We start from the raw sequence: 110,400 nt of genomic DNA on the forward strand, positions 1-110,400 counted from the left end.
TCTCAACCCCTCACCTTTCAGGGATGTCCTCTGGACCCTCTCACATGGGTGTAGAGGGGTGGGTCTCCCAGGGTCAGGGGTGAGCGGACTTACTTGGGACTTCCATTACCCAGTCTGGCCACAGCCTGCCCTTGCCTGATAACTCTTACAAAGGGAGCAATTTCAGGGAGGCTCCAGGACCCCCAGCGGCCCCACACCCACCTCCAGGAGACAGACACGAGGCTGCTAGGGAACAATTGGTTTAATGTCATGGCTTTTGAGCCTGGCCACCTCTCAACTCTGGGGTGTGACCTGCAGAAGCCAGGGATCCAAGACTCACCCACCCCCTTATACAGCATGTAGGTGAGGCTGGCCTGAGCTTGGTCAGGGAAAGTTCCTTTCTTGGGCTCTGGAGAGAGTGGTGGGGGGCGGTGTGGGTAAAGGTGGGGTGCTGAGACCAGTACTTGGGTGTGTCTGGTTCATCCTCACTCCAAGTACGGCATGCACCCCCAGGCCACCCTCAAGAGCAGTGCACTGGGTGGGTGCTGGGGGCACCATCTGAGCAAGGGTCACCAGCCTGGTGGGAATAGAGCCCAGGGTGGCTGGGTAGCTGAAGTCTGCTGCCCTTTGGAGCCACAGCCCTTCCAGGGGTGTGGGGGTGCGGGTGGATGTGGATGTGAGCAGTCACGCAGGTGGGATGGGGCAGTCACAAGCGCCAGGGAACCCCATGTGGATGGGGCAGGCCAGAGAAAAAAGAGAGTTCTGTAGCCTCAGGAAGAGGTATGGGGAGAAGCAGGGAAGGGGCTGGGCTAGGTCTGGACCAGCCATAGCTCTGGCCCTAGGGGGCAGGTGGGTAAGGAGCTGGCACCTAAGGTGGCAAGTTTGGCTGAGGTGGGCCGTGGGGCAGGTGGGTGAGTGTGGGCTGCGGCACGGCGGTGCCTGAGGACAGGTAAACGGACCCCCAGCCAGCACAACACTCCCTGTGTCCATGGTACAAAATACACACACATACAAAAATAATACTCCATGCACGGGGGTGGGCCCCGCAGAGCGGCCTGCAGCCACAGGCTTGGTGGGCCCACACCGCCAGGTCTAGCTGTCTTCCTCCATCCTCCGCTGGTTCTTGGAATGAAACTTGTTCATGAGTTCTTCCAGCTCCGACCCACCTTGCTGCTTCTAGGGACGGGAATGGGGCGGTCTCAGCCTAGGGGACCCGCAGGTCAGGGTCCCAGAGCAGGTCGGGGGAGGAAGGCCCAGAGGGCGGGGCACGGGCTCACCTCCAGGACGGCCTTCTGCACGGTGAGCTGGCTGTACACGCGGATGCCTTCCTCCCCACACACCTTCTTCAGCTCCTCTTTGTTCAACGAGAAGAGTTGGGGCCCGGTCAGGATGCCCAGATTGTCCACGATCCTGCAGGGTAGGCGGGGCGGGCGTGAGGGCGGGGCCCTGGCTGTGGGCGTGGCGGTCCCACCCACATCTGCCCACCTGCCCACAGGCTCACCGTGAACTGAAGGCCTTGGCTTCCAGCCAGGCGCGGACCTCCTCCGGGCCAGACTCGTAGGTGAGCGGCAGGTGCACGGGCTGGCTGCGCTCCACGCGGAAGTGCCGCTGCGGCGGCTGCGCCTTGATGTAGCTGATCTTCTTGATGAGTTCGTCATTGACCTCGTCCATTTGGTGGATGAGCTCTGCGGGGGGGCCCCAGTGGCTCAGGCCCTATCCCGCAACCCCAGGGCTCCCCCTCCCCTGGCGCAGGGCCCCGTGCCCCTCCGGGTGGCTCTGGGCACCCGTCCCCACTGCACATCCCTCACCATCTTTGTTTCCGGCAAAGGTTGGGGGCAGCTTGTGGGTGGGGCTGGTAGGACCCCAGTATTTCATACCAGCCTGCAGGGGTGTGGGGAAGAAGGGGGACGGGGAGGGGCCATCAGCCTCACTCGTCTTCCCTCCCATCAGGGTTGGAGTAAGGACAGTGTGAGGCCCCCCTCCCTCCTCCCAGGACCTGTCCAGGCCCCCACTGGCCTGGGGGCCAGACCCCCAGAGCCCCCACACCAGCCCCTCCAGGCTCAGGGTGGGTGTTTCCCCGCCACTCACAGCACCTGCCCCTCCCCCCAGGCTCCTGGACAACCATGTGCGGGACAGAGCAGAGCCCCAACATCACCTGCTCCTGGGGGGCACCCAGGTCCTCGGGCCGGGTCTCAGCCAGGATGTTGTGGGGCACGTAGCCCGCCTGGCCACTGCGAGTGCGGAGCTTCCACCACTGGTGGCCATCTTCCAGCACCTGCGCATACACACCCTCCGGGGTCACCCCTGACCCACAGGTCCCAACCCCCTCTGTCCACAGGCACCAGTGCCAGGTGCTGGGACAACCAACCAGTGTGTGCCCGAGAGAGATCCGCTGTCTCTCCTTGAGCCTTCCCCCAGTCCTGTGGGGACAGTCACACAGCCCCAACCAGCCTTCCCTCCCACCAAAGGGGCCCGTGACCCCCAGCAGCTTCCTGAGAAAGTGCCTCCAGCCAGGCTGTGGGTCTAGGTCACCCACTCCTAGCTCGCTCCACTTTCCTCCCTCAGTGGCCTGGATTCGGGGTTGGCATCACACAGAGATGATGCCTCAAGGGGGCTGCAGGGGTGGGCATGAGTGACAAGTTTTGGAGGGTCCCCAACTTGGCACAGCCCAGCCCAGCTCAGGAGCCCCTCCCTGTGTGCCCTCTGAGATCCCCAAGGGAGGATGGCCCCTCAGCCAGGCTCTGGGGGTGGGGAAGCTGTGGATGTGCGTTGGAGCCCAGGGGTAGGGTCCTGGGGAAAAGGGTGGGACAGACATGCCAGGTCCCAGGGTTATGCAGCCCCGCGCCCCTGGGCAGCCCCTCCCGCTGGCCAACGCACCTCCAGGACCTCATCCTTGAGCACCGAGAGCTCATTGGCATTGCGGGCTGTGAAGTCGTAGAGGACCTTGACATACTTGGCCATGGCTGCTGTAGGTTCGTAGCCCCTGCGTCAAACAGGAGGGGCTGAGGCCCAGGGCTGGGCCAGGGTCTCCTCCTGGACCTGGGGCTGGGCTGGTGGGAGCAGCTTCCCAGATACTCAGCTGTCTCCCGGTCGGCTCTCCAAGGTTGCAGTAGAGCGAGGCTGCGGCTTGTCAGCCGGGAATGGAAACTGTGACAGCCCCAGAGCGGCTGGGGCCCGTGCACGGAGGTGGGGCAGTGCAGGCCCATGGGACGCAGGTGCCTGTAGGCACAGCAAGGCCTGCGCCAGCCCAGGCCACCTCAGGGGTCTCCAGACCTGGCCCCTCAGGGAAACCAGAGCCAGCCATGTACCCAAGAAGTGACAGGGTCACAGCTGTCACTGGGAAGCAGCTGACCAACAAGGGAGAGCCAGGCGTTGTGAGAGCTGCAGTCCTGTGAGCAGTGCGGACAGTGCAGGATGACACACAGCGGACAGCTACCGGTGGGCTGCAGGGCCACGTGGCAGAGGGCAGGCCTGTGGCTGCCGCCCAGCCCATCCCTCCCTCCGGGTCAGCCTGGCCCCTGGAGCAGCAGGGTGCTTCCCTCATCCAGGTGCAGGCCTCAGGACACTGGGGAGGCCAGAGGGCTGAGGCTGGGGTGCTCCCTGGGACCCTGGAAGTGGCTGTCAGGATGGGCCAGGGTGAACCAGCCAGGACAAAGGATGAAAATTTTTCTTAAAGTGTGGGCCCAGGCCACACTTTATGGATTCCGGGTCCCTCCCCCCTGAAACAAATCCTGGGGTCTGGCAGTGTTGCAAGCTCCCCAGGCAGACCCTGGGGTGTGGGGGGGTGTTGAGAACAGAAAGGAGGAAGGGAGGGGAGGAAGCATAGGGACTGGCCAGGCCCTCGATCTGTGGAGATGTGTGGGGTGGGAGACAGTCTGTTCTAGCCCAGACCCTCTGGCTTGGAGACTGAGCCTAAATCAACCCAATGGGAGACAGGGATTGGTAAACCATTTAAGTGGTTTAGTAAATTTCTAACCATGACTCTACAATATAAATGTGGACACACAAAAAGAGATAACGTATGAGAATACTGAATTTATGGGTGGCTTTTCACATTTTCCCTTCAATTGTATATCATAAAATTAGAATGAAACCCTTGTTCCAGTTTGGAAAGCACTATTTTGAACTACATAAACAAGGTGTTTGCCGCCACCTGGTGGCAGCATACCCATATCAGAGCCTCTGTGTTTTGGGGAATGAGTGTCACACTCCCTCACTTTGAGGAGAGCTTACCTGTGAGCATGCGGAGAGCTGACTGGGGGGAGGACCTCTCCCAGGGGTGTGGGTTCAGATACAAGGCTGTGCTTCGGGGAGTTTCGAAAGGATGGACGGCTTGCTGGAGCGGGCTGTGGGGAAAGTGGGCCTCCTTAGTTTGGTGTGGGGTGGGGGCCAGGCCAGGAGGGGGGAGCAGACTGTTTAAACTGTGAAGGCAGCGGGGGGCCATGGAGGGGCCCTCTGGTGGCCCGTGGGTTGGGCGGTGAGTGCTCTCACCTCATCACTAGAGGCTGCCGCCAGCCCCTCCACTTCCCAGGGAGCCTCCTGCAGCACGTCCAGGGGTGGCTCCCAGCCGCTGTGGAATCTGGGCACGTACACAGGCACCTGTGGCTCCCGCGGCCACTCGGAGCTAGAGTGGGAGTTTGGAGTGAGCCAGGTCCACCCAGAACCCCCAGACGCCCTGCGCTCCCCCCACGCCGACCTGAGCCCCTCCCCACGCCGACCTACGCCCCCTCCCCACGCCACTCTGCCCGACCAGTACCGTGGGCGTGTCCAGGTTTCCCCCAGTGACTCCCACAGCGCCATCTCCTTGGGAACTAGGTGGCCACGAAGGAAGCCCACGGCCTCTCGGGAGAGCAGGGGGCTGGAGACAGAGCTTGCGATATCCGGGCCACCACAGGTGCTCACGATCTGGGGCACAGTAGGGTTCAGAGGGGATCATGCCCGCAGGCCCCCAACACCACCACCACCACCACCCAGCCCACTGCGCCCACGGCTCGAGGGGGACGCATGGCCCAGCTGGCAGCCCAAGGTGGGCACTTGCTTGCCCCGCCCTCAGCCAGAGGCAAGTCCCGCCCACTGCTCCGCCCATGCCTGCCGCCCACACCCGCCCACCCAGCCCAGGCACCAGGTCCAGAGGCCCGAAGAGGAAGTGCACGAGCTCAGCAGCGCTGGGGTTCTGGATGTGTTTCTGCAGCTTGGCCTGGAGTGGGGGGGGTGGGGGAGGCGGGGAATGAGCAGGTGGCAGACAGACCGGTGGGCGGGGGGCCCTCAAGGTCAGCACAGAGGATGCGCCGGGGACGGGGCGGGGCTGCTGGACTCACAAGCAGGTTGATGGCCAGCTTGGTTTTCTGGAAACAGTCAATAAACTGGGCCTCCGATGGGGGCCGCGCCCGCAGCGTGAGGACACCCTCTGCAATGTGGGGGCGGTCGCGTGAGCATGGCAAGCCTTGTCCCTGCGCCCAGTGGGTCTTGCCTTCAGTGTGATGCAGTCCACCTGCTCAGACTGGACCTTCCCCCAGCTCAGTGGCCACTCCGTTCCCCTACTCTGACCTCCACGCCCCCCACTCCTGTGAGCCCCCATCCACGCTCCCCTCCTCTGTGTCCCCATCGCCCCACTTCATGACCCCACTGTCCCGCCTCTGCTTTGTGTCCTCCCCCCTACCAACCCCTCTCCCCCCACCCCCGCACCTGCCGGGCCTTTCTTCCCTTTCTTCTTCCCCTTCTTGCGTTGGTTCAGCTGCTTGAAAGCCTCTGCCGCCTTCTGCAGCCGTGCCACGAACCACTCAATGTCGTCCAGGGCGCAGTTGAGGATTTGCTGGGATCAGAGCGGGACAGGGGTCAGCCAGGCACCCCCACCGGCTGCAGGGACAGCCCCAGGAGCTCTCTCTAGGCTCTTGGCCTGGGGCAGGGGTGGGTACTGGCTGAGGGGGCACCTGTCAAGCCCTGAGACCCACCGTCTCCTTCTCTATCTTCTGTGCCAGCACGGCCCGCGGTGGCTCCTCGTCCAGCGACTCCTGACGGCGGAAGCCTGGATGGGAGGACAGAGCTGCTGACGGAGCGCCCCAGGCTCCGCATCAGCCCCCAGCCCAGGTGCTTCAGCCTACTTGACTCGCTGAGCGGCACCGGCGGGCCCACGCGATTCTTGGGGGGAGAAGTGTCTGCGTTGTTTCGCTGGAAGGGGATGGGTGCCGGGCCCTGGGGGGCAGGCAGGACCGACTGCCGCTGCCGGAGCTTCTCCTGGTGGCCCCTGAGTGGAGACAACGGCGGCTCAGCCCTCCAGGCCCTTGCGCAGGGTTGGAGCCTCCCCGGCAGACCCCCGCTCCCTGCGCCCCTCCACCCTACTTCAGAGTCTGGGGCCTCATCTTCTTCCCCAGGCGGCAGTCGGCCAGTGCGCTCTCGATGTCTTCGTGCACCAGCTCCGCCTGTGGGGACCGGGTGTCAGGCTGGCTCTGGGCCTATGTGGTGGGCGCCCCGCCCCCTGCTCACCTCCACCTCGTCGCAGTAGAAGAAGTGAATGTCAGGCTTGTTCTGCTCTGAGTCCTGGCACACGAGCAGCAGCACCGACGGGTAACGCAGCTGGTTCAGCACCGTCTGGGTATGCCGCACGGTGGGCAGCGGGAAATTCTCCAGCTCTTCCTAGGGACACAACCGGGCAGAGGTGTGGGCTCACAGCCACAGAGGGGGGCTGGACCCAAGTACCACATAGAGCCATGGCATGCGGGCCCAGCACGTGGAGTTTGTGCCATGGACCCAGACACAGCATAGCTCACAGGCACAGAAACGGGCTGTGGCCCAGGCGTGGACACAGACATGGACTCCACTGGATAGTGGCCAGAGCTGTTGCACACAGAACCCTGGACCTGGCCAGGCCCTGGCTCAAGCCAGCCGCTGGAGAGGCTCGTGCAGAGGGGGACGTGACCCAGCGGATGTGGCTCCCTGGACTCTCAGCGGGGTGGTAGTGGGGGGTGGTCCTCCCCGCCTGGCTCCCCTTGCCCTGATCCTGATCCCCGCCCCCACAGGGAGGCCCAGCTGTGCGTCTGGGTCATGCCTCTGCCTGCCCCTGCCGGACCTGGGACTCCACGTCCAGCAGCCGCAGGGCCTGGTCGTTGACCTGCAGCAGCATCTCCTGTGTCCAGATCTTCTCTTTAGAGCTCAGCTGTACCAGCTTCCGGATGGCGTCGTCCACAGACACGATGGCCTCACTCTTGTCCATGATAAATGTGGCCAAGTGCTGGGGGTGGGCAGCAGATGGTCACTCAGGGCAGAGCCTACCTTGTGCCAAGAGCCAGGGCCAAGGGGCTGTACTGGGGGTGTGCAGAGACCAAGCACCCCCGGGGGTCTCTGCTGTGCTTTGGTGGATGTCTGTGGGGCCAGGGACATGCCCTGATAAAGCCTTCGCTGCCTACACAAACTGTCCCTACTGCACCCCATCTCCTGTGGCAGGCTCACCACAGGGCCCCTCCCATGCTGTCCCCCATCCCCACCCCCTGGCTGCCCAGGCTCTCTCCTTCAGGTTCTGTTCAGACCTTGCCCTCGCCCACCACCCAGCTACAGCATCTCTCTGTCACCACCGCGACCTGCCTGTGTTTTATGTCTCATGAGCTGGCGTCGTGCTGTATGTGCTGTCCTTAGTGCTTGATGCATGAGGGCAAGGGTTCTGGCGATGGGTCACTGCTGTCTCCCCAGTGCGGGGACAGTGCCGAGCTCACAGCAGTCCCTTGGGGCATATGCAGGGACCCTCACCAGCCCAGGCCTCCCCTTCCCAGGGCCCTGCTCTCATCCCCCTGCAAGTCTGGCCACCCCTCTCCCCATGAGTCTGAGCTGAATTCAGTAAACGGTACTGGGGTAGCCAGATAAACACAAACTCCAGGCAACCAAGACTTAACCATAAAACACAAAGCCATGAAAATGCTAGAAGAAAACACTGGATGACTTCTGATACTAGAAAGGCCTTCTTTACAAGGGGTCTTTCCTAAGCAAGGAATAATTCCAGATTTTCAAAATAAAACATCAATAAATTTGGCTAAATAAAAATATAAATATTTCTTCCTGGGGGGAAAAATACCATATACAAAGTAAAAATGGGAAAACTAGATATAACACGTAGATATGTTGAAAGCTAATTTCCTTATTATGTAAAAATATCAATATGCATTACAACAATGGTTCTTACTTTATTAAAAGTTCTATTTTGTTAACTGTGATAAAGATACCAACAATAAACAAACAGATAATATATAATAAATAAAATATGTAAATAAGTAAAAGAGTAACATCCCAACAGCAAAACTGGCAAAAGATATGAACAGAGTCCACAGGAAAATAAATTCAAATAACTTATTAATACAGAAAACTGTATGCAATCTCACTGAATAAAACATCTGCACACTGAAACTCTGAGACCATTACTTTAGAAATAAATCAACCATTGAATTTGTTACCTTGTCCACTGACCAGTACTAACAAGTCCTTGTGGGTTAAGATGTGGAGAAATGGGAACCGTGATTCCACTCACCCAGCGCTCTTGGGAGAGGTCAGGGTATGTGGAGAGGGGTACATGCTTTCCTCTCACAGCTCTGTGGCAGGTCCCTGCACATGTGTCAAATGTGGCACACGTGCAAGGCTGCTCACTGAAGAGCCATAAGATAACAAAGGCTGGACCCAACCTACATGTCCATCAACAGGTTAAAGAGGTAAGTGGGCAGAAACACACAATGGGGTATCAAGCAGCCAATCTGTCTGCAAAGCAAGGTAAAGCCTGACACACACATTGTTAGCAAAACACAACACAACCAGACCAAACCAAACAACACCACACTGCTGGGCTCGAAACAAGTCAGTAAATTTCAAATGAGTGAAGCCATACAGAGTGTGTTCTCTGACTGTCATGGAATTAAATTAGAAATCAGTGACAAAAAGATAACAGGAAAACCCCCCAAATAATTGGAAATTAAGCACCACTCTTCTAAATAACTTATGGGTCCAAATCTTTAGAAATTAGACAACATACTTTTTTTTCCCCAAGGAGGGCGCAGCTCACTGTGGCCCATGCAGGGATCGAACCGGCAAATGTGGTGTTATCAGCACCACACTCTAACCAACTGAGCTAACCGGCCGCCCCTAAACAACATACTTTTAAACAACCAATGGGTGAAAGAAATCAGAAGGGAAATAACAAAATAAGAATGAAAATGGAAACACAACCAAACAAACAAAACTTGTGGGCACAGCCAAAGCAGTGCCAAGGGGAAATTTATAGCTGTAAATGCCTACATGAAAAAAGAAGAACGATCTAAATAACCCATGGGTCAAAGGAGAAGTCACAAGGAAAATTAGAAAGTACACTCGACACTTGAACAACATAGGGGTTAGGGACACCGAACCGCCCCCCTACAGTTGAAAATCCAAGTATAACTTTTGCCTTCCCCAAGAGTTAACCACTAATAGCCTACTGTTAACCAGACGCCTTACTGATAACATAAACAATTAACACATATTTTGCATGTTTTATGTATTATATACTGTATTCTCATAATAAAGCTAGAGAAAAGAAAATGTTATTAAGGAAATCGTAAGGAAAGGAAAATACATTTACAGTACTGTACATATTTATTGAAAAAAATCCAGGTATAAGTGGACCTATGGAGTTCAACCCCATCTTATTCAAGGGTTAACTGTATTCTGAATTGAATGATAATAAAACCATGCACAGCAAAGCTTGTGGGGTATAGCTAAAGTAGTTTTTTGAGGGAACATTACAGGTTTAATTGAATATGTTAGAAAAGAACGAAGACTTAATATCAATGATCTAAGCATTCTCCTTAAGATACTAGAAAAAGACAAACAAAACCCAAAGTGGAAGAATGGAAATTAGGAGCAGAAATCAACTAGTAAATAGACAGACAATGGAGAAACCAATAAAGCCCAAAGTTGGTTCTGAAAAGATTAATGAGCTTGACAAACCCCTAGTAAGATTGATCAAGAAAAAAATAGAGAAAACACAAATTTTCAATAACCAGAAGGGTAGAGGGGACATCACTACAGATCTCACAGGCATGAAAGTAAATTCATAATCAAAAACCTTCTCACAAAGAAAACCCTATCCTCAGAGGGCCTCACAGGGGAATCCTAACAAATATTTAGGAAGAATTAATAACAGTCTTTCATAAAGTACTTCTGAAAAGAGGACGGAATACCTCCCCACTCTATTTATGAGGCCAACATAACCCTGACACCAAAACCTGCTGAGGGCATCACAGGAAAAGAAAATTATAGACTAAAATCTCTAGTAAACATTAATGCAAAAAAAAAAAAAAAAGTCCTTAACAAAATGTTAGCCAATTAGTCCATCAACACATGAAAAGGATAACAGACCACGAATGAATGAGGTTTACCCCAGAAATGCAAGGTTGGTTCAACATTCAAAAAAATCAATTCGTGTGATTTTAAAAAAGCATTTGATAAAATTCAACACTTTTCATGATAAGTGAAATGGAAAGGAGTCCCATCAGCCCATAAAGGGCATCTACGAAAACTGTAGCATGTGAAACAGATACTGAAAGCTGTCTTCTAAGACTGAACTTGAGGCAAGGATTCTACTCAGCATTGTCCGGTGGACCTAGCAAGGGCAATCAAGTAAGAAAACTAAAGTGGCTAAAATAAGAAATTAAGTATCATCTTTATTTTCAGACAACGTGGGATGTGTACACAGAAAGTCCAATCAATCCACAAGCAAATCCCTAGATGAAATGAGGGCTTCATCCAGGACTCGGGTAAAGTGGTCACTTTACAGAAATTCAATAGTTTTCCTACCAGCCAGCAACAGACAATTGGAAAATGAATATTTAAAAAAACAATACCATTTATAACAGTGTATAAAAATGAAATAGCCAAGGAGTATTTCAATGAAAGATAGGCAAGAACTCTATGGTGAAAACCAGACAGCATCTGAGAGGCACTAGAGAAGCCTCCACGAGTGGGGGACATGTAGTCAAGGGTCAGAGAGACTCGATGCTCCCTAACTGTTTGGAGTGATGGTGCTCTTCTGTGTCCCCCTGCATTCGTGGGGGGTGGCGACATGAACCTATAACAGACCTGCACACCCCCAGCCTCAATGCCAATTTTTCTGTCCGCCCATTTAGAAAAAGGTGAAAAACCCATGTGGTGCAGTGGCTCCTCATTGTCAGGGGGGTTCTGATCCCCACCACCAATCACCCTCTCTCTGTGCCTCAGTTTTCCCATCTGGGAGGCCAGGCGAACCCTGCCCATGGCCCCAGCTCTCCTGGCAGCTGGGCGAGCAGAGGTGCCCCTGGGCTGGGGTCCTTTCACAGGCCAGCTTGGACCAAAGTCCAGGAGAGAAGCTGGAAAGCCCCAGTGGCATATGTGGCTCCTCACAAAGGTGGGAGGAGGACAGAGTCCCGCCCCACCCTAGATGTGGCAAAGCTGCCTGAGGAAGAGAGAAACTGACCCGTCCACCCTCTGTGCCCTGACCTTGGAGCAGGAGCAGTCACCAGCCTGGCAGCACAGAAAGGCCCCACCCAGCCTTTCCTAGACCTGTGGTTCTGCAGGCTTGGACAATGACCAGGAACCAGAAATGTGGCTAGCTGCCAAGAATAGGAAGGTCACTTAAGAAACATACTTCCTAAGTTCTGAGTGTGAATTAAAACTTGCCTCAGAGGAAACCCTCCTGAGCTGGCAACTGATCTCCAGTGCAGTTAACCAAGCTCAGCTCTCCCAGAACTGGTCAGACTCAGACATCCCAGGCCCTCCCTGCAGGGGCTCGAGAAAGGGCGTCTTTGTTTCACCGTCTCCCTTGCAGTCCAGTTCCTTGTTTGGGGCCAGGATGACAATTTCCTTCCCACTGGGCCTTCCCATCCGACAGCACCCAGGGCGTGTCCTGGCATTTCAGGGCTCCCTGCGTCCCACAGACTGTGAGCTCCCGAGGATTGGAGGGAGGGTTCCCCCACAGTGGCTGAGCCCAGGACAGGTGTGGGGCAGTCCCTGGCTCTGGCCACTTGTTGTGGGTGTCAGAACCTGGGCTGACTGCTTCTTCCTGGGCCTCAGTTTGCTCCCCGCCCAGGGACCTTGGAGCATTGAGGATGGGGTGCTCCCGGGGCCACCTCACCTGGACATGGTACTGGGAGGTCTCGTGCATGATGACGTTGGAGTTGGAGTACTTCTTCCTCTGTTCTGAAGAGGGAGAGACCAGTCACTCACCCCAGAGGTGGGGCCCCGCAGCCCTCCATCCAAGTGGACTGAACCTCCCGCTGGGCCACGGGGAGGGCGGTGTGCGGGCTAGGGACGTTGCTCTGCAGGCCCCTCATGGCCACCAGGAAGGACTCAAGGTCCCGGCAGGACGCGGACCTCCCTCCGTCCCTAGGATGCCCTCTCAGACGGGGTGGCATACCTGTGACTGGGGGTCTGTCATGGCTGGGTGTAGGCCCACCGTCTAGGGTGAGTGACTGGCTCCCCCTATTCTATCAACTGCCACTAACACCTCCTTGCCTTCCCTGGGGCTCCGTGCTTTCCAGACTGGGCACCATGTCCAAAAGCACAATGAGCCGGTGAGTCTGGGGCCGGCTGGGGGTGCCTAGGGAAGGGGCAGAGCTTGGCAGTGGGGCTGGCCAGGCCTGCCCTCCTGGAGCAGACACCTGGCGCTCAGCTCCCCGTGATCCGGTTGCAGTGAGGAGTGCAGCCGAATCAATATTGATGGCCCTGAATTATTAGTAAAGGCCTCTCCCCTTTCCACGCGGCGTGGCTGGGGAGGGCACCTCTGGCTGGGGGCTTTGGAAAGGGACGGGAGCAGACGGGTGAATCGGGTCCAGGAGCCTCCTCTGGGCCCCAGGGCTGACCTGCACCTCCCCTGGTGGGGGCCCAGCACAGCCCTCTAGTGGGGGGTGGGCGAGACCCTCCCTCCTCAAATCTCACTCACCAAACAGGTCCTTGGCACTCATCTTGGCCACACCGTCAGACCGGCCCAGGCTGCCACTGTAGGGGAGGGGCTGGTGAGGGCGGGGGGCCCTCACTGCACCCCTCCCTGGGGACTGCTTGGTGGCTGCTGGGCTGGGAGGGGGGGTGAGCTGGTGGGGTGGGGACTCACTTGGCAGCACCCGGGCAGCAGCTCACAGACTGGCTCATGGTGTCCTTGGTGGTGGCCGGCGCTGGAAGGGCAGATCGCAACGTGGCCTGGTGCCTGGCCTACACCTGAGTGGACGGAGAGCACAGCTGACACCTGCTTGGGGCCTGGGTGTCCTCCTCCCCGCCCCAGATCCAAAGGCCTGATGGCCTGGCCAGATTCCCCGGACACACCAGCACCACCACTGCCCTGTGTCCCAGCTGGCCGTCACCTCCACCCCATCTCACCCCAGACCCTTGGTCTTCCACAGGGACCCCCAGGACAGGCCAGCAGAGGGGTCCCAGTCCCACTGGTTCTCTGGGGTGGGGCTACAAGAAGGGTGTACTGGGGGCTCTGAAACGGGGTTGGGGGAGGAAGTGCCTCCAAGCAGAGGGAATGGCACGTTCAAAGGCCCTGAGGCAAGAGGAAAGCAGCACAGGGTGAGGCTGGAGCCAGGGTCCCTGGGGACCCAGAGTCCAGGGCGAGTCCAGGGGGACCCACCCCCTCTGGGGCATCAGCAAAGCCTGGTGCCCTTGGGCAAGAGTGACATATCCTGGGGGAGTCTGTGCCCTGTGGGAATCTCTGGACCCACACTGTCTGCCTGTCAAGTCACCAGCAAGTGCTTTCAGGGCTTGGGGTCTGCCATGGTCAGGGGTGCTGGTATCCAGGCCAGGGAGCGGTCCAGGACTTTCTGGTTTGACCAGGTCCTACCTTCAGGGAGGGTTCCCAGGAGGTGTGAGGGGCCTGGTAGCCTTGGGCCACTTCCTCCCACCTGCCACTGAGGGTCCTGGCTCTGTGGGGAGAAGGGCTGGGGACTTGGCTAGATTCCTCTGTCCATCTGTGCGTGGAGAATGTCCGGAATGCTCATGACCTCAGTGGGTGAGCCCGAGTATTTGCTTAATGGAATTCCTGTCGGGCTGAGCCAAGGGCGCTGGGCACGTGTGTCCAGGTACACACACACCTGGGTGAAACCCAGGCCTGCGGGCTACACAGACACGCACAGGCTGTGACAAGTGGCTCCTCCCCCTGGGGAGCCTAGGCTGGGAACCAGTGGCCTACAACTCCCTGGCGAGCAGCAGGGCCAGCAGGGAGGTGGGTCCCGGCAATGGCGCCTGGGCCAGGAAGCACATGGGGAGGGAACACTTACAGACCTACTCCAGTGGGGAGAGCGGTGGCTTTTTCAGCTGACTGGGGCAGGGGAGCCATGCAACCCCAACGGGCCCTGGGGCCCAGGCTGCACTTTGGTTTTACTGCGGTCATTTGGTCATTTTCCGGGTGCATAGGGAGGGCCCAGCATTGTGCCCAGTCACGTCATGCAGTGGAGGGGGAGGAGGCCCCAGCAGGGCAGGGAGGGCAGAGGGACCAGCTCCAGGTTCAAATTCCAGCCCTGTAGCTGAGTGACCTTGGGAAGGAGTCAGCTTAAGACCCAGGGGGAGCCGGGTGGGGCCCTGGAATGGGGGAACCCCCTCAAGCCCTGGGAGCTGCCTGGTGAGGGAAGGGCCACCCTGTGCAAGGGGTAACCTGGGAAACAGGTGGGAGCCGGCAGCTGGTATCCAGGGTGGACTTGGGCAACAGAGGCAAGCAGAGAGGGCTGAAGAGGCAGGGCGGGGCGGGAGGGCTGAGGCATTGAGGCCCGCTTGGGGGAGGCCTGGGCAGGGCGGTGTACGCACTCGCCAAGGCGGAGGAGGGGAGGCACCACTAGCTGGGCCCTGCCTCCCAGCACAGCTGGGGCAGACTGCACCTGCGGTGGGGGCAGAGGTAGTCTGTGGGGCCACCTCAGAAGCATGACGAACCCTGCCTACTCCTGTCCCCTGCCACCAGGCACACCCTCCTGCACAGGGGCTGCCCTAAGCCAGCCCAGCTCAGGGAGGAGGAATGTGGGAGAGCCAGAGGTTGGACGCCCACAGGCCTCTGCCAGCCCACACCCCTGAGTCTCTCCCACGCTGGCCCTTGCAGCCCCGACCCGGCCTCCTCCTTTCTGAAACTCCCACGCCCCAACCGTGACCCGGAGCCTGACCCCAGCCTGATGTCCCCTTGCCCTGGATTTCCTCCTTGCTGACACCCAGGAAATGCCTTCTGACGTCTGACGCACAGGGTGCCCTGGCTCACCTCAGTGGTCTGACCCCAGGGAGGGCCCCGTCCGCCCCGGGGATGGAGGGGTGGGGTCTTCCAGCGCAGGGGAGAAACCGGGGTCCCCCGCACCGAGCCCCAGGGTTGGGATGAGGCCGGCTGACTCATGAGCACTGACTTAAAAATATCCCGGCGCACCGGCGCCGCCCCAGGACCGGACGGCCCAGGCCAGGCCTCAGCGGGACCCGGCTCCTGGCCACGAGCCCAGGGGCCGCCCGCGGACCCGGCGCAGCCCCATCGCGCCCCGTGCCTCCCGACCCCCTGGCCCGGCCCGCAGACCCGGGCAGAGTCCCGTTTCGCACCGCCACCTGGGGAAACTGAGGCCCGGGCCCGGCCGCCGTCCATGCGCGCAGCTCCCGCGTCCCTCCTGCGCCTAAGCGCGGGCAGGCTCCCGGCGGGGTCGGTAGCCCTGGGCCCGGGACCCCGCGGGGCGCTCACCTGCTCCTCGCGGCCCGCGCCGCCGCCCGCTGGTCCCCTGGTCCGCGCGTCAGTCCGCCCGTCTGTCGGCGCCGGGCTCCGGCGGGCGGGAGGGACGCGCGGTGGGGCTGGGCCGGGACAGACCGGGGCGGAGCCGCCAGCAGGAACCTGAGCGGCAGGTTGGAACCTGGACACCGCGGGAGCGCGGTGGGGGCGGGGGCGGGACGCGGACGCCCTGCCCACCAGTTCGGCCGCTCCGCCCCCTGCTTCAGACCCCGCCCCCACCGGGGCTCCCCGCGGTGGGTCCCCAACACCCACCCTGCGGCCCCCAACGCTGACCCCACTCCTAGAGCTGAGCGCCGGCGGGCGGGGTCGGGAGCCCCTCCTCCGTGAGGACACGCAGGGTGAGGCTGAGACCTTCCTGGGGCTGTCGAGCTGCACCCCAGCCGGCGTGACGTGGTGTAGTCCCTGTCAGGTGACCTTGGCCAGGCCCAGAGGCAGAGTCCCCCCTCTTCACCTGGCCCCTCTGAATGGGTGTCTAAGGGTGGGAGGGGCCCCTTTCTCCACAGTCCAGGAGCTCCTAGTCTCTCTGTGCTGCCCCAACCCCGAGGGATGGGGGTGTCCGGTGGAAGAGTGGGGACGCCTGGGGCCTAGGCTGTACCCGAGTGCCGGGGAAGAGGACTTGTTGGGATGGGTGCTCCGAGCAGTGCCCAGGCCCCAACCTCTGCCCACAGCATGAGGCAGGTGTTCTCTCTCCTGAACTGGCTCTCAGGAGGCCCCTGCCCATCCAGCTGGGCAAGGAGGAACTGGAGAAGGGGCAGCGCGCAGGCCCTGGCAGAGGTGGCACCCCCCCCCCCAACCATGCGCAGGGATCCCAAGGCTTTGGCTCCTTTTCCTGGGGTGGAGGCAGCGGAAAAGGGTGTGCCAGAGGGCTCCAGGGCCCTGGTCCCAGGGCAGTTGGCGTGGGTTTGCCCTGGGCTGCCCGAGGAACCCCTGGGGGCATGAGGCACCTGCAGGGTTAGCCACACTGGCTTTCCTGGTCGCCAGTACCCCAAGAGCGGGTCTCCCCACCAGCTGTCTGGGGCATTGCTGAGGGGGTGCAGGAAGTGGCCTTTGTCTTCAGGCCCAGCCCAACCCCATCCTGGTAAGGCCTGGCTTCCTGGTTCTCTTCCCACTGCTGAGCACCCAGAAGTGAAGGCCCCGCGCCCCACCTGCCCCCCCCTCCCTGGAGGCTGAGCCTTCTGGCAAAAAGTGGGAATGCACTGGGGAGGGAGCTGCTCCTGAAATCAATGGGACTGCCATCCGGAGGAAGTAGCAGGGTCCCTGGTCCCAGACTGGCCACCCCCTTGACAGGTGAACCCCCACCTCTGTAGCCAAAATGATGGGGGTGTCGAGGGCCTGGCAGATCCTCTGGTGGGAGGCCACCTATTAGTGCAGCAGGCCTCCTGCGGCAGGGGTCTGAGGGCAGGGGTCTGCAGGGCAGGGGTCTGCAGGGCAGGGGTCTGCAGGGCAGGGGTCTGAGGGCAGGGGTCTGCAGGGCAGGGGTCTGAGGGCAGGGGTCTGCAGGGCAGGGGTCTGAGGGCAGGGGTCTGCAGGGCAGGGGTCTGAGGGCAGGGGTCTGCAGGGCAGGGGTCTGAGGGCAGGGGTCTGCAGGGCAGGGGTCTGAGGGCAGGGGTCTGCAGGGCAGGGGTCTGAGGGCAGGGGTCTGCAGGGCAGGGGTCTGAGGGCAGGGGTCTGCAGGGCAGGGGTCTGAGGGCAGGGGTCTGCAGGGCAGGGGTCTGAGGGCAGGGGTCTGAGGGCAGGGGTCTGCAGGGCAGGGGTCTGAGGGCAGGGGTCTGCAGGGCAGGGGTCTGCAGGGCAGGGGTCTGAGGGCAGGGGTCTGCAGGGCAGGGGTCTGAGGGCAGGGGTCTGAGGGCAGGGGTCTGCAGGGCAGGGGTCTGAGGGCAGGGGTCTGCAGGGCAGGGGTCTGAGGGCAGGGGTCTGCAGGGCAGGGGTCTGAGGGCAGGGGTCTGAGGGCAGGGGTCTGCAGGGCAGGGGTCTGAGGGCAGGGGTCTGAGGGCAGGGGTCTGAGGGCAGGGGGAGGCGTCTGCAGATGGCAGGCGAGCCCAGGGAGGCAGGGTGGTTGGACTGCTGAATGCACACTGATTGAGGGTAAGCAGGTGCCTTCACGAGGCTGCCAAGTGCACTGGTCTCGAGCAGGGCTCCTACTTGCCCTCAAGCACAGACCATCGAGGGCGCCACTGCCCTCACTGAGGCCAGGCCCTGCAGCCTCGGGGAGAAGCCCGCTCCGCTCCGGGGGCTGCTGGCTGAGTGCTCCTGTGTCCTGAGGAAGAGCCTTGCAGGAGGAAGGTGGGCTTAATCAGGAGAAATTCAGGGAGGTATAAACATTTCTTTATTTGAAAAATATGAAGAGAAACTACACCCTTTCGAACGTGACTCCAAACAGAAAACGTGCACTCGCGACAAATGGAGGGAAATCACTCAAAATTGCAGCTTACAGTTCGGTCTGAACCCACCCGCGCTCAGTGCAGAACGTTACTGACGTTCTATGACTGAGGCTGGGACAGCTAACCATGAAGTGGCTGTCACCAATCCTGGGTCAGAACCCCCAACCCCAGAGCTGACCAGCACCGCTGCATTCTTTTTGGCAGCCAGAGGGCACTCTCTGTCTAGGACTCGGCTTGCTCGGAGTGAGGCCACCCCCCTCCCCTGCCCACAGCACTGGGTCCCACCCATGTGTATGTGGCAAGTATGGAACACCCACCTGGGCTACAGAATGCTGCCCCACGGTGAGAACTCTGGCAGGAGAGAACAGGGTGGGACCAATGGCCCCCTGCTGGTGCGGGACAAATCTCTGAGGTTTGTGACAATGGCCTGACTGCTGGGTTCCCACTCTGGCCTTTGGGGTCAGGGTGGCCAAAACACAGAGACAGAGCAGATGTCCTGGTAATTTCCCAGAGACCACTCAGGGCAGTGACCGCGCCTATGGCTGCTCCCAGCAAGATTCATAAACCATCTCTTCCCTTTCTGCAATGGCAGCGGGAACGTGGGGCTCCCTGGAGTGAGCACATGTCCAGGGCTGCTGGCATCACCCCGTTAGCTGATGAAGGCAGCGATGGCCACCACCTGCAGGACGGCTTCCAGGCTGTGCAGCGTCAGGCGTGTGGCACTGAGGACGGAGTCGGCCCACAGCACGAGGGTCTGCCAGAGCAGGAAGTAGACACACAGCAAGGCACCGGCCACCGTGAGGACCAGGCTGGCGGCCAGTGGTACCTCAGCCTCTGTCAGGTTGCCCTTGGTGCCTGCAGAGAACAAACATGGTGAGTGCCAGGCTGGGGACGACTGTTCCAGACCCACAACGCCGGTGCGCCTGGGAGGGCAAGAGGCTGCAGATCACCAGCACGCTCCACTCCCAGCACAAGGCCACCACACAGGACTCAGTGTCAGGAAGCGGAACATGGAATGTGCTCCTTGGTGAGGAAAACCAGTCTCGGGGTTGGCTGTGGTGGGACAGGGAGGTCTGGCTTCCTGAAACCTGTCCCAAGTGCATTCTGACACTTTTCCCTAATTCCAAATGGACTGAGGGTATTTTGTTTAAAATTTCGAAAAATATTTTACTCTGGGCAAAGGCCAGCCTGAATAATTTAATGCATACTTATAAAAAACAAAACTGCGTGTTTTAGAAACAAATGGGTCCATCATGGAAAATGCTGGTCCCCAGCTGCAGCCAGCTGACTGCACGTGCCCAGGGCACTGACAGCCCGCCAGGGGGGCACATGGAGAGGGCAGGCAGGCAGATGCCCACCTCTGGTGCCGTTGGCCACCCGACCATGCACTCGAGCCCTGGCAGACACTGAGGCCCAGCATGCACGCAGCAGGATGGCCGAGCTGGCCCGTCTCCCCTGATGACGACCATGGGCAGAGCTCGGCTTCCCTGTGGGCCTCGGTCTCCTCGCTGCTATCTGTGCGTGTGTGGGCGGGACGTGCAGAGGCCCTAGAACTGCCGGCAGAAGCAGGACGGACAGTGTAGTCACAGTGCTGGTGTGCACGTGCCTGTGGCACGGAGCCTGAAGCCCCGGCCCCTTGCAGTGAACTCTGGGGAGGGGCAGAGGGCCAAGGTGACGCCGTGCGTGTGTGTCTGCGCTGCTGGAGCTCCTGCACCAAACCATATAGGCGCCACTTTCCTGCTGGGGACAGGACAGAATTTTCTAGACTCTTCTCCAGACCGCTGGCCAACGGAAGGGGCAGCAGGGGTGAGGGAGGAGGTCCGGCTCCGACTGAAGTGCTGTGACCCAGTGGCTTGTGCAGGACGTGCTTGCCAACCGGAAGCGCCTGTCCCAGGACGCTGCCGTCTCTTAGACAAAGCTTCTCAATAAACTAATTAATATTTAACGACACTGTAAGGTGAGCCTGAAAGCAACTGGTGAAGCAGTTAAACCCCGAGCGTCTCTAAGAGCCATACTCTAAAATGACGCCTGTTTTCAAGATTCACAAAGCTAATTCTGTCCTAAGTGACTTCCAATTCTCACGACCATCAACTCACCCAAGTACAAGCGAGTTGCTTCCAGAATCCCCAGCAGGAACAGCAGAGTCAGGTCGAGGACCAGGTGACTTGGAGGATAACTGAAAACCTGACCTGCAGACAGTGGGCAGAAGACCAGAGCTCAGGTTACGTGGCAGGACAGCTCTACCAGGCCTTTCCGCCCCCGACTTACTTTTGTACGACTTACTTTTGTACGTGACCATCAGGAGTGTAGCTAGGAAGTAAAGGGCGCCATAAGCAGCACTGAGATAGAGCATCATTTGCAGGGGGACCGAGGACAACTGGCAGGTGGTTAAGGACTCGCCCAGCAGCCCTGGGGGGCGGGCGGCAAGAGAGGGTGCTGCCCCACCTAGAGGAGGCGTGCAAACACCCAGGCACAGCTCAGGTACCCGCCGGTGGCCATGGTGCGCGGACACCATCCATGCTCCTCCTAGTGTCACAGGAGCAGCGGTCCAGGTGGGCTGGAGGGCGGGGCTGGAACCTCCCCCAAAGGGACACCTTGGCCTAGAGCAAGTGGACTGGGCACGACCTTGGAGACTGCAGCACTCTGGGCTAATTGGGTGGTGTCACCCCGACCATGGCCCCGGTGACAAGAGAAGAAAAGATTTGTTTTCTTTCAATAAAATATACTTCTCATTTGGAAGGCAGTTAAATATCCGCCACCCACTTTCCGGAGCTCTGTACCACCTCACATTTGTTCATGCTACAAGGAGTCCTGAAGCACAAAGCGAGGGCATCATTTCCCTGCCCCTGCTGGGCCACCACAGGAGGTGCAAACCAGCTGCAGCTCCACTCCCAGGCCAGTGCATCAACTCTCGAAACCTGTTAGTGAACACCCTTCGGCTTAAAAGTGGAATTGCCACTTAGAATTTATAGAAAAGGGGGCTGGGGGTAAAGGGGTAAAAAGCAGGAGCCGAGAGATGACTTCAGGGGGGGAACCGCGGAGGACACAGCAGCAGGATACGGCCGTGGAGGAAACGCTCCCTGGAAGAGAAAGTGTCAGTGAGGCTGGAGCACCGTAGACCTTGGGAGTGAGACATACGACCCCAGCCTCACTCCCCTCTGCTTGCACTATGGAAAGAAGCCCGCATGCATTTGGGCCTGCAGCTAGCTACCTTTCCATAACCTCTGTGCCCGCCCTGCCAAGGAGGACCAGACAATCTGCTTCTCAGAACCTGAGCCTGGAGACAGCATGTACCTGGGAGCTCGGGAGCAGAAGCAAAGCTCGGCTCCACCTGAGGCCAGACCAGCCAGGTGGGGCACATTCCCGCTCCTCAGCCGTGCCGGCTGGAAGGAAGATGCCGTGGAAGGCAACCCAAGGCTTTGCCCATCCTCTGTGGTTTCCGCATTATTTGTCACACGTGTATAAGATGAAAACCCTTCCTCATTCAGGTTACAAGTTTTTCCATCACTGATAACAGACATTTTGCTTTCCTCTGGAACTGTATTCACTGCCCAATACCCCTCCAAAAATAAGAATTTCCTGGGCTCAGTCTCTTTAAATCGTGCCTTTCTGGGATGTTCTCCCATCCCCACAGCAGCTACACACGTTTCTTTAGGCTGAGACGATCTTGGAGTGAGCGGAGCGTCTCTGCACGAGAAACAGTCCTCAGAATCGGACTCATCTGTGGTCAAACTTCCTGTCTGAAGAGGCTCAAGCTATTTGCACATCGAGGCATGCTGACACACCAATAAAGATTTAGAACTTGGCAAACATCCCGGTAGGAGATTCCAGCTGCACCACGGTGAGAAGGCGGGCTGTTCTTGTTCCGTTCCACTTCCTCTCTAGTCCAGAGGGGGCTGGAGAGAAGCGCCTGGCCCTGGTGTTTTTGTGGAGACGTCAGATCCCTGAGCAGATCTGGGGCCCTCTGTGGACCCTCACTTGGGTGGGGGCCGTGAATCGGGCAGCATAGGACACTAGTGACAGAGATTCAAAGCTGGGCTTGGAGAGCTGGCACAGGCTGGGGTGGGGGGGAGGGGCGGTAACGGGGCTCGGAGCACTGTCTATTCGCCTCCCGTTACAGGCAGGGTGCACTGACACCCAATCTGTTCTTTTCCAGGCCCAGGGTGCTGAGATCCCTGTCATTATTTGGGTGGGTTTCCTCTCTGTTGATCCTTCTCTTCAAGGTCAGCTTCAGACACACTTCAAATCTATTTGCCAGTTGCCCATGTTATAGATTGAAATTGTGGGGCTCAGGAAAAAAATACTGTATAAAACCCTTAAGCAACGAAAGATTTAAATAATTAACATTAAGGGTAGCTACAATCGGCTATGCTGTTGTAACGATTTCAGACTGACAGGAGCTCATCTTCACTAAATGTAGCTGGGGCTTTTAGGAGTTCGCATTTTTTTGTCCGTGATTTCATGTAATGGCAACATGGCTGTGAGCGGGTGTGTCAGAAGTGACCTGTGGGAGTAGAACAATGCTTTGCGGAAGTGATACACAAGTGTGCCAAGAGATCCTGTTCGGCCACAAACTTCGTTTTTCACCAAATGAAAATCCACAACCCTAATTACTGGTGGCCCCGCAACCCCGTATCCAGAGCTCTGAGTCAGGCAGGCAGTGGAGACTGCTTCACTCGGGATGGCCTGCTTACTGCTTCGGTTTATTCCTTCCTTGCATGACAGCTGCGCGTTGGAAACCGGACGTTTTTATCTGACCGGGTGAATGCTGAAACAAACACAGTCCCCAGGCTAGAGTAACCCAGCCCACTTTTTATTACACACGTGGTGAACATAAACGCTGTTAGCTGACTGAGTGGTCAGTACTTTACAGGAGACAGAGAAGGGTACGCAGCATGGTGACCCGAGCAGGGCACATCCCAAGACAAGGGGGGCCCACTGGCTCCTGAGCTGGGCGTGTTTCACGGTGTGCGTTAAAAACTCATAATTTGTCCCACACACCAACGTTTCAGAGAAGTGTACAACTGAAATATATCGTGCCTGTGACCAGCTTTCAAACCAGGGGTTTGCCACGGCGACAGGGTGCCCCTCTTGTCCTCCCCGGACCCTGCGACAACCTGCTTCGCACTTGCCGCTGGCCTTGCTGCCCCTGCAGGAATTCTCAGCAGAGCCACACAGTAAAACAGCACCCCCCCCACCCCGCCCCGTGCTCTGCTCCCAGGGCCCAGCGCCAGGGTGGAGCCGCAGGAGCGCCGTGCTCCCCCGGAGGTCGCACACAGGGCTGGCCCGAGACCACAGACTTGCACCCCAGTGTTCCCTGCAGCACCAGTCACCTCCAAAGTGGAAACAGCAACAGGTGGGGGGAGCACCAAAGCGCGGCCCGTGCACGCAACCGAACACTGTTCAGCCGTGAGGAGGGACGCAGTTGCGGGCACGGGGACAGCCCTGCGCAAAACGAGGGCGGCGCAAGGCCCAGGCGCCAGAGCGGCCGGACCCCGGAGGGCGGTGGGGCTCCCAAAGAGCCGCAACGACCAACGGCCAGGCTGCTCAGCTGTCCAGTTCCACCGAGAACCAAACCACACCGACCCCTTCCCCGGGACGGCCTCCGCGCCCGCCCGGGACCCCTCCCCGAGCTCCTTCCAGGATCCCCCAGACCCTCGGGGAACCGCGCCGCGCACCTTACCTCTCCGCGCAGCCGCCATCTTGCTCCGGCTCCGCCCGCCCAGTCCGCCGAGATCCCGGCAGCCTCTCGGCCCCGCGCCGCTCGCGTCCCTTCGGCCATTTTCGCCTCTGATCTCGAAGGGGCCCGACAGCGCCGCTTTTCGAGACTTGACTCGGAGCTGCGGCCGAGGCCCGATTAGCCGGTCCGGCAGCGCTCGGGCACTTTCGGACAAGAGGGAAAGGAGTCGCGGCTCGGGAGGACGGGGGCTCGGGAAGGTTCGGCTCCGTTCGGCTACGCTCGGACGGACTCGGCTCCCGCTCGCGGTGGGCCGGGCGGAGCCTTTGACGTGAGACTCTCCTGGCCAGGCCGCGCTGCGTCGGAGGCCGGCGAGCGTCGGTCCCACGGTGGGCGACCCTGTGGGCCGGGGCCGACGGCTGGCGCGGCCTCCTAGGCGCTGAGGAGGGCTCGCTCAGAGCCTCTCGGAAACCCTCGTGCGGCCTCGGACCAATTCGGACCGCCTCGGCTCCGCACTTCGGGCCGTTTCGGCCCTCCTCGGTTCCGGACTCCTGGCCGTCGGCTCTGCTCGACTGGGCCGCTTCGTGCGGGTTCGGCCTCTGCTCGGGCGGCCTCGGCTGCGCTCGGCCGTCGGCCTCAACTCGGCTGGGCGCGCGGCTTCGGGTGGTCTCGGCTGGGCTCGGCTGGGCTCGGCTAGGCTCGGCCAGGCTCGGGCGGCCTTCCTCGGGCGACGCGCTTCGGGCTCCATCCCGACCTTCGGGCGGCCCCGGCCGGCGCCTTCGGACGGGCTCGGTGGAGTCCGGATGGAGGACTCGGACTCGGCCGCCAAGCAGCTGGGCCTGGCCGAGGCGGCAGCCGTGGCGGCCGCGGCCGCTGTAGCGGCGGCGGCCGCGGCCGCGGCGGGAGGCGAGGCGGAGGAACGGGTGCTCAGCAGGGACGAGGACTCGGAGGAGGACGGGGACGCCGAGTCGGAGCGCGAGACACGGCGGGTGACGGCCGTGGCGGTGATGGCCGCCGAGCCCAGGCACATGGACATGGGCACCGAGGCCCTTCCTGGCCCCGACGAGGCTGCCGCGGCCGCCGCCTTCGCAGGCAAGTGCCGCCCGCCCGCGCGCACCTGCCCCGCACGCACCCCGCACAACCCGCCCACACCTGCCTCACACGTCTGCCACGCACCTGCCCTGCAAGACCAGGCCACAACTGCCCGACGCACCTGTTTCCATACGGGCACGTGCCCGCCCACCCTCCCTGAGCACCTGCCTTACACCTACCTGCCTTGTGTGCCCGGTCGTTCCTGCACACCTGCCCTGCTCGCGGAAACCTTTTTCCTTGTGCCAGTCCACCCCTCGTGTTCAGCACTCTGTGCTCTTTCTGGAAGCTTCTCGGCATCTGCTGCTTGCCCTGCCTGTCTGCTCCATCTGTCCTGGGTGCTTGTGACAGGCAGGGGTAGAGGTCACACATGGGTCCTGTCCTAGCGGAACCTGAGGCCTGGGGGTGGGCACCTCTGGACACCCTGAATTCTAAGGGCCAATTCAGGTGTGACGTGAGGGCTGGACAGCAAGACTGTGGTCACCCAGCTTGGGAGGGCCGGCAGCTTCCTGAGGCAGTGACCGCCAGAGGTCAGCTGCCTGCCTGTCCCTCTTCTCCTTTATGGATCGTCCCAGGGGAAGGCTGGCACAGGCTGCTGGCCCATGTTTCATTCCTTGCCACACAGAACATTCCCATTCTCAAGTTTTGTGGCCTACGGAGCCCCTGGCAAGTGGTTCAAAGCGCCCCTTAGAGGTAATCCCAGACGGTGGCCCAAAGGAGGTAGAGACTTTCCTGAGGGTGTACCCCTTCCCAACTGGAAGTTCCCCAGGGACCCTGGAGGACTTGGTACTGAGTGTCCCAACCCTTGGAGAGCGTCTTGAGCTCTGCAGGTTTCAGAATCGAACAGCAGCTTTCCGGTCACGGTGTGTGGTCCCTGTGTGTGTGCACGAGAGGGTAAATCTCATTCGGTGTCCATTCAGCCCATAGGTGGGGCTGGCAGGGGCCAGCACCCGTGGTCTGTGTCTGGTCTGTTGGGGGTCCTCAGAAAAGGGAAGGAAGAAGGCTTGTGGCTCTTAGGTGCAGTTTTCATCACTAAGCTGGTTTTAACATTGGGATTTTGAACTGAAGTTTTTCTTCAGGTGTTTGTCCTTTTTGCACATTTTTTTCTGAATGTGGACATGTGATGTCACCCATCACGACATCAGGGAGCTATATTGATGTTTTCCTGCAGAATTTTACGTAGTTGTGTTTTGCATGTGTTAAATCGGTAAAACTTTTTGTCATGAATTACTGAGGTTCAGTAGTTTCCAGGTGTAAGTAACTCAATAGGACACGTTGCCTGCTGTGGCCTCCTCCTTGGGCAGAGGGCAGCTTGCCTGGTCTTTAGACTGAGGTGTGTCCAGACAGGGGTCCCTTCTGCATGTGCTCACTGGGAGCACAGCATGTGGTCTGGTTGTGGCGACAGATGCAGGATAGGTGTGTCCAGTGTAGTTGATGAGTGTGGGTTAATGGAATGTGCAGAAGTCTTTCCACGAGTATTGTCAGAGCACCTCCCACGTGCCAGAGACTGCCTTGGGCATTCTAGAATGCTGTGTGACCTGAGGGGGCCACTGCCTGGTCACGGAGGAGCATGGGTGAAAGGCTCTGTAGAGGTGCTGTCATGGCTGAACAGTGTGGGCACCGTGAGCGGGCAATGAGCCGGTGAGGGAGGGTTTGGGGGTGACAGGTGGGAGGGGGGATGTAGGGCAAGTGGGGTGCAGCACACCTGTGGACACGGCAGGGGGCCAGGGACACAGGCAGGTCACCTGATGGTGTACAGAGTAGGTGAAGGGGGGGCAGGGCCACAGGGAGGGGAAGACCTGCGGGATCCCCTCCGGGAGGGGTATCCTCCCTGAAGGGGGGCGAAAGTGGGAGGGAGCTCCTGTAGGTGGCGCTGCTGTGTGATCCGTGAGCCTTTGCCGCCTGCGGTTTCCTCCTAAAAGCGGCCAGAAGCCAGGGAGTTGGGCAGAGCCTGGGGCGGCCCAACGGGTGCGGGGCATGCTGTCTGCGCGGCTTTTCACTGCCGGGAACAGCTGTCCTGGGAGGCAGATGCCGCTTCTCTCCTGGAAGAACCTGATCATGAGACTGGTCTGGAAGTACTGGTTCAGCTTTTGCGTGAAAGTGTTGGAAATGCAGACACCTTCGTGGGGAGCCCCGTGGTCGGCCGCGTGGGAGGCCTCTGGCTCTGACTGCACACTGAGTCAGGCTCCTGTGTTGCAGAGGTGACCACTGTGACGGTGGCCAATGTGGGCGCCTCGGCGGACAACGTCTTTACCACATCGGTGGCAAATGCTGCCTCGCTTTCGGGACACGTTCTGGTAAGCCGCCCAAAAGCACCCCAGGGCCTGCTTTAGCTGCGACCCCATAAGGGTGGCCCATCTCCCCAGAGCTGGGTGCCCAGCGCCAGGGAGGGCACAGCTGCCATGCTGCTTTCAGGGCCTTGCCGCTGGCTGGGGGAGTGAGAGCTGAAGTGGACCCAGCCCATGAAGTGTGGGTGGGCAGAGGTCCCCTTCCCAGCTGTGTGGTCAGGGACAGTGCTCCTGCCTCCTTGCCCGATGGCCACACAGTGGCCCAGGGGTGGGAGCTGCCAGCGTCTGCCCATGTCCAGCCTCTCCTGGTCATGCAGTTCCAGACACTTGACGGGTCCATGCCTTTGCGCCCCGCAATCTGCACTCGTCACCTATACAGTCCCCTGCCTGCCACACGCCTCCTCACACGCTGTGCACAGCTGGTCACGTTCCCAGCAGCGTTTGTGCCCAGAGCCAGAGCCTTCTGTGATTGTTGCATCACCTGGTTTATCTTTTATATTTGAGGCCTTCCGTGATTTGGAGGGACAGCCTGTTTGCAAGTGGCAGATGCCAGGGGATGGGCTGTCTCCAGCAAGGGGTCTTTTCCTGGAGCCTTTGCCAGAATTGTTCCTTACGGTTTCTTTTCAGCCTAGAGGGCACACCTGGGAGGTGCCCGCTGGCAAAGTTATTGTCCTCGGGATGGCAGCAAACAGAAAATTCTCCCTGTAATCACAGTGGGGGCGGGGAGTGGACACAGACTCAGTGCAGGTTTAAGAAACGCGGTTTATTTCTTGTGTCAGGATGCACTCAGACCGCTGCGACGCTTTTGTGCTTCCAGCTGGTCACTCCTTTGTGGCAGCAGGTTCCGTCCCGTCTGTCTCCGCAGAGGGGAGTCCCAGAAACTACTGGGGTCGTGTGGGAAACTGACAACAGGGGAGGGGTCTCAAGTGTCTGTGTGCTCGCCTGCCTCGTAAGGAAAACACTTTGATTCTCAAACGAGCAGAAAACAGTCGTTTTCCAGTTGCGAGCCGCACGTCCTCAGTGGTTGGGCACGTGCAGTGTAGACACGCTGACAGGCACTGCCCCAGTGTGTGCGCATGCGTGCATGTGCTGTCAGGGCCCCTCGGCTCCATGATAAACTCCCACCCGCACCTGCAGGTGCGAGGAGGTCTCACTCTGGCCTGGCTGGTTTTATCCTCAACCCGAGAGCATTTGACCATCCCAGAATGCTGGCTTTGGGCAGGTGGCTTGGAGGCCTCTGGCCCATCCAGAGCTGTCTGAGCAAGGCCCTGATGGCTATCTGAGGCGGGTGCCTGGTGGGCAGCGGGCTGGGCCTCAGCTCCAGCGGGGACAGGAATGGGGAGGGCGAGGGGGCTGGCCCAGAGGAAATTGGCGGGTCACGGTGGCGTCCAGCTGACGAGAGGTGTGCATGCCATGTGGTTTGGGAGGCCCTGGTGTCTGGTGGCTGTGGGTGAAGGGCCTTGGAAGGGACCTGGCGTGATAAGGGGGTCGTGCTCCAGGCCTGGCAGTGACTGTAGACTTGGCCTTGGAAACCCTCCCTTGAGACCCATGGTCTTACAGGAGACGCGTGCGTGGACGTTGGGCGCCTCCTGTTTCCAGCAGGTTTTTGTGGAACACGTTTGTTCTGTAACTTTCACAACCAATGTGGAGCATTTGCTCAGGTCAGCCAGACCTAGCATTGTCCCTTCTTGTCCTTGGCTGTGTGTTTAAGTGACATCTTTGCAAGAGACCCACGAGGCATGGCAGGCATTCCCTTGTTGGTTATAGTTAGCAAGAACCTCGCTGTGGGACCATGTCTCACTGTGAGGTGACATGCCCCGTGGCTGTCGCTGAGACAGCTCATGGCCTGTTCCCGCCTACAGTCTGGTAGGACCGCCCTGCAGATCGGGGACAGCCTGAACACGGAGAAGGCCACGCTGATTGTGGTGCACACGGATGGCAGCATCGTGGAGACCACCGGGCTGAAGGCGCCCGCTGCTCCCCTCACCCCAGGTACCGCCCTCCCGACAGTGCACCCCTCAGCTGTGCGGGCTGCTCTGTGCAGTGGCTTAGTTACGCTTGTGGGAATTTGGGGACGTCAGGTGTGACTGAGTGTCCATGGGAAAGTGGGCTTTTCCAGGCTGAACGAGTTGCCCCAAGGGGAAGGGCAGCACCTCCCGTTGGATGGTCCTGAACAGCTGGAGAAGCTGCTGCCAGAGCCAGGCTGAGTTCTCTGGACTTTTCTGGTTCATCTGGGTGCGTTCGGAGTCTCTCACTGTCACCATGCTTTCTCCGCCAAGGTCCTCAGTCTCCTCCAACTCCTCTAGCTCCCGGCCAGGAGAAGGGCGGCAGCAAGTACAACTGGGACGCGTCCGTGTACGACAGCGAGCTGCCCGTGCGCTGTCGCAACATCAGCGGCACCCTGTACAAGAGCCGGCTGGGCTCTGGTGAGCGGCCGGCGGCCACTGCTGCCTCTGCAGCTCGACAGCCATGCGGGGGATGTGCGAGCGGGAGGGAGAGGTGGGGCAACACCCACGGCCTAGTTCCTGCATCAGCGTGGTGACCTTAGACAGCCGTCACCAGCTCAGGGGAATGTGGTTGAGTCTGCGGTGACCATGGACGTGGCTGAGAGAAGGGAAGTGGGCAGTTGGCTTCATAACCTGTGGGTGCCAGTGGTGAGGGTGGTGAGGTCACGCAGGCCTGGATGGAGCGTCCGAGGAGGGGCGGGGAAGGACGGTGCCGGGGCAGCAGCCAGAGCTGGCCGCAGGTGCCGTGGTGCACGCCAATAGCCGTCCTTGCCGTTCCAGGTGGCCGTGGGCGCTGCATCAAGCAGGGGGAGAACTGGTACAGCCCCACGGAGTTCGAGGCCATGGCGGGGAGAGCCAGCAGCAAAGACTGGAAAAGGAGCATCCGCTATGCGGGGCGGCCGCTGCAGTGCCTCATCCAGGTGCCCGCTCCCTTCCTGTCACGGCAGGAGGTGCCCAGCCCCAGGCCCCAGGCGAGCTCACACTAGGTGTCAGTCCCACTCCCTAATGGCCAGTCACTTACCCTCTGTCTGCTTCCCGATGTTTCCAACGGGGTGACGGTGATTTGCTGTCAGGAGTGGGTGACCAGGCAGTGGGTCCCGTGTGACTGCAGGCGACTTCCAGACAGCTGACTTCCTTGCCCGTCAGCTTACCCTCCAGGGCGCAGGTTTCTCAGTGCTGTTTCAGCTTTGCTTCCGGGGAGTTGGTAAAGATATGATGCGTGGAAGGAAGGAGGTGGGAGCGAGCATGGAGAGAAGGTTCTGGAAATCGTGGTTCTGTCTTTAGGAATGGTGGCTCAGCAGTAAAACTGACTGAGCTCTCGCAGCGCTGACAGCTCACACGCGGGCCCCTCTGACATGTCCCCATTCACTTGCAGGATGGGATCTTGAACCCTCACGCGGCTTCCTGCACCTGTGCTGCCTGCTGTGATGACATGACCTTGGTGAGTGCCCAACATGACCTTGGTGCGTGCCTGCCATGACCTTGGTGCGTGCCCACCATGACCTTGGTGCGTGCCCGCCATGACCTTGGTGCGTGCCCGCCATGACCTTGGTGCGTGCCCGACATGACCTTGGTGCGTGCTGGAGGGTGCAGCAGCCCCCCCCCCCACCTTGGATAGAGGCACATCCTTACCTCTAGGTTCATTGGTCCCATGTCCCTGGCACCCCTTCGGATCACCCAGGGCTTGTTAATAGTCTCTCGCTCAGCTTCTGCATTTCTGGTAGCTGGTACCGCGATGGGGGCACGTGGGCGGGCGGCCCCTGAGTCGTGTTCAGGACACTGCATTTCCTTATGTCACGGGAAGCTCCTGTAATGTCACCATCTGAACCCAGAACCAAGCCCTTCCTGTGGTTCCAGCATGTTTACGTGCAATTTCACACTCTGTTTTGACATCCGTTCCTGAAATGCTGCCTGTGCTCACTGGTCAGACAGTGTTGAGTCCTCAGCAGTGTCTCCTTGTCCCAGACTCTTTACTGTTGCAGAAAAAATGATTATTCCCGTGGGTTTTTACACAGATTCACGAGTGGGACACTCACATGGAATGTATGAATATGCCAGCTTTGTTTCAGCCTCCTCGGTGTTGACTGTTATATTGAAATGTTAAAGTGAAAAGCTGCTTTACGACACCTCCTTATTTTATTTTCATTGCTCATCCGGTTCGTTATAAGAAGCTCTGAAAGAAAATTTAATTGGAGAGACACGCCAGGTTCTTGAGTGGAAGGCTGAGTATTCTAAACTGTCTAGTTCATGGATGACTAAATATGATTCTAGTGGAGTAACCGGGGGGTACTTTTGTGAAACTATAATGATTAAGTTCGTTTGCAAAAACTAATCGGCAAGATTGGCAGAGATCTTGCTGGAGTGAAGGGGGCCCTGGCTGCAGTCCGCAGGTGTCAGTCTCACAGAACACCAAAGGACCTGTGCACGGAATGCTGCTGACGGGAGTCGGGGGCCCAGGTACTCGGAGCGAGGTGCTGTGTCCGCAGGCTGGAGACTGAGCACGGTAACGACACTGCTTCTCCCCACACTGACCTACAGCTTGAAAGTCCCAGCAGGATTCTTCGTGGAGACAAACAAGCTGACTCTGGACTTTATGTGGAAAGGCAAAGGAATGGGGCAGCCAAACCAGTTTTTTGAAGGAAGACTGAAACTAGAGGAATCACAGCATGTGACCTTATACTTGCTATTTCCTTACCGCAGTCACACCACGTGCGGCTGGCGGGGGAGAGAACCTCAGATCGGGGCAGCCGGAGGCCACAGGGGACTCACCGTGTTCTTTTCAGCACATGGCGGGGGGACAGTTCATTGGCACAGAATGAACCTCAGCAAGATCTCACACTTCCACAGGCAAATTCAGAATGGATCACGTCTCCGTATGTGAAAAATGCAACTGAACTTTTTAGAAGAAAATCTGGGAAAATCTTTGAGGCCTAGGGTCTCTTAGATGTGACTCCAAAAGCAGGATTCGTAAGACAAAAACTTGGTAAATTGGACTTCGTCACATGGAAGGACCTCGGCTCCCACCTCAGGAGTGGGGCTGCAAAGAGCTCCATGGGCCTGCTCCCCGAGAATGGCACAGCTGGTGAGTTACAAACACCTGCTGGGTCTCTGGAAGGCCCGCAGGGCACTTGACAAAGTCAGACAGGCCAGGCCAGGCCCTGCCCCTCCCTGCCCTGCCCCAGGGAAGGGAGCTCCACTCCAGACGGATGTGGGCAGAGCACGGGACCTTGTCCCCAGCTCCCAGGCAGGGTCCCAGGCATCGCGTGGGGGGCTCCCCTCCTCACTCCGCCTCTTCTCAGAGGCCAGCTCTGCCCCCACCGTCCTCACCCCAGCGTGGAGGACCCTGCATGCGGTCACTCTGCTAGATGGGTCCGCTGTCCCCGCCCCCAGCTTCACAGCTCTCAGAGCAGTGCAGGTTTTGGAGGTGCTGAGAGGGGCCCCCGTGCTGTGACTGCTCAAAGTCGCTATATAGATCGGCAGGAGGCCTGGAGAGAGGAGTTGCTGTAATACTTTTCCTAAAATGTCCGGTTTTCAACAAGAACAAAACATGCAAAGAAACAGGGAAGTGTGAACCATACAAACCACACAGTGGAAAACAGGCCAGGGGAGGCGCCGCCTGGGAGGGCCCGGTGGCCACAGCAGAGGCGGCTTCCGCGGACCCTCTTCGCGTCCAGAGAGCAGCAGAAAGCCACCGCTGGAGGACTGGCGGGGAGGTCTGGTTAGCTCGGGCTGACCCGCGCTGGAACAGCAGGGTCACTTTCTCACAGCCCTGGAGGCCACTGTCCCGCCACACGGCCTCAGCTTTCATCACCTCCTGCTCCAGACACACCACCAGGGTCAGGCCTGGGGACGCAGTCTAGTCCATAGCGGAAGGCGTGACGAGTGTTGTTTCATCAGACGGGAATTTCAACAGAGACGTGGATGTTACGCAGGAGCCACTTAAAAATTCTGGAAGTAGAGGCGGGACGCCTGGCGGAGCTCACGGAGACACTGCTCGAGTGCCAGGAGCCTGCGACAGGCTGTGGTGTCATGCACCAAGCTGGGGACATGCCGTGGCGCGGTCGTCCTTGAGGGTTTGCAGCCATCAGGCCTGGGGCCTTGTCCACGGGGGCTCGTCTGTTACGTTCATTGCTTCCTCTGTTGTCACTGGTCCACGGGGGCTTCTTGCTTAGTCACTGCAGTGCCTCTTCCTTCCCTGTGTGTCTGGGGACAGAGCCTCTGCTGGACTGTCACCATGTGTAGGGTGGAGGTATCCCCTCCCTTCCCATCTGACTCTTCTCCTGGGAATTCCTAAACATTTGATATGTTGACGATACTCTTTCTTGTTTTCAAGCATTGTTACTCACGTATTCTTTTTGAAATTACCTCGTGTCATTTTGAGGAATTGGTGGCCTAAAGGGAAGTGTGAGGTCTGAGTGCAGCTGGCTGTGGGGGGGGGAGGGGGCAGCCCTGCTGTTCTCTGGCTCCCCCGGAGACGGGTCACCAAATCAGTGGGAGGCACAGACAAGCTAGGGTGTGCCAGCCTGCCCACCGCCTCTCTGCCTTCCCCCCAGAGCGGCCCCGTCCGGCTCTTTGTCCCGTACAAGCGGCGCAAGAAGGAGAATGAGCTGCCTGCAGCTCCGGTGAAGAAGGAGGCGGCCAAGAACATCACGCTGCTGCCAGCCACCGCTGCCACCACCTGTGAGTTCCCACAACACAGAGCTTCCCTTCCCTTTCTCCTGCACTTGTGTCACCACGTAGTGCATGAGCTGTGGGTCCTCTGGGCCAGCAGGGTCTCAGGTCGTCCCGCGTCCCCTTCCTGTCCCGCCTGCACCTCGGGTCCAGCCCCTGCCGGGAGGACCGCCCTCTCCAGAGCCCGTGCCTGGCACACAGTGCACTCAGGGAGAGGTTTCCTGATGTCCTGGGTGCCTCACTCGCCCGCCCGAGTATTCCCTACATGGCCCAGGGCGGCTGGGGGCCATGGTGCCATCCCAGGCCTCCTGGGGGCATCAGTGTCACACCTTCCTGGTTTTCGGTTTTGGCAGCTCTGACTCACTCCTGCTGTGTGTCCAGGAACTGGGACAGGGAGAAGGGAGGGAAAAGCTGGCTTCTTTTTGAAACCACAAAACGGGTGGAAAAGCTTTAGAGACATGACAGGCAGTGACAAGAGAAACGGTTGGCAGGTAGCCCGCTTGCTGGGGGCTTTGCAGAGACCGGAACCCCGACGCTTGATTCACGGGGAACGTCTCTGAAGCCACCTGCATCCAGCACTCTGGCCGTCCTGTGGGCTGTATGCAGGGCCACCTGGACACGGCTCAGCCGACGCACGGCGACCTCAGTGCGGTCGGCCCAGAGGACGTAGGGCAGCGATGCTATGGCGGCACCACTGTTTTTATCTCCAGCTTTGATGAAAGTCTCGTTCTTCGTTCGAATGACAAAGTAGTTTTGAATTGTTTTTAATCTTGTTTCTGTTTTCCAATTCGGCAATACAGTCACGTGTTCAAAATTCAGTGTAAACTGTGTGTGGTACAAGGTCAGCCATCTCTGCTGAGCCCCTGGTTGTGTCCCCACGGGCGCCCAGAGTCACTGGTTTCTTCCGTGTCCTTGCAGAGGTGACTGGAGCGTGTGCGGGAGGCATGTGCTGCGTCCACGCCTGGGCCCCGGGCCCCTGAATCTTCTGGGATCTGTGCCATGGGGCCGGCCGCCTGGGCCCTGCCGGGCCCACCATGTGGTAAAAAGCACTTCTGCTTTTCCAGTTACTGTGACCCCCTCAGGACAGATCACTACCTCTGGCGCGCTGACCTTTGACCGGGCGTCCACTGTGGAGGCCACCGCCGTTATCTCGGAGAGTCCGGCCCAGGGTGACGTCTTTGCGGGAGCCACAGGCAAGTAGTCTGGGCAGTGCCTGACACGCACATACATCCCACCTCACCCCTGCTGACTCACGGGGGTAGCTGGCCTGGCATGTGGAGGGGCCTTGAGCAGGGGGTCTCATTGGTAGGGAGCCAGGCGGGCACCAGGCAGGTGGGAGGCGTGGGGGTGGGGCAGGCAGGGGCCCCTCCATATGCCAGGCCGCCTAAGGATGGGGTGATCAGCTGTGACATAGCCCACCTCACCTGTGACACAGCCCACCTCACCTGTGACACAGTCCACCTCACCTGTGACACAGCCCACCTCACCTGTGACACAGCCCACCTCACCTGTGACACAGCCCACCTCACCTGTGACACAGCCCACCTCACCTGTGACACAGCCCACCTCACCTGTGACAGCCCACCTCACCTGTGACACAGCCCATATCACTTGTGACAGCCCACATCACCTGTGACACAGCCCACATCACCTGTGACAGCCCTCATCACCTGTGACAGCCCACCTCACTTGTGAGACAGCCCACATGGCCTTTGACAGCCCACATCACCTGTGACAGCCCACTTCACCTGTGATAGCCCACATCACCTGTGACACAGCCCACATCACCTATGACACAGCCCACATCACCTGTGACAGCCCACCTCACCTGTGACACAGCCCACATCACCTGTGACAGCCCACTTCACCTGTGACACAGCCCACATCACCTGTGACAGCCCACCTCACCTGTGACAGCCCACCTCACCTGTGACAGCCCACCTCACCTGTGACACAGCCCACATCACCTGTGACAGCCCACCTCACCTGTGACACAGCCCACCTCACCTGTGACACAGCCCACATCACCTGTGACAGCCCACCTCACCTGTGACACAGCCCATATCACCTGTAACAGCCCTCATCACCTGTGACACAGCCCACATCACCTGTGACAGCCCACCTTACCTGTGACACAGCCCACATCACCTGTGACAGCCCACCTCACCTGTGACACAGCCCATATCACCTGTAACAGCCCTCATCACCTGTGACACAGCCCACATCACGTGAGAAGCTAGGAAACACCGTTTGGTGACTTCACTCTAGACCAGGGGTGTCCAAACTTTTTCAACTTTTTTTACCAAGGGCCATATGCGGTAAAATACACAAACAGCCGGGCCACTCACTCAAGGTGAAGTACGTATTGCCTCACCTGGTTTATTTAAGTAAACTAAATATATTTTTGGAATTTGCTGCGGTCCAATTAAAAATGGGTTGCGGGCAGCAGTTTGGACACCCCTGCTCTAGACCATGTGTCCAGGGCATGTAGTTGTGAATATTCTAGCACCCACATTAGGAAAGCAGAAAGGCTGTGGGAATTCATGTTTGTGCCATATTTTGTTCCACCCCATATGCCCCAAGAACTGTCGCTGCCACTGTTCAGACCCATCCGTCCCCACGTGGCGGGGGCTGCCCTGAGGGTGCAGCTGTGGACAGTTTGAGGTTTAAGGTCTGTGCAGCCAACAGCGGGGTCACGAGGCCATCTTGCCCTCTTCCCATGACAGTGCAGGAAGCCAGCGTGCAGCCCCCATGCAGGGTGGGTCCCGCGGAGCCCCACTTCCCCGGGTACCAGGACAGCTGCCAGGTCGCACCATTTCCAGAAGCTGCGCTGCCAACAGCTCATCCCAAAATCGGTGAGTTTGGAAACATTGAGCGCGCATGCCAGCGTCTGTCCTCAGACTGTCTGAGTGAGGAGGGAGCCCTAGATCAGGGCGGGGCCACCGCCCGTCGGATGAGGACACAGCCACGCTGGTCACTTGCATGTCGTGTACAGCGGCCCCTGCCACGCGACAGGCTGCTTGCCCATGGAGCCCATGTCACATGAAGCCTGAAGCCCCACCGGCCCTCAGGAGGAAGGCGGTGGGTCTGTCCTCCCTGTGTGGACACGTGTCCCCAGGCAGGGCCTCGGTCCCCCCGGAGCTACGGTGAAGGTGCTGACACAAGGACATCCCACTGCATTCACATTGCGCTTTGACTTTTCGTTTTGCATTTTGGACACATTTCGGTGTCACTGCAGTCTTTAAAGGGAGCGTCATAGCCCCAGGTGTGGACCTTTGTGTTCCTACATGTCGCTGTCACAGACCACATGGCAGATTGAACCGTGTTCACAGCTTCAGGAGGTCATGACCTTCTCGTGTCACTTGCTTGTCTCATTCTCTCCTGCTGCCCATTTAAACTCTCCATCCTTGAGGCTCCCTCACTTCTGCCCCTTCCCCTCACCACACCTCTGGCAGCTGCCCACCCAGGTAAGCGCCGGGGCCAGGCCACGTCCGGGGAGCCCTCCCTGTGCACACCAACAGCCATGGCTGCTTGTCCCATGGCCCGCTTGCTCGTTCACTGACTCATTTCAGTGTGGACTGTGGTGTCCTGTTTTAGTCTCTGGGCTGTAACCCGTTACTGCTGTCATGCGGGAGACCCTGCTCGCTGCGCCATTTGTCGTGCGGGGCAGCCTGCGGGGTCTCTGGTCCCGCTCCCCAGATAAGAACGCAGGATATGGTGAGGCTGAAAAGGAACACCCACGGAGCCATGGGTAGGGGAGTCATACCACTATGGTCTCACTGGAGGCTGGGTTCACCGGACGTGCGACCTGCTGTCCGTTTTTCTGCCAACCGACCGACAACTCTCCTCCACTCTCCTCGACTCTGCTCCTCTCCTCTCGGCTCTCCTCCGTAGCTGCAGCAGTTATGTTAGTGGCTAATTGGCTAACTGGCTACAGCTGACGGCCAATCAGCCACAGCTGATGGCCATCTACTACCCGAGCCAGCACTCTTCCGCGTGAGGCTGAGAGCCTGGAAACTACTCTCTGGGGCTCTGTCCCCACACTCCACCCCTACAGGGTCTCGCCTCATAATCTACGTGACAAGCGTCTTCCGCAAGGATCCCTGTGCCATATTAGCCTACTGACACCTACGGACGAAAAGAAACAGTAGTCTTAAGGAACCAACAATGGCAAATCCCTTCTATCTGGGAGGATACATGCTAGCTTTTTGTCCTGGGAAAGGAGGGTCGCTGCCACTGGCACCTTTCCCAGTTTGTGGTACCAGACCTTTATGGCAGTGCTTGGGGCCCCTTGCATAGTTTCAACATGTAACAGAACAGGGGACCCCATAATAGGCCATAGTGAGAGCACATAGTTTCCTCGCAAAATCATCCCGGTATTGGGACCTCTGTATACTACAGTCACTTGCGGTGGCCACTCAGCCACCACCCATGGAGTCACTTGCAAATCATGAGTCAAACCGGCCCCCCATGGGGCTATCAGGCCCAACCATCGACAGTGGGGGCTTTTGACCTGCCAGGGCCAAGTCCATTGCATAGTGATATGTCCCCAGGCGGACAGTCAGACGATCCATTAAATCATGAATTGAAGGCACTGCAGCGTGCAAGGGTGGCGTCACCTTATTTAACTCCCTATAGTCGACAGTCATTCACCAGGTCCCATCTGGCTTCTTGACAGGCCATACTGGGGAGTTAAAGGGACTGTGCGTTGGCCTCACAATATGTGCCTTCTCCAATTCCAATATTGTACGACCAATCTCCTCCTGTCCTCCTGGCAGGCGATACTGTCGCACTGTAACCACGCGCCAGGGCTGTGGCAATACCTGAGGAGGGTGGTGAGCATGCCCGCATGTCACCACTTTCACCACCCGGATCCGGAGACGGAACTCTCCTACCGACGTCCGTAAGCTGAGGCCATGTAGCACGTCCACCCCTAGAATATTCTCCAGAACGGGGGAGACATAAACCTTGTAGGTACGAGGAGGGAGCCTTCCTATACCCAGTGGTAAGGAAACGGCTTTCACAGTCACAGTTTTTCCCCTGTAGCCATCAATGCAGACTGCTGGTCCGGGGAACAGTTCTGGGTTCCCATAAACGAGACTGCAGTCAGCACCAGTGTCCACTAGAGCCAAAACCCTCTGCACGTTAGAAAGGGACCAATGTATGGACAGTTCCACGTGGGGCCTCCGGTCCCTGCTCGTCCCCTCTGACCGGGTACCTTGGCCCCACCCCTAATCAAGCTGCAAGGGGTCAGCCTCAAGCGGCTGCATGAAGTCCTGGAGGGACACGGGTCGCGCTTTCCCAGACTCCTCCTTTATGTTTCTCCGGAATTGTTGTTCCGGACGCAACTGTTTCCAAAGTTCCAGCAGGAGTGCATTGGGTTGTCGGTCTATTTTCTTCCTATCGACCCCTGCTGCCACGAGATCACGCCACATCTGTGCGCGTGTTACTCTCTGAGGCCCGCGACCTCGCCCCTTTACCTTTGGTTTGGGCTTCCAGGTCTCAACTGTGCGGACCTCCTGTCTTAACTTCCTTTGCCTCCGGCTTTCAACATCCCCTATGGTGGCCATGGCAGTTGTAACTTCATGGATCCGTCGCCCTACATACGGTGTAAGAATAGCAACCAAGGATCCAAAAGCACTCGCAGGTGCAGTATCCAAAACCAGATCTCTCATGCTGGCTGTAAAAAGCTCGTCATCTGGGCCCTGCATGTTGAGGTTAAAAATAGCATGTCTCATACCCATTTCACGGATTATTTGAGTAAGTTCCGTATATGACTGCCATTGACTCACATTGTCTGGCAGCTCACCAGCCTGTCCCCATACTGTGCGTACCGCAGCCGTGAGCCACGCCATTAGAGAATGGTTGCCCTGGTTGTTGGCCAACCTATGGCAGTTTTGTAACCTTTGTCGCAGGGACGGATGCACTGTCACGAAGGCTAGCTTTTCCATCTCGCCTGGGGAGCAGAGAATGCTGTCTGCTCCCTCATCCCATAAACGTAATAGCCAAGCCGAGACTGGCTCTCCAGGGCGCTGTCTGTACCGCCTCCCCAGCTCCTGCAACTCAGTGGGAATCTAAGGGGTGTAGGTTGTGAACTCAGTCACAGCTGGGTTGCCAGCAGAAACGCCCCTGTGGCCCAAAGGTTGCTCACGTTTTACCCTTTGCTTCAAGATTGGCCGGGCTTGGGGGTTGGGAGCAACATTGCCTCCACTTGCTTCCTCCGCCTCTGCCTCAGAGTCTCCACTGTGGGGCCCCTCTTCCAACAGGCGGACCTGGGCTTCCAGCGCTTCCAACTGGGACACCTGGTATGGCACCTGGGCCATTTCATGAAGCGCATTTTCCGTGTTGAGACTCAAGGCCGTGAGGAACATCCAGCCCACGCGGCAGGCTGTAGCCTTCTCCTCCTCCGGCAACCGCTCAGCCAGAGCCTGCAGGGCCCTCTCCACACTGGCCGGAGAGCCGTCCATGTCCTCCCACCCCCCCTTGGGGGTCCAACCCTTGAGAACAGTGGCCACCGGACACCACACACTGTGTGGGGGCCACACATCCTCCTGCCCAGAGTCAGACGCCATTCCTACCTGGTCGGAATCTTGCTCACTGTGCCAGGTGTCTGAGTGGGTGGAGGCCTCGATGTAAGATGTCCACAGCCCTCGGAGCCTACAGCAGCAGCCCACCAAAAAGCCGGTAATGCCTGCTGTGGCCAACAGGGCGGCATGCCATCCGGAGGCTCGAGAGGACCACCAATTCACCGAGGGGTCACGTCTCTCCCAGGCAGACTGTGCCCCCCCTCTCTGGCGTGGCTCCTCATGGGCTTCCTGAGACTGCGTTTTCACACGCACAAACTGCTCTACCATCCCTCGGAGAGCCTTGGCCGGCGCCATACCCTGCTCGCTGCGCCATTTGTCGTGCAGGAGACCCTGCTCGTGCGACCTGCTGTCCGTTTTTCTGCCAACCGACCGACTCTCCTCCACTCTCCTCGACTCTGCTCCTCTACTCTCCTCAGCTCTCCTCCGTAGCAGTTATATTAACAGCTAATTGGCTAACTGGCTATAGCTGACGGCCATCTACTACCCGAGCCAGCACCTTTCCACGTGAGGCTGAGAGCCTGTAAACTACTTTCTGGGGCTCTGTCCCCACACTGCCCTGGATTTGGCCCCTAGTCCTTTGAACGTATCCCTACTTTCTGACACAATGAAGCGTTGGAGGTTCGTGTCGGGTTTCTGGAGAGTCCTGACCCTTTTACTGGGGACAGTGTTGCAGAGCCGAGGGCAGGCCCTGGTCATGGCTGGAGCGCTGCCCACATATGTCTTGTGCAACCCACGTAGTGGCCTCACGTTGGCAGTTTGCAACAGGCCACGGTGGGGCGTGTGGGGACAGAGTCCCAGAGAGCAGTTTCCAGGCTCTTGGCCTCACATGGAAGGGTGCTGGCTCAGGTAGTAGATGGCCATCAGCTGTGACTAGTTGGCCATCAGCTGTAACCAGTTAGCCATTAGCCACTAATATAACTGCCGTAGCTATGCTAGGGAGTTGGTTGGCAGGCAGAAAAGCAGATGATGGATTGCGGGTCGTGGGGATCCTACTTCGTATGTCTCACCCGGCCGCCATTGAGACTGGGGTGCAGGAAGACCCCTTGTTGGGGTACTGGCGGATGTTTGCTTTTGTATCTCCAACCCAGCCACCAGCGAGAGTATAGTGGTATGACTCCCCTACCTATGGCTCCGTGGGTGTTCCTTTTTGGCCTCACCATGTCCTGCGTTCTTATGGGGCGAGCGGGACCAGAATCCCTGCATGATAGGTGTGTACACCAGAAGTGACCAGTGCTGGAAGCAGGGCTCCTCCTTGGCGGCCTGTGGAATGCCCAGCAGCACACAGCCTGGGCACGTCTGACCCCAGCTTGTGTCCCGAGCCTCCAGGCCCATCTGAAGCCACAGGACCCATTAAGCTTCCTCCCTTTTCGTCTTTGTGACTTTCTTCTCAGAAAGGACAAGAGGGCTCAGTCCTGTCATTGGTGATCAGGTGACCTCACACGCCCAGGAGCCTTTCTGCATGGCCCGCAGACACGTGACCCAAGGCTCCCACTCATTTCTGTAATTCATTAACTTTGTAACGGGTGGGGGGACACTGGTGAACACTACATAAGTTTCAGGTGTATGTGTCTCTGTGCGGCTACAGCTCAACACCGCAAGTCTAATTTCCATCCCTCACCGCATGTGACCCCCTGTGCCCGCCCTGCACCCTGGTTCATGCGTCTGGTTTACTGTTTGTGTGATTTAATCTGGAGCCACTTCCCTCACCCTGTCATTGTCCTCTCGATGGTCCTGTGAAGGCTCGTGGCTGCCCTGCACAGGCACCTTTTGCTGGTCTGTGTGTGTCATCTGTGGACAGCCGGCTTCCAGCCTCTGCTGTGGAGCTCTGAAGTCCCAGAATGTCCCCACATTGGGAATGTTTCAGGAGAAGACCCTGTGACATTAATGCCTACGCTCCAGGATGTAAAGAGAAGTCAGTGGGGGAGTTTTGATGCCAGGAACTGCATTAATGTCTGCTTTTGTTTGGCTTTGGCCATTCCAGTGTTGACATCCTTGCCGGCCCTGGCGGTCCCGCCCTCCAACCCCAGCAAACCCATTTCTCCCGTGATGGTCAACGGGCTGGAGATGTCGGAACAGCGGCACTGGCTGTACCTGGAGGAGATGGTCAACTCCTTGCTGAACACGGCGCAGCAGCTGAAGACGTTGTTTGAGCAGGCCAAGCAGGCCAGCTCCTACCGGGAAGCTGCCGTGGCCCACGCCAGAGCCCAGGCGGATGCGGAGCGGAAGGAGGTAAGGGCGAGGCCGAGAGCTGCTGCTGCTGAGCTCTTCCCATAGCTAAGTGACAGCTGTTCCTGGTAAGGTGTTCCGGTTTTTATAAGTAAGATCGGTTTATTTCAAAGGGGAACCCGGTTTAGCAGCCAGCCGTCATTTTGAGTTCACCTGTGATGGACGCTGTTACAAGTCCAGGTCAGCGTCACACAGCACAAGCATCCTTTATTCTATTAAGTTTCGAGAAACAGCCTGTGTCTGTGGGCAGCCGCATGACAGATGCACGGCTCCCATCACTGGGTCCCCCTCCTCGGCCCGAGCTTTCTCCACCTGCTCTCAGCCCCACGGCGATAGTCTCCTGGCCCCTGAGGCCCCATCGTGTTGTCTCACTGCGTTCTTGAGAAGTAGTCCTGTGTGTGGCGTCACTGTTGACAAAGCCTCACACCCAAGGGTGTTACTACAGTGGAAAAGCCGCTCACTTGGCCCTTTGGCTACTGTTTCTACATGGCTGCTGCTTCAGGCCGAGACCTAGGGGACAGGTGGCCAACACCAAACAGGTCACCGGAGTTCCAGTAGGGTGGACAGCAGGCCGTGGCCATGGGCTGCTTCTCGGCTCACACCCAGCATGGGCAATGCTGTGAATTATTGGGGGTGGGGCGGCCTCCTGCAGGACGGCTTCCCGGATGGGAGGGGGGAGGTCAGGGAGGATGAAACGCTGGTGCGTTTTCAACGTGAGCATCTCACAGTCAGTGTGGGTTTGGGTTTGTAAACAGAAGTGAAATTGATTATTTCTTCCCACATCTACATAGGAGAATTTTTTTTTCACTTATTCTCAGTTTTTATTTATTTTTAATAGCTTCTCTTTAGTTCAGGTCTTTTTAAAAGATTTTATTTGGGGAAGGGGAACAGGACTTTATTGGGGAACAGTGTGTACTTCCAGGACTTTTTCCAAGTCAAGTTGTTGAACTTTTAATCTTAGTTGTGGAGGGTGCAGCTCAGCTCTGGGTCCAGTTGCCATTGTGAGTTGCAGGGGGCGCAGCCCACCATCCCTTGCGGGAGTCAAGGATTCGAACCAGCAACCTTGTGTTTGAGAGGACGCACTCCAACCAACTGAGCCATCCGGGAGCTCAGCGGCAGCTCAGCTCAAGGTGCTATGTTCAATCTTAGTTGCAGGGGGCACAGCCCCCCATCCCTTGCGGGAGTCGAGGAGTCGAACCGACAACCTTGTGGTTGAGAGCCCACTGGCCCATGTGCGAATCGAACCAGCAGCCTTTGGAGTTAGGAGCACGGAGCTCTAACCGCCTGAGCCACCGGGCCGGCCCATATTCTTAGTTTTTATAGATCAGAGGAAAGGAGAGCTTTTGGGGCCTTCATTTTCTAAGTGATTTCTTAATATGTGAATAATTGTTTTCTTTTACAAAATTTTTTATATTTCACTTATAGTTGACATGCAGTGTCATGTTAGTGACAGACATTTATGTAACTTATGAGGTGACCCCAAGAAGTCTAGTGCCCACCTGACACCATAGCGATTAATTGGTTTTCAAGAAAGAAAACCATTGCTTCTACTCCTGAAGAAAGAGATAATTTAAAAATACTTAAAAATGTATATCCAAACTAATACCTACTTAGTGCTGAATTTTATAGAGAGGAGAAAAGCATGAGGACAAAAAGAAAATTATAATTATTTACCTGAATTATGTGGGTTCAGCTCTGCATCTTCGTAGAGGCCCCTGGCCTCTTTCTCCGTGTGATGTCAGGGGTTTCAGTGTGAGAGCCCAGGACGGGTGCCTGTCACCATCACTGGAAGGCCTGGCCGCGTGCAGATAACTGTGAGGCTGACACTTATGTGTGACGTGAAAACAGAGAAACGAAACCAAACCGGCCAGTGGCTCCCACACCTGAAGTGGGCCGACAGCAGCTGACTCATCAATGGAGAAATGAAACCAGCCACACACACAGGAAACAAACTGTGAATTTGATGCTTTTTTATAGCAAACTTGCCTTCCGGCCAGTTACTTACATGGTGCAAACTTCTGTAGCCGAGATGTTTACGGGGAAGATATTGGACGGGGTCCCGACACCAAGTGGTCCGGCCGGTGCTGGGACCTGCGTTGGCCCCTCTGCGAGGCCTGAGTCTGCTGACAGGGCTGGGTCTTCCCTGAGGTCCGGGGACGGTCTGTCACGCTGAGAGGCACTGGCCCAGCACCGGCCCACGTCTTAGTGTGGTTTCCTTCGCTCTGCTTGCTTCCCCGCTGGCCACGTGGGACGACCCTCTTTTCCTTCAGTTCCCTGAACGCGTTCGTAGTGGCTCCTTAAGTCTTAGCTGATCCCAGCACTCTGCTCACCTCGACCTGCTTTTCCCCTTGAACAGAGATGCAAGTTTCCTTTCTTCACGTGTCTAGTAATTTCTGGTGGTTTGCTGGACACGGGTTTATTTGTGGTGGGACTGTTGGATTCTGTCACCCTCTCCTGGAAAGGGTCGGGTTGGTTCTAGGGAGTCCTTGGGTTCCTAGCTGGTCCTCTCGAACTTGTGGGGGCTTCTGACACTTTGTTAGGTGGGTCTGTGTCACGTTCCTCTGTCTGACACTCTCTTCATCCTGCATGTGGGTGGTGTGGCTTTCCTGGGCTTGGGGCTGAGGTGCTTGCTGCCCCCCAGCCTCCTGCTAGGGCTGCAGCCCCCACGCTGTGCAGGTGGGGGGCCTCGTGGAAAAGCCACCGCGCCTCATGTCCTGCAGTCCCTTCTTTTCAGGGCCAGATCCTCTCCGATTCTGGCCTGCTTTACGTTGCTTTCAAGCCATCACGTTTGTGTCACATGCAGTCGTGGCTGGGAAGGTCCGCCTTGCACAGGCAGCTCTCGTGCTCAGCCGCTAGCCCCACGTTCTCCTCTCCGCTCCTGAATGACTCGTGGCAAGTGTGCTGCTGGGTAATGATGTTTTATGATTTCATTTCTAAGTATTTGGTGTTCATAAATATTGTTCCGGTCCTGATTTGTAATTACTTAATTGCCTGTGGTTTTTGTAATTATAAACAGTGTCTTGATTGTTACTGCACATTTGTATTTCCACGTTTCTGATCGTAGCCCTAACGTGCAAAAGGAAAGTGCACAAACATCTCTTCGTTGATATGTAATTTACACACCATGAGTCACACTGGAGCATCGCCACTGTCTAATTCCGGAACATTTCATCCTCATCCCCCAAAAAAGACCCCGGCCCCTGAGCCCCCCTCCCAACCTCCCCGGCCCTGGCCGACACCCGCTGCTCTGTCTGTGGGCAGGTCTGTTCAGGCGTTTCACGTACACGTGATCTCACACCGGTGGCCTGTGCATCTGGTGTCTCCCTGAGATCCATGGTTTAGCGAGGCCCGTGCCCCCTTCACGGCCGAGTCACACTCCCATGTGTGGACGGGCCACAGAGGCTTTTCTGTTCAGCAGTTGGTGGACATTGGGTTGTTTCTGCTCTCTGGCTGCTCTGGACACGTGTGTACAGCTGTTTGTGTGCACATGTGTTTTCACTTCTCTTGGGCAGAGGAATTATCAGGCTGTTTCCACAGCTTTGTGTGTGGCTTCCAGCTTCTCATAGCCTCACCGGATCCTGTGGTCGCCCGGTTTTCTGGTCCCAGCCGTCCTTCTGGCTGACGGGCTGTGTCGCGGTTTGGGCTTGCGTTTCCTCAATGACCTCTGGCACTGGGCTTCTTGTCACCTGCTTGTGGGCCACTGTGGACCCTCTTTGGAATACTCTCTCTTCAGATCCTTTGCCTGTTTTCAATCGCGTTACAAATCAATGTAATATGAAAACGGAGCTTACTGTATTGATTCCTAGGTGTTACTGATCACGTATCGTGTGGCAGGCCCTGTGCGAACTACTGATCAGGTGTTGATGGTTTTTGTAGTTTTTCTCCCAGAATCAGAAGGGATTTGGGGATCATTTGATCCCCAGGTGGGGAGGAAACCAGCGATGTAAAGGGCAGCAGTGGGGTCATCCGCTCGTGCCCACAGCCCAGGCCGCGCAGAGGACAGCTGCCGGGTCTATCAGGCTGCCCTTTGGTCCGGCAGGTTCCTTCTGGGGACGGCAGGTTACACAGCTGCCCCAGGCACGTCTGGCCATGAAAAGAAGGAGCGTCTGATGTGTCTTCTAATTGTATGTGGAAGCAGAAATCAGAAAACAGACACGTGCATCCTTACTTGGATGGTCCCTGAGTCATGGGTTCCCAGCACACCTGTGCCCCGCGGTTGCATTCTGTGGGCCTCCCTGGGGACAGAGGGACGGGCAGCGTGGGACACTCGGGTTGGTAGCTCCAGTCGTGCAGGAATCTGAACTTTGTGCTGCTGAGGAAGCAAAAGAGGAAAATACTCTTCACTTCTTCTTTCCATTTCCTTTGCTGACCACTGGGCCTTTCTGTCACAGAGTGAGGTTCACGAGTAATGAGACCCTGCTCCCTCGGTGCCCATTCTCGTGTGGGGGGTGGCAGCAGGCGCATGCCGGCAGAACGGCAGGTGTGCTCTTCACCCAGATGGCACGTGACGTTGCGCCCTGCGTTGTCCCCACATAGAACAGCCACAGCTCACGGCCACTTTGAGCCTCACCTCACACTTCGAGGGTCCAGAAACTGAATTCCTGTTAAGGGCTGGCAGGTGGCAGTCGCCAGTGCAGGAAGGGCTGACATCCGCATCCCTTAGGTCAGCTGAGAACACTGATGTGGCTGGATAGGCAAGGTCCCACCCCTGAGAAGCTGGGCTTTGCATTTCATTTGTAACTTCATGTGTTTTGAATAAAGAAATGCAACACGAAATCCCTTTATCCTTAAAATCCTGTTTGCTAAGACGGCTAAAGCTGTTAGGAGAGGGTTCAGCCAGGCCACCCTGCCTCCCCCAAAAGCCCAGTCACGTTTCAGCCTCCTGAGCCTTTGATTGGCTGGGACTGACTGCTACAAGCATGTTTGTCCTTTGTCTCGGCTGTAGATGTGATGTGACATTCTCAAACAATTTCATCGAAAGCTGAGCACATAACCTGATGAGACGTGTCCATCCTCATCGCAGAATCATAGATCACGTGGCCCCGTGCAGCCCAGACACGTGGACACACTCCTCTGGGAACCCTGACCAACAGCTCTGCATGCAGATGGGTCAGCCACGCAGCACTGCCTGTTTCACCTTTGAGCACGAGGTGGCAGGTCTGACCTTCATGGCCTGGGATGACCACAGCCCCTGGACGCCGGGTTCTTGTGAAATGATGGGCTCTCGAGTGAGTCGACTGCTTGGAGAGTGCCCTCTCCAGGGGTCTTATAGGGGCTGGGGGCTCGGAAGTGCCGAAGGCCCCAGCCTGAGCCGTGTATCAGGGAGACCCAGAGTGTCCCTTGAAACATGCTGACTGTGGTGACCTGGGGGTGCCAGTGCGAGCACGTGTGTAGTCCAGGTGCGAGCACGCATAGGTGCCAGGCGTGAGCACACATGTGGTTTAGGCGTGAGCACACGTGTGGTCCAGGCGTGAGCACATGTGTGATCCAGGCACGAGCACACATGTGACCCAACGCACGCATGCATGTGGTCCAGGCATGAGCATGTGTGTGGTCCAGGCATACGTGCTGAGTGGTTTTCTGTCGAGGGCCTTGCTGTGACATGAATGACATCAGCCTACGTGGGTGTGAATTCCCCATACCTGAGCCTACCCCATTGGAGAGCGGCAGAACTTCTTATGCCATTAAATGTTGTTGCAGGTACTCCTGTTTGATTACAACATTGGGAAGAGTTCGGGATCGGAAAGGCAGATCCTGGGAGCTTCGAGTGGGAGAGGCTGCGAGGACCCTTCCCCCACTGCCTTCCCAAGAGTGGGGTGGGTGGGGGACAAAGGCGGGACAGGGAGGGCTGCAGGGATCAGAAAGGGGTCACGAGCCCGTGGCCGGTGCAGGGGCTGGCTGCCCGCTTCACCTTTTGTCTGTGATTTAAAAACCCAGGTTACACAGCTGAGACTGCCAGGGAGGTGGTTGCAGCTCCAGTTGTGGCTGCTGCATTCATGTGTGTGGTTAGCGTGTGGAGATGAATCAGGACGGAGGGAAGTGCCCATGGCAGGGCACTGCGTCCAGCGGGGAAGGCCGCAGGGTCTTGGGCCACCTGCCACCACAGTGTTTGTGGGGGGCCGCCTGCCCACACGCCTTGCTCTCCCTGGAGCCAGCTGTGCAGTGGCTTCGTCTACTTTTCCTCGAAGTGGTTTGTCATTCAAAGTAGAGGGGAAGAGAGTGCATAGGGCCACACACCCACATGGTGCCACCATGTTGTCTGACGTGCACAAAGATACTGGAAAACAGCAGTCACAGTAAACACAGCGTTGTGCAAAGAAGGAGACTGAAATCCAGAACGGAACCCTGGGAGTCTGCTGTGTTTGCACACGCGTGAGGGAAAGTGGGGGGCAGTCAGCAGCGCCAGTCTCCATCTTGGAGAGCTGACAGCCGGGCCACCTCGGCAGCCAGGGGCAGGCCTCTTCCCTGTGAGGTCCTAAATTTATGGAAAGCAAAGGTCCAATCACGTGACTTAGAAGGAAAGGACGCAGAATGTCCATTTCAGACCCAGGTGGGGCAGGCTGGGGCTGCATGGTGGCCGCTTGGCCCAGCCCGCCTGTGTCTGCGCCTGCTACCGATGCTGGGGCATTCTGTCCCCATGCTGGGTGCTCTGCGCGTGGTGCAAATGAGGTTCCTGGAATTTGGAGGAAGGCTAATGCAGACGTGCTGCTCGCTCCACCTCCCGGTCAATGACTGCAAACCCTGTTGGATAGAGGAGCTGACTCTGGAGGTGACAGGAGAGGGCACGGCGGCAACGCTGGGGACGGGACACATGTCAGAGCCCTGGGGAACCCTGGCCCCCACCCTGAGGTCCCCTGTGTCTCCCGGCACTGACCGGCTCTTGTGTCCTTGCAGCAATCCTGTGTCAACTGTGGCCGGGAGGCCATGAGCGAGTGCACCGGCTGCCACAAAGTCAACTACTGCTCGACCTTCTGCCAACGCAAGGTAGTGCTCCCGCCCATCCGCCGTGCCCCCTGCCTGCCGTGCCCCCGTCCATCTGCCCGCAGTGCCCCCTGCCCACCCACCGTGCCCCCCGTCTGCCCACTGTGCCCGCACCATCCTCAGCTGCCCAGAGCCCTGTCCCCTTGGGGCGGGCCCTGCTCGCCGTGGCCCTTGACCTCATGCTGCTGGGCACCACCCCTGATGCTCCTCCTAGACTGTGAGCCTTGGGGTGACCGGACTCCCATCTCTGTTTCCGTTACTCAGCCTTTCAGTCTCAGGACACAAAAGGGCACGTTTCCAGCATGGCCATCACTAGCTAAGCCTGGCCGAGGGGGAGCTGGGCAGGGGGCAGCCCTTCAGTGTCCCCTTCGTGGCCCACTTAGAGTTTCCCACACTTGAGATGACACCTGGGGTGGACGAAAAGTAGGGAGTCTGGTCTTTGGCGTGGCCCACGCTGCCGGTGCCACACAGCCTGTCGCCCGGCCAGGGATTGCCAGCTGCTGCCTCTGGAGTACTTTCCATTGTCAACAGAAACCCTGCGGTCGCAGGCTGGGCAGGAGGGGTGGGATGACCGCAGGACCAATGTGTGGATGTGGCTGGAGGAATGCGTGCCCGGCCAGGGGCACCCCAAGACCTGCCCGGGCCCCTTGGGTGCTAGGGACAGGAAGTGGAACCACAGCTTTCCTTGCTGCATCACCAGCGAGCTGGAACTGAACGGTAGCCTCTGTGCTGCCGGGCTGTGCCGTGCGGGGCTTGAGAGGGAGCCATTGGCATCTGAGGGGCTGATCTGTAAACGTTCCCTGAACTTGAAACATTGAAACATCGCAGGAAGACCCTGGGTTTGCTCCCCATGGGGTGGTTTTCCAGGGTTCCATCTGTGGCCAGTGAGCTGCAGTCTTGGACATCTGCTCGCCACAGGGACAGGTCAAGTTCTAGGTTTAATCTTGGCAGAGGCCATGCTTCCCTGCTAAGGGTGTTTCCTTTAGCCTCCTTTCCTGACACATACGTGCCCTGGCTTTCCTCACATAACCTGACCTAAAGTGAGTTTCCAGAACCTCAGTGCTCATGCTGGGGCCGCAGTGAGCACGGGATGTGGAAGGAGGGGGCTGCAGTGCTGGGTGGCCTCCGTGTGGCCTCCTGGGGGCTCCACGCGCTCCTGGAAGCTCTTGCAAAGGCTGGTAATGGAGCTCAGTGATCGGGCTCGTCTTCTTATGCTTGGGCTAGTTTGGGGTGTTGCCTTGAAGACTTCATTTTTTTTGCAAATATACATGAGGGCGTGTGAGAGAGCGAGAGAGAGAAACATCCTCACTGAGCATAATTTACATACCATAAACTTGCCCGTGTTGAGGGCACAGTTCAGTGCCTTCATGAATTTGAAGTTGTGCAGACATCACAGCTCAGTTTCAGAACTGCCTGTCCCAACAAAACACCCGCAGGCCCAGCTCCGCCTCTGGCGACCACGAAGCTACTTCCTGTAGATTTGCCTTTTCTGGGTGTTTTGTGCAACTGGCATCTGGGCGTCGTAGCCTGTAGGTGCTTCGTTCTTCTGGCTGAGTGCTGGTCTGCGGTGTGGACGCCCGCGTCTTGTCTCTGCGTTCCCACTCTTTGACTGTTGTGAACATTACATACGAATTTGTGAGGGTGGGCGTGCGTTTGTCTGTCTTGGCGAGGAGTGGATTTGCTAGATCACATAGTAAGTTGATGTTTATTAAGAAACCGTGAAAGCAGCAGCTCCGCTTTGTACCCAGTGGGAGTGGGCGGGGCTCCGGCCTGGCCACGCCCTCCCCATGCATGTGACTGGCTGATTATAGCTGCTCCCCTGGGGGTGAGGTGAGTGCACACGCTTAAGGAGCATTTCCCACCACCAATGGCTTTGAGCATCTTTTTAGCTGCTGTTAGGCAGTTGTGTATCTCTTTTTGGGGAAATGTCTTCTGAAATCTTTTGCCCATTTTTAAATTTGATGGGTTTTCTTATTATGAGTATAGAGAGTTCTGTGTATATTCTGGGCACAATCCTTCATCAGATATGTGATTTGCAAACATATTCTCTCTGCCTGTGACTTATCTGTCTGTTTCCTTAATAGGGTCATTTGCAAGGCAAACGTTTTTAACTTTGACGAAGTTCAGTTTATCAAAACAATTTTTTAATGGAGATCATGCAGTTGCTCTCATAACTCTGGACTTCTGCCTAGCTCAAGGTCAGGAAAACCTGTTCTGGGAGCTCAGCACCAGCTCAGCTCAAGGTGCCATATTCAATCTTAGTTGAATGGGGCAGAGCCCACCATCCCTTGGAGGCAACCTTGTGGTTGAGAGCCCACTGGCCCATGTGGGAATCGAACCAGCAGCCTTTGGAGTTAGAAGCACAGAGCTCCAACCGCCTGAGCCTTGGGCCGGCCCTGTTTGTTCTTAAACATTTATAGTGTTAGCTCTTACGTTCAGGTTTATAATCCGTTTCGAGTTAAGTTATACGGATGGTGTGAGACGCCATGGTCTGGAGCCCAGGCGTGCGTGTGTGCATGCCTTAAACATGCTGTGTAGATTTACACAGTCTATTTTCAGGAGATTTTCAAATTAAACTTTTGTTCTTTTGATATAATGGTTTCAAGTTTTACCTTTATTATAAAAACGAGACACACATATCGTAGAATGTGTGGGAAACATGGGCCAGCACAGAGGTTGTCGTCAGGATTCTGCCGTCCAGGCGTCCCTCATGAACATTGCACACATGTGTCTGTTCTTCCAAGTGCGTGTTCACTCATTCATGTCACATCACTTTGTGCCAAACCCTGGCCTCGCCATCAGTCCAGGTTACGTCTGTCTTGACTGATGACATGGCCATCCTTCCCTGGCCATCAAGCCTCTTGAGAGCCCTGGTCCAGGCTGAGGCCCCTCGCGTGGTGGGGACACGGGGACAGGACTCACCTGGAGCTCAGCTCCATTTCCCATCTGTGAACAGGCGGATGGCAGCACCTGCCCTACCTGGGGAGCGGGGCAGGTGCTGGGGTCCACTCCGGCCTCCTGTGAGCCACAGCCACCAGGCCCTCCTGCCGACGCAGCTGGTTCCAGCTGTGTTTTTTCATGTTTGCAATTATGAGTAACACCGTGGGCAGCCCCACCAGATGCAGATGTTTCTCTGCGTGTCCGGTTATTGCTTTTTTAGATCCCTGAACAGGGGCAGTAGCATCAGCATGCACGCCTTTCGGGAGTCTCGGTGTTTCAAGGCTCATCCTGGCTGTCTTCCTTTGGAGCGGGTCCCACAGACACGAGGCTGGGCAGGCTGGGCTGGGAGCAGGCTGCCCGGTGGGTTGGGCACACGCTCAAGTGGCTGCAGCCTCGGTGGACCACCATCCCAGGCTCGGCGCCCATGTGCAGGCTTCTCTGAACCGAGGTGACGGCTCCTGGTAACACAGGGTGTGTCCTTCTTGCAGGACTGGAAGGACCACCAGCACATGTGTGGCCAGTCGGCAGCCGTCACTGTGCAGGCGGACGAAGTCCACGTCACCGAGAGCGTGATAGAGAAAGTCAGCGTGTGAGGGCTCACCAGGCCCCTTCTCTGGTGCCACGGGGCTGTCGCAGGCCCAGGACCCCTCGAGGACGGCGGGGGGATGTTGAGAAGTGAAGATCTTGCCGGCCAAGTTATGAACAGGCCTTTGACCTGTGCCCTTGGAAGTGAACTTGTGCTGCCCAGAGGCCCTGAGGAAGGTCAGGGCAGTGGCCAGTGGGCGGGCCTTTTCACGGTGCTTTTTTATCTCTCGGATCATGAGCGTCCATCTTACCCACGGGGTGTGGTGTTCTGTAACATGCGTGTACATACATGTGTCCCAATAAAGTTGATGTCCCTTGCCCCACCTGGTGCAGTTCCAGCCCCACCCCCCCAGACGCCTGGGAGATGGGGCTTCAGTTTTCCTGATCAGGCGGTTGACCGTTGACCCTGGGGAATGGCGAGGCGCCTGCTGCATTTTTCCCACCCATCTGTCAGTGAGGTGCTGGAGCGGAGACGGCAGCTCCAGGTGGCACTGTCCCTGGTACACAGGTCCCTCAGACCTCAGAGCCATCATCCAGTCTCTGAAGTGACTTGCTCTTCAGTGGCCAGCAGGCGATGACAGCCTGTGTGTGACCCCGAAGAAGAGGTCTCACGTCTTCCCTTTAGCACATATCACACCTGATAACTGAAGACCACTCAGAGGCAGGGCTGCCTGGCCTCCCCGCCCTGACCACATGGCGTCGTGGTGCTGGTGGGTGGCCTTGATTCTCAGCGCCTGCCTGGTGCCGTCCTAGCCAGTGGGCGGGACACCTCTGAGGGTGTCATGTGGCCTGTCTCAGGGCAGCTCCTCATCTCTGCGCCTCCTTACAGCCTGGACCCAGCTGCCCCAGGAACCTTGTGGAGGGAGGTCCAGGGGGTCATCGCCGGGCTGGCACCTGGGGGATTCAGCACCAGCCACGTTTGGACATCAGGCTTGGCTGGCCCTGGAAACGGGAACTGCCCCACCTGCTGAACAACAGTGCTGCTGAGGAGCAGTCTCCCCACGTCTGGAAGCTTCCGTGGGCTTCCAGGAAAGCCCTTGTGGCCCTGGGATCCTGGGAGAGCCATTGCACGTTCTCTCTGCATGGAGGAGACTCAGAGGCTCGGTCTGTGCTTGGAGGGAATTCCCACAGCTGAGGAGACACCCTGCGGGGGCTGCGGTGCAGAGCCTGGCGGCCACCAAGTGTCATCCAGTTTACAGGCCTTGATTGATTCTGATGCTGCCTCTGAGGCAGTTTCTGTGAGCTGTGTGTCGGCCACGTTCATGCCACCGGGGGCATGAGAATTCTCCAGCTCTGCACCTTCAGACTCCTGCTTCCAGAAGGTTCTTCCAAGTTGGTCATGCATTGGAGACTTGCCATTTGGGACCCTGGCTTGGGAATGAGCCATGGGGGCCAGGGCCGTCCTCCCCGGAAGCCCTTTGCCTGTGCTGCATTCGGCCCCACGGACTAAGCTAGCTCGAGTTTCTTTTTAACAAGTGCTGGTGAAGTGGCTGTGCCTTGGCATTTCACCTTCCTGCCTCCATCATTACCTCTGGGAGCCGAAGGCTGGAGAAGCCTGGGCGGAGAATGTTGGGAGTCCAGTGGGGTCTGAACCTGGCCCCACCGGGCACCCATGACTGGCCTCACCAGGCCCCTTCCTGGGAGGTGCACGGTGAGTGTGTTCTTCAGTGTGCAGCATGCACAGAGCCTCATGAGGTTCGCTCAGCCGAAAGCCACATGTGCCTCAGCAGGAGGCAGCTGGCTGCGGGGCCTGCACCCCAAGAAGGAATCCCCCCAAACCTGAGAATGCTAAACAAGCAACTGCAGGTTGGTGCACAGCCAACAAGACGGGGTTCCAGGTGCCCACTTGGCGGGCAGCTGAACACAGCACCCTCTCCATGTGTGGACCAGACACCGCAGGACAGTGATTCCCTGGGCCGGGGAGGGGTGCTCCTGCATTGTGGGCAGCTTACCCTTCCCCCTTTTCTTTAAAATAGAAGCCTCAGGACCACACGCTTTGGGAGCAGTTTTCCAAAGTGCCATCTCTGGGTTTGTAAAGCTGTGTCTACGTAGCTTGGCTATTGGGTGGCTTCTGGAACTTGTTCTCCAGACGCTGGGGGTTCATCGGCAGGCAGGGTTCTGTGTCAACGCTTCTGATGGCATCTCTTACCAGACATAGCCTGAGGGACATACACAGGGCCGGCTTCTGTCAGCTGGTACAGGCCTCGGCCCTTCGGGCACCCCAGGCCCTCCAGTCCAGAGAGCTGCAGGCTGGGGTGGCCTTTGGCATGGGTGGGCCCAGCAAGCGAGCTGGACCAGTGAGGCGCATCCAGGTCAGCCGGGCTCTGCAGATCTGCGCCTGGTCCCCATGGCTACTTTGTCCCCCTCTGTGGGGCTGCAAGAGTCTGCATACAGGGCTGGTGGGGTGGGGTGTGGCCACCAGCAGCTCCCAGCCCATCCACAGCTCAGCCCCCGAGGGGCGTTGCAGGTCGCAGACTGTCAGGAGCATGGTCAGGCCTGTCTTCACATATAGGAGATGGGGACACGGCCTCAGTTCGTACAGAGCCTGGGTGGGGTGGGCAGAGCCGCAGGTGTCCGCAGATGGCAGGTGTGGTGCTGAACGAGGTCCCCTTGGCAGCTCTGCTCGCTTAAAGTAGGCATGTGGGGCCTGCTCTGTGCTGGACCATGGCAGGCCCCGCAGGCACGTGTGGCTTGAGCGTCAGGCCGGCAGGTTGTAGGCTGGTGTGGAACTGAGGGGAGCAGAGCTGGGCAGCGGGGCCAGCAGCTGGAGTCCAGGAGAGTCTGTCACTCCAGCCCTGCCAGCAGACTGACAGCCCCAGTCGACCCCTGTAGCCCCAGTCTTCAAGTCTGAGGTTCCAGGGCAACCACTGCCAGGCCTAGGGCAGGTGTCTGTGCCCGAGACAGCCAGCAGGGCTCAGCTGTGCTATCTGGGGCCCCTCTCTAAGTACTGGGGCTACTCCCCAAGGTGGGGGAGACCCAGAGTGTTTGCTGCAGCTGTTCTCACACTCACAGGCAAGAAATTGCCCCAAGTTCAAGCAGCTATCAGAGCTGGGGTCCTTCCCACGTGCCCCTCCCCACCCCCACTGCCCCTCAGACCCTGTGTGAGCACAGATATGGCGCCCCTCGTCAGTCCCCAGTCCAGCAGGAGATGGAGTGATCCTCATTATTCAGATGGGGACAGGGTGGCCATGAGCAAGCCTCCAAAGTGATGGGGGTGGTCAGGGAAACTCAGAGGAGGGGGCAGCGCAACATAAGCAGGAGGGTAAGCACCACTGGCGAGTGGGCCCCGCCCCTCCACACGAGGCATTTTAACTCCTGACTGCCGGATGCTGTGGACCTCTCAGCTGTAGTTTCTCCCGTTATTGCGCACAGATAGCCCTTAGACTGGGAGGGCCAATGTGAGTCCAGGTTGGGCTTCCTTGTTAGAGGGGCCGAGGGCTGCACCCTCCTCCCCAGGGCTGGGGGGGCGCTGAGCACAGGAGCAGCTTGGGTGGTTCTGTCAGGCCTTGAGCCCTGAGCCCCCTCCCTCCTCCAGTGCCCTGGACATGGCCACTGGGCAGCGGATGGCTGAGTGCCCTGTGGGCCCACTCTGAAGTGCACTCCGGGGAGGAGGGAGGCTGCCCGGTGGGCCTGCTCAGCTCCCCAGGCCCTTCTCCTTGGGGGTTGGGCATCTGGTCAGGGGCTGGCAGAGAGCATGCTCTGAAAAGGCAGCTGCCAAAATGGTGGGTCAGCTCAGCTGTTTTGCAGGGACAGTGGAGGAGGCCACCTTGGCTAGTCCTTGGAGAAGCAGGGGCTACTGCTTGGCCCCCAGTGGTGGCCCAGAATGCTGTCAGGGGCTGGGGAGCTGCAGCTGGTGGCCAGTGTGGGGGAGGAGGGTGTCAGTAGCTGACAGGTCCCTGCAGTCAAACCCAACACCCCCCACCCCACCCCAGGAGCAGTGCCAGTGCCCCCACCTCACTCTGAGCCAAGAGAGGCTTTGTGGGGTCTATTCTCTGGGCTTCTGTTCTCTGGGAAGGAAGGAATTAACTGGCAAGAGGGTCAGTGGGGGCCTGGGCTCCACGTGGATTGGAGGCTCCAACTCCTTGCCCCCCTCCTGCCCAGCCCCACTCGCTATGAGTCTTCTGGGTGGATGTTTTTAGGAAGGAATCCATTTTATTACAAAAGCGCCCCCTGCCCTTGCTGGGGGCTTACCCCCCCCCAGGCAAGGTGGGGAAGTCGGAGCGGATGGGGTGCGGTGGGGTCTGCTCAGCAGCAGAGACGCAGGGCTTTGCGGAAGACCGTGCGGAACTCGACGTTGAAGACCGTGTAGATGACCGGGTTGATGGCGCTGTTGACGTAGCCCAGCCAGGTGACAGCGCTGACCAGCCGCGGGGGCACAGCGCAGGCGGGACACAGCGCCCGGGTGACGTGCACCACGAAGAAGGGCGTCCAGCAGACCAGGAAGGCCCCTGGGGGAGGGGGCGGGGGCGGGGCGTGAGCCAGGGCCCCTACTCGGCCCGGCGCCCTGGGCGCTGCCACCCTCCCCTCCGCCGACCGGGGCAGGTACCCACCGACCACCACGGGTAGGACCCTCATGGCCTTGCGCTCCTGGCCCGTGATCTGGACGCCCCTCCTCCTGCGGGCATGCTCGGCCCGGATGGCCTCGGGTGGCGCCAGGGCCTCAGCAGGCGGCGGGCCTGGGCCGCTGGGCCCGCGGGGCGCGCGGCCATGCAGTTTGGTGCGGCGGGCGGCTTCCCAGCGTCGCAGGCCCCGGAACGTGGCCCAGTAGAGCAGCAGCATGAGCGGGCAGGGCAGGAAGAAGGAACACAAGGACGAGTAGACCACGTAGTCGCGGTTCTCCAGGCGGCACACGGCGGGGTCGCGACCGCGCGCGTCGTTGAGGCCGCACAGCACGGGCGCTGCCACTGCCGCCGACAGCAGCCACGTGGCACCGATGAGCAGCAGCTGACGCCCGCCCCAGCTCTGGCTGTTGTAGCTCAGGGGCACCGTCACCGCCACGAACCTGCGGGTAGTGCTGTGAGGGGCGGGCCCGGGCGAGGGGCGGGGCCAGGCGGCGAGGGGCGGGGCCAGGAGGTGGGCGGCCCACCTGTCCACGCTGATGGCGCACAGGTTGAAGATGGAGGCGGTGCACAGCATGACGTCCATGGCCATGAGCGCGTCGCACAGGCCGGGGCTCAGCAGCCACACGCCGCCCTGGACCTGGGCGGTGAGGAGGGTCAGGGCAACAACAAGAGACACGAGACCCGCTGACTCCCGGGCCAGCAGTCCTGACACGCCCTCCATGCCTCCTTTTATTATTAGAACAGAGAGAGGCGTGGCTGCGGCCCTCGGAGTATCACCGCCTGAGGACCCTGAGCTCTGATGATGGGGAGCTCAAGGTATGGGAGGGGGGCACTCCGGGCAGGGGAAGACCTGGCTGCCCTGGAACGAAGCCCACCGCCCCTGTTTCCCCCCGGGGCACAACTAATGGTCCACCTGTCTGGTTAAACTATCACTGCTCTGGGACAAGTGACTTCACTCTGTGCCCTCACCTGTAAAATGAGGGTGATGATGGCACCCACGTAAGTGTCCTGAGGATAAATGAGTTAAAAAGTATAAAGGCCTAGCACCCCAACCAAGGGCAAAGGAGCAGACAGCCCCCGCCCCCCAATCCCCTTCTGCTGATTTCGGAGGATTAGGCGCTTAAGAGCTGTTGCTGTGACGTCTGTCTGCAGCTCTGAGGGCATGGCAGGTGAGGCATGCCCTTGCCTTGCTAGCCTGTGCCCCAGCCCTGCCTGATCCACTGTGTCCACTTTAGAAAAACCAAGCCTTCCCTCCCCCACAGCCCAGAACACCGTGTCCCCAACACAGCCCTAAGCAGCTTTTCTCTGCCCAAACCGCAGAGGAAACAGAGCCGGCACCAGAGGGGACCCACGCAAGGGCCAGACCTGGTCTGGGGTAGAGAGGCTCCTGGCCCCTGTTGTAGGCAGGGCCTAAAGCCCACACCTGCCCCCCTTCTGCTTTCTCCCCCAGGCCTCCCCTCCCTCCCCCGCAGCTCCTGGCAATTGAGTGTCCTTCTTGCTGTGGGCTGAGTCTGGGCATGAGTGAGGGTCTCTCCTTCCATGGGGTGCACTAGTATGTATGTTGCCAGCCTCACGTGGCTGTGGCGTTGTGCAGTGATGTGCAGTCTCTGTGCCCCAGGGAGAGCCAGGAGGGGTAAGCCTGAATCTGCCTGTCTGTCCAGCTGGCTCTCCTGGGGAATGGAACCCAGCTGAGGGAGGTGGGTGGGTGTGCGGACTGCCAAAGTCGCCTGTTTGTGGGGTCCTTGGTTTGAAGGACAGAAACATCTCTTGAGTAGCAGAGGTTAAGGCAGGAAGGAAGAGAAGAGAGGGACAGGAGAGGGAGGGCGGACAGACAGACAGCAAGACTGGCAGATGGACAGAGAGATGGGGGAGGGATAGGTTCAGAGGCTCCGGTTGTCTTGCTACCAGGCGCAGCGGCCCTGCAACCGCCTCAGCTTGAGACTCCAGAGAAGGCAAGCTGCCTGGTCATTCTGAGTCCTCACGTGGACCGGGGCAGGGGACAAAGGAGCAGGTGAGAGTGTACCAAGCGGTCGTGGTTGCACTCACCTCAGAGTAGACGAAGAGCGGCAGCACGAGCAGAGCGAGTAGGAGGTCCGCGGCCGCCAGGCTCGCGATGAAGTAGTTGGTGGGCGTCCGCAGGGCGCGCTCGGCCGCCACGCTCACGCACACGAGCGTGTTCCCCGCGAGCACAGCCCCGATGAGCAGTATGCCCCCCACCAGCGCCGCTGCTGCCCCAGGCCCCTCCAGTCCCGCCGGCGCCCCCGTGCCGCCGCCGGTGCTCTGCCCGCGTCCCGCCAGCAGCGCGTCTGCGGCGCTGAGGTTCCCCATGGCGCCCCGGCTCCACGCGTCCCAGAGGGAGCTCAGCACCGTGGACAGTGACCAGGTCGCGAATCCGGGAGCCCCGCCCCTTGGGCCCGCCCCAGCCTGGCCTTGAGCCTCGGGGTCCCCCCGGGCTCGGTGGGCCCTGGGGAACTCCAGGATGCACTCTATGTGCTCATCTTGGACTTTTGCGCCGCGGGAGACGGGCCGATGGACAAATGCAACGGCTCAATGAGATGCGAATTAAGCGAGGTGATTTGCACAGGCGGGCCCACCGCAGGATTGGGGGCATGCGTAGGTCTGCGCCAGGAAAAGCCCACGAGATGAAAGGTCGGCGGGATCATACTTCGAGGTTCGCGCGCACCCACGCCAGCGCCGTCCCATCCGGCCGCGGAGACCCCCGGGTCCCTACTTGCGCCCAAGTTGGGCACCCCTCCCCAGGGACGCTTCTGGAGGCGCCCCAAGGCGGAGGCGGATCGGGTTCTCACTCCATTCCGTTCATGCGGCATCGGGAGAACATTCTTCTCAGGCTGGTTCCCCGAGGGGTGGGGAGACTGGAGCAGCCCGGGCTCCAACCGCAGGACCCTGGGGCTCAGGCGCCTCCCCCTGGCGATCCGCGGTGCGTGAGGCACAAGGTCCACACTCACCCTCCCTCCGATACCCCTCCAACCCAACCCTCTCCTACCCTGGCTCGGCTCCCCAGAGTGATTGCAGACCCGGGCCCAGGGCCCTGCATCCCATTCCTGGAAGCTGACTCTCATCTGGTTCACGGGACCACCCTCAATCACCCACCACCACCGCCTCACCCTCCACCCTCCAGGCTGACAACTGAGTGGCCAATCCCACTCCATCACCTCGGAGCCTGTGACCCTGAGCAACTGTGTGCCCCTCAGCCTGGGGTTACAGGCCTGGGAAATGGTGCCTACATCACAGCCACAGGTGAACTAACACCAGCAAAGGCACAGGAGAAGACTCAGGGAGCTCAGCAGTGCCGCTTCACAGAGGAAAGAAAAGCCCCCAGTGAGAAACCTCTCACCCTGCACCCATCACACCTACAAACTCACCTGGCCCATCACCCACCTCTGCCAACACAGGACTGTGGGAGCCTGGGAGGCTGGAGGGAGGGTCACAGGTCCACGCAGATAAGACTGTGTGGGAGCAGACCCATGGCTGTGCTGACAGCCCAGCCCCAACTGTCCTCTGTCAGATCATAGACGTGCACAGAAAGAGCATCCAGGGAAAATGTATTACAGCAAGAAGTCTCTATAGACTTCCTGAAATTGCCATGACATGCGGCCTGCAGCCCCGTCATTAAAGGGGCCCTGAGTGTTGGTCCAGCTGAATGGCTCTGTGGGACCCTCTGGTTCGGGCACCTGAATAATGCTGGCTTCCTCAAAGGAGATGGGAAGTGCTCCCTTCTCTCCTATTTTCCTCAGTAGATTTCATGAAATTGATATTAACTTTTTCTTAAGTGTTGTAATAATTGGCCAGTGAAGCCATCTGGGCCTGGAGTTTGTTAGGTGGGTTTTGACGGTGAAGTCACCTTTTTTTTTTTATTAACACATCTATCTCTTTAACAGACTATGTCTTCTGAGTGAATGTGGTAGTCTGTCTGCCAAAAATTTGGTCTATTTCATGTTAGTTTTCCAATTTATGGGCCTAGCGTTATTTATAAAGTTCCCTTATTATCTTTTTTATACCTACTGTAAGGTCGCTGAGGACAACACCCCTTTCATCCCTTATATTATAAAAGAAACATTGTATGTTTCTTTTTTTCTTGGTCAGTCTTGCTAGAGTTTTATTAACTTTACTGATCTTTTCAAAGAAACATCTTTTGTTTTCATGGATTTTTTCTGTTTTTTGTGTGTTTGTTTTCAGTTTCATCGATTTCTACTCTTTATTATTTCCTTCCTTCTGCTTGCTTTGTACTTAATTTGCCCTTTTTCTAATTTCTTAAGGCCACTCATCTGAGACAGTTCTTTTCTAACATAAGCATTTAATGCTTCCAATTTCCCTCTAAGACACATCCCACACGTTTTTGTGTTTACAATTATGTTCAGGTCAAAATAATTCCTACTTTCCTTAGACTGCTGCTGTGACTCATGGATTACTAAAACTATGTTATTTACTTTCCAAATGTTTGGAGATTTTCCTGTTATCTTTCTATTATTTATTTCTAGTTTGATCCCATTATGGTGAGGAAAAAATGCTTTGTAAGACCTCAGTTCTTTTAAATTCATTAAGGTTCATTTTATAACCCAGAATATAGTCTATTTTGATAAATGTTCCAGGCACGTTAAAAAAAAAAAAAGTGTATTCTGCTGTTATTGCATGGAAAGTTCTGTAAACATCAATTAGATCAGGGAGGTGCTGCTCAGATCAGATCTGTGTTCTTGCTAATTTTCTGTCTGTCTTGTTAGTTACAGAGAAAGGCGTATTGAAATCTCCAAGTATAACTGTAGGTTTTTCTATTTCTTCATCCAGTTCTATTTCTCCGTGTCAGTTTTTGCCTCATGTGTTTTTGATGACTTGTAAGGTGCCTATACACTTAGAATTGTGGCCACAGGGGCTCGGAGTCAAGGGCTGTACACCAAGGGTCTCGAGGGAATTTGGGGGTGAGGGAACTGGCGGTTACAAAGACGAATACATTTTTCCAAGCTCATAGACCTGCACATCAAAAAGAGTAACTGTAAATAATAAATTAAACTTCACAAAAGGGGCAAAGTTAGAATGTGTGTGATCCCAGGTTGCAAACAACAGTTTCAGCTCGGCAAGGGTGGTGAAGCCGAGGCAGCCCCTCCTGGGAGAAGGATGTGCCCTGATCCTCCCAGAACCTCTGCTCAGTGAAAGGTGGGCTGCGAGACGGCCAAGGCTGTGCACAGCCTGAGTGGCCACGCTGTCCCCCGGGGCCAGTGAGTATGTCTGTAACCCTCCAGAACAGGACAGAAGTCAGAGTTGTGGGACCACCGTCACCCTGGTGGTGACGCTTGGGCAGGTGTCAGAGCTGGTTCTATCAACATTTCTGGCAGAGTTTTATGGGATGCTTGAAACATTTAAGAGAATGTCGTTTCATTTGGTGCACAAGACTTGTTCAAAAGTTTAAGAATCTGTTCTTAATCAACAGAACAAGTAGATGGAGCATGAGCAAGGGTACAGAAGAGTCTGAACAAACCATCAACAAGCAGGTGTGTTTGGCATTTATGGCATACTCCATCCAACAGCCGAGGAATGCAGAGCTCCTCCAATAGATGTGGACCATTCACCAGGAGAGATAGCATTCTGCCCCAAAAAAGGGAATGCATCACATTTGTAAAGAATGGAAATCATACAAAGTTCTCTTGCCATAAAGAAATAAAACTGGAGACCAAAAAAATAACAGGAAAATGTCCAAAAATTTGGAAAGTAAAAAACACGATTCTAAATAATCCATGGGTCAAAGGCGATATCTCAAGAGAAATTAGAAAATATTTTGAAGGAAAATGAGAACACATCATGTCAAAAGTTCTGGGATGGAGCTAAAGCAGAGCTCAGAGGAAAATTCATACCATTAAATTTGAAAATGAGAAATGTCTCAAGTCAACACAGGACACCAGTCAAGCACCTAAAGATGAAGAACTGCAGGGTCCTACTGACTGATGCGGGAGAACATCTGACGAAATTCAACACTGTTTATGATAAAAGTGTTCAAGCAAGAGATAGTCAGGAGCCTTCTAGACCTGATAAAGGGCATCTTCAAAACCCCTACAGCAAACCTCCCAATTAATGATGAGAGACTGTGTGGGATCCACCTAAAATCAACACAAGACAAGTATGTGCACTCCCAACACATTTATTGGGCATGGGACTGCTGTTCTCGCCAGCACAGTCAGGCGAGGAAACCAGGTAAGGAAAGACATAAATAACAGACGTCCAGATTGCATCGGAAGGAGTGAAACTGTCCTTATTCACAGATGACATGACTGTCTACGTAAAACCCCGAGGCAGCTACAAAAAGCTCGTAGGACCTGTAAGTCAGTTTAGTGAGGTTTCAGGGTACAGATCAGCCCCCAGAGATCAGTCGGGTTCTATGTGCCAGCCACGAGCAGTGGGAAGCCCTCCTTCCACACCCCAGTGGAGAACTCAGAGTTGGTATGAGTAACTTCAATTTGACATTTAAATCTTGGTGAAAGCACCTCCCCCCAAAAAAGGACTAGAGAATATTTTCTGTGCTTTGCTTATTCAGAGAATGAAACTATCAACTATCAAGATGAACTAAATTCTTAGCTGTGCATATAATGTGTTCCTTCCTGCATTCTATTCTGGAAATGTGAAGCTTCTTATTCTTTCTTAGAACCCTGGGCCCTGAAATTGGCTGTTATTAGTCCCCGTGCCCCATCCCCCCACACACACACAGAATGATGCCCTATTTGAGGCTCTGAATAGCCATTCACGTAAGTGAGGACCCAGCTTAGGTTGACGTCTTGGGAACCTGTGGGGCCCTCGCTTAGGTCTATGGGTGGAAAGTGGCATTCTGTCATTGTAGCTTGTGTCATATGTTGTCTCTAAGCAATGTCCCAACTGGGAAGGCGAGGTTTGGGTGCACTGTTCACCTCTCTCCTGGTGCTGCTGGTCCATCAGGCTGCAGAGCAAATGGCTGTCTCGGTGGTGGTTCGTCGCCACCCACCCTGGAAAACCCTTGGCACACCACCCCATCTGCCCAACACTTCAGCACGGCCACCATCTTAATGAGGAAGCCTCAGTGTGGCTCTGTGAGGACGCAGAAGGAGTCTGAGTGGTGGGGACAGTGGGTGACAGCGCTTTCGGATGAGAGGAAGGCAGTTACAGAACCCTCTGTGACAGGAACACTAGGACACAACCCATCTCTGCTTGGCTGCAGCCCTGCCTGGCTTCTTCCACTCAGAACTTGCCTCTCTCTTGGTCTGTCCCTCTTGCTGGTGACTGCTTGTGACCACATGCAGTGCGACCCATCGCTCTGGCTGTGATGTGACCACAGAGGGGCAGTATGAGGGAGTTGTTTGGGGTGATGGAGTTGTTCTGTATCCTGATTATGGTGCTGGTTACACGGATCTGTACATCTGTCAAAATTCATTATTTTGCTATATATTAACTTTACTGTATGTTAATTTTTTAAAGCCCATTTTATTGCATGTTAATCTTTTTTAAATGGGAAGATTTTTCTTACGAAGATCTGCCTGGTTAACTGTTTGAGGTGCTAAGAAATTCAACCAATTAAATTAGTATTTGGAGCTTGGAACATTCTCATGAATGCAATTCATCAGTCAATGGTATTAAAGTTTAGAACATTTCAATCTGCTAAGTTTGTGCAAGAACAAGTCACACCATCTGTGTAAAAACACATGCAAAGAAACATCAGCGAGGGAACACAGCACACCTACCAGACAGGCCACAACCCAGAGCCCCAGTGACACTGAGTGCTGGCTGGGAGGACATGGAGCCCCGGGAACTCCCACCACGGCTGGTGGGGGCGGGGTGCAGATGGTGCGGCCACTTTGGAGGACAGGGTGGCAGTTTCTTACAAAACCAAACACACTCTCATCATGTGATCCAGCAATCGTGTTTCTTCGTATTTACCCAAATAAGTTGAAAGTCACGTCCCCACTAAAACCTGCACACAGAGATTGTAACAGCCTTACTCAAATTGCCAAATCTGGAAGCAACCAGGAGTCCTTCAGCAGGTGATGGATAAACTGTGGGACATCCAGACAGTGGAATCGAATTCAGTGTTGAAGAGAAATGAGTTCTGAAGCCAGAGAGGACATGGTAAAGTCGTGACTAAGAGAAAGAAGCCAGCCTGAAAAGGCCACATGCTGTGTGATTCCAGACGTAGGACATTCTGGAAAAGGCAGAACTATGGAGACGGTAAAGATCAGTGGTTGTCACAGGTTGGGGGGGAGGAGAGATGAACAGACGGAGCACAGAGGTTCTTAGGGCGGTGGGACTAATCTGTGTGAGATTGATTGTGGGTACATGTCACTGTACATCTGTCCAAGCCCCCAGATTGTACACCAACAGTGACTCCTGATGTCAATTATGGACTTAGGTAATAACAATGTATCAATACCGGGTCATCAACTGTAGCAACTGTAACAAATGCAGAGCACCAGTGCAAGATGCTGGGAAGAGGGGAGGCTGGGTGTGTTTGAGCTGGGGGAACTATTGCAGCTCAATTTTTCTGTAAACCTAAAACTGCTCTAAAGAAGTCTACTAATTATATTTAAAATGCACGTAAAGTTTAACACAAGAACTAGTTTATAACTTCATTTACTAGGTTTGTGATTTCTATTTCAGGATTTAATGCATACAGGATTTTAAAAAGCCTCGCTTTACTTAATCCCTTATTGATTAAGCATCAGGAGCCCAGCTGCCTCCCCTTTCCGCGTCTCCACCTCCTATCGCCCCTGAAACAGGCTCAGGTCTCCCCCGCCTCGAAAAACAAATGGCGAGGCCCCCAGGCTCGGATCTGCGCCCTGCCTGAAGCTCCCCTCCGCGCAGCCCCCCCACGGTGAGTGGCAGTGAGGTCACCGGTCGGCGCTCGGCCTTCCCCGACGCCGCCCCCTGCCCAGCCGCGCGCTCCGTGTGCCGGGGCCTCTCCAGAGGAGCCCGCGGCCTCGGGTCGCCTCGCCCTCTGTCCCAGCCTTGACCCTCCTGAGCTCATCTCCAGGCTCTGCACAGACGTTCCCGCCGCGCATCCGCGCCACCGCCCCGCCCGGACGTCCCTCCTCCCGCCCCAGCCCCCGCGTGCCCGCGAGTCCACGTCCGGCTGAGCCCCGCCAGCACGCCGAGGGGCGCCGACACGGCGCTGGGGGCGGGCGACCAGCCGGGTTGACAGCTGGGGGGGCGGCCCTGACCTTCCCGCGGATCGATGGGGGAGCGGCCCGGGCTCGGTGGAGCCAGGGCGGTGCTGACGTCCCCGCCCCCCGCCCCCCGCCCGGCGCCGCTATAAAGGGTGGCGCGCGGCTCTGGCAGTGGCCGCAGCGCTTAGCACCCCGGCGCGCCCACCATGGCCCCCGGGGCCCTGCTACTGCTGCTGCTGCTGTCTCCGCTGCTCCAAGGCTCTGCCGGGCGCCCCGCGCCCCTCAGGTGAGTCCACGGTCCCGGGGCCCACACAGCTCCTTGGGCCGGCCTACCGGCCCTGCGTCCGCCCCACCCCTTGCTTGGCCCTGATCCGCTGCGGCGCCGTCATCCCCTCCTCAGGGCCCCGCGACACTCGGACGGGACGTTCACGAGCGAGCTCAGCCGCCTGCGGGAGAGCGCGCGGCTGCAGCGCCTGCTCCAGGGACTGGTCGGGAAGCGCAGGTGAGGCCGGGCCTGGGGCACCCCTGAGGGGCAGGCCCCGCATGGGGGTGACCCCCAATTCCACGACTAATTCTGATTTGGGGCGGGGGCAGCGAGCAGGACGCGGAGAACAGCACATCGTGGACCGGGTCTGCCACCGAGCCTGCTGAGGTCCCCCTCTGCCTGCTGTGGTCCCATTCTCCTGTCCTGCAGGCCTGGTGAGCCCGCCCCCACCACCAGAGCTCCGCCCCGACCGTCCCTCTGGTCCCCTGGGGCACCCCGTGTCAGCAGTGGGCCAGGGGTCGGGGAGTCAGCGCTGGTGACCTGAGGAGGCTGGTTCACCAGGTGGGCGGGGGTCTCCACCTTCAGGCCCACAGCCCCTAACCCCGCTGTCTCTGCAGGATGATGGCCCCGAGGGACCCCCTGAATCAGGCCTGGTCTCCCCGGCTGTCTCTTGGACTCAAGTCTGGGGTCATGGTTTCAGAGCCGGCCATCCCTGCTGAGACCCAGATGAGGTCCTGAGGAAGAAGGAACCTCCCCTCTACTGACCCGGGGCGCGAGCCTGGATGGGGCAGGGTTGGGGGGAAGGAGGGGGTTGCACTTGGCACCAATAAAGGAAGAATTCAGACCCTGGCCTGGCGAGCGCGCTGTGTGCACCGTCTCCACGCTGGGAGACAGCCTGCCCGGCAGAGCTCACAGGGGAGGAGGTCCTGCCCTGGAGCCCAGCACGGGGCCACGCCCAGCTGCCCTTTAAACCAGAGAAGACAGTGAGCGCCTCACCTTCCTCTTTCCTTATCTCTGGCATCAGGGCCACTTCCTGTCCCATCGACTGCACTCCCCAGGGCCCCGCCCGCACCCCTTGTCATCCACTCAGCAAACATTCAGGGTCTCTGAGGGGCGGCTCAGGACGTTCCCCAGTTCCTGCCCCAGCCGCCGTGTGCTAGGTGTGTGGAGCAGGTGGGGGGAATGTTGAGGGGGTGAGGAGGCTCAGGCTTGGCAGGAAGAGGTGACAGGCAGTGGGGCTGTGTGTGTGTAGGGGGGTTACCAGGAGGCTATGAGTCCACGCAGGAAGCCAGGCGTCTGGGCTCTCTGTCCAGGGTTGTGGTCTTGGACAAGCGGCTCGACCACGCTGAGCTTGTGGAGCAGGGACAGTAATGACACCCCAAGAAGTGCTAGGGGTGCAGGAGGCTGGTTAGGCACGTTGCAGGCAGAATTGCTGTCACCAGCAGAGAGAACAGGGAGAAGCAGGTGCAAGTATCTGAAGGCGAGAAGGGATGCCCCACTGTCACACAGCCCCTTCCCTCCCTCCTGGCCCTACCGAGTGGCCTCTCCGTAGCCACTGGGAGCCTCTCCAGAATCAGCCTGCTGTCGGGCACCAGAGCTCCAGAGCTCCCGGGGACCTGAGGTGCCCCTGAAGCGCTGCCATTTCCATCACTGTGTCCCTGCCCAGCCCCACCGGGAGGGAGCTGGCCTATTTGCAGGACAGGCAGGTGTGTCCCCAGAATACAGCTTTTTCCTTCCAGATTTAGACGGTCAGTGTGGGGAGAAGGGACGGGACTGGAGGGGAACCTGGGGTCCGAACCACGGGGCTGCCTAGGACTTTGCCCCAACGTGATTCTGGCAGAAGAACCCAGCAGAGGCATCTGGAGTGGGGACAGCTCAGCAGACAGAAGCCAAAGGCCAGCCCCTTCCCTGTCCTCAGTCCCCCAGCCCTAGATTCCCTGAGTCCCTAGCCCCCTGCCCCCTGCTCTTGCCCAGCCTCTCTCATTGGCCCCCGCGGGCACCCACACCGCCCACCCCACCCAGGCCCATGTGTCCTGAGCATTCTGTGAGCTCCTTTCCACCTTATGTCTTCGTGACTGTGGGTTGAGCCCCCGTTGGTACCTGCATGTCACGTGGCTCCTGCCAGGTAACCACAAGATCTCCCTGTCCTAGGCCTGGTGTGGGCTCGGCCCGCGGGAGCCCCCTAGGTGGAGGCCAATCTAAAGGATCATAAAATAGGCGGTGCCGGGCAGGGGTAAAGGTCGTCCGGCAGAGACTGCGCCAGCCAGCACAGGCTACTCAGAGGGTCCCGGTCGCCAGCCGGGCTTAGACTCTCCCGCTGGCCCCAAGATGGGGTCTTGGGTCCTGCTGCTGCCGCTGCTCACGGCCGTAGCCCAGGCCCAGGGTACATGCGGGCTTGGCTGGGGGCGGGGAGGGGGGGTGCGGACGGCGGGCAGGTGTTGAAAGGCACTGACGCTTCTCTACTTTCCAGTTTGCTCTGTGGACAATACCTTCTTTCAAGTAGAGGAGAATACGGAGCCTAGTGGGCCCTTGGTGGACATCAACATCCCTGAGGGCCAGCAGGTGACCCTCGGACCCTCATCCACCCCCTTCGCATTTCGGATCCAGGGCAGCCAGCTCTTTCTCAATGTGACTCCTGACTATGAGGTACAAACGGCAGGACCGGGAGGGGTGGGCCCATGGGGTGCCTGGAGCTGCCAACCCCTGTGGGACCCATGCAGAGAAGGGTTTTTGGGAGTTCTGAAGGCTCTCTGTCCCCCAGGCAGTGACCAACCCCTGTTGGGCCCCAAGGCTTGGTTGAGAGCAGATGCGAGGGGCCAGGGCCCTTGGAGGACAAAGCTGCCTGGGTCCCCAGTGCGCTCTGGACTTAGCAAAGATGACGGGGACCTTGGGCGAGTACCTGCCTCTCTGGCGCTGTGTCCTCCCCTGGGGGATGAGAACAGTGTGCTGTGACCAGCTGCGCAGGTGACCACTAACACCTCTCCGCCCCCACAGGAGAACACAATACTGCAGGCACACCTGGAGTGCAGAAGGGGTGACACCGTGGTGAGTCAAGCCCTGCTCTCTACTTCCTGGGTGGCCCCCATGTCCCCTCCCTTACCCTGTGACGTCAGAGTGCTTGGACCTCTGTGCTCTGCCTGTCCAGGGTTCCTCCCCAGTGACCTCACCCAGTGGTGTGTTTTCAAGTGTCACTCCTGTGCTGGTGATGCCCACACTTCCTCTAGCCCAGACCGCCCTGAGCTGCAGACTCGCAAACCCAGCCACCCTGACAGGACATCACACCCCCAACCTGAGACCCCATCTGGGGAGGCACCTCACCCTCCAGCTCAGTCCTGTCCTCTGCCTGCCCCACGTCCTCGTATCAGCATATCTGTTGGCTCTGCCTCAAGCTGGGCCTCCTACCTCCATGCCCGACTCAGGCACTGGCTACAAGCATCTCCTTTGTGGAACCTTCCAACTGGTCCACTCGCTGCCCTCTCGGCCCCACCCACCCCAGTCCACTGTCCATGTGGCAAGAGGAGCCAGCCCGTGGAGCCCTGCCCAGAACTCGCGAGCTGTTGTGCCTCATCTGTCACTCAGTTGTCACCCCCTACCTTATTCTAAGTCACAATGCTACCCCCTCGCCCCACACACCTTAGCCCCTGACCCTGACTCACCTTTTAGGATGGAAAGTTTCAAAGGCACACACAGTGGGCAGTGTCACAAGCCCCATACACCTGCCAGCTCTGCAGGGAGCCATTGAACCCTGTGGGTGCCCTGCCTACAAACATCTCAAAGTCACTAAGATAAGGATCCTTTTTACACATCACACACCACTGGTTCACACCTGAGAAAAGCAGGGATTCGGTATCACAGGACACCCGGGAGATATCTGGTCAGCGGCTCTGTGATAGGTGCAGCAGGGTCACCCTGTGCAACTGGTTCATATTTCTTAAGTCTCTTTCAATCTTTGGGTCCCCTTTCTGTTCTCTTTTTCCTTTGAGGCTTAGGTTTTGGGATATTTGACTGCCCTTCTGGTCCCCTCTTTGGGGGTCTGGCACCCCAGCACCCGAGTTCCTTCTCTGCAGGGCACTCTTCACCTTCCACACTTTACAAATGGCTTTTTGTTCTTTGTCTGGGACCCCTCTGAGCAGAGGGCTTGGCCTTGTGATGTGCCCAGCACTTGGGATGAGCGGGGGCCCCCAGAGTACCCCTCGGGGGGGACCTGTGGGGAGAAGGCTGACCTGCACCCCGCCCCCCCAGGTGACCCAGCTGCGGGTGTTCGTGTCCGTGTTAGACGTCAACGACAACCCCCCTGTGTTTCCCTTTGAGGTCAAGGTCGAGAGGGTGCCGGAGGTGAGTGTGAGGGAAGCCAGGGCCGCCACTGGAGGCACAGAGGGCTTGTGGGGGCTTGACCACGGGGCTGGGTCCATGGCCAGAACCATCCCCTCCGGCCCCCAGGACACTAAAGTGAACAGCACGGTCATCCCCGAGGAAGAGCTGGAGGCCCAGGACCGTGACAAAGACAACGTCTTGTTCTACACCCTCCAGGAAGTGACCCCGGTCAGTCTCCCTGCCCCAGCCCCAACTCCCCCCGCCATTAGCGTCCTCCCAGGGTCTCAGGATGTGCCCTCCACCTCCCCAGGGGGCCAAGAGCTTCTTCTCCTTGGTGGGTGCAAACCGCCCTGCCCTGCGGCTGGACCGGCCACTGGACTTCGACAAGTGGCCGCACATGACCTTCCAGCTGCTGGTGCGGGTAAGTGGGCCACCCTCACTCTGAGTCCCGGACCCAGAAGGCCCCACCCACACTGCCCAGCCCTGGCTCCTGGGCTGATTGGCAGGACTTGGCTGTTGCAGGACACCCGGGAGGAGAACGCGGTGCCTAGCCACACGGACAACGCCACTTTGGTCCTGGAGGTGCAGCCAGCTGACCGGCGGCCTCCCTGGTTCCTGCCCTGCATCTACTCTGACAATTATGTCTGCGTCCACGCTGAGTATCATGGGGCTATCCCCACAGGCCACAAACTGGTACTGGGGACAGGGAGGGCAGGGCCACGTCCCGAGCTGGGTCAGGGTCAGGGTCAGGGTCTGCCGGCATCGGGGGTGGGGCCTGGGTGCCATGCAGCCAGTTCTGTTGTGATTTTCAAACAAATGTGTGAACATTCCTTGTGATCCAACCTTGCTCGACCACTGTGGTGGTGAGTGGCCAGCAAACTCCTCTGAGATTAGAGTAAGGGGGACGGCCTGGCTGTCCTGGGGGAACAGCCAGGGACCCAGTGAGGGGCTGGGATGCTGGGGGGCCACGCAGCGCTCAGCAGGGGCAGCTGCTCTTCTGACCATCCTGCTCGTGCCATGAGGGGCACACTTAGGCACTGGAGGGCAGGGTCTAGCTCTCCACGCAAGTGGCCACGTCTCCACGTCCCCTGCACCTGTCAGCTCCTGAGACACACACTGTTCAGATCAACCGAATGTTTGGGCAAAATGACTAACTGACAGCGGGTCCAAAGGGGTGTGATGTGTAATCGTGCCCACGACTGGACTGTCCGGCAGGCCCCTGTGGGGGTTCAGGCCTCCTTGAGGGGAGTTGGAGGGGTCGAGCTGGGGCATTCACACCAGTCCCACAACGTCCCCACCCTCTGGGTCCTGCAGCTGGGCCCCCTCATCCTGCAACCTGGGCCCATCTACGCTGTGGACGGGGATCGGGGCATCAACCAGCGAATCATCTACAGCTTCCTGGAGGGTGAGTGGGGACCACCCCCAGCTTCTCTCTCCATACAACCCGGACCCCATCTGCATCCCCACCCAGGGGGACATGCCATGTGGGCAAAGCTAGTTGGGACCTCAGGCCTTCCAAGCGGACAGGACTAAACCCTCCCACTCCCCTCCCAGGAAACGAAGAAGGCAATTTCGTCATCAACGCTGACTCAGGCAACCTCACCATGACCAGAAGCGTCCCCAGTCCCAAGACCTTCGTTTTTCTAGTCAAAGTGGGTCTCCTGACCAGGCCTCCACAGGCCATTCCTGAACCCTAGGCCGCAGGGCTCACCGTTCAAGGACCCTCTGGTCACTGCTGCTTCCCCCTGCCCCCAGGGCGAGCAGGCAGACCACGCCAGCTACTCGGTGACAAAGGTCAGAGTGGAGGCCCGAAATGCCTCAGGGAGCCTACCCCGTTTCCCACTGAGCCTGTACCGAGGCACAGTGGCTCTGGGCTCAGGCGTGGGCGTGGCTGTCAAGGACGCAGCTGTCCCCTCCCAGCTTCTGAGGATCCGAGCCCAGGACCCTGAGTTCCCGGTAGGCCCTGCCTAGGTCTACCTGGCCTCTCCTCTGGGGTGGGTTCGGGGGTTCTGGGGGCCCAGCGCTCACCAGGACTGTGTCCAGGACCTCAACTCAGCGATCACATATAAAATCACCAACAACTCCAACTTCCGAATGAATGGGGAGACTGTGCTGACGGCCGCCCCGCTGGCGCTGGCAGGGATCTTCTATGCGGAGGTGAGGAGTGGGTAGCATCTCTAAGGGCAGGGGTTAAGGGGAGACCTAGGAGGGACAAGCCCCCTTCCTGCTCCAGGTTCAGGCCAACAACACAGTGACATCAGGCACAGCATCCACCGTCATGGAGATTCAAGTATCGGAGCAGGAGCCCACCACCCCCACAGGTGAGCCTGGGGACCCAGGTGACCCTTAAGGGAGGGCTTCTTGTCACAGGCATGCTGGGAGCAGAGGCAAACCCAAGCTGTGTCCCTGGCCCCTAGGCCCCCCTGTCCCCCCCACAGCCCCAGAGGCTGGAGGAACAACCCGGCCCTCGACCAGCACCACTTCGGAAGCCCCCAGCCCCCCAGGGCCTACTCAGGGATCCTCCACGACCAGCTCTGAGGGGGGCACTGGTCCGCGCCCCACCCCAGGCACAACTCTGAGGCCACCTGCCTCATCCACGCCTGGGGGGCCCCCCAGTGCTGGAACCAGCACCTCCCCCCCATCAGCCTCACCCAGCGGGGGCTCAGCACAGACCCCGAAGCCAGGAACCTCTCGGCCGACGTCCCTTGGGTCTAGCAGGACTCCCCAGCTCCCAGGTAGCAACCCCAGATGCCCTAGAGTCATACTCGCGCTCCCTGGCTAGACAGTCCTAGGAGTCACTGTAGGGCAGGGTGGCCCAGGGTGGCCATGCTGACTGTAAAATCCCAACGGGGCTGGTGACTCTGGTCTGGGTGGAGACAGACAGGTCCTGGGGGCCCCAGAAGGTAAACTGGGGAAAGTGCAGATTTGGGACCACTGAACCCCACAACTCCCAGGCCATCCACTCCAGTGCCCCCAGCACTTCCCTCGCCTCACTCTGGGTGGAACCCCCGCCTCCCACCTGGAGCTGCTGGCACAGTCCCCTCTGGCCCTCCCTCCCTTCAGCAGCCTGGCTTGTTCTGTGTCCCCAAGCCTGGCGCAGGTTGGCACGGACCGTGCTTGGGTGCTGCGCTGACAGTGGCTGGTCCTGTTGCCTGCAGGTTCGCCGGGGACAGGAGGCGTCACTGGGGGTATTGACCAGCCAGGTGGCAGCCATGCTGAGGACCAGCGCTTCTCCCAAGCAGAGATGGGGGCCCTGGGAGGGGTGCTGGGCGGGCTGCTGCTCCTGGCTTTGCTGGCCCTGCTCATCCTCATCCACAAGCACTACGGCCCCCAGCTGCCCTGCTGCTCTGGCAAAGCTCTGGTGAGGCCTGGGGACGGGAGGGGGGGGGGGCAGGACAGGAGAGGCAGAAACCAGAGGCAGGGATGTGAGAGTGAGGGCTGTGACGGGAAGTGGGGAGGTGGAGAAGCGGCAGGATGGAGACCAGGAATCGGCCGGAAAGCTGGAGAGCAAAAGTGAGGAGGTGTAGACACCACAGGCCAAAGAGAAGCAGAAAAAAGGGGAGGAACTAGTGTGGATCCCTGTCCCTGGGGAGGGAAGGGAATGATGGGTCTGAGCCCAGGCGGGGATCCCGGTTGACACCCTGACTCCCTGGCCCACTTCCCAGGAGCCCAGCGGCTTTGACAACAAGGCCTTCCTCCCCGACCACGAGGCCAACTGGGCGCCAGCCCCCAGCCCCGCCCCCGACTGCGCCCTGCCCGCGGACCCGCCGGCATCCCAGTTTCCCGAGCCTCCCGCGCCCCCCAGCCCCCCGCGCCCCGGCCGCGTCCCCGAGTCCCCCGCGACAGCCAGGGATGGAGGCGGCCCCGAAGGCGTGAGGTCCATCCTGACGAAGGAGCGGCGGCCCGAGAGCGGCTACAAGGCGGTGTGGTTCGGCGAGGACATCGGGGCCGAGGCCGACGTGGTGGTCCTCAACACGCCCGCCTCGGACGCGGACGGCGCCGGCGACTCCGGCAGCGGCAGCGAGGGCAGTGGCGACGAGGACGCCGACGCGGACCTGGGCGGGGGTCCCCACGACGAAGTGCCCAGCGCCGACTCTACCTACATGTAGTGCCCCCCCTCATTGTGTAGAATAAAGTGACATTTCCGAATCGCGGGCGAGGCGTCGCTGGCGCGGGTGGTGGGGCGCGGAGAGGGCGGGCGGGGCGGGCCCCCTGCCCCGAGCGCGCGGGCACCGCTTCCCGTAAACCACCTGCTATGCCGCCAGCCGCGGGGCTTCCCAGGCTCCGTGCCAGGTGGCGGCGGGAGTTCCTCTCGGAGTAACCGCCGCGGGAGGAGGGCGCCCTGCACTGGGGAGCCCTCCCTCCCGACCCAACGCGGAGATTCTCGGCGGGGGGCGGCTCAGGAGCCGCCCTGAAGAGAAGTCGGAGAGCAGGGTCCAAGGACCTTCGGGGGGGGGGGCACAACGTTGTGGGGTCCCGCGGGAGCAGTAAGCACTCAGGCTCCCAGACAGTGGCCTGTGGCGCGAGTAGAGCGCCGCCCAGTGTGACAGGAGTCGGGAGCAGTGGCCAGGCCCTGGGCTAGGGGCAGCGGGTGGGACCGGTTAGTGCACCACCAGAAGCTGGGGGGAAACCAGGGCCACACAGTGGGGGACAGCCCCGTCCACTGGACTTCCGCCCTCACCTCCACCGCACTGTCCCTTGTGGGTAGGTCATCGTTTTTCCTAATGAAATAGCATCACTAATTCCTTTCCGAATGTTTTCATATAGAGGGTGTTTGAGTATCTTGCCAAGAACCCAAGCCGTACAGCTGCCGCTGGTCGCACGCCCTTCTCTATTTACCCTCTTTTTCCCGCAAAAAGAGGTGCCTGGTTTTCTTTGGGGTCCGGGGAGTCCTCAGCGTATCCCATTGCCCCCACTCCCACCCCTGGCCCCCGGTGTGCAGGGAGTGCTCCCAGAAGGAGAGGAGCGACCGGACGACGCAGGAGCTGAGGCTGGCAGGCAAGCGAGACCGGCCACTCCTGCCGCCCCTCCGCGACCGCCTTCCCCGCACTGTCCCTAGCCGGGGCCTGAGCCTCCACCCAAGAGCCTGCACCCGGGCTCGGGGAACACACCGCGCGCACCCCCTCCCACAGAGAAACATCTGCCGCAGCGCAGGACATCCTCGGCTGCACCTGGGCCCAGAGGCCCGGCCCCGCCCCGGCCCCACGCCTACCGCCCCGCCCCCTGTCGCCTGCCCATATAAAAGCGCTGGTTCCCGTCATCCCGGGGAGAAGAAACTTCCTGCCCCGGCAGCTCCGGCTCCAGGTACTATTCGGGACCCCAACCCCCGCGGAGTCACATGGTGCATCTCCGGGTTCCAGGTGGAGGCGAGGGTCGCTGAGGACCGGCGGGGGTGCTTTTGGGACGGGGAGGCGCCCGCCTCGCAGCTGAGGGTTAGGTTTCGTTTTCCGTCGACGCGCGGTTTCGCTTTCCCCACACCCAGCCCATGCAGCGACTGTTCCCGTCTGTCTCCGCAGGTCCAGCCTGCCCGTCCCGCAGGCCTGGACGCTGGCTCAACACCTGTGACTTCACGTGTGCGCGCTGCCACATCTCTTGTCACACCCATCGCCACCTTTGCCAAGAAACCCACACCTGGGCAACGTCGTGGACATAAACCTTCAACCCACATCTGTGACCCCAACACCTGTAACAACTGGGCCACACTTGTGACATCGGGCCATACTACCTGTGGCGACACATAAGCAGCCCTTCCCTCACCTGTGGGAGCACCTGACTGCCACTCGTGATCACAACCCCTCGCAGTGGGATCATGGCTGCGGCAACAGACAGGTGAGAGCCTGGACCCTCCTACCCGGAGCCCAACCACCGCACTCAGCCGCCGGCTCCCTGACCTGCTGTCTGCTCCGCCCGCAGGGGTGCCCCGCGCGTGCGGTTCGCAGACTGGCTTTTGGACGAGGTAAGCAGCGGCCGCTACGAGGGCCTGCGGTGGCTGGATGCGGCTCGCACGCGCTTCCGCGTGCCCTGGAAGCATTTTGCGCGGAAGGATCTGGGAGAAGCCGACTCGCGCATATTCAAGGTGGGTCCCCAGCTCCGCCCCGGGTGGGAGGGTCAGCCCAGGCGCAGGCCCGCGCTCCCAGGCCCACGCCGTCCGTCTCGGTCCCCAGGCCTGGGCCGTGGCCCGCGGCAGGTGGCCGCTCAGCAGCGTCGCAGGCGACCCTCCGACACCTGAAGGCGCGCTCAGGGTCGGCTGGAAAACCAACTTCCGGTGCGCGCTGCACAGCACACAGCGCTTCGTGATGCTGCAAGACAATTCGGCGGACCAGGTCGACCCGCATAAGGTCTTCGCGCTCACCTCGGAGATGGGCTGGAGAGGTGAGCGCCCGGGACGCCGCGCTCAGGAAGGCCGGATGTGCAGGACAGAAGAATGTGCTGCGCAGAGCATTAGCACTTTGCTCTGTCGAGGGGCCGTCCCCGGGTCAGATCTGGGCAAGGCGGTTGGTGCCAGGTTGTTAGGACGAGCTGGTGGGGCCTCTTGGAACCAGTGAAGGGAGTATGTGCCAGCAGAGTGTTTCAGGTTCCATTGCTTCCCCCACCCCAATTCTCCCTCAGAAGGTCCAGGCATTAACCAGGGCGAGGACCAGGCCCTTGAAGATGCCCCATATATGAGGGTAAGGCGGCTCTGCCCTCCTCGCACCTGGGTGGGGGCTGTCACCGCTCACTGGCTGGGAGCTGCTTATGCTGGCACTGTCTTCCCCTGTAGGGTGAGCTCCCCGGGCCATGCCTGGCAGATGCTGAGAGGCCGAACCCTGCGCCCTGTGCCCCAAACCCTCTTCCCAGCCCAGCTGGCTCTGCTCGGGACCTCCTGCTTCAGGCTCTGCAGCAGAGCTGTCTGGAGGACTACCTGCTGGAAGGTGTGCAGGAGGCGGATCCAGGCCCCACAGAAGCTCCTGGTGAGGGGCTGTTGACGGGGGTGCCCTGGGGAGGGGAAGGCAGGCCAGCAGTCCCTGGGGGTGGGAGGGGAATGTCCAGCAGGGATGGTGCTGGCCACAGCGGAGCCAGTACAGCTGTTCCCACTGTGGTTGTCCTCAGATCCAGAGCTCCCTAGGGGGGAGCTGGACGTGCCATGGACAGTGGAAGTGGCCCCCAGCCCCAGGTCACAGCCCCAGGCCCAAATGACAGGTGAGAGGAGCCAGGGGATGTGTGGAGGGAGGGAGGGACTGGGGGACCAGGTGCCAGCTCAGGCCTTCCCCCCCACACGCAGGCCCAGCCCAGGAGCCCTGGCAGCCCCCACAAGAGGCGGAGCCCTGCACCCAGATGTCAGTGCCCAGCTGCCCACAGCTCGGTCTCTATGCAGAGCCCAGCCTGGGGGCCCTGGATGTGACCATCATGTACAAGGGCCGGACGGTGCTGCAGGAGGTGGTTGGGCGCCCAAGCTGCGTGCTCCTGTATGGGGCCCCTGGCCTAGCCACTGAGGCCACAGAGCCCCAGCTCGTGGCCTTCCCCAGCCCCGCCGAGCTGCCGGACCTGAAGCAGCTCCATTACACAGAGAAGCTGCTACAGCACGTGGACCCGGGCCTGCAGCTCGAGCTCCGGGAGCTTAGGCTGTGGGCCCGGCGCCAGGGCAAGTGTAAGGTCTACTGGGAGGTGGGCGGCCCCCTGGGCTGTGACAGCCCCTCCACCCCAGCCCGCCTGCTGCAAAGGAACTGCTGCACGCTCATCTTTGACTTTCGCACCTTTTTCCGAGGTCAGTGGTGCCCCTGGCGTAACACGCTGCCCCTCCCCGCCCCTCCCCACACTGCTCCTCCTCCGCTCACCAGAGCCCCATCCTGCAGAGCTGGTGGAATTCCGGGCTCGCCAGCGCCAGGGCTCCCCACACTACACCATCTACCTGGGCTTTGGGCAGGACCTGTCAGCCGGGAGACCCAAGGAGAGGAGCCTGGTCCTGGTGAAGGTGAGAGCAGGGTCCCACCTAGGGGAGGCGACTACTGCTGCATACTGCCTGGCCTGGCCTGACTGTGCCCTCCCCACAGCTGGAGCCATGGCTGTGCCGGGCATACGTGGAGCGTGTACAACGGGAAGGCGTGTCCTCTCTGGACAACAGCAGCCTCAGCCTCTGCCTGTCCAGCACCAACAGCCTGTATGATGACCTGGAGCGCTTCCTGGACTCCATGGAGGTGGAGCAGCCCGCCTAGGGCTGCCGGGGCTGCCCCAAACCCAATAAAAAGAACCAAGAACCTGTGCTGGTGTCCTGAGCGGCGGCGGGCTTGGGGCTGGGCCAGGGAGGGAGGTGACCACCCACCCACCCACCTGGAGGCCTCCCCTCTTCACAATGAAGAAACACACCACACACTTTGGAGCCAACACACTCTACTCAAAGAACACAAAGCGCGGTTCCAGGTGTGCCAGGGAGGGTTGCACCTGGGGCTCCCCAGCCCCACAGGACAGCCGTCCCTGGGCTGTGCCCAGGGCCCATCCCTGGCCTTTGACCTCCGACGACACTGCATTCTGCCCCACAGGAGGTGGTGAAGTTGGGTGCACTTGAGCAGTTATTTACAGAACAGAACGAGCAAAGTGGGGGATTCCTAAACAAGCTGAGCCCTCTGCCCCCAGAGACGACTGCTGATCAGCAAAGGGTTCACCCTTCCAAGCACTGGGTCAATGGAAAAGTTTCTAAAGAGAATCCATTTCTGATAAATTAGCACACAGTGAAACAGTGCAGCTATACATAAAAAAGTCCAGTTTAAACGGAGCACAACAGGTGCCCAGACCACATGTGACACAGGAGTGCTGGGTGTCCCCGGCCAACAGAACTACTCGCGCCCTGGGCCCCAGCGCAAACTGCCGTCAGCCGTCAACGCCCGGGGCAGCGGGCTCCTCACTGGCCTCGGGCCGGCGGTGTTTGCGCATGTGCCGGTATTTGTCCACGTAGGCGCGCACCAGGTTTCCCACCTTCACAGGGTTGATCTCCCCACTCTTGCTGTGGCAGATCTGGGGGGAGGGGACACAGTTACCCAGATGTCCTCCGCGCCCCATGTTCAGAGGTCACAGCCCACATCCCATGGCTTCTGAGCCTCCCACTGAGAAGCCAGCGTGTCATGGCTCAGCCTCGGTCCCTGTCCTCACCCGGCACCGACACTGCTCCGTGCCACGCCCGCACCCAACACCCCGCCCCCGTCACCTTCTGAACGGCCTTGCGGAGAATGTCCTTGTACTCATCCTTCGTCACCTCCCTCTTCTGGTAAAAGGGCTTGATGGCCAGCTTCACCTCCTCCACTGCCCGCTCCTGCACGTGCAACTTCTTCATGTACTAGGAGCAGGGATGTGCGTGAGTGCCCGCCCGTCCAGGGCTGCATGGCCTGGGCAGACCCTGAAGGCCCTTTGGCACAAGGCACGGTGCTTCCCGCCGTCCAGCCCGTGCCTCCCCTGGGGGAAAGGGACGGGCCTCACCTCCTCATTCTTGGCCTTCTCTGCGGCTGGCCGGGCAGTGGCTGTCCTGTCTTCTGAGTTGTTGGTGGCGGCAGCATGGCCAGCAGGCTCTGAGGCTGTGGTCAGGACCGTGGGCACTGGGGCAGGGCTCTGTGTCACCCAGCAGCCCGACAGGGGAAGGCTCCCCTGCAGGATGAACTGGGGCGTGGGCTGGCTGACTGGTGCATAGGGCGGGACGCTCGAGGGCAGGACCGGGGCGGGAGGCAGGTTGGGGCTATAAACCTGAGCGAGAACGTAGTCCGCTGAGCACAGTTCTGATGCAACAGCGCCCCCAGCACGGTGCTCCCCACCCTGTCTCCCAAAGCACCAAGACCCAGGTGCAAGGCCAAGTCCCTCCAGCCCAGGCACCCACCTGAGTGGGGTCAGCGTCAGGGAAGCCAGGCTCTGGAAGCAGGTGACCGGGGGCAGGGGGCTCAGGGAGGGGCGCCTGCTGGGGGGCCGCCATAGGGCCCCCATCTTCAGTTGCCCAGGTCTCTTCATGGGGCTGCTGTGGCCTGTAAAGTTGAGTCCCTGAGGGCAACATGGGGGTGGGTGCTTGGTGGCTGCCCCAGCCAGAAGGCTACATCCTGTGTGGAAAATTCCAGAACAGCATCCCAGCAGCAAGGACCAGTGGCCGGGCCCCAGCCGCCTCCCTGAGCAGACCTGCACCTGCAGTGTGACCCAGGAGCCCAGGCCCCAGCCCACCCGACGTGCCACAGGTGCACCCTACTCACAGAGGGCTCTGTCCTCGGCTGGGGCACCGCCCGCCGCCTCCTGAAGGTTCCAGGTGACTCTCTTCACTGGGGCTTTAGCCCGCGGCCCGGGGGTCTGACAAGGGCCTCCCAATGCGCCGGGCCCTGCGATGGCCTGGGCAGAGGCCTGGGCGGAGGCCGGCTGCAGCGAACGCGTCGCCTGGGGCCCCTCTGCCCAGGGAAGGGGCTGCACAGCGTCTTCACCATGGATCACCGACACCTCCCTTCTGATGACAGCCATGGCCAGGCTGGCATCCTGCTGGCTGGCCGGTGACACACCGGGCTGGGGGGGCACGGCCCGCTCTGGGGAGGAGTCCGTGCTCTCCGGGGAGGGTGGGGAGCTCATGTCATCCAGCTGCATGAGGACGCCTTCACTTGCAAAGTCGTCAAACACATGCCCTGCCTCAACCGCGTCGCCATAGTCCAGGTCCCCCAGCGGACACGCAGCCGGCACCTCTGGGACGGGGGCCTTTGGGGGAGACTTGTTGGCCTCAGCCCCTTCTGGTGAGGCATCAGCTCCCACCAAGGCCAGCGGTCTGGCTGGGGGCTCCCTGTCCGGCCCTGGCTCCTCCTGGGGGGGGGGCACTGGAGAGGCCCCCTTCACCGGCAATTTCCTCTCCAGGGAGCGGGGCCGCAGACGCTTCTCGCGGGAACGAGGCCGCCGGTGATCCCGGGACCTGTGCTCTGCACTCGGGGACCGGTGCCGCCTCCTCTCACGGGAGCCCCGCCTGTCTCGGGGCCGCTCACGGCTCCTGTCCCTTGCACGGTGGGGCCTCCGGGCCCTCTCCAGGCTGCTGGGGGGAGAGCCCCATCCCCGAGCCCTGGACCCCGACCGCCTCCTCTTCCTCCTTCTGCTGTCATGATGCTCAAGGGAGGAGCTTCCAGGGCTGCCTGAGCGGGACCGCCGCCGACCTGGGCCCCAGGAGCCCCGGCTCGGCTCCCTGCCCTTGGCCTTCCTTCTCTTGGCTCGCTCGCGGCTGCTGGAGCGGTCACTGGAGGACCTCCGGCTCCTGGCCTTGGGCCGCTGCCTCTTGGCATGGTCCTCACCCACCGCTGGTGACACTGACCTCGAGCTCCCATTCCGGGAGCGGGAGTGGGAGCCGGAGCGGGAGCCGGAGCCAGAGCGGGTCCTCCGGTGCTCTCTGGCAGGTGCCTGCTTCCTCCTGGCTTTCTTCCGGCTGCGGGAACTAGATGTGGAGCGGGAGCGGGAGTGGGCTGGGGACCGCAGCTCCACGACCCGGTGGGTGGTTGTCGCTGGGATGTCCGGCTCCACCACAGTTACGCAGGTCACCATCCGCTCCTTGGAGACAAAGAAGCTGCTACGGGGTGGCAGGTCCTCGTCCTCCCAGGGCTCCTGCGGGGACGGCCTTTGTGCCTGGGGGGCGGGGCCTTGGCCCTCAAGAGGCCCGTCCTCGCCCAGCCCATCGGGGGGCTCCTCGCCCTGGAGCTTGAGCATGTTGGAGGTAGGCCCCCTTGGGGGCTCGGGTTCTGTCCCGGAGCTGGCCTCCACTGTGTAGGAGGTGACACAACGCACAGTCTGCAAGGGCGGGGCCTGGGGGCTATCGATGGAGATGGTACGTGTGATCTCAGAGGGCAGGAGGCTGGAGCCCAGATGCTCTGGGCTGCTGCCAGCAGAACTGGAGTCGGAACCCGTGGGGTCAAAAGGGTCATAGATCTCACTCTTGAGTTGCTTTGCCTTCCTGAGGGAGAAGAGGGGCGAAGGGCTCTCCTTCCTCTGTGCCTTACTGCCCACAGGCCGGAAGGTGTTGCAGAAGCCCGGGCTGGCGAGTCTGCCGGAATGCGCTGTGTTCCCGGGAATGTTGATCCGGAAACTCTGGAAGGTCGAGCTGCTGCCCTTCCCTCTGGAGGGTCCCAGTGGGGCGGGGGGCTGGGCGCCGCCCCTGGAGTGCATGCTGGGCTCCTGTGGGCCCCTGCCGCTGGGCTCGCCCTCTGCCCGGGCACCGAGGCCAGGTTGCCCAGGGCCCTCCCTGCCTGTCAACCGGCTGATGCATGAACTGGGGATCTCGACGCGCTCTCTGCCTGCCGGGGCTGGGACCTCATCCGCCCACGAGCTGCCACTGCCACCCCTGCTGATCTTTGGTATCCTCGGCAGCTCGGAGATGTCAGTTCTCCTGGGTGCTGATTTGGGGACCTGTCCTAGCCCGGCACTGTTAGATGGCAGGTTACCGTTTGTGATTTTCGATGCGAATCTCAGAGGAAAAGCGTGCTTGCTGTTGCCAGTAAATTGGGGGGTGTCACGTTGTTTAAAGCCAGGACCGTTCACGTCTGACACAGGCTGACCCTGCCCTGATCGAGGGGTCACTGAGGAGTCTGGTCTCACTACGGCCCCCGATGTGAGCACAGGGACACAGGAGGGGGCAGGCCTGCCCTGACAGTGCAACCCCTGGCTTCTGAGGCACCCTGAGCGTGGTGCTCCAGGCTGCAAGCCGTCCCCAGGCCCAGGGCCTTCTCCGCCTCGGGAGGGACCAACCGAGTTTCGCTGAAAAGAAACTGGCGCTAAAAGACAAGAAGGCGGACAGCAGTCAGGCCTCACCCCTCCTCAGGAAGCTCAACTGCTTGCTGAACCTTTAGCGAAAGACTTGCTTTTAAGCTACACTTGAAATCCCTCCCATGTGCTCTGTGGGCAGGACACTGTACCGAGCCCGGGGGTGGCTGCTGTGGGGCTGCCCTTCTGCCTCACTGCCACACTGCTTATGGATCAGGACGTGCCCAAGCCACCATGGACACTTCTGAAGGCGGTGCGATGGGGGGTGCTGTCCATCTTCACAGTAACCCTTGTCCGTCACTGGCCCCATCCCCCACGGCAGGCCTCCCCCCTGCCCCCCCCAAAAAAAAGCCTGCCAGGGCCCAGATCAGTGAGAGGGCTCTGGCGGCTGGCTAGTGAGAACAGGCCAGCGGCGTGACAGCCACGGGGGCTTGTGGGCTGGCCTAGACACTGTCGTCACCTAAGTTATCTGCTCGTGCACCGTTCAGAAAGTGATGGAAAACAAACGGGGCAAACTCTGAGGGCCTCGCGAGTGGGGACGCATGCGGTGGGCTGCCGCGGGGAGCCGCCTCACCTGCTTGCCTGGTGCTGAGCGACCCATCGCGGTGGATGGTGACATCGGAGCTGTCCATCAGCAGCAGGCGCTGGCCCGACAGGATGCTGCCCAACAGGTCGGGGACGGGCACCTCGTCCGGGTCCGGCTCAGTGGCAGGAATGCCTCTCCTGCAGGCAGAGCAGGCGCTGCCATCGGCTGCCCCCACAGTCCCCTCAGTCCCCCCTCCCCGAGTGAAGGGAACAGGGTGTTTGGGGCTGAAATCATCGGCACCACTGATGGGCAGGAGCTGGAAGGTGAGTCTCTACTGGTTTTGCTGGTTGGTTCTTTTTTTCCTGAGGGCTGATATTAGAAAAGACCCAGCAAAAAGCACAGCACAACAGCTTGACTCCCTGCCTGGTACCCCCTGCTGGTGGGCTCTGAGGCAGAAGTGGGCAAGCTGACAGCCCCGAGGAGCTGTGGCCTGCCACCAGCCGCACCATCGTCCCTGCGGCTATAGCATTTCCTCATTGAGAAACCGAGGGGAGGGGCCAGAGCGGTCTCTGTGTCTGGGTGGCTGAGCCCCACGCCAGGACCACTGTCCTAAAACCCACCTGGAGAGCCCCATGGAGACAGGCCTGGCCACGGGCTGGTGAGACCGCAGGGCTGACCGGGACAGAACCCTCCTCTTGGCACTCAGAGGGGAAGCAGGGCTGGCAGACGGCTCTTCACTGCTGGAGGGAGGACACAGGCCGAAGGGAACAGGTGACCCATGCCCGAGCCCAAAGGGACATCTCCTAGTCCATCAGAGATGACATAAGAACTGTGCTACGTGGCAGCACTCAGGACCAGATGGCAGGACTGCATGGGCAGCAGCCCAAGCCTTTGAGTGGGGGTGGGAGTCGGACTTTGGGTGAGGGGACGAGGACGCTCTCCACACCACCTAACTGAGAACGTCTCTCAGGCAAGGATCACCACCCTCACTTTACAAATGGGAACTCTGGGTGCTAACCACGCCCACTATGGGGGGGGGAGGGTGACTGCCCACTGCCACCCGAGCACGGAGGGAGGTGACGCCTTGCTCCCTGGCTGCAGACGGCGCCTGCACAGGACATCCCCTGCGGTCACCTGTCGAAGGGGTCCAGCTCGTAGGGGTCTCCAAACAGAGAGAGAGGGGCAACCCCGACGTCCGCACGCATCACCCCCAGGGAGGGTTCTGCGGGCTTGTGCACCGACAGGATGCAGGCCCCATGCATCGGCATCCGGAGGCCCAATGTCCTTGCAATGCGACAACGAGCTGTGACTTCATTCTGAACCACAGTAATGAAGAAAAAGAATAACTGATCAGCGAGACTGAAATCGAAAGGTTCTAGAAATGTGGTTTTGGGTAAGAAATGTTTACATCCAACACCAGCTGAGTGAGTCAGCGCCAAATCAAAGCCACTGGGCTTCGTGATGTTAATCAGAGTCTTGGGGGGGGGGCTTCACTCACCAGAGCCAACAACGTACCCCAACAACTACTGTGCCCTGACCGCGGGCCTTTACGCACTGTTGCAATCAGGCAGGATTTTGTTTTGAGCAAAAACTCCACAAAGAAAGGGAAACAAACCACCCAACTGTCGGCTGATCTGGCAACTGTGTTTTAACAACCACTTGAGGAGCAGACGTCGCAGGTACAGACGCTCCCGGCACAGCCCACCCACGTGTGGGCAGAGGTCACGGGAATGTCCTGGCGGGGACAGCCAGGCCCCCAGCTCAGGGCGTGAAGGGGACTGGGGCCACACACTGGCCATACCTGTGGCTTTGACTCACTGCAGGAATTTTGTGTGAATGAAGCCACGTGTTCAAACCCTCCATTTAAACTAGAATACATTTGTACACAAATCTACACTACGTGAATTTACACTGCCTAGGCCATGAGTGTAAATTCACACAAACACACTCGGATGATGGCTGCAAGTCCATGGATTAAATGTTCCAAATGTCTGGTCCAGGACTCGCAGAGGCTGTTTGGACTTTAGGAAAGGGCCACACGGCAGCTGCTTGGCTACAAAGGGGTGACCCAAGGACAGGGAACAGCCTGAAGTGGACAGTGTCACACACATCCGCTCCGTCACCTTGGCCAGGACAAGACAGGCCGCTTTGCAGGACTCCTGTGCTGGTGTTTTCCTCTCAACTCACCCCAGCGACTCCCGTACCCCAGGCACAGTCAGCGAGCTTCCCTGACAAGCTGGTGGCCTGGGCCCATCTGCTCCACCCCACAGGGCCCACCCCTCAGGACACCCAGATCCAAAGGGTGCTGGAAACCTCTTGTCTCCGCCTGCCTCGAGTCTGTGCTACAGAAACGTCCATCGGGTCAGGACACCCCTAAGCAGCACAGAGAGGCTGTTTCCAGGACCCCCTGCCCCAACTGCACCGAGAAATGGCCTGGCCACATATGAAGCGTACCTTTGGCTTCTGCCCCTTTCTCTTCCTCACGCGGCCCTGGCGTCTCTTGGACCTTGTCCCGGAGCCCCTGCTTCTCACGGCCGGTCTGCGCTGGGTCTTCTTTCTGCCCAACACCTTCTTCCGTCTTCCTACAAAGAAGACGTTGGTTGGTGCCCCCCAGTGTGCACCAGCCCCGACCACCCTTGTGACCCCCAGGATGTGCATACACACTGCCAGGACCTGGCATAGGGGCAACCACGTACATGCTTGGGGTCTTCAACAGAAACATAACCCACACCTTAAAGCTTTTACTTCCCCATGGGGGGTTGGGAGAGGCAGCCGCGCAGAGAAGGCCGAGTGACTCTACAGTCCACTTTGGTTTGCAGGTCCCACTTTGAGAACCAGTACATACTTTTGCAGAATCATGAAACAAAATGAAATGAGAAGAAACAAACCTTGACAGTCCAGAGTACAATGATGACTGCCCCTGGCTCTGTACCCCCTTAGGGGTCTAACCAGAGAAGTACTCGCCCAAGAGACGTGAGAACATGTGATTTCCGGGAGCGTTTCTGGCAGCACATATCCTAGGACTGAAGCTGCAGAGCGCCCCGTGTTTGGCCCTCAGCAGTCACCCTGCGATGTTGCATGGACTGCTGGGGGGGGGGGGGGCTCCAAGGAGGACAGAGGGACTGGCCTGTCATGTGTGCTACCAAAGCTCACCCACACATCTGACCCCATGCACTCGCCACGGGGCTGAAATCTCAGGGGTCCCATGGAAGGGCGCTACCGAGAACTCCGCGGCCCTGAGGCCTGGTGACTAAACACCAGCCGGGCATGGAGAGCCTCGTTTCTGACAGCCACACGGCTGGGCAGCAGCTGGCGCAGGACAGCCTCCCCTCACCATCCAGTGCTCAGTAAACCCCGGGGTACCACACACAGAAACACGCCCACCCCCTTGGGCAACTTGCAAACACCTGAACCCCCTGAGCCTCCAGGAGGCTGTGGATGGGCAGGGGCGGGCCGCTGATGGCTGACCGTGGGCGGGGTGGCCAAAGCTGACGGTGGGGGGGGGTGTCACAGGACACTTGGGACAGAAGACCCCCACAACCCAGAGGGCACAGACACACGGGGTGCTGCCAACCGCCAACACAAATCTTACTGGGCTCTGGATTCAAATAAACTATTTTTAAAATTCTATGTCACTTATGACACAATTAGAACTTTCGACACCAACTGGCTGTCTCACGGCGCTAAGGAGTGGCCACTCGTTTCCTCAGGTGTGACAATGGCACTGCTCTTCAGTTAAAAAAACACTCCGTTTTAGGGATCCCCTGAGAAATATCAGGCAAAATATCCAGGTCAAATGACGACGATGAAAAGGAGCTGCTTCCAAATAACGTGGGGGAGGCAGGGAGAGGCCAACGGGCCAGGAGCTGATGCGGGCTCCGCTGACACCAGGGGCCTGAGATTAACTCCAGAATCTGTGTGACCTGACGATGGCCTTCAGCTCTGTCCCCTGGAAAGGGCGAGAAACATGCACCCCCGACAGAGCCCTGCGAGCTCTGCTGTCACTAGGCCGCTCAACACATGCACAAGTGACAAGGTTGTCACAGCACCAGTGGTGGGGCCACAGGGCACATGGGACACGCCACAAAGACCCATGAGCCCAAGACGCCACGCGCCCCTGGCATGGTGACAACAAACGCCAAGCACTTGAGAGCTGGCAAGGATGGGCAGTGTGCTGGGCTCAGGCTACGACTCGGACACAGCCCGTCACACGCCGACCCCAGAAATGAACACTCTTGCACAGGAAAGCTCACAACCACGTGCCACCTGCAGGTGAGTGGCTGACGAGTCATGGTGAGCTCACCCCAAGGAACAGTCCTCCACAACACAGAACAGCAAGCACAGCACAAGACACCCAACTGCAGGATCATGCCACCGCTGAGCGACCGAGCAGGGCCACTCAGGATTCAGGCTGCCTGGTGTACGGACAGGCAAAACCAACCCAGTGACAAACAGGACACCAAGACGCCATGGGGGCCCACCTGTGGGGTTAGGGGCACCTCTGGGAGCAGGACTGGGTGGGGCGGGGGGCGCGTCTGTCAAACCACGTAGAGTGGATGCACCTCTGTGACGTGTATCTTAATAAAGTTGATTTTTAAAAGCCCAGGTTATTCCTGTGAATAACACGGGAACCTGTGCGTCCACCCTGATTTACACAATCAACGGGAGGGAAGGCATAGGCAGAGCCATAGAGCGTCAGCAACGTGATGCTGGGCACACAGAGCAGGACCCACGCTCGTGGCAAAGCCCCGCCCAGGCCGGGCCTGTGAAGAACAGGGAAGAACGGACTCACCGGGACGAAACTACCAACTAGGGCTAGAACACGTTAAAAGCACAAGATCACCCCTGATTGAATTCTGTCAACTGTCCCCGCAGGGAAGCCTGGGCCGTGCTGTCACCGGCACGGCGCCGCATCCCTCCACAAGTCCTCAGAACGCTTCAGAACTGATTGCAGGGAGAGCCCCGCCCCAGCGGGAAATTGTTGGGGGGACCTGTGTGTGGCCTGCTGCTGTCAGGGACATGCACGTGCCACAGCCAAAGACAGCTTGCCCCGCTCACTTGTTTTCCTTCTCCGTTTGGCGGGGGCTCGCGGCGTCGTGGGCCGCTGATACACGGCGGTGCTCAGGCCGGAGGCGACGGCTTCAACGGTCTCGTCAAGCAGAGAAGATATCAGGTGCCTCGGGACGTGCTACACAACACAGGAGGCGCCGGTCAGCAGGGGGGCCACAGGGCCCAGCAGAGCGAGCGCCCTTTCCCAGTGAGGACGCCAGGCAGTGCCACAGCAGAGGCAGCACCACCACTGGGCACTGGCGGGAGCCCTGAGCCCACCCCGCCGAACCAAGTGCAGAAGCTGAGGTCCCCAGCTGGCATCACCCTCTCGCTTCTAACAGACCCAACTAGTGAGTGATTCCCATGGGCAGGGACCGGGGGGCAGGCCTGGGTGGGAGGGTTGGAGCAGCTTCCCAAGAAGCAGGATAAGGGTGAGAGCCGAGGGGACTGCACAGCCAGGGCCACCACAGGCAGAGTCGAGCCCCACAGCCTGCGGGGGAACACACACGGGAAGGGGAGGCAGACTGGACAAGGTGAAGGGCAAGGGGATGCAAGGGGGACACAGGGTGGAGGCATCTGCTCTGAGGATGGGTGGTGGGAGTGGCGTTTGGGATGATAGGCAGTCTTCTCAACCCATCCCAACTCAGCTACGCCCCACAGGCAGCCGCCTGACCGCAGGAGTCAGCCCGCCCACGGCCCTGCTGCTAACTGCAGTCACTTCTAGGTCTGGGGTGCTGATGTGGAGGCAGAGGTGACAGCAGAAGCAGGGCCCTGAGGGACGGGGACCACCACCTGGATGCCCCTGGCAGTGGACATGCGGTTCCGGTTCACGGTGGCTCGGACGCGCTCACTCTGCCGTGTCCTGGCGATGGCCCGCGTCCGCCCCGTGCGAGGCCGCAGCCGGCTCGCAGTGGGTACCACGTCAGCCAGGAGCAGGGACACCTCCTCCTCAGTCACGGGTTCGGCATCTGGGGACAAAGGAGACCCTGGGCTGCTGCACAGCTGCATGCCTTACCCGTAGGACTGGCTCGGCTGAGTGGCCATGTCCCCTGCTCCCACCCAGGAGTGCCCTGGCCTGCCTGCTCTGGACCGTGCTCCGACGGAGGCAGGGGGTGCCTACCTGAGGTGGGGGCAGCAGCTTCGGAGATGGCACACTCCGGACAGAACCACTCGTCCACCGGCACCTCCTGGAGAGGGGGCTCCAGACATTCCATGTGGTACCTATGGGGGCAAAGGGCCAGTCAGGCCCGGCAGCTTGAACGCCAGAAGAGGGGTCCAGATGCGCCCAGGACAGCGACACACCTGATGACAGACAGCGGCCCCATGCCCACAAGTTGACGGCATGTACAGACGGGGCCTCTGGGTGTCAAGCAGGGTTAAATGAGGTCGTGAGTGGGGCCCTGACCCTCAGGCGAGGAGGGACACAGAGCGAGGGACATCTGCAGCTAGGAACTGACCTGCCAGTCATCCAGCCTGCACTCCACCCAGCCTGCTCAGAGGTCCCCCCAGGGGACACGTGGAGGCCAGCCTGCTTAGAGGTCTGGCACTTCACACCTGAGACCCTGGTCTTCTAAACCAGCGTCCTGCGTGGACAGATCGCTACGGCAGACTTTTGGGCATCCCGCCCTCCAAAGCAGGAGACGTACTTCATGGAAGGACCGGGCTAAGAAAGCAGCAGTACGACCTGGGTGTTCCATGGCCGACTGTCTCATGCCCACCTTCACCTGGGAGGCTGGTCTCTAACAGGGCCAGTTGTCCACTTGCTCCCCACACCTTTCCCTACTGCAAGCGGCCTGGCGAGTACCTAACACTTCACAGTCCAGTCTGAGCTGAGGGAGAAAGAAAGGCCGTGTTTGCTGAAAGTAGGGTTTCCAGGTGGGAATTCCTGCCCGTTCTAGGAATTTTTTTCACTTTCCCGAATCACAAGAAAAGTTGGTCGGGAAATCAGGAAAATGGGCTCCTTGAACCCAGTAATACGCACAATGGAAAATAAACGTACTACTCACAACGTATCTCTTAGACATTTTTCCTATTTATCGCTAGGGTTTCTGGGTGGGAATTCCTGCCTGTTCTTGGGAAAATTTTTTTTTTTGGCTTTTCTGTTCCCGAATCCCGACAAAAGTTGGTCGAGAAATCGGGAAAATGGGCTTCTTGAACCCAGGTGGTTGGTAGTATTGGCTGTCACTTTGTAGAAACAATTCATTGTGGAGAACAGAAAACAGCTTATATCTCGGGAATGGGGACGGGAAAAGTGAAGAAAATTCCTGAGAATGGGCAGGAATTCCTACCAGGAAACCCTAGCTGAAAGTAACAGGAATGCTATCCACGTCTTAGCTTCTATCCAGTCTCCAAGGAAAGGAGTGCAGGGAAGCCGCTGCTGGCAGGGGCCATGGGGGCGGAACTCTCCAGACTTCCTGCCATGGCCCCGGACAGCCCTGAGCAGGCAACACCCAACGCGGACAGCACGCTAAGGCCCAAGGCCCCGAGCCCAGATTCCATTCCGTTTAAGGTCCACGCCTGCTCACGGTGCTGAAACGGCTGAAGGCCCGGCGAGACACAGATGGACAGGAGGGGATCGCCCTCCATGAGCCCTCCTGGGACCCCATTCAAGGCCCAAGGAGGACGGATGTGGGAGCAGGGGCAGGACCCCTGCCTAGGACAGCAACAAAGACTGTGGAGCACCCCCGAACCTCACGGCGACGCCCACCTGAGAAGCTCCTCCCCATGGTCTCAGGAACAAAATCAGGAACAGAGAGGTAGCATCTCATGCCTGGACCTGGTTGAGCCCATGTCCTCACCAAGCTTCAGGGGCTCGAGCAGAGGCCCCAGTGCATGTGACAGGTGCCTGGCCCAAGCAGCCTGCACCCACCGCCCACCAGGACAGTGCTCACTGCCCCACCTGCTCAGAGACTGGCAGCTCCCAGGTGGCCAAGACCTGCCCTCCCAGTCAACGCTAGGGCCACGGCTACGTGGCCCAGCAGGTCCTGAGGTGTCTCCCTAGTGAATAAATACCTTTACGTTAGATTTCAAGTTTTTAAACACCTGAAATGATCCACACCTTAGTTCACGTACTAGTGAAAGAATGTAGCACGTTCACGCACTTACAGACAGCCTATGATTCCGTTTTACAATGAGTAATGGGATAATTTTAGACTTGTGATTTTTAAGCTGAAAGACTAACTAAGAAAATTTAGCAGACGGCAGATATTAACATGTGAGAGTGTCTACAAGTGTGAGAATCCCGGTATTTATCAGAATTAAGGTTTCAGACCCATCAGAATTTTCATGTACTTGACTTGTTTTATCTGTGAAATGATTCAGGCACATAGAAAGAAACTCAATGTCAAATTTATATGTGCACTTTACAACAGTGAAAAAAACTTCACGAAGTTGTAAAAACTCCCGCAATCACTGCTAAAAGTTACTAGAATTAAAACCAGATCTTGATGTAAAGAACGAACAGAGTTAAGAATGACAGGCTTGGTTAGAAAACTTAAGGAGAAACCTCAGCTCTGCGAGTGAAAGCTCCAACAGCCACACGCAGGCTCACCAACCGCCCGAGGACACAGAAGGCACATGACTTGGGTACTCGGCAGCCATGAAGGCACAGTCAGTACCAGGCCAGAGACAAGGGCCACAGCAGGATGAGGCCGTCCCCACCCTCCCGCGCTCAGCCAACTGTTCCACGCCCTCCCTTCCCGTCGAGCCAAGCTTGGTCCTGGGTGCTGGACTGCCTTCCAGGCTCAGGGTCCCCGCAAGGCCACGCTGCTCCAGCTGTCTGCTCACATGCAGCCAGCACTCACTAGGCTCAGCGGTGGAAGGGCACACACTGCACTCTCAGGTATGGGACCTCAGGCCCCACTCCTGTCCCCAGATGCAGAGCACCCAGTGCGTAGGGCCAGGCAGCAGCAGACACTGCCACTAGGAGACCCGGAAGGCCACCCTCACCAGGTCGAGTGAACTGTCAGCTAACATGGCTGCAAGCTGAGAGTTGAGAGAAAGGAGGGGGCACAAGACGTCCTGTGAATGTGTGAGCCCAAAGCATGGGGGCCAAGCCAAAGCCTGGGACAGTCTGCATGGAACAGACACGAGTGCCCAGGGCCTGTCCCCCTCCTGGTCACCAGGGCTTCTGCCTCTTGCTTCACGGCCCAGCTCTCAAAACTGCTACTGGTTGCCCAAGAGAAAGTTCCAGATCTGTGGCCTCCCGGGATCCCTTCACTCCACTCAGGGTGTGTGCCCCGCGGGACTGAGAACAGTTTCCTCAGTTCTTTCACCACCACTTTACAGCAGAAAAGTTTTTCAGATGTACAAAAAAGAACCCCTGGAAGCTTACTAAGGAAAGGGCCTGACTAGAACCAGGCAGATGACACGGTGACAGGCTCCTGGAAGCCAGGGCCTGCTGGACACGGGCCAGTGGCAGTACGGCCAGGAAGCACGAGAGAGACAAGCAGACGTGTGCAGCAGCCACAGGAGCCCCTCCTCCTGACCCTGGCCTGGCAGAAAGGCGGGGTCCAGCATGCACTGCACCCTGGGCCCCAGGCCTGCTGGCCAGGCCCCGCCCTGATTTCTCAGGTTTTCCTTGCCTTTTTTCTGTCTTCGTGTATTACGTGCATCTCTGTGAGCAGCTCAGAGTATTTTGGGGAAAACGTGAGCGTATAAATGCAACAGTAAAAAGAACTGGGGGGCCAGCTGGCTACCGACTGTGTCACGAAACATGGCGCTGAGGGCGGGCAGTGCAGCCGCAGACGCAGGGACGTCCCGAGAAGGGGACAGCAATGCCGCGTGACTTCCCTCTCACGGGCCAGGGCTCAGCAGGCCACAAACTGACTTTCTACACATCAGGACTTGGCAGAGAGACCACTGCCTCCGCTTCTCCAGCTCCAGGAAGGAGTGCCAGGTGTGGGTGGGCAGGCCAGCTGGTGGGCCCCACACTTACCCAGCGTCACAGCCGTCACAAAGGAGCAAGCGGTCCTCCCGGTCACTGCGGCCACACACCTCGCAGAAGGTGGGGTCTTCCTCCTCCTCCTCTCCGGCTCTGGCATTCTCCACCGGAATCTGGAGGCAGACAAGCACTGCTACTCCCGCATGTGGCAGGTGGACCCCCACCAAGTCCAGACACATGTGGGTCTGCAGTCAGCCCAGAGCAGACGGGTTGGCTTCTGCAGACTTATCCACGCTCAATGGACCCAGGGTTCCGAACTAACAAGCATACAGCGACTTGATGTTTCCTGACCATTTCAGGGTAGTTAACTAGGAAGAAAAAACTGATTCGACAGAAAACAGTGGCACCGTGGCAAGGCCCCAGAGCAGAGTGAGCGCCAGAGACAGCCTGGTGCTGAGGCTGCAGGGAGCCCGCCCCACACACTCCGTAGGGCACGCACCGCCTAACAGATGCAACTACCGTGAGAACAGGAAAGCAACACTCAAACAGCAGGTCTCAATCTTTCGAGAATGGTCACAATCAAGCACACATGGAAACACAGCTACCAGACACGACAGTCACAGCTATGCACTGAGAACGCCCATGTTACAGGTATTCTCAGGGGCATGAACAACCAGACTTCCATTAGTCAAGCCTGACACGTGCAAGGCCTAAGGACATGCCCTCTCCAGAGAGGATGCCGCCTCGCTTCCTGCCCACCTCCACTCCCAGCCCACCCCGAGTAACAGCCTCCACTGCTCACTTCCTCCAGCTGTGTCAGCAGCCCCCCAGGGGACCCGCCCGAGACAGCCCTGCCAATGTCCTTGAGCCAGGAAGGACTCAGGGCCCTCCCGCATGCTGTCCCTCTCCAGCTGGACTCTTGCCCCTGCATCTCACACAGGAAGAGCTCAGGGTGCACATACTGAATCGGCAGTTACTCCAGGAAATAAAGGTCGCCTATGTGGAAACTGCCAACACGCCCAGAGGTCTCAGCTGCCCGAGGCCCAGGCCCCAGGGAAGGAGACCAGAGTGCCCGTCCAGGCACGTGCAGGCACCTGGACAGCAGAGCCAAAGCTGCCACCCCCAGCAGAAGGAGAGCACTGTGCACCCCGCCCGGAGAGCCAGTGTGCGGCTACGAGGCTCAGTGCCTCTTCCACGCTCACAAGATCTAGGCCCGTCCCTGGGAGCCTCTGGTGCTGGCCAATGACAGCAGGTGAGTCACACAGGAGGAAAAGCACCAGCAGGCCCTGGAGAGCAAAGGAAAGCGCCCTCTGGTTCTGCCCTCCCAGAGAACGACTGCGGCCAGGGCCCTTCAGCTTGGTCCCAAGAGCACTGCCTCCTCTTCCGAGTCTGGGCCACACTGTGACCTGGCCTCCACCAGGGCCACCATGGCTCTGGAGGGGGAGAAGCTCTGGGATGGGAATGGAGAAGAAGTCCGGGCATCCTGCGATGCCCCGCCTGCCTTCCCCCAGGACCTACACAGGCCAGCATGGCTGAGAATGGCACTTTGGGGAATTTCTAAAAAGCATCTGGCCAGTACTCACTCATGTCAGGGAGGCAAACACCCTGTGAAAGTGTGTTTTCCCACGAGACAAGGACCAACGCGACGGGCACAGGACAGGGTGGGCTTCTGTGCTGCAGCATCTACACTCACCTTCCTCAAGACTTTACCGCCAAAGTGGGCTCGGATGCAAATGTACTTAAATATAGTGCGGTCGACGGGACAGGAGTTGGCGTTCTGGAAGAAACAAGAACCAAATCAGAACCACTCGCACTAGTCACACGGTCCTCAACATAAACACAGCACCAAGAACTCAGAAGCTCCTGTCACACTGGAAACCAAGCATTTACCACCTACGTGCCAGGCCCTCTGCTGAGTTGCTGGGGACACAGCAATGAGGAGGCAGAAATCCCTGCCTCATGGAAAAGGAAGGAGGAAAGGCTGGCTGCATGCACGCACTGGCATGGCAACACACGCTGCGGAAACTAAATGGTTGGACGAGAGGGAGTGTGGGGCACAGAGGGCTGACTGGCCACCCACACCCTCCCCTGGGGCCTCTGCTCAAATCCGTGGCCAATGCTTCTGTGAGACTGTTGGACATTTCTTAGTAAATTCTGAGGATTTCCTTACGTAGTGTGGACGCTCATCAGATGTTGCTGCACATATTTCCTTGCCTCTGTTAACAGCGTTTGGACACACGTAAGTTCCTAGTTTTACATCGTCTTCGTTAGGTATGTTGCATACACCAAATGCACTTACCTCTGTAACTTTGATGAGTCCTCACAAACTTATGCCCCATGTAGCCACCACCCAAGCCTCCCCCCAAGTCCACTCCCCTGAGTTTCGGTGTCTCTCGCTCAGCACAGGGCTCTGGCCGCACATGTGCTCGCTGCCCCCACCCCGGGCAGGCCTCTGTTCCCGTGCTGCTTCCGGTCTGGGAGCTGCTGTGCACGTGCTCGGGTGTCAGCGGGCGCACCGGGTCCTCCTCGCTGGCTCAGGGCACCGGTGCGCTCACAGTGGCTGCAAGTGTCACATCCCTATCTGCCTGAGGAATACCCCGCTTCCCCACATGCGGACGGACGGTGTGCTCAATCTTCCATCTGAAACCCCCAGGGGCTACGCAGTGCTGTCACCTTGTGGTGACACAGTGCAGGTCCTGGGTGCTCTGTGAGCGGCTGTGAGCCAAGAGGCTCCTTCCCTGGTCCCCGACCCGGGAATCTGGGAGCCATGTGCATGTGCATGGCGTGAGCTGGCCCCTTATCCGTCTCACACACGTTTACAGAAGAACCCCCTCTCGGAGACATGAGGTGTCGCCCGCCGTCCGCTGCGTACACCGTCTCCTCCAGGCCTGGTTTCCATTCTTGCAACAATTCCAGCATAATCACTAGAGTTTAGAAATCTTAAAATCCAGGAGGTGATCTCTACGTTTCAAAATCAGCTTGGCAATTCTTGGTATTTTCTTTCTCTCCTGAAGGAATCCCACGACCATCAAGGGCCCCGGACACTCGGCCAGGATTCTGCTGAGCCTGCATCACCACTGCCCCCCGCTCTAGAATGAGATTTCCAGAAAGCGGGCCTCCTTCACTTGGTCTCAGCTGCTTTAGAAAAGTTATTTAAATGTCCAACACATCATCTTTTCATGACTTAGCTCCAAGTGCACTGTAATTTTTAATCTTTGTCTACCTTGGATCCAGCAATCATGCCGAACGAAGTATTCCAACAGTTCACTTGCAGAATATCTACCGGGGTCACCAAAAAAATGTACACAAGTGGACACTTTGGTCAACGTTGTTCTGGCAGTAATTCGCCGTCATCAGCAGTGTCTGGATGCTGATGGGAACCACTTTGAGCACCTCTTGTCATCGCCGAAGTCAAACGTGACTTGTATTTATCTTTTGTGATTGGTACATATTGAGTATTACAATTTTAATAGCTTTTTCCTTTCTTAAAGCGTGTCTACCTTGTTTTGGTGCTCTCTGTATACTGATGGAGACAGTCAGCCAACACCCTGTCAGTTGCTCGTTAAAGGAAAGCCTCGCTTGTCCCCCAAATCTGATCTGGGCGGCAGCTGCACCAGCACAGAACAGGAACTAAGGAGCAGAGGCAGACACACGCCTCCAATGACACCGCAGGCAGCCAGCAGCCACGTGGCCATGTGGACGGCATGAGTGACGTCTCGGTCCTGGGTCACACACACTGACTGCACAGGGATGCTTCTGAGCTCTCTGGGAAAAAGAGACCAGCAGGCCTAGGTTTTAGCAGCTGTCACTTCCGGTCTCATTGGGTCACACCACAGTATGGAGATCTGCCACCTTCAGTGTCCTCGGTGCAGTTACAGGTGGGGCGAGAGGATGAGGCAGAGAAAGAAAGGTGGAGGTGATGCTTCTTGGAGATGGCGACGAGCACTGGGGCACGTGTCACTTGTCTTTGTACTAATTCTGTGAAATTTTTCACAATAAAACGTTTAAAAAGTAGGCAGGGATCCTGCTCCTAAAGCTCGCCATGAAATCCACTGCAGGTTTCTGGTACGCTGCCATCATGTGTTCCAGGGATGGCCCTCTTTCTCTGTCACCACGACCCAGCCCTCAGTGGACTCTCGCTTGCTGCACCTCGGCAATGGCTGCACGTGCACTCGTCCCACGGTCACCCAGGGCCCCACCTCCTCGTGCAGTGCACACCACCCACAGCCCGAGAGCCAAGAAGGCAGATGCAGTGAGGCCCCAGCGAGGACTGCGCCCCAGTCCCCCGTGCTGCATAGCAGAGGCCAGACCACAGGGCTGTCCTGAAGGAAGAAGAACCCCAAGAGAAGCCGCCTCACCTTGGACCACTCCACGATGCAGTCCAGGCAGAAGTAGTGGGCACAGCTCTGTGGTGTCCCCACGGCCTGGTCCCTGAAAGCATTCAGACAAATGGGGCAGCTCTCGGCATCGTCATCAGAGTTAAGTGCTCCGCTGGCCTCCAGGCTCCCCTGAGGACCTGCCACTATTTCCAAGTCGTCGTCATCGTCTTCAGAATCTTCAGGACCTTGAGAAAGGGGAAACACTGTACCTGCGTGAAGTGAGGACAGGGAGCGAGCGGCCGCAGCTACCCTCAGGAAAGCAGGTCCCCAAACCCCACACTTGAGGGACCCCTTTCCCACAGCTCTGCCAGGTGTGACCGGCACTGGCACCTCACCTCAAGCTGCTTCCACGCTCAGGGGACACCAGCGCAAGCCCACCCTGGGGCAGAATCCGAAGCCCGGAGGCCGGGCCGCCTGAGGCCAGCCCACAGCGCTGACAACTGGCTGACCGCTGAAGTCCCTTCTCAAAACACAGTGGGAACAAACCGCCTGCCTTCAAGTGACACTGCCCGAGAGGTCCCTGATTTTTATTGCTTCTGGGATATAGACAGCACAGGCTCCTAACTAGGCAATCTGGCACAGAGTGCTGGCCAACCTCTGAGTCGGAGAGGCTGAGGCTGGGGCAGGAGACACTTTCATGGCAGCCAACATTTGCGCTTCCGGGGCTGCCAGATGGCTCACTTGGTTAGAGCGTGAGCTCTGAACAATAGGGTTGCCAGTTCGATTCTCACATGGGCCAGTGAGCTGCGCCCTCCGCAACTAGATTGAAGACAATGAGCGGCCGCTGAGCTTCCAGACGGGCGAATGGGTGGCTCAGCTGGTTAGAGTGCGAGCTCTCAACAGGTTGCTGGTTCAATTCCCACATGGGAAGGTAGACTGTGCCCCCGCAACTAAAGATTGAAAATGGTGACTGGACTTGGAGCTCAGCTGCGCCCTCCACAACTAGACTGAAGAACAACAACTTGAATCTGATGGGCCCTGGAGAAACACACTGTTCCCCAATATAATTTATTTAAAAAAAACAAAAAACATTCGCGCTTGCTTGTCTCTCGCTCCCAAGGTCCATTAAAATAAAGACACATGTGCACGTGGATGGACGTGCAAGTGACAGTGTGGCAGCAGGGTCCTTACTGGCCCCCAAGCCTGCCCGTCCAGTCCCTCTGAGCGTGGGCAGCACCAGTGCCCACGGTCCTGCTGTGACGTGGCTGAGAGGATGGGCTCAGCCCATCGTGCCAGCTCTCCAGAGATGTTCACAGGCCCTGCTGCTGTATAGGCAGGGGAGGGGTGGCCACTCAGAGCTCAGGGTGCTCCCCGCCCGGCGACGGCCAGAAGCAGGACTGTCTGAATCCTGAGCCTCAGGTGGGAACCATGGCCCCACAACTCCTTGACGTCGGCGGGCGACACCGAGCAGAGGGACAGCCACCCGCATGTGAACACTGAGCCACGAGACACCCTGTCCCGAGTAGTTATGTTCGTGGTGATTTGTCACACAGGAGGAAACAAATAAACTGGTGTTCACAGAATGCTGGAAGCTAGCTGGCGGCACGCAGAGCAGAGCAGAGCAGAGTGACGCTGACTCTGCTCTACCCTCCGGCTGTGCTGAGGGCCAAGGGGGCAGGAGCAGGTGAGGCTGGAGGACCGGACTCCTCCTACAGGGCCCCGGGAGGCTCCAGAACTGAAGGGAAGGCAGAGCTGGCCATCTGAGGGCCACCAGGACCTAGGCTCATCTCGGACCACAGAGCAAGGCCTGTGACGCCTGAGGGCAGGGACCACCAGACCGAAGGCAGCAGACACAGCAGGTGTGCAAGGCCAAGCCATCGACCTCTCCCGACCTTTTCTCAGGGGCTGCTGGAGACTGGTCCCCACTAGACCAGGGTGCTAGTCTGGCATGGAGGCCAGCCTGCAACCTCAGTGCAGATGAGGGCAGGGTCTCCAAGAAGGGCACGCTCACATGACGACCACACTGACAGAGATGGGAGCGGACTGGGGCCTGGCAAGAAGATGGCAAGGCTGAGCATGGAGGGCTGCATCCCGAGCAAACCAGGCGTGTGTCCAACTCCCTGCAGGACACTGCCCACAGCATGGAGAGCTGGGAGGAGCAGGTAAGAGTCCTAAGGTCTCATCTTCCTGGTAAGACCTGAACAGATAAGACCTGAAGTTGGAAACTCAGCAAAAGCAGTACAAGCAGGCGATGTTCAGGAATAAACGCTCGGGCGGGAAAAGCGGTGAGCTGGGAGAAAGGGCTTCAGGGAAGCGCCTGGCCTGCAGGGCTTAGCTCACGCCCTTGGAGAACTCCTTCCTCGGCACTGAACCACGCCTCCACCAGGTAGATGGGGCTACTTTTCCTGTGTTTCAAAGACTCGGGCCGGTGGGGCGAAGGGGGGTTCAATCAGTTTACACCCTCAGCTACGACTGTTGCCTGCATGCCCTCCCTTCATGTGGGGCCCCTCGCGTCCGCAGGCCACATGCCCAGGAATCCTTCCCTCCTGGGCATTCGGCTCTGTGCCAACTGCCCCTTCACAGCCCTCACCCCCAGCCCCACGCCCACCACTGTCCATCCAGTCCCAGCTGAGATGTGCCTTTCTCTAGAAGCTTCTCCTCGCCACCCCAAGTGCAACAAACTCTTCCCCAATCTGTGATGGCCAGTCCACCCTTCCTGCTGTCTATTATCCAGCGCCCCAACTGCTTCTTTAGGCCACTGTCTTTGCTGCTAGGTAACGGGCTCAGGGACAGTGAAAACGCGGATGAGCTGGCTCCTGCCCTCCATCCAGCCCCTAACCCAGATTCTCTGGACCCAACAGGCCCTGACACCTTCACCTTCAGCCTGGTCGACGCCCAGTACCTGCACCAGAGTGCTAAGTACTGGGGCCCGCTGCAGAGGGAGCCAGCACCTCAACTCAATCTCAGGAATGAAAAGAGCCACACGTGTGACCCACTCTCAGGACACTCTCACGTCCCTTTCAGAATTCAAAATCTAACTTTGAAGAGTATATCACTAACACAAAGTCACAAACTCACACTGATCGGCGCTGTGTCAATCCTGTTCCTTCATGGGACATTACTTTCTGGAACATTCTAATGCAGATAACCACAGCAGCTTAGAAGACTGTGATGGACAGATCATGGGATGCTTTAGGACTTGATGACTATGTCAGCAGGAAAGCAGTGGTGAGCCAAACCACCAAGGGCCGAGTGTGCCCTCCCTCTGAGGAAGGTGATCACAGCTGCCTGGAACAGGGCGGACCATCCCTGGGACCTTGCAGGCCACGCATCAGCCAGGGTGGCTGGAGTGGACAGCAGAGGGGACACCGCAAACGCACCCAAAGCTGATAAGCATGGCCCTCAGGTGGCACAGCTCTCCCTTTACAGCAACGTTCCCGTAACGTAAGTTCAAGGCACAAACGTTAACCAATGAAACCGTGCCAGGAACTTCTTAACAAAGTCACTTCATGCACTTGCCAACTGTCTCGAGGGTTCCAGTCAACAGAGTAGGAGGAGGAGCCCCAGGACGGCCCACTGACTCCTGGCTGGTGGCAAACCTGCCCTGTGCTGGGGGTGCGGGGCGCTCCTTCTGTCAGGTCCAGCCTAGTCGTGCTGTCCTGCGTTCTCAGACATTTTACGCTCCCACCCTCACCAGAGAAGAGACCCATCAAATTGTGTCACCAAACCGAAAGGAAGGATTACAACAAAAGTGAGCCATCGCCCCAGCGGAAGGTGAGGACTCGCTGCAGGGACCGGCAGACAAGGCCCGCTGCGCAAAGCAGCGTGTCCCCCCACTGCTCACACCCCTCGTTGGCCAGTGTGGGTAAGTCAACAACTTCACTGAGAACGTTTAGAACACTGTCCCATCACAGCAACAGGAGACACAAGGAAGCTGCTCAAACGCTGGCGCTCTCACCAGAGCCACCTTCCAGGCTGCCCTCCTCGTCTTCTCCATCGGAGCCGTCGCTGAGCTCACTGCCCGTGTCAACCTCAGAGGCCCCACTGTCGCCGTCACTGCTTTCTTCTAGAAGCAAAAATACAGGCCCCAGGGCAGAGTCACAACCAAAGCAGCAGAGTGAGGGCTGACACACAGGTGTCACCAGGACACATGCCAAGGGGGCTGCCAGGAGCTGCCCAGCGGGATGGTGAGGGGGCTGCGGAGACATGGGAGGAAAAGCAGCACCCTTTCACTCTATTCGTATCTGTATGGCTTGCAACAAAAATAAGACAAAAGAGGGACGATCGGTTGGCTCAGTGGGTAGAGTGCGGTGCTCATAACATGAATGTTGCTGGTTCAAGTCCCACATGGGCCAGTGAGCTGCGCCCTCCACAACTAGACTGAAGACAACAACTTAATCTGAAGCTGATGGGTCCTGGAAAAACACACTGTTCCCCCAATATTCTCCAATAAAAATTAAAAAAAAAAAAAGAAAAGAAAAGAATGTACCACTTCTGCAACTTAAAAGCAAAGAGTAATTCTAAAAAAATTTAAAGACAGATGGATAACAGCTAGACAATAGCCAAAACTGAAGTCAGCTTTTGCTGCAGCCAACAAACCTGGCGAGAACAGGAGGAGACCCTGCTTCCCCTGGGAGGCGGGAGGCAGGCCGCGGGCATACGCACGCACGAGGCACGCGCACGCAGCGCGGACGGGAGAGGCGGCCGGTACTCACCAGCATCACTGGCCAGGGCAGCAGCGCGGAGCCTCCGGTGTCCACCCAGCCGTGGGCTTTGGTCCACAAGCTCGTCCAGGCTGTCGTCATCCATTGCTGGACATCAGAGTTAGCTCTGAAAGAAACCAGTCAATAAGGCCCCACTGTGCCGGGCTGCAGAGCTCCCCTGGGAAAGGGTAGTCACTCTGTACATATCACATCCCTGATGACATGTGTCAATATGCAGGACAAGGAGGCTGAGCTGAGAGATAATACACACAAAGCTTCCCTACCGCAAAGCTGTGCACACAGAGAAAGACACGGGTTCTCACCTACAAGGGAGGGCACTCAGTCAGACTCAACTTGTCATCTAATTTAGCCTCAGACTGGTGGTGTTGGAATGAAACGGCTCACATGGAGCTGAGGCAAAGCAGGGCTTGGGGGGGTGGGGGGGTTCCAGAAAGTCCTAGGTGACAAGCAGGGCCCTCTCAGCCAGGGCTGGCATGCCCGGCCTCCTCTGGCCTCGCCCCAAGAACACCTCTGGGTCATCACGGGTCAACACTGCCCAGGAGCAGAGGTCGGGCTCCGCCTCTCAGTGGCCATGTCCTCTCCCTCCTGGGCTCCTGATCTCCACGTGGGGACCCCTGTCCTGCCTACTCTGCAAGGCCACAGCCAGGGTGATGCAGATCGAGACAAATGACCTCCCAAATGTAGTGAGACACAATCCTGCTACTACTCCCCAGGGCCTCCAACCAGGGTCCCCAAATAAGAGCCCTTCCTCATCAGTGTCACTCACCCATTTCCCAGGTGACCCTTAGAGGAACCCCTCACAGGGAGGCATTCAGTAACTCAACGGGACAAAGTGGACACAGTCTTCCCTCTAAGTCCAGTCTCCATGGTCAGAGGGAAGGGGCCCAGAACCGACCAAGGCAGAGGGACAAAGCAAGGACCAGCGGAAGGTGGGCTGGGCCAGCAGCGCGCCCAGGAGCCAGGCCAGGCTCTCATTCCCGGGTCCCACATGCAGGCAGCTGGGGGAGGCAGGCTGTCACCAGCACAGACGGTCCCAGAGAACCCCCTGAAGGGGCCAGGGCCGGATTCAGAGCCAGAAGCCTCACTTCCCATACAAAGCCTGACTCTGGGACAACAGTGAGGGAGGCGAACTGGACAAAACTGTCAACTGCCACATGTTGCTTCTACCCGGACACAGTCAACTTAGAGGGTGTTTTGTGGAACCCCTAAAGTTAAGCAAACCAGCCCCAGTCCCCCTTGACGAAGACTCTGCACCCCCAGTGCTTGGTGACTCAGTGACGCAGCAGGACCCTGCCTGTCCTACGTCCACGGTCTGGCCACGACTCCTGCTAGAGACACAGCTGACAGACGTGACAGGGTCGCAGCCATCAGGAGCACGGCACCTCTCCCGTGGGCGCCATGGCTGCAGTGCTCAGGTAAGAGCCTGTCAGTCTCTAGCCACAGCTATGACCGTTCCCACACCTGGACTACAGGTAAGCTTGGGAAGCCTGCTCAGTACCTACCCTGCTCTGGAGACACAGCCTCGGACGGAGGTCAAGCTGCACCATGAGCCTACCAGTGAACGCTTCGGACAGCAGGAAATGCAGCCCCAAGGCACTTCGGGGCCAGCGGGGCACGCGGCGTGCTCTAGGACAGACCTCACCGTGATGAGACCGTCACGTGCACAAGGTCCAAGGTATGACAAATGACCCCTGGCTTCTCCCATGACGCAGTGAGACGTAGGCCCACCTGTACGGGGCAGTGGCAGGGCCTGCCTCTGAGGACACTGAGGCCATGATGAGGTTTGGCACAGGGGGCTTGCCAGCCATGCCAGCTCTGGAATGAGGCTGGCCTCGATGAGTCCCTGCCCCTGTGGGGCCCAGTGCTCCTTCCCCAGGAGCTTCCCCGGGAGCTGGTACAGTCCAAGGCCTCCTTACAGCCCTCTGCCAGGGTGGCGGGACACTTCCAATTGTGAGGCCGAAATCTCTTCCTGTATCGTCCCACGACAGTAAGTGCTGGCAGCACCCAGCTTGAACACACCTGCCCAGACGGACTCACATTCACACCTCTGCTTGTATGTCCAGACCACGGGCCAGGAAGCCATTTCTGCAGGGCAGCCCACAGCCCCTCTCAGCTGCTGGCCATTTTGGGGGGCACTCAGCCTCTGATTTGCGGGGGCTGGGAAGGGGAAATTAAACCAGAGAGAGTATCTCCCTCTCTCTCCAAACTCAGGGACCCAAAGCACCCACAATTCCAACCATTGTTAAGGAACCGAAAGAGCCTCTGCGGTGGTACCTGGCAACTGTGCCAGAACAGAACCTGCGTGCCCATCGCCAGGCTCCGGCGAGCCTACCAGGCCAACTTGTCACTCTTTATTCACCATCTGCTACAGAGGCCACAAGACGTCAAAACTGTAAACTGCAATGGAAGTCGAAAAGCTAGAGCCCACAGAGCCCTTTGTCCGGCTGACCTGCCACCAAGAGTCCACACTGGAGGGCTGCTGAGACGCGTAAAGCCAGACTCGCCCTGTCGGGGCTTTGCCAGCGGCCTGGTGCAGAGAACGTGCCAAAAGGTGCCAACTGTTATTCTGACTCATTCTTCCCACAGGAGAAAAAAGAAAAACGAATGGTCCAGGGACAGGGGAGATGTGCTAAGTCCCAAGCCAAACCTCACCTCAGCTCAGTGCAGGCGGCCACTGGCCCAAATGCGGCTCACCAGGCAGATCACTATGCTGCCGTCGTAGAAACAAGAAGAGTCCACCAACTCCAAAGCTGCTGTGTCACATGGGCTAGCTACTTAACCTCTCTGGGCTCAAGTCTATCCATCAGTAAAACAGGAAGAACAATACCTACTCCCGAAAGGCTGTTGTGAAGACTACATGAATTAAGGACTAGGAATCCATCCCATCAACACGGGCCGTGGAACGCAGACGAAGCCGACGACCAGGAGCTGGAAACGAGTTAGCAAAGGGTCACACCGCTCGGAGAGGGGAGGGCGACAGCGCAAGGGGCGGGGTGTCACAGAAAGGGCGAGTGGGCTCCCAGCCGCCGGGACAGGAAGGTGGCCACCCCGGAACCCAACTGGAGGCCGAGGGACCTCCCAGCCTTGACGCGAGGCCCTCCGCGCCGGCCGCGGGGTCCCTGCCGCTGCCCGCCAGCCCGACTGCCCGCCCGGGGCCAGCGCAGCGCAGGCCCCACAGCGCGGGGCAGGCCGCAGACAAAGCGCGCGGCGCCCGGAGGCGGCCCTCGCGGGCGGAGCGCGACGGGAACCCCAGGGCCAGCGCGACCGCTACACGTACCCAGAAATTTCACGGCCCGCCAGCCGCTCCCCGGTGCCCGCCGACGCCGCCGGAGCGGGAGCCAAGTCTAGGCCCGGCCGCCGCTACCGCCGCCGCGCGCTCCCCGACCCGGAAGTGCACGGAGCCGGCTTCCGGGAACCTCCCGCCCCGCCCGTTGGCGGGAACCACTGGAACCTGGGAAAGAAATAAAGGCCTGAAGTGGAGGAAGACGCCGCTTCTCGCGGTCGGGGCCTCGAGGCATTGAAAACACTGTTTAATTCTGGATAAAGGTCCAAGAGACCAGTGTCCTTGGAGAACTTGTGGTGTGTAAGCCCGCGCCAGTGGGCTGTCTCTGGACCTCCTTCCCCACACTGGAGCTGGTACAGTCCGACCCTCCGCCGGCCGCCCAGGGCCAATGGGAGCGGTTTTCCGGCACACCTGGGGCCCCGCCCTCAGCCCAGGCCCCGCCCCCGAGAGCGAGTCCCTGCCCCCGAGGGCGGGCCTCACGCGCCAGTCGCTCTGGGACCCGCCGAGGATGGTCTGGCGGCGCTCCGGAGACAAGCAGCTTTGCGCGGTCCGTTCACTCGTGGACCGAGCACTGATGAGCCCTGTATGCGCAGCTCCTCCAAGAGCAGAGCGCAGCGAGGACGACAACCCCAGCCGCGAGTCCCGCCGGGTCCGTACACACGGAACAGTGAACACTGTAAATCGTGCACCGCGTGGTGTGTGAGGAGCTGATGATTCGTGTTGTGATAAAAAGACTAACAGGGTGGGAACCGGCGCTCAGGAGCCGGGTGCCTGGGCCATAGTCAGTTAGGTGATGAGGATGGACCTGGCAAAGCCGGAGCGCTGAGTGCAGACAAGCCGCTGGACCACAGACAGGAGGCCTGCGTGGCTGGACCAGTGCACGGAATGGCCAGAGGGGCCGTCATGCAGGGCCAGAGGCTCTGGGGCGCTGGAGGGTCTTGAGCAGGATGACATGCACTGGCTTACAGGATCCCTTGGGCGGCTGGGTGGGAACAGACTGGAGCAGTCAAGGCCGACGGCGAGGGTGGGGGTGGGGTGGTGGGACCAGTCTGGAGGCCACTTCGGTGATCCCCGTCGAGGGACCATCGTGGCCCAGGTTCAAGATAAGAGCCATGCTCAGGGGAGACCCTGGGGGAACCTGAGGCACACACTTGGGACATCCCAGAAGAGACATTGAGTGGGCAGCCTAAGATTGGAGTTGGGCAGAGGTTGCCCTGGAGATAAAAATATGGGAATTGTATTGTGCTGGGGGTGGGCAGTGGAGGTAACAGCAGAGGACCCCGTCTGAACCTCAAGCCTCCAACGCCGAGGTCCAGAATCTTCAAAGGAGACCAAGAAGGAGCACCAGTGGTAGGGGCTCGAGGAGAAACCCGGAGAGGGGCTTCTGGAAGCCAGGGGAAGAAGGCATTCAAGGAGAAGAGCAGTGGAAGGTCCCTGGTGACCATCAGGACTGCAGTGCGGGGGGGGCAGAGCACTGGAGGGAACCGGAGGCAAGTACTCTGACAGCAAGTGCCAAAGACTTTCCAGTGACTGCTGCACAGGGAAGGGACAAATGGAGGTAGCCGAGGACTGGCCAAGAGAGGGTTTAATTTTTTCTGTTTATGATGAGAGAGATAACAGAGTACTTACAGGCTCTGGAAAGGACTTTGCAGAAGGAAGAATGGAAGGTGTCAGAGACATGGGGGAACCCACAGTGAGTCCTCTCTGTGAGCCAAAGTGGTAGGACCTGGTACAGCACACAGTGCCTCTTGGGTCACCTGCCAGGTACTTAATCCGGGCACTTGGGCTCACCAGAGCTCAGGAGAGTTTCTCAACTTCTCTGTGCTTAGTGTCCTGGCCATTAAATAGGGATGTTCAGGGCTGGATGGGTGACAGCCGTTTGATGGGGTCCAGCACTGTAAATGCCCTGCACAGGCACCTCCCCCTTCAGCTTGAAGCTTGGCATGTGCTGACTCTTCCACACGTGCCTACCTGCTGAAGACCGTTAGCTGTGTGGACACTGCCCATGACAGTCCATCTGGGCACCCCGCTGGAGCTCCTGGCAAGGAATTGGACTAGCAGCTTCTGGCCAAATTGGAGTCCCCTTGGAGAAGGGCCAGTCCCTCCCACCTTCATCTGCAGCTGCTCCTTGGGGCTGCTGGAAAATTGTCATGATAAACACATGCACCCACGATGAGATGCAAAGAACACTTGTTCAACTGGCATCCTTGGGCAGTGTACAGCCTACCCAGTTATGCCAACCTGTGCATCTCAGATGTGACACCTGTCTCCAGGGAGCTGCTGAGAACTCCTGGTCTGGGTCGAAACTGAACATAAGTGGTACCTCTTGAGAGCCTAGGCATATATCTGTACCTCCCATTTGCTGATGCCCCCCCCACACGGTGACACACATATCTCACCCTCCCACACATATGTGGATACCTTCCATATATACCTCCCATCAGTACTGTCGTCTCCAGTGCACACTGACTGGCCACCCACCTCCCACCTCACGTGCTAGTGCCAAGCAATGACACATATGTGCAGTCTGCCCGCATGGCTCTCACAGACCTGTACCTGAAGGTCTTGCTGTGCTGCTGGTGTGTGCTGCCACCTCCTGCCCCTGCTCCTCGCAGGCACAGGCAGGCAGACATGGCAAGCGTGCTTCTCTCATGTGTACAGGAGGGTGGAACTGGGGAGGGAGCTCCCCCGGCTCACTCCAGCCCAGGCCAGCCCTCTCCCCTGTCATCAGGCCTGCATGCACACACACAAGGCCAGTGCTGGAAGAGAAGGCAGGGCTGTGTTCCCTGACTTAGGAAGGCGGTGTATGAGTGTCTTGGGGCTGCCATAACAAAGCACCACAGCCTGGGGTCCTCAAAACAACAGAAATGTATTGTCTCCCAGTCCTGAAGGGCAGGAGTCCACAGTCAGGTCGACAGGGCCCCGCTCCCTCTGAAATCTGCAGGGAGTACCCTTTCTTGTCTCTTCCAGCTTTGGGTGCTCTGGGTATCCTTGGCTTATGACAGAATCACCCCGCCTGCCTCCATCTTCACATGGTCTTCCTCCCTGTGTGTCTTTGTCACCTAAGGACACTTGTCATTGGATCTGAGGCCCACCCAGGTAATCCAGGATGACCTCATCTCCAGATCCTTAATTTAATTACAGCTGCAAAGAACTTTTTTCCAAGAAAGGTCACACTTATGGGATCCAGGCATTAGGAGGGGGACACATCTTTTTGAAAGGCCACCACTCAACCCACTACAGAGGGTAAGAGACGCATTTGGAACTGCCAGGACTCCAGGACTAAGGGAAGAGCTGGGGGTTGCACCAGCAGGGCAAGACAGGAGCTAACGCCAAGGCACCCTGATTTCTAGCCTCTTCATGTCCCTGAGTCCCAGACATCTTCCCTCCAAACCTCTGCCCTGTCTGCCCAACCCCAACCATGCCCTGTCTTGGAGGTGTGGGTCTCCTCAGGGACCCAACAGACTCCAAGGGGTTCCTTGAAG

General features: G+C 58.6%; 8 protein-coding genes across 36 annotated transcripts; 4 read left to right on the forward strand and 4 right to left on the reverse strand.

Annotated features, from left to right (window-relative positions):
- Nucleotides 1-226: 226 nt before the first annotated feature.
- EPS8L2 (EPS8 signaling adaptor L2) lies at nt 227-15,853 on the reverse strand. Of its 3 annotated transcripts, none has more exons than XM_074336984.1 (21): nt 15,659-15,853; nt 13,076-13,173; nt 12,908-12,963; nt 12,101-12,165; nt 7,046-7,207; nt 6,463-6,612; nt 6,319-6,398; nt 6,081-6,223; nt 5,931-6,004; nt 5,665-5,791; nt 5,298-5,386; nt 5,102-5,176; nt 4,736-4,884; nt 4,471-4,603; nt 4,213-4,325; nt 2,857-2,962; nt 2,135-2,254; nt 1,788-1,860; nt 1,481-1,664; nt 1,257-1,389; nt 227-1,155 (listed from the first exon to the last, which is right to left on the reverse strand). In XM_074336984.1, the coding sequence occupies exons 2-21, from the start codon at nt 13,111-13,113 to the stop codon at nt 1,072-1,074; spliced, it is 2,154 nt and encodes a 717-aa protein (XP_074193085.1). In that variant the 5' UTR covers nt 13,114-13,173; nt 15,659-15,853; the 3' UTR covers nt 227-1,071. The 3 variants fall into 3 exon arrangements, with proteins under 3 accessions (XP_074193085.1, XP_074193084.1, XP_074193087.1); XM_074336983.1 differs by having other exon boundaries at nt 13,076-13,179; nt 15,659-15,796; XM_074336986.1 differs by lacking the exons at nt 12,908-12,963; nt 13,076-13,173; nt 15,659-15,853 and adding an exon at nt 12,383-12,435.
- A 2,158-nt stretch (nt 15,854-18,011) lies between these two features.
- On the reverse strand, nt 18,012-23,912 carry TMEM80 (transmembrane protein 80). Of its 5 annotated transcripts, XM_074336998.1 has the most exons (6): nt 23,768-23,789; nt 21,379-22,852; nt 21,145-21,164; nt 20,368-20,461; nt 20,181-20,273; nt 18,012-18,939 (listed from the first exon to the last, which is right to left on the reverse strand). In XM_074336998.1, the coding sequence occupies exons 2-6, from the start codon at nt 21,443-21,445 to the stop codon at nt 18,734-18,736; spliced, it is 480 nt and encodes a 159-aa protein (XP_074193099.1). In that variant the 5' UTR covers nt 21,446-22,852; nt 23,768-23,789; the 3' UTR covers nt 18,012-18,733. The 5 variants fall into 5 exon arrangements, with proteins under 5 accessions (XP_074193099.1, XP_019570285.2, XP_074193096.1 ...); XM_019714726.2 differs by lacking the exon at nt 21,379-22,852 and having other exon boundaries at nt 23,768-23,912; XM_074336995.1 differs by lacking the exon at nt 21,379-22,852 and having other exon boundaries at nt 20,368-21,164; nt 23,768-23,896.
- A 407-nt stretch (nt 23,913-24,319) lies between these two features.
- On the forward strand, nt 24,320-53,453 carry DEAF1 (DEAF1 transcription factor). Of its 5 annotated transcripts, none has more exons than XM_074336987.1 (12): nt 24,321-24,853; nt 27,050-27,147; nt 29,001-29,130; nt 29,445-29,564; nt 29,925-30,064; nt 30,520-30,585; nt 33,698-33,824; nt 34,880-35,008; nt 36,542-36,670; nt 42,384-42,631; nt 49,523-49,612; nt 53,038-53,453. In XM_074336987.1, the coding sequence occupies exons 1-12, from the start codon at nt 24,565-24,567 to the stop codon at nt 53,140-53,142; spliced, it is 1,671 nt and encodes a 556-aa protein (XP_074193088.1). In that variant the 5' UTR covers nt 24,321-24,564; the 3' UTR covers nt 53,143-53,453. The 5 variants fall into 5 exon arrangements, with proteins under 5 accessions (XP_074193089.1, XP_074193090.1, XP_074193088.1 ...); XM_074336990.1 differs by having other exon boundaries at nt 24,323-24,853; nt 29,418-29,564; XM_074336988.1 differs by lacking the exon at nt 49,523-49,612 and having other exon boundaries at nt 24,320-24,853; nt 29,418-29,564.
- A 137-nt stretch (nt 53,454-53,590) lies between these two features.
- Nucleotides 53,591-67,939, forward strand: SCT (secretin). Of its 2 annotated transcripts, XM_019714813.2 has the most exons (6): nt 53,591-54,785; nt 63,140-65,895; nt 66,325-67,116; nt 67,231-67,332; nt 67,425-67,529; nt 67,713-67,939. In XM_019714813.2, exons 3-6 carry the CDS (start codon nt 67,037-67,039, stop codon nt 67,831-67,833), a joined length of 408 nt encoding a protein of 135 aa, XP_019570372.1. In that variant the 5' UTR covers nt 53,591-54,785; nt 63,140-65,895; nt 66,325-67,036; the 3' UTR covers nt 67,834-67,939. The 2 variants fall into 2 exon arrangements, 1 of the variants encoding a protein (XP_019570372.1); XR_012497693.1 differs by lacking the exons at nt 53,591-54,785; nt 67,231-67,332; nt 67,425-67,529; nt 67,713-67,939 and having other exon boundaries at nt 60,234-65,895; nt 66,325-67,041.
- On the reverse strand, nt 57,196-60,123 carry DRD4 (dopamine receptor D4). 3 transcript variants are annotated; one of them, XM_019714729.2, is made up of 4 exons: nt 59,743-60,123; nt 58,221-58,333; nt 57,685-58,136; nt 57,204-57,582 (listed from the first exon to the last, which is right to left on the reverse strand). In XM_019714729.2, the coding sequence occupies exons 1-4, from the start codon at nt 60,022-60,024 to the stop codon at nt 57,380-57,382; spliced, it is 1,050 nt and encodes a 349-aa protein (XP_019570288.2). In that variant the 5' UTR covers nt 60,025-60,123; the 3' UTR covers nt 57,204-57,379. The 3 variants fall into 3 exon arrangements, with proteins under 3 accessions (XP_074193094.1, XP_019570288.2, XP_019570286.2); XM_074336993.1 differs by having other exon boundaries at nt 57,196-58,136; XM_019714727.2 differs by having other exon boundaries at nt 57,685-58,333.
- Nucleotides 67,940-69,213: 1,274 nt separating the features above from the next.
- On the forward strand, nt 69,214-75,558 carry CDHR5 (cadherin related family member 5). 4 transcript variants are annotated; one of them, XM_019714808.2, is made up of 15 exons: nt 69,214-69,478; nt 69,566-69,741; nt 70,090-70,140; nt 71,338-71,430; nt 71,536-71,637; nt 71,720-71,830; nt 71,932-72,102; nt 72,724-72,814; nt 72,964-73,061; nt 73,165-73,365; nt 73,453-73,566; nt 73,643-73,730; nt 73,827-74,144; nt 74,568-74,770; nt 75,075-75,558. In XM_019714808.2, exons 1-15 carry the CDS (start codon nt 69,424-69,426, stop codon nt 75,516-75,518), a joined length of 2,316 nt encoding a protein of 771 aa, XP_019570367.2. In that variant the 5' UTR covers nt 69,214-69,423; the 3' UTR covers nt 75,519-75,558. The 4 variants fall into 4 exon arrangements, with proteins under 4 accessions (XP_019570367.2, XP_019570368.2, XP_019570369.2 ...); XM_019714809.2 differs by having other exon boundaries at nt 73,848-74,144; XM_019714810.2 differs by having other exon boundaries at nt 69,219-69,478; nt 73,977-74,144.
- A 1,054-nt stretch (nt 75,559-76,612) lies between these two features.
- IRF7 (interferon regulatory factor 7) lies at nt 76,613-79,647 on the forward strand. Of its 3 annotated transcripts, none has more exons than XM_019714713.2 (10): nt 76,613-76,713; nt 76,926-77,238; nt 77,323-77,485; nt 77,574-77,781; nt 78,019-78,077; nt 78,170-78,359; nt 78,499-78,588; nt 78,671-79,153; nt 79,242-79,360; nt 79,440-79,647. In XM_019714713.2, the coding sequence occupies exons 2-10, from the start codon at nt 77,219-77,221 to the stop codon at nt 79,599-79,601; spliced, it is 1,494 nt and encodes a 497-aa protein (XP_019570272.2). In that variant the 5' UTR covers nt 76,613-76,713; nt 76,926-77,218; the 3' UTR covers nt 79,602-79,647. The 3 variants fall into 3 exon arrangements, with proteins under 3 accessions (XP_019570272.2, XP_019570274.2, XP_019570273.2); XM_019714715.2 differs by having other exon boundaries at nt 78,170-78,320; XM_019714714.2 differs by having other exon boundaries at nt 78,022-78,077.
- Nucleotides 79,648-79,759: 112 nt separating this feature from the next.
- PHRF1 (PHD and ring finger domains 1) lies at nt 79,760-107,043 on the reverse strand. Of its 11 annotated transcripts, none has more exons than XM_074337007.1 (19): nt 106,910-107,043; nt 106,464-106,560; nt 103,624-103,738; nt 102,867-102,974; nt 98,948-99,153; nt 96,283-96,366; nt 94,644-94,762; nt 90,828-90,928; nt 90,500-90,675; nt 89,717-89,846; nt 87,113-87,240; nt 85,793-85,974; nt 85,279-85,395; nt 84,707-84,855; nt 81,609-84,143; nt 81,248-81,405; nt 80,857-81,117; nt 80,588-80,716; nt 79,760-80,397 (listed from the first exon to the last, which is right to left on the reverse strand). In XM_074337007.1, exons 3-19 carry the CDS (start codon nt 103,715-103,717, stop codon nt 80,254-80,256), a joined length of 4,821 nt encoding a protein of 1,606 aa, XP_074193108.1. In that variant the 5' UTR covers nt 103,718-103,738; nt 106,464-106,560; nt 106,910-107,043; the 3' UTR covers nt 79,760-80,253. The 11 variants fall into 11 exon arrangements, with proteins under 11 accessions (XP_074193108.1, XP_074193106.1, XP_074193105.1 ...); XM_074337005.1 differs by having other exon boundaries at nt 85,279-85,398; XM_074337004.1 differs by having other exon boundaries at nt 98,948-99,171.
- Nucleotides 107,044-110,400: the final 3,357 nt, after the last annotated feature.

This window comes from Rhinolophus sinicus, linkage group LG06 (assembly GCF_036562045.2).
Source record: "Rhinolophus sinicus isolate RSC01 linkage group LG06, ASM3656204v1, whole genome shotgun sequence".
NCBI lineage: Eukaryota > Metazoa > Chordata > Mammalia > Chiroptera > Rhinolophidae > Rhinolophus > Rhinolophus sinicus.

Coding starts and splice junctions, on each gene's coding strand:
- EPS8L2 (XM_074336984.1), bottom strand. CDS start 13,113: ATGAGCCAGTCTGTGAGCTGCTGCCCGGGTGCTGCCAA. Junction 6,224..6,318: donor ATGAGGCCCCAGACTCTGAA/GTAGGGTGGAGG, acceptor GTCTCCACTCAG/GGGCCACCAGGAGAAGCTCC. Junction 1,390..1,480: donor GCCAAGGCCTTCAGTTCACG/GTGAGCCTGTGG, acceptor CCTACCCTGCAG/GATCGTGGACAATCTGGGCA.
- TMEM80 (XM_074336995.1), bottom strand. CDS start 20,599: ATGGTGTCCGCGCACCATGGCCACCGGCGGGTACCTGAGCTGTGCCTG. Junction 20,274..20,367: donor CCTGATGGTCACGTACAAAA/GTAAGTCGTACA, acceptor CACTGTCTGCAG/GTCAGGTTTTCAGTTATCCT. Junction 18,940..20,180: donor AGCAACTCGCTTGTACTTGG/GTGAGTTGATGG, acceptor TGTTCTCTGCAG/GCACCAAGGGCAACCTGACA.
- DEAF1 (XM_074336990.1), top strand. CDS start 24,565: ATGGAGGACTCGGACTCGGCCGCCAAGCAGCTGGGCCTGGCCGAGGCG. Junction 42,632..49,522: donor CGGATGCGGAGCGGAAGGAG/GTAAGGGCGAGG, acceptor GTGTCCTTGCAG/CAATCCTGTGTCAACTGTGG. Junction 49,613..53,037: donor CGACCTTCTGCCAACGCAAG/GTAGTGCTCCCG, acceptor TCCTTCTTGCAG/GACTGGAAGGACCACCAGCA.
- DRD4 (XM_074336993.1), bottom strand. CDS start 60,024: ATGGGGAACCTCAGCGCCGCAGACGCGCTGCTGGCGGGACGCGGGCAG. Junction 58,334..59,742: donor CGCTCTTCGTCTACTCTGAG/GTGAGTGCAACC, acceptor CTCACCGCCCAG/GTCCAGGGCGGCGTGTGGCT. Junction 58,137..58,220: donor TGCGCCATCAGCGTGGACAG/GTGGGCCGCCCA, acceptor CACTACCCGCAG/GTTCGTGGCGGTGACGGTGC.
- SCT (XM_019714813.2), top strand. CDS start 67,037: ATGGCCCCCGGGGCCCTGCTACTGCTGCTGCTGCTGTCTCCGCTGCTC. Junction 67,117..67,230: donor GGGCGCCCCGCGCCCCTCAG/GTGAGTCCACGG, acceptor TCCCCTCCTCAG/GGCCCCGCGACACTCGGACG. Junction 67,333..67,424: donor GGACTGGTCGGGAAGCGCAG/GTGAGGCCGGGC, acceptor GGGCGGGGGCAG/CGAGCAGGACGCGGAGAACA.
- CDHR5 (XM_019714808.2), top strand. CDS start 69,424: ATGGGGTCTTGGGTCCTGCTGCTGCCGCTGCTCACGGCCGTAGCCCAG. Junction 69,742..70,089: donor ATGTGACTCCTGACTATGAG/GTACAAACGGCA, acceptor CCGCCCCCACAG/GAGAACACAATACTGCAGGC. Junction 72,103..72,723: donor TCCCCACAGGCCACAAACTG/GTACTGGGGACA, acceptor TGGGTCCTGCAG/CTGGGCCCCCTCATCCTGCA.
- IRF7 (XM_019714713.2), top strand. CDS start 77,219: ATGGCTGCGGCAACAGACAG. Junction 77,486..77,573: donor CCGACTCGCGCATATTCAAG/GTGGGTCCCCAG, acceptor CTCGGTCCCCAG/GCCTGGGCCGTGGCCCGCGG. Junction 77,782..78,018: donor CTCGGAGATGGGCTGGAGAG/GTGAGCGCCCGG, acceptor ATTCTCCCTCAG/AAGGTCCAGGCATTAACCAG.
- PHRF1 (XM_074336999.1), bottom strand. CDS start 103,717: ATGGATGACGACAGCCTGGACGAGCTTGTGGACCAAAGCCCACGGCTG. Junction 94,763..96,282: donor GCGGTAAAGTCTTGAGGAAG/GTGAGTGTAGAT, acceptor GTCTGCCTCCAG/ATTCCGGTGGAGAATGCCAG. Junction 85,399..85,792: donor GAGCTGGACCCCTTCGACAG/GTGACCGCAGGG, acceptor TCCTCCCTCCAG/CAGTGAAGAGCCGTCTGCCA.